We start from the raw sequence: 144,179 nt of genomic DNA on the forward strand, positions 1-144,179 counted from the left end.
GGAATTTATTCCATTCGTGGACTTTCGATGACCAAATTCGCCAGTACATCCGAAAGCCATGGAAACAGCATATAACCCACAAACAGTTTCTTTGCTATGGTCAGTCTATGTTTTATAACCTCTTCATTATGGCTGTCGTCAGTTGCGTTGTTTCCAAAACAGCAGAATTTGAAAATTCGATTTTGTAATCAAATTACTTCAGCATTTCGTGATTACTTCCGCTACACTCATTTACCCGTTTTTAATTATTATTGGTGTTTATTTTATAACCTCTTTTCCAAACATCCTCATTTCACAACTCCTTTTTTTTATTTTAGGTACGGTCATTACCGGCTTTCTCTAGTAATCCATCAAGTAAAGTGGGTCTGCAGTCAGACACGACGTATCTGCACAGTGACAATTAACCAGCGGCTGTATTTCAGTCCAAAAGCTTTTATTGTTATTAAAACATGCTACTAGTTTCGACACCAAACTGTGTCATCTTCTGGTTCCAAGCTAACCTGCCATCCACAACCGTTTTCATGTGCAATGAAGAGAATCGTATGCAGCAGCCCAGAATTAACTGGATTCTGTACCTTACATGGCAATAACAAGCCCTGCTTTGTTAGACGATATTTTCTAACGTAGATATTAACTATTAATCGCTATACAAGATATTTATGACAGTTATGTTTTGTCTATGATTTCTGAAAAGAGGAATTCGTTTGTTCTTCTGTTCTATAAATTAATAAGGCTAGACACAGACGAATTAAAACTTCATTGACTTTCAATGGTTCCAGAGTGAGAATATTTGGGTGGGGCGACGAAATACATGATTTCTGAGATGAAATATTGGATTGCTTTGATTATATGATTCGTCTGGAATCTGAAGTCGTTATTAGGAAAGCACAGTCGCATCTGAAAAAAATGTGTGCGAGCATTCAGCCAGTCGATAGCAAGTGCCCACATTTGGGGTACGGATGTGTTTACTTCTCCACGTCCTACTGGGAATAGCTATTAGCGTCCTTCTTTCACAATGATCACAGCGGCCACTCTTTGCATTATAGACTGTGAAAGTTGACATAAGCGTTTGGAGGCCATATTGGCTCGAGGTAGCTCATCAGTCGTTCTCATAGACAGTGGGAAGGCAGTAGAAGGGGTCCACATATTTTACTCAGCAGTTTATCAATCCACATGCAGTAACATTGTGATCATGTAATCTTGACCACCTGCTAAATGCTCTCATGGAGAAGGCAAGGTCTGTAGACATCACAAAGAAATGTACGATTAGGGTTCTGCATCATGTCAAGAAAGTCTATAGAGGCGAAGGACATTTCCGGATTGGCGAAGGATAAATCAGAAAATCGACCGTAACTTTTAACGCGTAGCTTTCCTGCGTTTGTCTTAAGTAAATTAGGAAAACCACGTAAAGCCTAATTGGGTACCCGAACCCCAATTCGCATATGTGCTAGTATGCTGGGCCATCTCGGGCGGTGGGACATCGCAGTCACATCATGCAGCTGAAAGACAGCAGCTTGGGTAGTAAGTTGCTCATGATTGTCAAATGTTCGCTAGTAAAGCTATAAGTTAGGAAGAGCATCAGTGAAAGTAACGGAGAGTATGTTGCGCTCAACAGCGTTTTTATTAGGGTTGTAGAAAGAACTGTATCGACACTGAAAAACGAATCATAGCTACACTGACAGAGCTGTCCCACCCGCTTACAGACTGAATCGTCTGTGTTGGAAGCGGAACGCGAATATTGTTCCTCTCCAGTGTCAGAATCCACCCGTCGTATGGAAAGCGCTTACGAAAACGCTTTCCCATGTTAGCGGATTGTGTTTCTTGGGAAATCTGCGCTTGTTAAAGTGGGAATAGAGAAAGCAGTAGCAGAAAATTAAAGCAGTTATCTGGCAAGACTAGCTGAATAAATTGTGGAACTACTCGAAAATGTGATAATCAAGAAAAACATTTAAGAACTGCGGTTCTGTTGTTCACCAGCGCAGCCACCTGCACCAATACCAGATTCTGAAGAGTGAGACTTCCCTTTCACAAGTCACGGAAACTCTTCTGGTTATGAAATCTACAATTACAATGGCTTCACATTGGTCAATGGTTCGATGTTTTTGTTTATGCGTCGTATTACTGCACAACATCTTATAAGTACTATACTCTAGTAATACTAAAGTTCTATGTGAAATTCTTGCTTGGTTTTCGAGAAATTATTATGACGGCAGAAGAATTAAAATGTGTGGATAGCTAAAGAAACATTGCACTTGCTGTTTGCAACGGGGATGGGCGAATGGATTGACTCTCACGTTCCCCCCATTTAAACAACACCGGCGCTGTGCGAAATGCGATGGTACACGTACTGCGGCACGTCCACATGTACTAGCGACCATCTAGTAGCTGTCATCCACTCTGGTGGAGGAATGAAACGCCCCACCACGTGAACTTCATACCGGCTTTGTGACCACTATGGGAGCACGTCGCTGAGTATACAACGGACCATCATAAATGCTGGTGACTGTCTTTGAATAACAGTATTACTTAAAGTAAATATTTTTTTAGTCACATTCTGCATTAACTGCAGTAGCTCTTTCTTTGCTTGCATGCTCTAAGTTTCATCGATCTTTGTTACTTGGCACTGACACATCATGGGAAATTTTTTTCCCCCTTAAGTTTAGCACACCAATGTAGTTTGTTCAGGTAACACGTGGCACTGAGCCAGATTTGAATCGACTCTTACGTCTGCTAGACAGGACAGCTCGTGTACAATTTTCAACCAGTTTTCCACACTAGTATCGGCCAATACAATGCTATTTCTCCTTTATTTCTCCTTGTTTGCTGAAGTGAAAACCAAAACAAAAATCAAGAAACGAAATTAAAGCACCTACAGCCACTAACGAAAATTCACCAGATTTACAGATAGCACACGAAACTTATGTGTGTAACTCCCAACTTATTAAAATGTAATTGCACCAGTGTGTCTTTCTCGACATAATAAATTAGGCTTGAGCAAGTAATGCAGTGACAACATTGCCTGAATATCTTGACACTTTTTAGACCAGTCTTTACAAAAGTTTTTCCAAAACACAATATCCTCTGCATCTGCATGTCTGTGTTGTGCTAGTTATTTCCAGACTGCTCAGCAGCGTGACCAGCACCCAACTCTCTCACTTACTTCTCTCTGAATGCTCCACTGGCAACGACTATGCTAGTAAAAACCAAAGATCACATTGCTCGTTCTCTGAACCTCTGTGGCGCAACACATCGACTGTTGAAGACTTCTGATTGAAAAATAACCGGTGTACAGATATCAATTATGAGACATCGAATGAAAAGAGAACTCACATCACTTTCATTGAATACCAAAATTGAACTAGAAACTTTCCAACATGAGGTGCAGAAGTCCAACGGAAATACTGGGAAATCTGACCTGGCAAAAGTTTGACGAGAGACGTCAAGAATTACAGGAAATTGCACTAACAGTATTTCAAGAAATAGTATGGAGGAATCTACGAGGATAATCCCAATAGTAAGGTCTCCTATTTTTTTTATAAGTACAGAACTCTGTTTGGCAGTTGGTCACACTGTTATGAAGAGTGCTTCACGCGCTGTGTGTAAACATGCGCACGCCGCGCTGAGGCGCTCAGTCTTGACTTGGCAGCCGTTGAATATGGAGCTCCCGTTGGATGTTACCACCAAGTGAGAATTGCGCACAGTTATTCGGTTTTTGAACGCAAAGGGCACTGCGCTGATTGAAATCCATCGTCAATTGACGGAAGTGTGTGGTGAGTCGTGCATGGATGTCAAAAATGTTCGTAAGTGGTGTAGAGAGTTTACAGCTGGTCGGACCGAAATTCACGACGAACAAAGGAGCGTGAGACCGTCAGTTTCTGAGGAGACAGTATTGAAGGTTGAGCAAAGCATCCGTGAAGAGCGGCGCATCACCCTGAATGATCTCTGCACGTTGGTTCCTGAGGTTTTCGAAGCACCGCTCACAGAATTTTAACGGAAACATTGAACTACCGGAAGGTGTGCGCAAGATGGGTGCCATGAATGCTGACTGAGGACCACATGCGGCAACGAGTTGATGCTTCCCCCGCATTTCTTCACCGCCTTGCAGCCAAACAGGACAACTTTCTGGACTCAATTGTCACGGGTGACCAAACCTGGGCATACCACTCTACACCTGAGACCAAGCAACAATCACGCCAGTCGCGGCATCCTTCTTCGCCAAAGCCGCCGAAATTCAAACAAACACAGACTGCCGGTAAAGTCATGACAACCGTTTTTGGGGATCGGAAAGGGGGTATTGTTGGTCGACTTTACGCCCACTGGGACCACAATTAACGCTGACAGGTACTGTGAGACTCCGAAAAAACTCAAACGGGCAATTCAGAAACGGAGAAGAGGAATGTTGAGCAGGGCGTACACATTCTCCATGACAACGGTCGCCAACACATCGCTCGGCAAACCGTTGCTCTCCTGCAACAGTTTCAGTGGAACATAATCACCCACCCATCGTATAGCCCTGACTTGGCGCCCAGTGACTATCACCTGTTCCCTAAGTTAAAAGAACATTTCGCCGGAAAGCGATTCAGCTCCGACGACGAGGTGAAGGAAGAGGTTCATAAATTTCTGAACAGCATGTTGATGAGCTGGTATGACATGGGCACGTCAAAACTGCCACAGCGTCCACAAAAATGCATCGGCAGAATGGTGATTAAGTCGAAAAATAGTTAAATGTTCAAGCTGTAAATTGATGTAAATCATTGTAGAAATAAACAGGTCTATGTGCTTGTAAAAAAAATAGGAGACCTTACTTTTGGGATTACCCTCGTAGAAATATACTACAGAACTGATATTGAAAACTGAAAGAATTTTCTACAGCGTTCAGTCCTGTTTCCACGGAAACTTTAGATTACTGCATGCTTAGAGGAATTTCAGCTGTTTCCTTTTGCGCACTTCATGTGTGTATGGAAGACAGCAGGTCTTACCCTCTGACACGCATTTCGTCGTTTGCAGAGTATGAAAGTAGATGTAAACAACATCTAATAGCCAAGAATCATTAGATACCATAGTATTTGTTACGAATAAATGAAATGGTCATAAACAACATACAATCATACCTGTTTTATAACTGATGTCTCTTATCCATTAACTTTAAACCACACCATGCACAAAGTCATTTCCTTCCTGCTTGTGTGAATGGAACACAACAGATCACACGGTCTGCGATGCAATAATGTCCGTTTGCAAAGTATCGGTATGAACGCAGGTGTAAACGACATGTAATAGCCAAAAATCATCAGGTACAATGGTCACCTTCGGAAGCTTGCGGTGTCAGCGTGCCTGGATGCCAGCCGAGTGGGTCCAGGTTTGATCTCCCAGCCGGGTCGGAAATTTTCTCCCCTCGGGGTCCGCATGTCGTCATCATCACCTCATCATCAGCGGCACGCAACTCACCTAAATGGCGTGAACTAAAACGTCGAGCTATCAGAGGCGGCAAGTCGCCATATGAAAGAAAGAAATTCAGATAGTATGGTATTTGCTATGAAAAAAATGGTAATGGTCGTACACAATGTACAATTGTATCCGCGTTGCAACTGATACCTTTTATACAGTTACCACTCATAATACCTGCTGGGTTTTGCTTTGTTCCGAAAGAAGCTACAGCTGTTTGGATGACGAAGGCCTAACGCTCTTTAGTCCCTGTCATTTCAATTTGCACGGCCCTTCAAGCTTTGTCAATTTTTTTATGTAGCTGCCGCGGGACAGAAAATGTCATCATTGCTGTCCCTCGCAGAGCTACTTTAATAGCTGTATTACGACAGACAACAACCGATACAACAGGGAAAAACTATACGCAAGCACGCCAGAAAAACCCGCGAGCCTAACGCCGCTGGTCACCCGGCGAGTTGCTGCTTCAGCCGCCAGGTGTCTCTGGCATCTCGTCGGCAGCTGCTGGCGCGACAGCGGCGTGGCCAGCCGGCCAGTGCGAACTAACCTCCTGCCGGCGGTCTGCGACCGGAGGACCCAGCCAACCTGCGGGTGCGCGGCGCCACGCTTTGAAACCTGCGTGCCCCGGCCCGAGGTAGGTCACCAGCGAATCTTAAAAGTAACAACCAAGCGTACAGATAACTTCACGGTTAAGTATGTGACTGAATCATTTTAGCACCTAGCCATTAAATAGTTCGAAGTAAACTGTGTGATGTACACTCGTAGAAATATTTCGTGAATTTTCTCCGGGTGACTGAGGCGCTCTAAGTTATTATTATATTATCTTAAGATTGAACACCGTAATAGTGATGAGATCCATTTTTAAATTTATTTGGTTACTGAAGGTCTTATTTTAAAATTATACGAATTCTTATTTTTATTTGATTTCACAGTCTAATATGAGTCCTGTCTATTACTCACTAAATTAATTTCGCACTTATAATGGATCATAATATCATTTTAAAACTAACTTTTATTATTTAAGAAATTTTACAACAATTTCACAAAATGAAACTCAATGATCATGCACCAGTATTGTGTTATTGAAACCCTCCTTTATTATTATTATTATTGGAGTACAAACATATTTTAGTTGTTATATGAACACATTTATAGCAAATATAAAACTGAGTATAAAATAGTGTCACATTAATCTACTCAGGAGCAAAAGAGGATAATACCAGATTATATGAACAAATAAACGCTTTATTCATTTAATTTTCTTGCTTATTACAGGTCACGTAACATATTTAATATTTTGAAAGCAGTAATACGTTGAGGTAGTGAAGACTTCTGGTCTTTGATTTTGGGGAAGCTAAAGTATTAGTCTTTGGCTAGGTTTGACCTTTTTGGTGTCTGTATGCTGTTGTAACACGTCAGTTCGCAGCTGCAAGCTTACCTCGTCCGTGTGACTGCGCCCGGGGCCTTTCATTTGCATCTTTTAGCCGTCCACGTTACGTTCTTAGCACGATTTGCAGATGTGTTTATGTCAACGTTTTCGTCGCCCAGAGCTAAACTGTCGCCCTCCAGCATCTTGGAGAAAAAAAGAAATAAAAGGAACATCTACCGTCGGTCACCAAGGTTCACTAATGAAAACACTGCGACAACAACCATAGTGCTCCAAAATCAATAGCAATCACACTGAAACTGAGCATTCAAGTATGTTAATTTAAACTTGGCTTAGCTAACTCAGAATCAAAATATTTCCACTGTTACTGTTAGTATGATGCGACGAGACACCTGTGCCAGTAGGCCCTGGAAATGCAACATTTTTCTTTGCATACGTATGTTACAACAGTCAATATTTCTATGACTAACCTCTTTCTTCCCTAAAGCATCGGCGAGCTGTAGGACAAAGACTTTAAGCTGTACGAACGGAACATAAAATGGCTTACCACTTTTCCCATATATATGTGTATATCAACTACAAGTAAAGAGACCTTGTTTAGATTTTTTACAGCAAAAAAGTATTCCAATTTGCATAACAGGCAATAAAACTTAACAATTCAGTACAAAAATCCGATTTTATGCCTTGGATGGCTGGAACTAGAACTGAAATCCAGTTCTCACGGGTATGATCTATTGTCTTACCCATTGCTCCATCTCGGTGACGTAACAGACGGAATACTAGGATGATCTTATTCAAGGACCCGTCTGAGCATTTGCCTGGGCTGAGTAACTGCGGGAGGCATAATCTACACTGCTGGAAGATTTCATGTTCCTCAATGGTAAACGAAAAATGAGGGCTTCGCATGTCTCAGAAATAGAGTTGGTATGTCTATACGAATCAACCCTATCGAGAAAAGAGATGACTGCAATTTCAAGTGAAAATATGTTACAAGAATAACCTTTGAGCTTCGATTATAAGTAACTCAACAGAGCAAGTAGACTATTAGGATTGTCAGCAAATTACGTCATGCATTTAGTCCTTTATGAGAATAAGACTGAGTAAATTAGGAAGTACTTTGGTTTTGACTGAGAGAGAAGATTTGGTATCAGGTAGTTGTAAAAAAGAAAAAAAAATACTTTTACCATCCAATCAAATATGTAGCTTCGAAAGGCATGCTACACATTATCCAAAAAGATCTGTAAACATCTAAGCCGTTTTTAGCAAACGTCCATTATTTCAGTTTGTCATAGGTGATTGGGCAAGAAACTAAATGTTAAGAAGTTTACATAGTTGAAAATGGGCTTATAAATCTAAACCTAATAATAAAGTTGTAAAACAAAGCAAAAAAGCATTTCGCATAGTCGGTACCACACATGTCATACTTATTTATTTTTTGAGTTTTAGTACTTGCAGGACAGGAAAAATGTAGTACTTGCTACGAATTTATCCACTTTGTTGTAAAGGATTAGTGTGGTAAAGGGAAAAGGAATAGTAAGACAACTTTAGGAGAAGGTATTGATTAGGCTACGGAATCATAGTAACTACTTCAACTACTTCTCTGCCTCCATTACTGATTATAAAACTTAGTGTTTTTACCACTGCCTCTTTTCTCCCCTCGTCTCTCTCACTCTACCATCCACCCTTCCCCTCCACCTCCCCCCTTTCTCTCTCTCTCTCTCTCTCTCTCTCTCTCTCTCTCTCTCTCTCTCTCTCTCTCCCTCCCACTCTCTCTCTCTCCCTCTTTCTCTCTCCTGCATCCCAGTAGTTATGTCTGTTCTTGTGATCCTGTATACATCTCGGGAGATGATAGAACAATAAAGTTGACTTCGACAGATGGGTTGATTTACAACATTGCCATCAGTAAGAATTTATACTTTCTTTATCTGTAATCTAAAAAAATAGTTCAAATGGTTCTGAGCACTATGGGACTTAACATCTTAGGTCATCAGTCCCCTAGAACTTAGAACTACTTAAACCTAACTAACCTAAGCTCATCACACACATCCATGGCCGAGGTAGGATTCAAACCTGCAACCGTAGCAGTCCCGCGGTTCCGGACTGCAGCGCCTAGAACCGCACCGCCACCGCGGCCGGCATCCGTAATCTCCCTGCAGTTTTAGTTCGTAAATAATTTCTTGAGTACAACTTATGGTATAATATTTAGCTCCAACGCAGTAAAAAAGGGGCTTATTCGATCAGTTCTCAATGAAACGTCGGAAACCCGTTATCTATTCGCCAAAGTCTTGAAAGAGTTGCACGTGTAACGTGTTCGATTTCATGTGACTTTGTTGTCAAGACTGCTTCGATCCAATAGTTCGCAATTCCATATTACCTAGTAAAATAAATTCTTGTAGCCCTTAGGTTTCGTTCTGAAGATGAAAGATTCGCCCATCAGTTTGTATTTGAGTGCCAGGAGGTGTATTTGTTGATCATATTTTTCTAAAATATGAAACATTGCTGTTCCCATTTAAAATAAAAAAGAGGAAAATGTTTCACTTATCTTCGAATATTGCGAGGTTCTGTAAGAAGGTCCAAATAGAAGGGACTCCCAGCCTTAAATTCCGGTGTGCTGTACGTGACCGGCACAATGAACAAGTTTCCTCTTCTGCGGAGAACTACCGTCATTGTGTGTCACATTCAGGGGGACGGCAGTTCAGATCACAGAGCGGCCACCCTGACTTGTTTTCTGTCGTTTCGTTTCCCCAGATGACGTAAGGGAAATGTCGGGATTATAGCTTTGGACCGGACACGGCTGATTAACTTTTTCATCCTACACCAACCTAAAACTCCATCTGTAATGATTTCGTTGTCAATGAGCCGCAAAACTCTTATGCTCCTAGGTAGGTGCAGTGCGATTGGGCAATTACTACACACTTGGTCAGCTTTATCTACTTCTCAGTAATTACACATCAGTCTTCGAACAGAACATTCCTATAAGAACATGACGCTTGAGTTACATTCTGAATTCATTTCTCCAAACTCATATAGGAAGGAGGGCAAGTTCTTATGTGGTAAAAGTACTCGACCAGAATGACTTGCCCAATTACGTCTGAGATGCAGCTATTTCCCCAGTTCCAAAGTTAACAAATTTCTTCATCTCTCGTCTTTATTTCTCACTGAGCCCTCACGCACCATAATATTATGCCGACTTTGCTAGTGGAAGTCTTAGCTGTAACTCCAGTACTTCTTCGTATTTCCTTTCCTTTTTTGTCTCTTTTCCCTTCCTTGATGTTTGCATGCTTTAATTTTTCCTGGTGATTGGTATAACGTACATTTAGCCTCATACTGCTCAATGCTTGCGAGACAGAGAGGTAAGCCACGCCCGGTTGGAATCCAAGGAATGGATTAATATCCACTGAAGACATAAAGTCTGTAAATGAGTCCGTGATCGTGTTATGGTACTTTATTTGTAAATCATCGGTTTCGTCCACTGTCATCTTTAAATCTGCTGCAAATAGAAAACTGGTGGTGTAACCAACTAAGTTTAGTTAAATGAAGAAAAATCTACAACAGGCCAGGTGGGGATTTTGCTTCAGCTAATTAAACTTCATTCGTCACACCACTGTTTTTCTGTTTGTAAGACATCTGAAAATGGGAATGGAAGAAAACAGTAATTGTGAATTGTGCGATTTAGATGATTAAGACGAGTCTTTTCCAATAAAGGATTAATATCCGTTGGTCTGGAACAGTCACCAGCCTGTGTGTGGATCTAAGGCGGTTTCCCGAGTTCATCTATGTACTGTTTATTCGAAACGCTCTTTTTTTTCCTACCGTCTTCTGTAGAAAAGCGGGTTTGTAGCTAAGTTCAACTTATAAGCTGACTCCAGTAGAGAAACAGTCCTAAATGGTACCATCCGACGCACATCACAACGCAACCATTCCTTCGGGTAACTGACGACTAGAGCGACATAAGGGGCATTGCCTACAGAATTAAAATAGACTGATCGAAAAGCAGTGGATGAGTGGCTTCCCATTATTATAAATCGCTGAAACTGTCGGGGCTAACTCTGACGAAAATGCCTCAAAATAGTCTCTGCGGTATCAAATGACTGCGTACTTTAATGCAAAGGTAAAATTGTAAAGTCCGTGGTACAATCCCTTGACAGGATTATTGATCTGTCTATAAATAAGGTACAATTTCTTCCCCACGGCACTGGGAGGTTTGCGGGCGGCGAACCCAGCGCCACGGCCACCTTCTACCCCAGGGAAAGACCCCCGGTACTCGTTCGAGTGGACCTGTGGCCGTCTTGGAGGGACTGCAACGGGGAAACCACCCCGCCCGTATCCCTAGATTTAACTCGCTATCTCTAAGACGGAGTCCAGTACTCTATCACGCCCATGCTCTAAAGTACTGCTATTAATAGTTACCAAAAGGTACGCAGGAAAACTGAAATGATTCTCTCTTATTCTACGTAACAGAATACCCAAATCTGGCGAGGGAATATAATCGAATAAACATAAAGAATGAGACGTAAGGGATCTGACGACATCCGAAGTTATGTGTAGTAGAAAGTTACTGCGTTGCCCCAGACTTAATAGTTACGCGGCCTTACAGCGAGAGACGGAATATCGGAATATCGGATACAGTTCGAGTGGGTTGTTTAGAAACTCACACGGTCCTGGCGGCTGAGTCACGAGTGGTGTTCCCAGGTTGTCTGTGGGCCCAGTCGCTGCCCTAGGCGCCGCCGCGCCCTTATGACCTACAAAGGAGGACCGGTCCGCGCACATCCAGCCGCCGGCAAGCCAAAGGTAAGCAGAAAGTAAAAGTCTCCAAGGACGGGAGGTGGCCTACTGCTGCTGCTGCTGCTGCTGCTGCTGCTGCCGCCCCAACATCTAGCAGACTCGCTGCCGCTTGCGTAACTGCAAATAACTGCCCGGCATGTGAAAGATAGAGAGAGCGAGAGCGAGAGACAGGTACCCGAAGGCGAAGGCTTAACAACGTTATAGCACACCGGACACCGTAGCGTACGTACAAGGTGTGGCTGCAAAATAACGTGTCTATTGCTGTGAAACATTTCGTGTATATGTACTGACGAGTTGCAGTCAAGTCTTCGAAGGAAGTACTTGGGAATTCACGACAGCCAGAAGCAGATGTCCGCTGTATGTCAACATCGACAACTTTTGAGAAGCACATAAGGGGCATGAAGGTGGCATATTCAATTTCCGAAACTTATAGCGAAAATAAAATAACTTCTCAATTTGCACTGATGTTTGGCTTATTTCCTTGTTAAATATCAAGCTAGTAACATTGATTAATAATTTGACCTTCTGGAACCCAGTGAAGATACACGTTTCCATGAATATAAAAAGAAACAAACCACGAATATTTAAAAAAAAGTCATCGTCGCTTTGAATCTTGATTTGCTCATTCGAACTTCTTCCGCCCTCGGTAAAATTGGGCCTTTCGATGCGGGTCATAAGTTAGAAACAAAGAAAGACTCGTCATATGATATCACTCTTTCCGAGAAATTAGGTTCATTTTGAGTGGTATCCAAAGTGTCACCACGAACACTTTGACTACCTTCTGTTTCTTCGATCGCGAGGATCTTCAATAAGAGTTCCGGACACACTTTTCTCATATTAAACTGACTATTCAAAATTTCCTTAGGTGTTCTTTCTCAATGCTACACTTTCAGCAATCGATTGAGTACCAAACAGATGCTCAGATCGAATCACATTACCGAGGTTTTCGATATTTTCATCTGTTATTATTGTTGAAGGACGTCCCGGCCGTGAGTCATCTTCAACGTCTTCTCGGCCATCTTTCGAATGCTTGAACCACTCAAAAACTCGCTTACGTGATAAAAAAAGTCTTCGCTATACACTTCTTCTGTAAAGTTTAGGTTTCGGTAGGATTCTTCAAGTTTGATGTGAAACTTCACGACAGTTCGTTGCTCTATTATTAAGCTTATTACTTTTGCGGCAAAACAAAATAACAGCTCTTATACAAATTAAGATAATGGCCATACTAAATTGCTTAAGACACCATAGATGCCTCATTCGACTGAGAAGTGTTTACGATTCAGAGCTATTGGTCGCTCGTCTATGGCGCATGCGTCCTTGCTCGGTGACAGCAATTCCAGTTGCTTTATAGCCACCTAGCTTACGTTTACTTTACTTTACGCGATCAGGCCCAGAGGACCGCGTGCTCGTACAAGGTCCTCCTCCACTGGGTTCTGTTTTATAGCCAGCTCTCGTATTATGGTGTGAGGAAGAGTTGCTACATTTATGGCTTTTCCCCTGACTTTATTTATTTAAATCGTTCCATAGGACCAAGCAAATCAAAGGTACTTCTTTATGGAAGGATTTAGTGCATAGATTACGGATTGCCAATTACAAGATTTTTTTAAAAAATAAGTAAACAAGTATTAACAAAATAGGTGTGTGCAACAAGGAAACCTTCCAAATTGTAATTGAATTCTTGTGGTATATCACTCAGGTTTTTTTTTTTTTTTTTAGTTCTGCCTGAAGCCTATTGAAAATAAACCTGCTGAACAGTGCACAGAAGCATGCGTAGACCTCGGGCATATCGTTTCTCCGTCTAGTGCTCACTGAATGAATGTTGCAGGTTCTTCAGAATGAATGAATATTCTTAACCACAAATCCTATGTTGGATTATCTGTACATGCATGTCAGAGTTAGAATTCTGAGGCGAACTGACACAGCAAATCAGTCTGAACACCGTCTTTGTGTTAAGAACGCTTTTCGTGAGTGGAGACACCTGCTCCAAAACATAAAACCTTACAAGGTAACTGAGTGAAAATAGGCAAAATAAACTTCTACAGGGACAGTGAAGGTAGCAGCATTCACTTCTGCACAAGATCGTGATCGGGGTACTTCGATGAAAGCCTCCCATCTGCTCTCAGTCCACACGTCGCCCGATGCAGTTTGCAATACCACTGTACTTTCTTAACATATTATTGAAACATTTGAGGATCGTCAGGCTTTTCATAACACTAACAAAATTTTACTGATGACATCAACATTACAGAAAAACAAAATTACATATACTAGCACTGTGTCCCCTCAGGTCATCTAAAAAGTAAAAGTTGCAAAGCCATTTGAAATAATTCTCCATGTAACCCAACCGTTCATTGATAATCATTAATTGTGAACCAGTGAACTGATCTTGGAGATTAAAATAAAAGGCAATCGATACTTGACTACAAAATACTTCTTACTTGGTTGCAGCACAACTTCAGCTTCTTAAAAATTATTGCTATACACTCACGATATTTATCTACATATTTATTAGGCTTCTTCAGTATTAATTTATCATTAGCAGGGGCCTAAATTTTGTTAAAAATGCTATATATATAACCACGTTTTAAATATTGTAATTACTTGTTTCTACTTTTTTATATCCACACTCTCATCTCAGTTTCTGTACTTTGGGTAAATTAAGAATCGATATTCTTTTCATCTTTTCCTACAGAGAATTGCACTAGTCATTATGTGCGATGGGGAGAATGGCGAGCCCTCAGCTGGAATCCGCTTAATGCGACGCCACTTTCTGTTTTCGGCCCATTACACAGACTGCGCCTCTATAAGATTTTAAGCCTCACTATTAAAGGAGAAACTCAGTATTGCGTCAAAGATTTGAGCATTCAGTTTTAGGTTTCCTGTGCTTACCCTAAATGCCGGAAGTTTCCTTTGAAACGGACACAATCAATTTGCTTACCCTACCTCCACCAGCCTGAGCCTGTACACTGTCTCTAATGATCTCGTTATCGACGGAACGTTCAATTCTAATCTTCCTTCATTGCATCACAAACGATATGTTGATACAATAGGTGTCCGGATGGGTTGATAATAAAACCAAAATAGCACACACATTCCAATTATTTTTTTTTTTTAGCTTTCATTATTGAAATGAACAGTTAAGCGGATGCTATACAAAAGAAGAAAATAATACAAGTATATACCAGAAAGCTAACGTTGATGTCTCGAGATAAGGTTATTTAAATGTGACTGCGATATTCCAGAGCCTATGTTGTTCAGAAGTACGATGCAGTATTCCTCTGGACATGCGTACAAGTCCGAAGGAACAGGGATGCAGTGACTACAGTTGTTAAGAAATGCATTAAACGTGTTCGCAGTTGTGAATATAGACAACAGTGAGCTGTATAATGGAATGACGACAACGACGGTTTGTGCCCGTCTGGAACTCGAGCCCGGATTTCCCATTTATCGGGAGTGGTCGCCTTTCCAGTAGGCTATAAGAGCACGTTTCGTGGCCAGACTCCAAAGTTCCATATGTCGTGAACGATGTGTGCACAATCTCCACTAGTACACCCATTACATATATCCCCGTACACGGTAGACATTTTAATTGAAATACGATATTGCAGTGCTTTTGTTGTTCAGAAGTATTGTGCAATGTTCCTCGTGGCGACTACAACTGTTATGAAGTACATGAAACGTATTCGCAGTTGCACCGTACTTCTGAACAACACAAACAGTGCGATACCGTATTTATCTGCCGACACTGAGCAAGCAACTTTCAATTAAAACGTTTCCCTTGTACATGGACATACACAATGGATGTACGAGTGCAGGTTGTAAACACATGCTGGCAACATACAGAAGTTTGGGTAAGGCTGTGAAACGTGCTCGGGTAGCCTAATGGTGAGGCTAATAAGCTTGAAGTCCCGGTTCGTGTCCTGGTCTGGCACAAATTTTTGTTGTCTTCGTTTCATTATAAATATGATGGTTGCACATATTCGCAACTGCAAATACACTTCATGTATTATTTAAATGTTGCTTGGCGTGGATAACAAAAAAAAAACTGAAGTTAAAAGCCTCTCGCCTTCAACAAGTTCGTGTGACTTTTTAACTCTGTGTCAACAGTATTGTGGTGATGTGGATCTTACAGGTTCTCTTCTCCCTTCGGAGAATTTTCTTTAGGTTTGATTGGTGTTTTATTTCTCCGAAAATGGGTATGAAATTAATTCCTTTCAGCCTCATCGGAAGCTGACAGATTTGGAATAGAGGTAATCACATTTACCAACTCACGTAACTAGATTTCTAAGTATGGCATTCACCCTTTACTTAAGGCAATTTTAATGAAAAACTTGTCTGGTAATTTGACTTTTATGGGTTCCAAGGTAACATCAGATCTATCCTAAAGGTCTGTGATTTGCTAACCACGTAAAGTTGTGCATCTGATTTGTCAAAAGATTTCAGGAAATGAAACAAAGTCTTGATGTGCTAATTTGCCCACAATGTTTTCTCCACTCTCATGCTTTCTTGTTTGCAGATGCATTTATCTTTTTTTAAAAAATACTGAACAAGCCTCCTGTGGTGTACAAACTGATAATCAAGTCTCTCATGCTAAAAGCCATGATGCAGAGGCACAAATACGTCTGAGGTGGAGGTCGCTTCGGGTCACGAACTATCTGTAGTGCTATCAGGTACGACTTCCACTTACGTACCCCACAGGTACAACGGCGAGCGGCACTGCCTCCTCCTCGAGGCGAATTCTAGCGATCGTAATCAGCTTCGTGAATGTTAAGGAGCTCTGGCCTTCTGGCAGGTAAACAAAGAGTTTGGCAACGTGCTTCTAGAAAGTGTGACAACTACGGCGCCGACAGGTTTACTGAAGACGTCTCTTGCATAAACAGGTCTCTCAACTGGAATCCGCTTAAGTGAATCACCACTTTCTTCTTTTGACCAGTTACACAGACTGCGCCCCTGTAAGATTTCAAGCATGAAGTTAAATAAAAGAAACGTCAGTATTTCTTCTAGTAAAATGGCTATGATTAATCGTGTTAAGAAGTCACTGTTCCCTCACAGGTAGAAGAACACAAGGGAGTGTGACTGAAATTAATGGTAGTTCTGAAAATCTTACATTAAGACACGCCTCCTTCTGCTTCCATATTCAGGACAGATAAGGTTCTGCGTTATGTTTCTAGTACTGGTTATTATGTAGTTTCGATGTAGAACATGTGTGTGACATGTGGTATGTTCACAAACCTGTAATCGAGGTTTGGAATATTCGGTAAATACGGAGGTTAACGATCCGGTTTTAAAGAATTTACACGTTGTTAACTGGAGACCGCATCAGTTATGTGGTGCCGCTGATATTTTATAACGTTTCGTTTTTGTTGTTACTACAAACATCCGTAGTAAACAGAGCGTAATCTGATTTACTATTTATTCATTGTTGTTGTTGTTGTCTTCAGTCCTGAGACTGGTTTAATGCTTCTCTCCATGCTACTCTATCCTGTGCAAGCTTCTTCATCTCCCAGTACTTACTGCAACCTACATCCTTCTGAGTCTGCTTAGTGATTTATTCGTTCACCTGCGAATTAAAAATCCAGCAAGTAGATATTGTAGTACAGGAAAAAGATTAAAAAAATGATAACAACAAACGTGTCTGTGACACATTACTGAATAAATGTTTCGTTCTGTGCGTTCTACGTGCATAATCGACCTGAAAAGCCAAGAAATTGGATCTCCAAGAGCTGACTTTGGTTTCCGAGATTGTGCTAATATGCTGCTGTAGCGGAAACCATAGGTATCAGTTAAAGACACCAGTACCTCTGCTGGGAGCTAGACAATACGTGCTTTATGGGACTCAGCTTCTGCACACAATGGACATAACCGATTTGCATTTTTCAAACCAATTTTGCGTTTTTGTTTTGCGCCATATTTCGTTACATTTATGGATAACTACTGCAACTATTAAGTGTGTAGTTTATATCTAGCGTACTGTGTACACACCTTGAATGAAGATGCAGACAAGCCTGACTTACCGTTAGAAATTTGTGCCTGAAGGGAATAAAAAAATACCAAAACAAAGTCCTATGCACAATCTCCAAATATGTTTATGAGACCATACAAATACAGGATATTTTATTACACATTCACTTTCACACAAAATTTAATTGATAGCCGTGTATAACATAAATCTTTGATAATCAAAATGATGTACGGATTAAGACATTCAGTACATTCTGCAGAGCTGATAAATAAAAATTCAGGAGCTTGCGAACTTCCTTTCTCTTTATGATTCAAATTTTCAAAATCTTCAAAAACTTTATTTTTGTGTCCTATGTAAAATTAGCAAATTTTCAGTGATGTCACCAATACACTACCTACTTCGTGATTTTGTTTCTCTTCCATGCGTTGTCCACTCTCATCGAGTTTATGAATTTGATTTAAAAATATTTTTTTAACCCCGTTTATTTCACGTGCTTCCTGTAGTTACATATCGTCAGTCGAACTGAGTCATTGTTTGATTGTATGTGAGCTAATTGTAACTCACCCATCTCACCTCTGGTTTAGCAATGAGTATGCAAACGTTATATGACATTCATGTCGCCAGATCTTCGATACTAAACGTCCAACAACACCATCTTTGAAGCAACCAGTGTAACGCAATGACGCGTATTACGCATTCACATATTTCGTCTGAAGGTACAAAAATGCAAATATATTTCTCCTCCTTAGATCAGCTGTTAGCAGGTCTGTATTGAGTTTCAACTCCTGTTCTGACAAGGAGTATTTCATCGCAGGAGCGGTTTGCTCAACAAAGTTAACTTAGTTCATTGGTAGAGGCCCTGGTTTCGAAAGCCAATATTAAAACGCTGCACTTCGCGCTATACATGGTAGTTTTGTGATACAAGTCAGTAAATAAAAATTGTTTAGTGGAATAGAAGTACTTGCCCGGAAAAAACTTCTTCATGTAACATTCATATTTAGTTTTGCTATCTCTCAAGCTTTTAATGTCATTATCTTAATGGCTCAACATTTTTTGCAAGGTTATTTGTCACCGCCTTGTGAGCTTAAGTAACTTTTCATGAAAATTAATGATGGTCGGTTTTCATTCTGGTACTATAATGATAGAAGTCGTTACCCTTTGTGAACCATAATGGATTATATGCAACAAATTACGTGAGGGAAAATATGCATTGTGATTCTGTAACGAAAATATATAATCCTCTGATTAGTAGTTTAAGAGGTACTCTAATATGAGACTTTTGTACAATAAAAAGTTTCTTTCTCACTGATGAGTTTCCCCACAATGTGGCTCCCTTTGAAATTACTTAATGTATCCTTCCAAGGCTTACAGTTTTAAAATGAGGCAGAACTGGGCTGTTTAAAGATTTGTAAAATGTGTGTTTCATTCAGTTTCAGTTATCAGTATGTACTCCACTAAACTTGAAGAATTTACCATGATTTAAATTTATGAATTGTGTTGTACTCTTTGAGCAGCAGGAATGAGTAAGCTGTGTTTTATTAAATTTAAGAGGAGGATAATCCGTGGAAATTCAGCCCATAATCCCTCTAAATACGGTGCTTACAATTTGTTTTGTTGCTTCATGTCTACTGGCAATGGTTATAATCCTATGATCTGCAAAAATAATTAATTGATGTATTGATTAGAAGATCATTAATATTTAGTGAGAAACTACAGAGGACCCAATAGGGATCCTTGTGGAACTTCATTTATTTCTTCCTCTTAAGCAAGAAAATATTTCACGTGTACAGTTGATGATTCTGTCAGTGAAGCATGATGTAAGACAAAGCAACCACAAAGCCCCCCCACATCATTGTCCAGTGATGTGTTAAGATGAGAATCAGTCTGGAGTATCGCATTGTCCCATTACCTAGTTTGTAGAATTGCTTGTGTCCCAGTTCACTCACATATCCCAGAATAAACTGGCACCAACTCTGGAAAAGATCAGCAAACCAGAATTTGAAACAAAAATGGGACTGTTTGGGTTTTTCAGAATTTGGCAGGCAAGAATCTACCAATGTAAAAATTTTAACATTTTGCCTTTGGAATAATTTAGGTGACGAAAGTTTTCAAAATACCCCATCAGACAAAAAAAAAAGGCACATGGAAAGGGAGAAGGAAGCGAAATGAAACTTCTTGGGTTCTGATGGTATGTGATGTAGAGTCAGATTTACAAAGAACTTGGAAGTATGAGCCCACTTATCAGCATTACTTTGCAGCTCCTCTCCTCTGGATGCATTCACTTATTCGGTTGGAAAGGGTTTCATAAGGCCATTGTATTCTCTTCTGAGGTAAGGTGAGCCACAGTATTTGCAACTGGACTTGGAAATCCTGGATATTGGCACCAGAACGGAGTCGACATCGACGCTGCTCCCATATATGTCCTAACAGGGACAGATTTGGGGACCTTGCTGCCCACATATGTACCTCAACATCTCCCAGAGAGTTCATAGAGATATGTCATGTGTGGACGAGCATTGTTGTGTTGATAAATCGCATCACGATACTGCCGCATGAGAGATAACACGTGAGGGCGAAGGGCTTTCGTGTGCCGTCAGACTTCTCCCAGTCACTACCAGCAGTAACCTCAAGTCACGTTCGAAGAGTCCCACACCGTGGTGCCAGGTGTAACACTGCTGTGGCTCTCAAAGACATTTGAAGAGCGGGACTGTTCCCAAGTCACCGCCATACTCGCCGACGATAGTCATCTGGGTAAAGGACTCACTGCTGGCCAGCTCTTTCTACTCCTAGTGTGACGGCTTTCACGACCGAATGATGTAGCTGAAGGTAAACCTTTCGGGACTTGAGGTCGTGGTCCAAGATGTTTCGTCCACTCGGCAAGACTCAGCGGAGGAGCGCCTCGGAAGGTGTTCAGTGCAGTCGTGAACGAATCATCAGGAACAGAAGAGTTTCTCGAACCACGACCTCACATCACGAAAAGTATACCAGCAGCTCTTTCTACTACACTGATGCATTTATTAGCAGAACTGACTGATTTGTGTATGTTACTAATAATATCAAATAATTGTGCGCAAATTCAATGTGGTAATGCGATCACTGGAAATAAGTTTTGTGAAATTATTTTTCTATTTCATGATGCATGGCTACAACAGCCTAAGAATTATATATACCTCACTGTATTGAACACATGCATTTTTTGTGGCAAGTTTATTACTACCTTTTAAATGAAAACATGTTTGAGATTGTTTGTAGCTTACTCCTCATTCATGGGGACCATTTTACTTAGGATGTGCGGAAGGCACATTAGCGTATCTGTTGTTCTTTGTGAATATATATTGTGTATCCTTGTTTCTGAAATGTTCTGCATCTTGCAGGATATCCTCATTACGTTTCTACTGGAATGAAAAGTATATCTAACCTACAGTGATCCTACCTTGTGATGGTGAGGTGTGGTCCATAGGAAACATCTCAATGCCCCAGAAATATGACTGTTAGATTCGACCAGCCGGCCATACGAAGATCCACAATGGAACCTCTTTGAAACTCTGTCAGCACCTGCTAACGCTGTCTCTCACATGTATGACATACCCATGATCTTCAGTGATCAGCAACTAACGCTTTTGCGGCTGTTACATACAATAGCAGGCCTGGTAACAACACTAAACAGGAACAACATCAATGTACTCCGAAGGCCGTTGCCTGTCACAGAAAATTGCAAATCTAAACTTTTACATACGTGCAAATGGTGTGTACGTGTATGAAGCGTACCGACATCCGATGACTTCTGTGCGCTTCGCCTTTTGTCAGGCCTTGTAACTGTATAAAATAGTGTGAAACCCTGTCTTCTAGTAACTATTACCATAAACTTTATGGCATGCTCCGACTTTTTCGTGCTGGTCGTCCGTTATTTAAAGTGGTCAGTGGAGACTTTGTATATTCCATAGAATGTAAGTCTGAAGATGGCAGATAATCACCAAACTCCAGTGATGATGATTTTATGTGGCATAAAACAATAAGTTAAAGGGTAAAATTTTAGACTGATCAAGTGAACTTTGGGCTTCTGCCCGAATCTCGGTCCAATGCTGAAATGTTCAAATGTGTGTGAATTCCTAAGGGATAAAACTGCTGAGGTCCTCGGTCACTAGACCTACACACTATTTAAACTAACTAAAACTAACCCATGCTAAGAACAATACACACCCGAGGGAGGATTCGAACCTTCGGCGGGAGGGGCCACGCAATCCGTGACATGGCGTCTCAAACCACGCGGCCACTCCGCGCGCCGAATCTCGGTCACCTACCGTATCAGAAAGAAAATAGTTATTAATGAATGAGGGAAACCAATGCGAAACAAGCTAAAGGTAATTTTATTAGTCCGTCATCCGTGACACAGAGGATGCTAATCTGATACAATACGAATATCTCAGTTTCTACTGATATTTTCGTGTTACGGGAAACAGTGTGTTGTACATATCAACTACATAGGAACGCCTAACAGGTTTCACGGAAGCGGCTTACAATTTCGACGGTGGGAGTGCACTCGGAGATAGCCCTGGCAGTGCCAGAAGGAAATCCACCAGGAAGCAGGCAGAGCGGAGCTGCTCCTGCCGCTGTTACATAAGACGCCAGCCTCCTGTTTGCAACAGACGCTGCCTCTTCGTCAACTTCAGCTTTTGCGTTACGGGGCCGCCTCCATTGCGTGTCAGGAGCTCTAATGACGCCCAAGTGCAGTTACCGCGACCGCTTGCTCAAGTAATTGAAATGCTGTTACGACATCTGTAATAATCACATCTTTTAAGAGCTGGAGCAGAAGAAACACCTGAAACTATTTGCAGAATAATGAGGTAACACATCAGAGATTAATTACTCTAAGAAAGTAGTGTACAGGCAGCGCTAAAACGGTTAGTAATCAGTTCCTGCAGCTACGCACTTACTACTTTGTAATGAAACATTCTTTTGAAGTGGACAACATCTCCTGGCTACTTTGAAGCGGCTCGCCACCGTTTCTCTCTGTACTAACCTCAACATCTTAGAACATCAACTGCACCCAACGTCTTCAATGAATTAGTGTATATAGCGTGTCTCTCGAAAGGGTCGTCAGCTGCATTTTGGCTGGTGTTTCGACAGGTATTTGCTGTTTCCTTTCAGCGGTGTACAACTGGAATCAAATCAAACAAACATTGTTCATCATGCCTTTCATGAGACGTTCAGTGTCGATGGAGAGCACCTGCATGTTTCCCGTTATGTACAAAATGATTTTTAAAGTGAAACTTTACCTGCACATTCGATAAAACGGTCCCAAATTAATCTATTGTGGTATTTATTTTATCGGTATGTATTAACAAGGCCATGAAAACACGAAAAATAAGCAGTTCTCCAGCAACTACAGCGCTGCCCTGGCCTGCACTGGCTGCTACTGTCGAGTAGCAGCGCTGCTCAGTCGCAGGCCCAGTACTGGTTTTCCTTCAGTTTTAATTTCCCTGTAAACATATTTCGGTATAATGAATATGGCATTATATTAATTTGGGACGGCTGTACCAAGTGACAACGAGAAATTCCAATTTAATTCATTTGTTCGTAACGGGAACAAACCGCAGGTTTTCGTCGACACTAGGCCTCTCATTAAAGACGCTATGAGTAGTATTTCTTTGCTGTGGCCCCAGGTATATACTGTAAAAACTGAACTGCAGATATCTGCCGAAACAACAGAGAGATTTCTCCTGACGACTCTTAGGAGCAAATCCTTATCTCCATCTTCCCCTATAATGTGTTATCTACACAGTCCTTCTAGATCCATGCAGTATGTGGCACATTTTATTAACGGGTGCACTATCACATCCCTTCTTTTAGTTTTCCACATATTCCTTTCCACACTGATTCTGCAGAGAATCTCCTCGTTTTCTTATCTTACGCTGTATTTAATTTTCAATGTTCTTCTGTGCCGTGGTCTAGGGAGCCGCCGCGATAGCTCAGCGTGTTCGCTCAGAGAGGCGCTAGCCCTTTGTAATAATAAGAAAAAAAATGAGTAAAGGAAACAACGATCAACTTGAACAGATGTCCTGTGATGTCCGCCAAAACCAAACGCAACCAACGATACCGAACAAAATGAAAAAACGGGGGCTAGCGTCTTTGATTCATAATCAAAACGTCTTCAATCCCGGGTTCGAATTCCGCCGCTGGTTAAATTTTGATTAATAATCAGCATTGGCGGCCGAAGACTTCCAGCATAAGAAGCCACTCCTCATTCTGCCAACGGCCTTGTCAAAGAGGGCCGAGGAGTGGATTGGAGACTATCTTGTCCCAGGGATAGGAATCTGCCCCTAAAGTCGGAAGAATCAGCAACGATCAGTGGCATGAGGATGCAGAGAACCAAGGAAACTACTGCATTGAAGACACCTAACATACACTCCTGGAAATTGAAATAAGAACACCGTGAATTCATTGTCCCAGGAAGGGGAAACTTTATTGACACATTCCTGGGGTCAGATACATCACATGATCACACTGACAGAACCACAGGCACATAGACACAGGCAACAGAGCATGCACAATGTCGGCACTAGTACAGTGTATATCCACCTTTCGCAGCAATGCAGGCTGCTATTCTCCCATGGAGACGATCGTAGAGATGCTGGATGTAGTCCTGTGGAACGGCTTGCCATGCCATTTCCACCTGGCGCCTCAGTTGGACCAGCGTTCGTGCTGGACGTGCAGACCGCGTGAGACGACGCTTCATCCAGTCCCAAACATGCTCAATGGGGGACAGATCCGGAGATCTTGCTGGCCAGGGTAGTTGACTTACACCTTCTAGAGCACGTTGGGTGGCACGGGATACATGCGGACGTGCATTGTCCTGTTGGAACAGCAAGTTCCCTTGCCGGTCTAGGAATGGTAGAACGATGGGTTCGATGACGGTTTGGATGTACCGTGCACTATTCAGTGTCCCCTCGACGATCACCAGTGGTGTACGGCCAGTGTAGGAGATCGCTCCCCACACCATGATGCCGGGTGTTGGCCCTGTGTGCCTCGGTCGTATGCAGTCCTGATTGTGGCGCTCACCTGCACGGCGCCAAACACGCATACGACCATCATTGGCACCAAGGCAGAAGCTACTCTCATCGCTGAAGACGACACGTCTCCATTCGTCCCTCCATTCACGCCTGTCGCGACACCACTGGAGGCGGGCTGCACGATGTTGGGGCGTGAGCGGAAGACGGCCTAACGGTGTGCGGGACCGTAGCCCAGCTTCATGGAGACGGTTGCGAATGGTCCTCGCCGATACCCCAGGAGCAACAGTGTCCCTAATTTGCTGGGAAGTGGCGGTGCGGTCCCCTACGGCACTGCGTAGGATCCTACGGTCTTGGCGTGCATCCGTGCGTCGCTGCGGTCCGGTCCCAGGTCGACGGGCACGTGCACCTTCCGCCGACCACTGGCGACAACATCGATGTACTGTGGAGACCTCACGCCCCACGTGTTGAGCAATTCGGCGGTACGTCCACCCGGCCTCCCGCATGCCCACTATACGCCCTCGCTCCAAGTCCGTCAGCTGCACATACGGTTCACGTCTACGCTGTCGCGGCATGCTACCAGTGTTAAAGACTGCGATGGAGCTCCGTATGCCACGGCCAACTGGCTGACACTGACGGCGGCGGTGCACAAATGCTGCGCAGCTAGCGCCATTCGATGGCCAACACCGCGGTTCCTGGTGTGTCCGCTGTGCCGTGCGTGTGATCATTGCTTGTACAGCCCTCTCGCAGTGTTCGGAGCAAGTATGGTGGGTCTGACACACCGGTGTCAATGTGTTCTTTTTTCCATTTCCAGGAGTGTATATCCACAGGAAATGTGTCCTGTAATTGAAGAAGTATCATGATTATCTCTCAACTGGCAAAACATTGCGGAATAGTCCTCCATTCGGATTTCCGGGAGGGGACTGCCAAGGGGAAGGCTCCTATGAGAAAAATACTGAATAATCAAAGAAAGGATAACGCTCTACGAGTTGGCGCGTAGAATGTCAAAAGATTGAACGTGGTAGGGAAAGTAGAAAATCTGAAGTGGGAAATGCAAAGGCTCAATCTAGATATAGTAGGGGTCAGTGAAGTGACGTGGAAAGATTTCTGGTCAGGTGAATATAGGGTAATATCAACAGCAGCAAAAAAGGTATAACATGAGTAGGATTCGTTATGAACAGGAACGTAGGGCAGAGAGTGTGTTACTGTGAACAGTTCATTGATACGGTTGTTCCTATCAGAATCGACAAAAACCAACGCCGACAACGATAGTTCAGATATATACGAGCGTATGCCGACGTTGCAAGCTGAAGATGAAGAGATAGCGAAAATGTATGAAGATGTTGAAAGGGTAATACAGTATGTAAAGGGATATGAAAACCTAATAGTCATGGGAGACTGGAATGCAGTCCTAGGGGAAGGAGTAGAACAGGTTACAGGAGTACATGGACTTTTTACAAGCAGTGAGAAAGGAGAAAGACTGAGTTCTGTAACAAGTTTCAGCTAGAAATAGCGAATACGCTGTCCAAAAATCACAAGAGGAGGAAGTATACGTGGAAAAGGCCTGGTGATACGGGAAGATTTCAGTTATATTACATCATGGTCAGACAGTGATAACGAAAGCAGATACTGGATTGTAAGGCGTGCCCAGGAGCGGACATACAATCTGAGCACAATATAGTAGTGACGAAGAGTAGGTTGAAGTTTAAGACATTAGCCAGGAAGAATCAATACGCCAATAAGTGGTATACGGAAGTACTAAGGAATGACGAGATACGACTGAAGTTCTCTGATGCTATAGACACAGCAATGAGGAATAGCTCAGTAGGCAGTACCGTTGAAGAGGAATGGTCTCCTCTAAAAAGGGCCATCACAGAAGTTGGGAAAGAGAACATAGGTACAAAGAAGGTAACTGTGAAGAAACTATGGGTAACAGAAGAAATACTTCAGTTGATCGATGAAAGGAGTAAGCATAAAAATATTCCTGGAAACTCAGGAATAGAGAAATACAAGTATCTGAGGAATTAAATAAATAGGAAGTGCAGGGAAGCTAAGACGAAATGGCTGCAGGAAAAATATGAAGACATCAAAAAAGAAATGTTTGTCGGAAGGGCAGATTCAACATACAGGAAAGTCAAAACAACCTTCGGTGACATTAAAAGCAAGGGTGGTAACATTAAGAGTGCAACGGGAATTCCACTGTTAAATGCAGAGGAAAGTGCGGACAGATGGAAAGAATACATTCAAAGCCTCCACGAGGAGGGAGATTTGTGTGATGTTATAGAAGAAGAAACATTAGTCAACTGAGAAGAGGTAGGGGATCCAGTAATAGAATCAGAATTTAAAAGACTTTTGGAAGACCTAAGATCAAATAAGACAGAAGGGATAGATAACATTCCATCAGAATTTCTAAAGTCATTGGGGGAAGTGGCAACTAAACGAATATTTACGTAGGTGTGTAGAATGTATGAGTCTGGTGACATACCATCTGACTTCCGGAAAAATATCGTCCACGCAATTCCGAAAACGGCAAGTGCTGACAAGTGCGAGAATTATCGCACAACTAGCTTAACAGCTCATGCATCCAAGTTGCTTATAAGAATAATATACGGAAGAATGAAAAGAAAATTGAGGATGCTCTAGATGACGATCAGTTTGACTTTAGGAAAGGTAAAGTCACGAGAGAGGCAATTCTGACGTTGCGGTTAATAATGGAAGCAAGACTAAAGAAACATCAAGGCACGTTCATAGGATTTGTCGACCTAGAAAAAATGTTTGAGAATGTAAAATAGTGCAAGATGTTCGAAGTTCTGAGAAAATTAGGGGTAAGCTATAGGGAGAGACTGATGATATACAATATGTACGACAGCCAAGAGAAAATAATAAAAGTGAACGACCAAGAACGAAGTGCTGTTATTGAAAAGGATGTAAGACAAGGATGTAGCCTTTCGCCCCTACTGTTCAATATGTACATTGAGGAAGCAATGATGGAAATAGAAGAAAGTTTCAGGAGTGGAATTAAAATTAAAGGTGAAAGGATATCAATGATACGATTCGCTGATGACATTGCTATCCTGAATGAAAGTGATGAATTACATGATTTGCTGAACGGAATAAACTGTCTGATGAGTACAAAGTATGGGTTGAGAATAAATCGTAGATAGACGAAGGTAATGATAAGTGCTAGAAATGAGAACAGTGAGAAACTTAACATCTGGATTTATGGTCACGAAGCAGATGAAGTTAAGAAATTCTGCTACCAAGACAGTACAATAACGAATGACCTACGGAGAAAGGACATCAAAAGCAGACTAGCAATGGCAGAAGGGTATTCCTGTCCAAGAGAAGTTTACTAATATTAAATATTCGCCTTAATTTGAGGAAGAAATTTTCAAGAGGAGTACAGCATTGTATGGTACTGAAACATGGATTGTGGGAAAACCGGAGCAGAAGAGAATCGAAGCATTTGAGATGTGGTGCTACAGACGAATGTTGAAAATTAGGTGGGCTGACAAGGTAAGGAATGAGGAGGGTCTGCGTAGAATCGGAGAGGAAAGGGACCTGTGGAAAACACTGATAAGAGAAGGGACAGGATGATAGGACATCTGTTAGCACATGAGGGAATGACTTCCATGGTACTAGAGGGATCTGTAGAGGCAACAACTGTAGAGGAAGACAGAGATTCGAATACATCTAGCAAATAACTAGGAACGTAGGTTGCAAGTGCTACTCTGAGATGAAGAGGTCAGCACAGGAGAGGAATTCGTGGCGGGCAGCCTCAAACCAGTCAGAAGGCTGATGACCAAAAAACAAACCAAAAAAAGCCTTTTGTAACACATCTCAAACACCTCATATTCTCATATTTCGTCGTCCTCGCGTATCTCATGATTTAATTCCGGTAATTGAACGTTGTTTTCAAGATTTACTGTGGATATTTCTTTCAAATGCAATACAGCTATCATCAGTCATAATGTCAAGCTGGCAGACGTTTATGGCTGAGTGTAATCTGAAATAATCATTGTCAGCTCATATCTGATGCCTTGTTTCATTCATGTTCATGATCTTCGCAGCATTTACACTGTAAACTACATTGGAAATATTCCGCGAGACATACTGTTATGCCTAGAGCATCGTCACTGAAATGACCACTCACAGAGCAGTACTTACACTGTTCTGTCACATTAAGGTGACCGCATGTAAAAAGTTTGAATGACCACCCTTTGTGCCACGGACCGTGGCAAGACATGCAGTAAGAGAGTCAATGACGTTCTGCAAGGTCCCTTGTTGACTACAACGCCGTGGTCAGCTGCTCTAGGTGTAACGGTTGAGGGTCCATGACGTCAACAGCCCGATCTAATTGGTCCCACAGATTCTCTGCTGGGTTTAAATCCTGGGAGTTTGGTGGCATGGGAGTACAGCAGTCACGATCTGCTGTTCTTGGAACCATGCGCATGCACTGAGAACTACGTGGCACGCAGCCCTGCTGCTATATACCACTGTGCCAAGGAAGATCAAAAAGCATGTAGGGGTGGACATGGTCCCCATGGATAGATGCTTACTTTTGTTGATTCATTGTGCCATTTAGAATGAAGAGAGCATCCAAGGAATACATCAAAAAGATTCCCCAGACAATAGTGCTCCCTCCTCCGGCCTGGATCCTTCCGACGATTGTGCATTTGCCATCGGTCTGATGGAGCATAAAACGTTATTCATGTGGAAAGGTAGCTGTCGACATTCAGTGAATGTCCAGTTGTTGCGTTATTAGCGTGCAGATTTCAGCCTCTATCTTCGATGAAATGTAGGCGACACGGGTGCGTAAATCTCGCATGTGATGCGAAGGCCCATACGCAGCACCTTTCACTGAACAGCCGTTGCGGAGTCCCTCTGGGCGGTCAGTTACTCAAAAGTTGCACTCCTATTCGCCATTGCACATCTCCACAGTCGTCGTTCGTCCGTGTCATCTATGCCCTGTGGTGTACCACAGTAGCCTCGGCGTCGGTTTAGGATAGCACCATTTTGCCATTCACAGCATACTGCAACCACGGCGACACCAGTACAGTTGAACAAACATCGCCATTTCGGAAATGGTTTCACACTTGGCCCGAAAGCCAGTGATCATGCCTCTTTGGACATGAGATAAATCGCTCCATTTCCGCATTACGATAACAACTGCATTGTTTTCAGAGTCCCCCCCCCCCCCCCTCCCCCCACAGGCTTCATGTATCTTCCACTGCTAGTGCTGCTACCTGCGGTCTGTGAGTGGTTACTAAGCGTTGTCTTCGAACATAAGTGGTAGTTACATTAATATGAGTTAACCACGTATTTCTAGTATAATATAGCCGACGTAGTTCAGATTACAGGCCACGCGGGGTATCCGCTCGGTCTAAGACGCCCTTTCACGGTCCGAGCTGCTCCCTCGTCGGAGGTCCGAGTCCTCCCTCGGGCATGGGTGTGTGTTGTCCTTAGAGTAAGTTTGTTTTAGTTCGATTAAGTAGTGTGGAAGCTTAGGGACCGATGACCACAGCAGTTTGGTCCCATAAGATCTTATCACAAATTTACAAAATCAAACATGCGAAAACACACCAGAAAATTTTTATCGGAGGTGACAAAGATCGGGGGAACAACAAATAAGATTGATTTGAAGCTCATTTTGACTATAAATTGATAATTTACTTTGCATGTTCTGTTGTGATAAAAAGTAAAAGTTTAGGCTACGCTCCCTTACGCGGTCACAGAATTTTCTTGCTGAGCACATTGCAGAGCAAGACGATGTTCTTTATCTTAATGAATACTCTAACCAAATAGCTCCAACATGTATGACTTTCTAGTTAAGGATCGTTAACTGTTTGATGTAAATTCTCTGGATACGTAAATCAGAATCACGGTTTCTGACATACAGATCATTTCTTACAGAAGTAATTTAGGGCAGTGCATTGGCGATGCTGTCATCTGTACTGAGGCGAGTCATGTCGAAAGGTGTTCAACATGATTCTGGGCCGCGCGGGGTAGCCCAGCGGTCTATGGCGCCTTGTCACGGTCCGTGCGGCTCCCTCCGTCTAAGGTTAGAGTCCTCCCTTGGGCATGGATGTGTGCGTCGTCCTTAACGTAAGTTAGTTTAAGTTAGATTAAATAGTGTATAGGCTTAGGGACCGATGACCTCATCGATGACCTCAGCAGTTTGGTCCCATAAGAGATTACCACAAATTTCCAAATTTCAGATTACAGTACAAGGAATATGCTGTGGACACTACTCTCAGTTCGCATCATTTTTCGGTCACCTGAGGAGGAACCCTTTCAATTACAGTGACGTACGCAGTTGAGCCACAGCGAATTCACCTCGATCCACGGGCGAGCTTGTATACCACCTAGTGACGTTGCAATTAGGTGCCGCGGTGGGGAATCACACTAACGACGATACAGACCGCAGATGTAGAAATCCACTTACATAAGCGACTTTGTTAAAGGTCAGATTGTTATGGCCCAGCGCCTAGAGACGAGCATCTTGGAAACAGCGAAGATTAACGGCTGGCCACGTGCTACAGTCGTGAGCAACTATGGAAAGTGGCTGCAGGACATAATACCACTAGTAGGCGGTAAGGTGTAGGACGGGGCTTCACTGCAGTACGTGAAGCTTATGTGAAGCTTACTCGTGCTATAAAGGAGGACAGGCAGCGATCTGCGGCAGATCTGTCGAGAGAGAGCGATAATGGCACAGACACAAGTGTTTCGGGGCATACATTTCAGCACACACTGTTGAACATGGGGCTCCACAGCAGACGACCCCTAAAGGGATCATCGAGAATGGACGGTGGATCAGTGGAGAAGTATCGACGTATCGGATGAACCACATTTCTTGTTACTCCAGGTCGACAGTCTTGACCAGATAGTCCGCCATCCAGCCGAACAGCTTCTCTGACCATGCGGCGCGCCACAGACAGCCAACTGGGGGCAATATTATCTTATGGGGGAGATTTACTTGGACTTCCATGGGACCTGCGCTACTAATACAAAGAACCATGACTCTGTGCGCTAAGTTAACATATCTGTGGAACAGCTGCATCTCACATTTAATGTCTTTCCTGACGGTAACTGCTCCTTCTAGCAAGATAACTGTCGGTGCCAAAAGGTCAGAACGAGCTACAGTGGTTTTAGGAACATAACAGCAAACTCACGCTGATATTCTGGCTGCCTCATCTGAACCCGATGGAAGACATCTGAGACGCTACTCGCACCTCCACAGGCTGGTAATTTGTGGGAACTGTGTGATATGTGAATAGTCATCTGTAGGCACGTACCTCTCGAGACATGTCAAGGATCTGTCGAAATAAAGCCACACAGATTCGCTGCTGTAAAGTGTTTCATAGGTGGACTAAAAAGCTATAAAGCAGATGATAATAATGCTTTGGCTAATCAGTGCATTTCCTACTGAGCACAACTTGTCACCTTGATGCCGACGCCTTAAAAGTAAGACACGAAAATTATTGCGGCACTCGTCAGCACCTTGTCTGCAGCTACCCAAAGCCTGAAATTGTGTTAAAATACTAAATCTTCAGGAGGTGCTGTACCTAATAAGAGTGGTGGAGACATGTATTCTCATAAACACTGGCACACTAGAGGAAAAGCCCCAGGTCATGTCGAAGCTGAAATGAGCTTCAGGCACTTGGTGACTGGAGGAAACCAAGGGTAACGTAAGACTACAGTCTGGGGAATATAAATTAATGCTCTGGGTGTATTCTGTGGGCGGAAGGTGCTGCACAGTAACACTGTAAAGATAGTGAACAAATGATTATCCTGTTAAAGAGTCATGTGCTATTTACTGGCAATAGCAATTACCATTTTTCCGATGTGTCTGCACGGGGTGAGGCTTTTAACACCAATCTCCAGTGATGCCTGAGGTTCCACCTGAGGAATAAGACAGCCTGGGGAGAGAGGGGAGGAGAAATTCGAGGATCAACACAAGGTGATTCTCATAAACATTAACATTACACATTTATGATTAACCCAAGTACTAGCTGACGTATAATATCCACGGCACCGTACACACTAAGAGTGACTGCACGTGGCAACGATGTGTCCTGTCGAACGGGTATTCAGAGATCAACAGACTGTTCCAGGTTTTTATGATGTTAAACGGAGTAACACAGACCATACTTCGCATTTGCATGGCCAATCTAGTCATGCAGCCGACATCAGAGGCCAATAGACAGTCTTGTTATGATGGTGTCCAAAACCTTGAGCACATCCAAACTGAATTGCATTGGAGTCTCCTCTTGCCTGAGCCATATGGAGCAGAGAACTGCTAGGAGCACATTTTTTCGTTGTACGTCTCTCAAGATACTAAAGTACGCTGATTAATTCAGTCGTCGAGGTAGCATGCATAGTCAATCAGGAGATTGTAGATAACGTTGCACCATATACTAGGTGTGAAGCCGTGTGTACCACATTCTGTTAATATTTATCACCACTGCTGCTATCTGAGCGTTCCATGTTTCGTTCGTCATATATGATTTCACAACCATCTCCACATGAAATACATCACCATAGTACGTTCCGTACTTTGCCAACACTTGTATCTTGTTAACCACGCTTTGTGGAATATACGTTCGTATATTTTGTCCTACTTTGATCCCAGTAAACATTCCTTGACATTTGTTAGTAACGCACAGAAACACATATCATATCTATATCTAATAAACTATATAAACATTTTAAATGTAAGTGATATTGACCAGCTCAACATTCAATGCTTTTGTAAACAATTCCTGTTATCACTAAAGCTATGTAGGAGAAATGGAACTTACCCCCTTCATTACATCACTCCTTTCCCTGTGGCTCTGATAGTGTAGATCTGAGTTTCTCTTTTTCTAACAATAATAATAAATATAATAATAATTATTATTAAGTTTCTGCTCATTGTTCACAATGAAACAGACAAGTCACTTCGTAAGAGATATAGACTTTACATAATTTCACAAATTGTGACGTTGTCGCGAATAAAACAGTGACCCATATATACAATAAGTTTCCTTTAATTTACGTCTATGGTCACAAACTCTTTGTTAACATATTACCGGTTTCGGTCTATAATGACCATCATCAGATCTGTTTTATAAAAACAAAGTCCAAAAGTAATGCAGCCATAATGTCATCGTCAAATCTTAAATACAGTACATTAGGACATTGTTTTTATAAAACAGATCTGATGATGGTCGTTATAGACCGAAACCGGTAATCTCTTAACAAACGTTTGTGACCATAGACGTAAATTAAAGGAAACTTATTTACATAATTTAACAAGAGTACAAAATTGTGTCTTAGTCGCTATGTATTACAAATTAATGCTACTATCACGTTTTTCTGTTTGTATGTAAATGATAATTTCAGGAACTGCTCTAGGTATTATGATATGGTTTTCAGTAACAGATATTCTGATTCACGAGCAAGGTTTGTGTATGTAATTTGTAAATATCGTGCAAACTGGGTGAACTATGATGATATGCCTCGATGAAGTCATGACCCCTGAGAATTTCCCCGACATCTACTGTTTGAATAAGATAACTTACAGCAGAATTTGGAGTTAATATTCAGTTACCCTACTTTGTTCCCAGAAGTCTAATTGTAACTCTAGGGCCGGCCGGTCTGGGCGTGCGGTTCTAGGCGCTTAAATCTGGAACCGCGTGACCGCTACCGTCGCAGGTTCGAATCCTGCCTCGGGCATGGATGTGTGTGATGTCCTTAGATTAGTTAGGTTTAAGTAGTTCTAAACTCATATGTGCGCGCGCGCACACACACACACACACACACATACACACACACACACACACACACACACACACACACACACACACACACAAACTGGTATAGGCGTGTGTATTCAAATACAGATATACACTCCTGGAAATTGAAATAAGAACACCGTGAATTCATTGTCCCAGGAAGGGGAAACTTTATTGACACATTCCTGGGGTTAGATACATCACATGATCACACTGACAGAACCACAGGCACATAGACACAGGCAACAGAGCATGCACAATATCGACACTAGTACAGTGTATATCCACCTTTCGCAGCAATGCAGGCTGCTATTCTCCCATGGAGACGATCGTAGAGATGCTGGATGTAGTCCTGTGGAACGGCTTGCCATGCCATTTCCACCTGGCGCCTCAGTTGGACCAGCGTTCGTGCTGGACGTGTAGACCGCGTGAGACGACGCTTCATCCAGTCCCAAACATGCTCAGTGGGGGACAGATCCGGAGATCTTGCTGGCCAGGGTAGTTGACTTACACCATCTAGAGCACGTTGGATGGCGCGGGATACATGCGGACGTGCATTGTCCTGTTGGAACAGCAAGTTCCCTTGCCGGTCTAGGAATGGTAGAACGATGGGTTCGATGACGGTTTGGATGTACCGTGCACTATTCAGTGTCCCCTCGACGATCACCAGTGGTGTACGGCCAGTGTAAGAGATCGCTCCCCACACCATGATGCCGGGTGTTGGCCCTGTGTGCCTCGGTCGTATGCAGTCCTGATTGTGGCGCTCACCTGCACGGCGCCAAACACGCATACGACCATCATTGGCACCGAGGCAGAAGCGACTCTCATCGCTGAAGACGACACGTCTCCATTCGTGCCTCCATTCACGCCTGTCGCGACACCACTGGAGGCGGGCTGCACGATGTTGGGGCGCGAGCGGAAGACGGTCTAACGGTGTGCGGGACCGTAGCCCAGCTTCATGGAGACGGTTGCGAATGGTCCTCGCCGATACCCCAGGAGCAACAGTGTCCCTGATTTGCTGGGAAGGGGCGGTGCGGTCCCCTACGGTACTGCGTAGGATCCTACGGTCTTGGCGTGCATCCGTGCGTCACTGCGGTCCGGTCCTAGGTCGACGGGCACGTGCACCTTCCGCCGACCACTGGCGACAACATCGATGTACTGTGGAGACTTCACGCCCCACGTGTTGAGCAATTCGGCGGTACGTCCACCCGGCCTCCCGCATGCCCACTATACTCCCTCGCTCAAAGTCCGTCAACTGCACATACGGTTCACGTCCACGCTGTCGCGGCATGCTACCAGTGTTAAAGACTGCGATGGAGCTCCGTATGCCACGGCAAACTGGCTGACACTGAAGGCGGCAGTGCACAAATGCTGCGCAGCTAGCGCCATTCGACGGCCAACACCGCGGTTCCTGGTGTGTCCGCTGTGCCGTGCGTGTGATCATTGCTTGTACAGCCCTCTCGCAGTGTCCGGAGCAAGTATGGTGGGTCTGACACACCGGTGTCAATGTGTTCTTTTTTCCATTTCCAGGAGTGTATGTAAAGACGCAGAATAGGGCGCTGCGGTGGGCAACGCCTATATAAGACAAGTGTCTGGAGCAGTTGTTACATCAGTTATTGCTACTACAATGGCAGGATATCAAGATTTAAGTGAGTCTGAAAGTAGTGTTAGAATCGGCGCACGAGCACAGCATCTCCGAGGTAGCGATGAAGTGGGGATTTTGCAGTCGAACGTTTCACGAGTGTACTGCGAATATCAAAAATCCAGTGAAACATTGTTGCGCCTGGAAAAACATCCTGCAAGGATGTGACCAACGACGACTGAAAAGAATCGTTCAACGTTACAGAAGTGCAACCGTAACATCACCGATATGGGCTTTCGGAGCCGGAGGCCCACTCGTGTACCCTTGATGATTGCACGACACAAAGCTTTACGCCTCACCTGGGCCCATCAACACCGACAGTGGACCATTGATGATTGGAAACATGTTGCCTTGTCGGATGAGTCTCGTTTCAAATTGTATTTTGCGGATGGACGTGTATGGGTATGCAGAAAGCCTCATGAATCCATGAACCCTTCAGGTCAGCAGGGGACGGTTCAAGCTGGTGGAGGCTCTGTAATGGTGTGGGGTGTGTGTACTTGGAGCGATACGGTAACCATGATACGTCTAGATACGACTCTGACAGGTGACACGTACGTAAGCATCCTGTCTAATCACCTGCATCCATTCATGTCCACTGTGCATTCCGACGGAGCTGGGTAATTCCAGCAGGACAATGCGACACCCCACACGTTCACGATTGCTACAAAAAGCTCCAGGAACACTCTTCTGAGTTTAAACACTTGCGCTGGCCACCAAACTCCCCGGACCTGACCGTTATTGAGCATATCTGGGATGCCTTGCAACGTGCTATTTAGAAGAGATCTCCACCCCCTTGCACTCTTACGGATTTATGGACAGCCCTGCAGGGTTCATGGTGTCAATTCCCCACAGAACTACTTCAGACCTTAGTCGAGATCATGTCGCTTCGTGTTGCGGCACTTCTGCGTGCTCGCGGTGGCCCTACATGATATTAGGAAGGTGTGCTACTTTCTTTGCCTCATGAGTGTATGTGTCACATATAAAACACATCAGACTTTTTTAACCTGTGGTAACATAAATAAATTATTCCACCTGGAAATGCACGCAACATTATATTAGGTTTATAAATGTCACTTCCCTCTTTTTTTAGTTTAGTAAGTGTTCCATGGATCATTTGAACAATTCTTTTAGTGTAATAATTTGTAGCGAATTACTTTACATGATATGTGTACACGATTAGCGTTAACGTTAATGAACACATTATTATTTAGCCCTCTTCTTAAACTGCACTTGAACAATTTTTTCTTCTTTCTACAGGCTACCAGCTTTTAAACAGAAAATTTCCCATCGAATAGAATGACTTGATTATGTTAGAATTAAAGCTTGCTTTGCTGCCTGTCATGCATTTTATGGAATTGGGCAAAAAATCAAAAAATTTTGTTGCTGCATGTTGAACACCTTCCCGAGCCACTGACAGTATTAATGATTGGTAATAAAGATTATTTTTCCTGTAGTGGTCTACCTATGGACAACACTGTGCTTCTGAAATTGTGATGCACTATTTACGACGAATTTAATTAGCGGATATATGTACTGGGACCGTGTAGTTAAAATGTCCAGCTCCTTGAAGAGGTATTTACATTGTGTATTGTGTGTGAACATCACTTACTATTCTTACTGCTCGATTTTGTGCCATCAGTATTTTCTAAGGTGCGAGTAACCCACAAAAGTATTCCACAAGACATTATTCAATGGAAATATGCAAAATAAGTACGGAGGGTGAATCGTTTGTTTCAGAGATTAGCAGTTATACGAAGGGGAAAAGTAGCTCAACTTCATTGACTGAGAAGCTCACTAATATGCTTCTCCAGTATAAGTTTTCATCAACACGTACACCCAATGTCTGGAGCCTTCTAACGTGTTTGTTGACTCCCGTTCATGAACTACACCAGTTGTTCGTTTGGCGGTACTTATTGTACAAAATTGAATACTGTGCGTTTTCTTAAAACACATACCCTTTCCCCAACTGATATAATCAACCACCAAAATTCCTAGAAAGCTTATGTGGAATGTTTAATCAATGCAATGATTCCCTAATAACAGGGTTATATTACTTACAGAACTAATTTTTTTCTCTAAAGCTCATCTACAACGTTTCTTCTGACAATTATTTGTAAACTGTCTTTCTGCTTCTTCTGCTTGACAGAACCTTCTGCAATAAATCAGTCAAATTATGCCCTTCAGTACAACGGTCTACTATCATCTGCAAAAAGAAAAAGAAACTGTGCCTCTGCTGCAGAAAGTGATATCACTTATGAAAATCAAGATCAGTAGATGGCCTGACTCATACCTATGAAGTACTCCACAGCTAACTTTCCTACACACCTGTTACCTACCAGAAGAGTAAGACTTAAGTTACGGGGAACTCTACAGATACCATGTATATATGACTGCCTAAGTATTAGATCATGATAGATCAGATGAAAGGTTTTATGTAGGTCCAGAAGGAACCAATAGTCAACTGCATGTTTCTCTGTGGCGTTGATGACTTACTTTGTAAACTCAAAGTCTGTTGTTTAAGTAAATTTGCTTTTCCTGAACCCATTTAGATCATTAAGTTGTATTTCATTCTTATTCAAGTAAATAACCTTCTTGTTATGATATAAAAGCTAAATAATAATGAAACATCTACAGCTTCTAACATCTCTTGTATCATACGTTATGTGAAATGGCTTTACAAAATGGTTAAAATGGCTATAAGCACTAGGGGACTTAACATCTGAGGTCATCAGTCCCCTAGACTTAGAACTACTTAAACCTAACTAACCTAAGGACATCACACACATCCATGCCTGAGACAGGATTCAGCCATGCAACTGTAGCAGGCGCGCGGTTCCGGACTGAAGCGCCTAGAACCGCTCGGCCACAGTTGCCGGCGAAATGGCTTTACAACTAGCAATTTTAGATTTTTTTGAATTATTCCCATACTAAGCGAAACCTTGATTAGATGAGTTAACTGTAAGTTTATTTTCCTTGAACTTTGTTTAATGCCGCAGGGCTCATTTAAGACAAGACACGTCTTACTTTTGTTTACTAATTGATTTGTTACTTCAGTTAAAATCAGTTTACATATAAGTCTAAATATGATTAATTTTTTTTTTATTTTTTTTTGGGGGGGGGGGGAGCTGTCATATCGTTATTTGGATTATATACATTGATTATGATGAATCTTGTGTGTTACTTCATTTCTGCTTCCCAGTATAATTAATGATTTAACTGATTGATTTATTTTGCTGCTGTATTAAACACTCTGGGAGTTTCTGGTGATATATTTGTACCTAGTTTTACCCATGTATTTGACTCTATCTTAACTTCCATTTTCTTCATTAGAAATGCAAGATCAAAGAAAAATTTATAATTACAGAATAATGAGTCAAATGAAATGATAATTAAATGTACACCCTAGCTGCAAACAGGCGTGATGTACTTCATTGGGGACATGTTGAAAATGTGTGCCCCGACCGGGACTCGAACAGATACTACCGTCATATATAGTTAAAATATGGCTTCCCGGCCATTGACCTTCTTGTGCGAACGCACACGCTATGCCCGAACTCGTACGGGACTTGGTAGATTAATCTGCCACGAGTAATGAGTATGATGGGCAAACATCTATTAGGCGCACTACGAATGTAGTGGTGTGGACATGTTGGGCATGTGGATCTCATGGGGAGCGTGCAAGGGATAAGTCCCTGCAGACGCAGTATCCTCTGTGCCCGCGGTGGCTCAGATGGATAGAGCGTCTGCCATGTAAGCAGGAGATCCCGGGCTCGAGTCCCGGTCGGGGCACACATTTTCAACATGTCCCCAATGAAGTAGATCTCGCCTGTTTGCAGCTAGCGTGTCCATTTAATTATCATTTCATTTCTAGCAAAGCTGCATGGTCATCCACGGTAACTCTTCTTTCGGGAACAGATACTACCGTCATATATAGTTAATGAGTCAAATGGTTCATTGCCGGCCGGTGTGGCCGAGCGGTTCTAGGCGCTACAGTCTGGAACCGCGTGACCGCTACGGTCGCAGGTTTGAATCCTGCCTCGGGCATGGATGTATGTGATATCCTTAGGTTAGTTAGGTTTAAGTAGTTCTAAGTTCTAGGGGACTGATGACCTTAGAAGTTGAGTCCCATAGTGCTCAGAGCCATTTTTTGAAATGGTTCATTGACACTATCTTCTGACACCCCTTTTAAAATTACTTTCTGTAGTATGCAATTATAATTCCTGTTGTTTCCATTAATCGTTCGTTTTCTGGCATAATTATCATTTAGTCTGTAATCATTATTAAACGCAAATTGAATTACCTTCTGATGTGAAACATTAGTATGTCATCCCAGTCTTATAATAACACACCTAAATAAACTTTATCACCTTTTGCCCCATAGCTCATTATTGTTAGTGTAAATAAAAAGCCACGACCGCTGTATTATCGTACATTTGTTATGTCGCCATTGGTTTGGTTCGACAAATATCATAGAATGACCTTCAGTTGAATAAAACAAAACTTCAATTTGTTGAAGTGCAGCTCACCTGACGATTAATTGAAGAAAACTGTAGGTGACACGATAAATGTAATTACCTTAATACAGATGTGCTAGTTATTACTAACATTAACCATACATCTGTTTGGCAATAAATACAGTATCTGGCCAACTGCTGTTTCACTATCCTTATCATATCTGACAGTCTGTTATACCATTTGTGACACATTGTAAGAGCTTAAGAAGTTAAACAGTCTGTTTCAGGACTTGCGTTACGAAGTTTACTTGAAGTCACGAAGCAGAATTTTCAGTTTTAATTTTTAGTCTAATATTAAGAACAAATTCTCTAAAAGAAAGAAAAATTACCTAATGGTGTATTGGTGTATGTAATAGTCCCTTATATAAGTATTTGAATTCACATACACTTAAACCAGTAGCTTTTCATTGTATTCTGTTTTATGTCAGATGATTTACACACTTTTCTAATAAATGTACATACAACACCACATCTAGAACCTTCCCAACGAATTAGTTTATCATTTCACTGAAAAATCAATTAAGAATCTCGTGCATTGTATGTAGGAAATGCCTTGTAGTTCTTTACCCGTTATCGTTACATTTAACTTGTGTTTCAGCAGCCATGTGGCCTCGGCTGTTGTTCCTGTACTGCGCGGCCCTGGTAGCCTTCAGCCTGTGCCAGGAGACGCCTCTGCGCCCTCTGCATCAGGTTTGTGTCGACGTACCGTAGTGCTGCGCCTGCTGCTGTCAAGCTGGATACACTGAAATTTAACCACGGCACATGGCTGATGGCGGATGAAAACTTAAGAAAGGATAAGGCACTTTCATCAGATTAGGTGGCCTAGTAAAGACATTTTCACTGTAACGTGATGCACGACATCTGAAATACTGAGAAAAGTATGTATTATACATTGATCAGCCAAACCATTATCTGCATGTGCTTAATAGCATAATGGTCCATCTTTGGAATGCTACACAGCAGCGATTCAGCGTCGAATGGATTCGACACGTCCTTCGTACGCTTATGATAATATTGTAGAAGCCCAGGATACGAGCTCTCCTGTGGAAGAGGCAAGAGCTGCGTGTAGGTCAGGAAGTATACGCCGTCTCCTTCTCTAGTACGTGAGTTGTGAATGGTGGGGACTGGAATAGAGAGGCGAGCAGCCAGTAAGGCGTCACTGGTAGGTTCAGAATTTGTTCGTGTTGGACACAGAGGTGTGGTCGCCGGTGAAGGAGGGACCGGTGACCTCCGAATGACGTAGAGAGCTGCAGAGCCCAGCGAGCCATAGTTGGCAGGCACGTCTGTGCAATGTCGTATCTCTACTGCATCACTCGCTGGAGTCAGCAGGGCTGCCAGCGCTGCCAGTGATCACACGTGGCGGATGCCGTTAGCTCCCAGAGCCTAAGGCATGAGTAGGTGACTGCCTGAATCATCGTGTGTTATCTACAGTCTTCAATTTGGAGTTAGTCTGGCGCTGGCGGTGTAGCTCAGCTTCACGTATACACGTGAAGAGTGCCTGAGAACAGGTGAGCAAACTGAGCAAAGCTGAGAATGATTGTCTGATCTGAGGAATATTTATGAGACTCTTTTGGCCAACAACAGCAAGCCCACCGCAGAAAGAGCAGCAGGTCGGCACTGTCGATGAATTTTCGCTCTGCTTGTTTTGTTCAGTCATCTCCTGAAGGAACCTAGCCAGAGTTGTAATACTGCACAAATTCTTTCTTCAGACTCACTGACTAGCTCCATCACTTTGTCAGCTTCCTGACTGAGCTTCCTTACAATGTGAATTACTCCTGTTGCTTCATGTCGCATCACCATAACATTGACGGATCCTCTCTCTCTGTGACGTTATTTTGTTGCATTGGCGACAGAATGTTCAGTGCCCAGGACTAGGGTGTTGGTCAACACTCCTCCGCTCCATGGCTTGTGTGGCCAGGAAAGTCGTAGTAGTTTTTTTTGCGGATACACCAAATACATTATTTTGCGGCGTAGCAGATGTCGCAGCAGATAGGTGCACAGATCACACGGTTTCGCTACATTATTGAGTTTTTGTTTGTATAAAGGCACACAGGTGCACTCAACAGGGTTCAGATAATGCGAACTTGGTGGCGGTGACAACACCATAGGTTCACTATGGTGGTTTTCAAAATAATGTATCACTGATTTCCACATTTTCTATCTTCACTGTCGTTAGAATGGTTCCCCATTCTCTGCACTGCTTACATACTTCCCATACCGCATCACCTGCCAGTAATTTCACGAGGTGCTATCCAAGCTCGTGGTGGACAGTAAACAAAATGTTTGTGTTGATCAGTGTATTTTTAGTAACATAAAATTGATTGCTACAAAACATTTGGCTTGTATCATACATTAAGTTTTGTGAATGTATTTTAATAAGAAAACAAAGAGAAAGACTAATAAATCAGCTGATTGTTCAATATGACGGTGAAAAATTTCTGCTGCAGTCAGTCGTTCAGTAGACTTGACTTTGTTTTTTCGTGTTCCATCGACCTTTTGCACGATAATTCATAATGATGTGGAACGAATCATTTTACATTCACATCAAAAATTAACGTGTAAATATAGCGACGTTCTGAATATATGTGCTTTTAATACCTGTTCACTTTTCTTAAATTACCGATGTGAACTAGTAATTCCTACTTCCTACCCACCACCTTCCACACATCATAATAACAGAAAAGTTTTTGCTGAATAGTTCGAGTTGTTAAGGAGAAACATTTTCAGTTTTCAAATTTTATTTTGCAGTCACACATTTTATCACTGGGTAAGTAATAAAAAAATTTGAGTGCAGTATTTTGCACTCTTTTTGTATTAAGGAAAACCTTAATGTGGAGTAACTGATGTCGTTACTTTGTCCTACTGTAATTATGAACATCATTGTTTCTTTTGAAATGAAACAGAATATGATTGCTTACAACAAATTTCATATGGGAATAAATATATTGTAAAGCAAAAGTCAGAATGGACAACTCCTTAAACAGATGTCTGCAAGATGATCGTGTGTGAGTACCACACATTATTGTTCCAGCACGCTTTCTAACAATGAAAACTTTCTATCTTAAAGATAAGTTATATCAGACCTACAAGATGATTGGAATGAGCGCCACATGTTTTCCTTTCAGCAGGTTTTTGGGCAACGAAAACTTTCTTTCTTAAAGAAGGGCTACCTCAGAAATTATTCCCTTCTACATCATCGGATGAAAATCTGCAAAATATATCAACCTACTGATGTGTGTCTCGACAACTTTTTTAATAATTTTAAGTGCAAATTTGGCTAAAATAAATCGTTTTCGTTGTTTCAAAATGTGTTTTATTCAATGTGGGTGAAAAATGAATACCCCTCATGTTGTTCAAGTGGCCTAGACTACAGAAAACTCATTGTACCCGATGTAACTTCCCCGCTGACGAGGAGGAGGACATTTTCTGAGTTAGACCGCCGCGCCTCTTTCATCAAAGTATATTGTAAGGGTGTCAACTCTCGCTACGATCCGCTATATAGCGTTAATTTGTCATTGCTCCCGTATTTGTGAGTCCTGCAGCTAAGTAATCGCTTCCAAAAGTCGCATTTTCCTACAATTGATTTTTGGCTTAGTATGCTGTTTAGCATTCAAGAAGAATTGTCTGTTACAGAAAAGTGCCGTTTTATGGCAATTCATTGATTCATTGACAGTGCCATGTACTTGACATGTATTTTACGCATTTAGAGGTTTTATGTCACTGTTGCAGGAGTCCCAGCAGAGCTCTACGCGACCACGGCGACAGGTCACACTGTTCCAGCTGCCTCGATTGCTCTTTACGTTCTTCAGGGTTCTCAGAGAGGTGAGTTCACCCCTTTTCATGACGCACAATAGATGTTGGTAGAATATCGGGATGTTTTAATTGATTGGTATCTAATAACAGGTTAATGTCTGTAGTAATGCCCTGTGATCAAACTATACGGCGCAACGGAATTAAGCGACCACTTTTTCAAAGCCCCACAATCGCCTCTCATTGCGACGCATTACTGTGGCATTTCTCTCGAAGGTACCTACAACCTTCGTCTGCATAATGGTGCAAAAGCGTGGTGCCCTGCGACGTCGCCCTCTGGCTCGCGGACGCTTCAAACAGCAAGCTGTCGACACACGAGGAAGACGGAAGCCATATCTCAGTAGTATGAAGGCTTTCACGACCGGATGACATATCTTCTGGTAAACCTTGCGGGATGTAATGTCGTGGTCCATGGCTACTCAAAGAAAGAAGTAAGCAGAATTCTGCACCCAAACAAAAAAAAGCTTAAGGACAAGTCCGAAAAACGATGGAAGAATACAGTCTCTCTCCCTTTTATAAAGAAAGTAACGGATCAGATTGGAAAGATTTTAAGTAAACTTGATATTAGACCTGTTTTTAGACCAACGAAGAAAATTTGTCATGTTCTTCGGTCTGTAAAAGATAAACGCGCTCCTCTATCAGCCAGTGGCGTATATAAAATTCCGTGTACATGTGGTAAAGTTTATGTTGGAACAACAAAAAGAAGCGTAAATACACGGTTAAAAGAACACAGAAGTCTTTGCCGATTAAGAAAAACAGATAAATCGGCTGTAGCAGAACACGCTTTTCAGCAAGGAAATCATCAAGTGAAGTTTTCCGAAACAAAAATTTTATCTACGACGACGAACTATTACCCACGGCTTTGTAGAGAAGCAATTGAAATATATAAACATAGGGATAATTTTAATCGGAAAGAACAGACCATGAAACTTAGTGATATTTGGACAGTAGCACTACAAAATTGCTAGACAGTTTTATCCGTGACAAGATTACGATCGATAGTTAAGTTTTATCTCTGACAAAGGTTATCTCTGCATATCACGTGTAACTCTGGTCACGCCCACTTTCTACGATACATAAGTCGCTCTCAGACGTCCGACCCGTCAGTCGGCAAGACTCACCGGAGGAGAAACACCCCTCTGAAGATGTCCAGCGAAGCACTGGACGAAACGTTAGGAGCTGAAGAGTTTCATGGACCACGACCTTACATCCCGCAAGGTTTACCAGAAGACATATCTCAGTAGTTCACTCGAGCTACAAGGTGAGTTTGTAACCTCCCCCCTCACTTATCGACCTTAATGACAGTGAGAAATTAAACCGCGTGTACCTAATGGAAATTTGGGAAAAGCAATCGTCACCGAAGTTAATCTATCGGTAAAGAGGGAGGAAAGGGATACATCTAAATGAAAGGAAAAATGCAAATGAAACTGGTGGAAATTAATTTTGAAAAGGGGTAAAGTTAATAAAGAAAGTAAATGTGCGGCCGTTACGTTAACAATTAACTAGCGGTAATTAGATATTTGAGATTTGGGGGAAATCACGGTCGCCAGTCCTAAGGACAATTACTATAGTAACTGAAAAAGAAAGGTTATTACACATATAATTAACACTAGAAGCGTGGCAACTGAAGGTTGACACGTGTAGTGTGAAATCTGAAAGTTTGTCAGAAGTAATAAATTTCGCTACACTCTGACTTAATTTAGCAAAAGAATTAATAAAACCGGAAAATCGAAAGTTAATTTAGTGACTAAAGTTAATAGTGAGCTTTCTTTCTGAAGCACATCGAAATCCAGTAAAATACGGTTAGTCTTGGACTACCTCAACAATCATTTCAAAAGCAACTTGACTCTACGCAATTTAGAAACAAGAGATTTAACTTTGAACTTGAATTAAATGATTCTGAACTATTAACAATAGTAAAATTTAGTACATACCAAGCTGAGCTGCAGTCACAGGTAAGCTAAAATATGCTAACAAAACTCGCACTCTAAATTTGTGCTCGTGTAACCTAAATATTGTAGCCAGCTACTGAACTTTGAAATTAAAGCAGTGAAATCTAATTATATTATTTTAATGCTGGCGTTTGAATTTCGACGACACTCGGGTTCATTTCGGAAAAGGAAGGGACCCTGCTTGGCAATGCAATTGGGACAATGAGCAACAAAGTTTCATGCTAAGTTGCTGTAATTTTGCGAGGCAAATGGAACAATTTGAAAAGCTGAGGTCTGCCATACAGTTCTGAAACTTTACGTGCTTTTAGTCTTCCTTGTTGGTTGATTGAAGGTTTGAAGCCGTCGATCGAGGAGGTGGCGACAGTCACTCATTGTCGGCCGTCGCTGTTGCAGAAGCTGGATGTTGGCGCGCCTTCTTCTCGACACGGTCACCAGGCGAAACGGGCTCTTGATGTGCGCCAGCTAATGCTTCCCGTCCGCGACACCATGTCAGAAACTATCATCGCGAGTCGAGCGCAATTACATGCTGCCAAACCCCGAAAGCGCGGCAACTCGCGGGAGCGTCACACAACACCTGCTACACTCGCTACTCCCGCCAGACTCCGACTCCCTGTTCTGCCCGCGCTCCACGCGGCAGAGTTAACACTACCAAAGATCCTACACACTTATATTCTTCACACGACCTATCGATGTAATCGTTCGATAGCAGTTTTCCCTAGGCAAGACCCAGCGTAAAAATACAAATAATCTTTACACAACAAACCAATTATACATCGACATAAATGCATAAATATATATATATACAAATAGTAAAACAATTACAATATGTGAAGACACAGAAATATCATATATTCAGGTAGCAAAAATAAGGAAAACAAATTATAGTACAATAGATGGAAATAGGAGGATATGCATTTCCGGCGTTACAAGTTAATGATATCACATTGGCACCAAATTATGTCACAGTTCTGCACAGTGCCACCGGGGACGTGTCACACTATGAAAAGCTCGTCACAGCTCCTCTTACCCACATATCACCACCTTTTGATGCCTATGCGATGGAGGTCAGAACCGCGATACCCATCGTTGACATCACGTAGCTTTCTAATGGATGGCCGAGGAAAACATTTCAGACACACCGTCAGACCGCCGTTTAGAATCGATACGAATACGCCTCTAGGGTGGCATAAAGGCCGTGTAGGACAACACTCCTCTCCCTGAGGCGTTGATTCGCACACATTTCGCTGTCGAAAACAACAAAGTGCAATGCGATGATCAACAGAACGCGTTCTCGACTTCCTTTGACACTGCTGATACCTTCGGACATTTCAAGAGTTCTCTAGGGAGACTGTGGGGCTGCATCGCCATTGAATGTGATCTCACCATTTGGGTGTGCGACGCGATTGTAAAGGGCTGAACCACTGAAGATTGTTCAGAACCACAGGGTGAAATTTGAACGTCATCAGGAGCAGTAAAGGGTACTTATTATTCCTCAACACTTCTGTTTTCCGCCCTCCTATGGTGTCATCACGTGGGAGGGTAATTTAACATATGCATGGATCAAGCAGCAAAGTGTATCTCTAAACCACCACCACCGCCACCTCCTCCCCATTTCCCCAATACCCTAGGCGCTACACAAGCAACTTTACTAAGCACATTATAAACAAACATACATGTCAGAAATTCCGACACCAATTCAGCTTCTTGGCTGCTGTGGTGCCTGAAGCTAGGCAGATCGTACCGGAAGGGTGTGGAAGGTATTCCTAACGCTCAGGCGCTAGAGTAGGCTTCAGGTTGGATTTCTGTCCACATTTGTGACAGTTACATTTATAACGTGCCCAGTAAAGTTTCTTGGGTGACACCGAAGGTATTGCGGAACTGCGGGGTCTTAGACGAACCCTGCGCCGTTCCATTCACTCTTGTAAATATTGCACTCCGTGCGGCCACGCCACAGGTGGGAGTGTTTCGGATCACATTCAAATTTCGTCGAATGGTTTTAAACGGTTCCTAGTGGTTCCAGTCTGTACACGGGAGCAAAACTTGTGGTCTCTCTGCACTCCACAGGTGTTCAGTCGCATTCAATGACGATGCAGCCTCTCAGTGTCCTTATAGGAGGCTTAAAACGTTCGGCGGTGTTACCAGTGACAAAGGGTGTCAAGAACACCTTTCTGATAACATACATAGAAATTACGTTTTTGACCGTGAAATATGAGGGAGTCAATTCCCCCTCCCCCATGGAAAGGGGTGGTTTCATTGACGCCCTTTATGCCCACATAATACAGCGTGATTTCACCGACGTTTGTCGCGGTTTTGACCTCCATCGCACAGACGCCAAGAGAAGGGATGGAATGTGGGTAAGAGGTGATATGACGACCTAGTTATCGTGTGAGACGTCCATGGTGGACTTAGGCAGAACTGCGGCGAAATTTGGTGATATTGTGAAATCCTTAACTGCCCTTACAGCTCTCAAGAACTTCTGAGCTGCAGCCTTCTTTTCGCGCGTGTCGACACTTTGCTGCTCGAAGCAAGACCGAACCCGCGGGTGACGTCGCAGGGCACCATGTTTCTGCACCATTACAGAGGAAGGTTATAGGCACCTTTGAGTGAAATTTCAAACTTACGTGTCACGCGGGACAATTACGGAGTTTCGAAAAAGTGGTCCTTTACTTTTGTTGCTCTTTGCATTTCGACTCCTGGTGCACTGCCACACCGTTACCGTCTGTCAAAGGAGATAATATGTGTGAGTGTGTCGTAAAGTCTGTTAGGTTTTGTCTTACTCGTACATGTTGTAAATGCCACGAACATTCATATAATTTACTTTGCTATTTTACGTATAAACTTGTACTGCTGCGGTGGGTGTTGGTTTCGTATCTATTTTTGCTAAGGTGATGCATGCACTATGCTGTTGATAGTAGCTTACCCATATTCCTATTTTCTTATTCATTATCATTAGATTGAATTCTAAAGTACAGTTATTTGACTTTCTGTTTATAAATCCGTACTCACCTGACCAGTAGTCCTGTTCTCCCTGCCACCACTTATCATTAATTTCCAGTGTATCTAACATCAATCCACCCGTTTCCCTTTTTAAATTCTCTAGCTTACGTACTACATCTTCAGAAAAACTTTCTGACAATCCAAATATAACACGATGTCGTTGATGATGTTTATCTGGAGAGGCACAGACCAGAAGTTTGTTTTAAATTCGTTGTCCGCACTGTTCGCATTAAGGAACGCGCATTATAATAGCAGCAATCATGGCACGTATTAAGGTAGTAGAAATCATGCATGTCGTTCCTCATTATCTCAGCAGAGAATATAATGAATTAATTTTATGCTGATGGAAATGAAATGTTGCGCTATGAAGCATCTTTATAAAACTTAGTGGTGGAGAATAGAGGGATAGCTTGCCGGATTCGAACCACGACTGCTTTCAGTCCGGTCAAAAGAACATATGCGTGGGCATGAGAGCAATGCGTAGCACAATTTTGCAGGCCGGTTTTTATATTGCTGTTCCGAAGAGCCTAAAATCAATAAAGTAAGTTTACAAACCATAAATAGATGCAAACATCTTCTGATGTGAACATAAAATTTATCTTTTCTCAAAAAAACCTGTTTTGAGACCAAATTTGTTGGCGTGGCATTTCGGGAAAGGGGTACCATTCAAATTGGTGCGTTACCCTTGAAATATTAAGGCCATGGACGATATAGTTTTGTCTTTAAGCGCTATGAGAGCTGCTATCGCGTCACCTGACGAGACGGCCCGAGAAATTAAGTAAGTATACGAATCAGGTCTGCAGATCACCAAAGGTTGTCGATGCGTGACGTAACGGATGTTAAATGATTTAACTTTAATTCCGTTTGAATAATGTCCAAATATGTCCATCGTCAAATGGACGAATACATTCTTGTTTTCCTTTTGACGTGGCATCAGACAGCCTCTGAATTTCATTTTGATGAATTTCATGTTGAGCCTGAAACATATACTCTAAGTTCATAAATATTACTGACTGGAGTCTGGTACGAAAATTCGTCTTTCAATCGCATGCCAGACAGGCTGCGTGAGTGACAAATCGGGGAGCCAGTCAGGTCAGTCAGTGACTCCTACGTTTCTCAAGGCATTTGTACTGTGAAATTCAGTGTGGGATCTGGCGTTATCCTGTTAGAGCATGCCATTTGGTACTTTGGTTGTATAACAACAGGTTTCACTGTTGTTGTGACATGCTGGCGACCATTCATCCTCCCGTCAAAAATTCACAGATCAGTCCTGCTGTCACATTTAGTAGCTTCCACAACACGAGTCAGCAGCAGGAGAGGTATGGTCTCGAGAAACGCTGCTACCTGTGACCTTACACCAGGTCACCCACGGACTCAGTGGTTTCGATCTGAGAATCACAGACAGAATCAAGATTTAAGTCTGAACATCACAGATTGCACTCAACGTCCCTGGTGACGCACGGTCTAGTACATGCAATTCTCTGTTGTCTCTGGTGTGGTGTCAGCGGTGTAGGGAACATACAGTTCGACATTACAATCTGGTTTCCAATAATCTTTCCCGACGGTTCGTAGTCGCAGTCTACCTGTAACCATTGCCCTGACTTAAGATGTTTTAATCCGTCCATTTGTATGAGTCAGTCGAATAACTCTACGATCTTCCGATCTTCCGGTGTACTCCTCCTGGAAGGACCCATTCCTACTCTTTTTCTCATACTGTCAAACTGTGTCCATTGCGTCACAAAACGATCTGCAATCATTGCACTGCAGACAACTATCCGTGCGATCTGTCGGTACGATGCTCCCAGGTCCCGCAGACCAACGACTGAATACATCTCAAAGTTCGAAAGATAGTGATAACAGAAAAGGAAGATCAACACTGAGCTTGATGGAACTCCTATTACAGAGTGTATGGAAAGCCCTTGATGGGACAGAAGGTAGTATCGGGTGATTAAACTGCAGTCTCCCACGAAGGTCCAATGTGGGCGGTAGCTTGGTAGATACTCCAATGCGTTATTGTGGAACCGATTCAAGCTGAAAAACAATTTGATTCTATTTTGGCCATCGGGTGCAAATATGGTCCTATAAATGCAATAAAGACATGTAGAAGTGTTTCGACATGTAATGGATTAGGAACAGGACGTGGACAGGAAAGATAAAAAAATGAGAAAGCCACACTGCTGATTTCATTACTAACCACCGATTACACAGTTTGTTCATAATGAGTAAAGAGACATCGACGAGATGCTGTACAGTGCCAGATTTGGTAATAAAAATTGGAACTAATTTTCTTCTAGCATAAGACACCAGTGATCAAGGGGTAGCGCCTTTGATTCATAATCAAAACGATGTGACAGCAAAACGACTATTCACGTTGGTGTATAATGTATGAGTCTGGCGACATACCATCTGACTTTCGGAAAAGCATCTTCTACACAATTCCGAAGACGGCAAGAGCTGACATGTGCGAGAATCAGCTTAACAGCTCTTGCATCCAAGTTGCTTACAAGAATAATATACAGAAGAATGGAAAAGAAAATTAAGGATACGCTAGATGACGATCAGTTTGGCTTTAGAAAAGGTAAAGGCACGAGAGAGGCAATTCTGACGTTGCTGTTAATAATGGAAGCAAGACTAAAGAAAAATCAAGACACGTTCATAGCATTTGTCGACCTGGAGAAAGCGTTCAACAATGTAAAATGGTGCTAGATGTTCGAAATTTCGAGAAAAGTAGGGGTAAGCTATAGGGAGAGACGGATCATGTACAATACGTACATGTCGACCTGGAGAAAGCGCTCAACAATGTAAAATGGTGCTAGATGTTCGAAATTTCGAGAAAATTAGGGGTAAGCTATAGGGAGAGACGGATCATGTACAATACGTACAACAGCCAAGAGAGAACAATAAGTGTGGACGACCAAGGACGAAGTGGTCGTATTAAAAAGGGTTTAAGACAATGATGTATCCTTTCGCCCCTACTGTTCACTCTATACATCGAGGAAGCAATGATCGAAATAAAAAATAGATCCAGGAGTGGAATTAAAACTCAAGGTGAAAGGATATCAATGATAATATTCACTGATGACATTGATATCCTAAATGAAAGTGAAGAAGAATTAAAAGACGTGCTGAACTGAATGAATAGTCTAATGAGTACAGAGTACGGACTGAGAGTAAACCGAAGAAAGACGAAGGTAATGAGAAGTAGTAGAAGTGAGAACAGTGAGAAACTGTGCATCAGGTTTGATGGTTACGAAATAGATGACGTTAAGGAATTCTGCTACCTAGGCAGTAAAATAACCAGTGGTGGACGCAGCAAGGAGGACATCGAAAGCAGACTAGCAATGGTAAAAAGGGCATTCCTGCCCAAGAGAAGTCTACTAATGTTAAATATCGGCCTTAATTTGAAGAACAAATTTCTGAGAATGTACGTCTGGAGTACAGCATTGTACGGTAGTGAAACATGGACTGTGAAACATGGACCGGAGCAGAAGAGAATCGAAGCATTTGAGGTGTGGTGCTGCAGACGAATGTTGAAAATTGGGTGGACTGATGAGGTAAGGAATGAGGTTCTGCGCAGAATCGGAGAGGATAGGAATATGTGGAAAACAATGACAAGGAGAAGGAACAAGGTGATAGGACGTATGTTAAGACATCAGGGAGTGACTTCCGCGGTACTAGAGGAGCTGTAGAAAGCAAAACCTGTAGAGGAAGACAGAGATTGGTATACATCCAGCAATTAACTGAGGACGTAGACTGGAAATGCTGCTCTGAGTCGAAAAGGTTAGCACAGGAAAGGAACACGCGTCGGGCTACACCAAACCAGTCCGAAGACTGATGACAAAAAATAAACCATTCTACATTAGCAAGTAGTATATCTACCAAGTTTGGTCACCATACGATAATTACAGCACACACTGGAACTCTGCGAGCAACTGCTCTTTGTTTGCAACCACCTGGAATTCATAGACTTCACAAAAGTCGTTGACTTTGTGGACAAGAAACCAGTGACAAAGGAAAAATTAGAGAAAACCGCAAGTGAAAACTAAATATGGACATGAATCATAAGTACAATCTTGGGATAGAACGGAAAAATCGTATACTTCAAATGGGCTTAAATCAACTGTCATCGATTTGTGGGAAATCGATAAAAACAGTTTAACTCTTATAAAATTATTACTTATTAGAATATTCCTTCACATTTTATGTAATATGATGAAAGCCTGGTTCTTTGACAAAAGACTGGATTTCTAATGTAATTTTAAAGTAATGTAATTAATTGTTAAAAGCTGAAATTGGTGCCTTAAAAATTCTGAAACCATATACTCCCTTCTATTCAAATTATCGTTATCATTAAATACAACTATAGAATATGTACAGTTCTGCATTTCACAATAGTCGTGCACAATTCTACAACAGAAATTAATACTTCACGCCCCACTTGTTCGTCGTTTTGGCTATCGTTCGTTACAAGTGACTTCAAAATTTCTTCATAGAAATGAATCTGTTCGTCATGCAGATTACGTTGGTATTTTTCAGTGTCTGTTACTGTATTAGACTTAATTGAAACCATTCCTGATGAGTAAAATAGCTTATCTGGTGCAGTCAGAGGGCCATGGTGGAGTCCCAAAAACACTGTCCATTGATCAACGTAAAGGCTCTAATACAGCTCAGTGTGATACTATCAAAAATAAAAGTTGAAAAAGTGCTGATAGAGAAAGTCAAATTTCTTTGTCTGCCACTTTTCTGAGTTTCTTCAGAAATTCACTTATTCCTGTAATACAGCGTCCACATGACTTGAGACTAATTCTCAGTAGCACCAATTTCTTTAAGAAGGAATTTATCTTCCGCCAGACCTTTAAGAATTACAACTTGTAAGAAACACCTTTCTAACGTCTTGCGCAGTAGATATTATGGCCTGTTCCCTTAGTTTCTTTTCTATAATGCTGAAATCCCAATCACAGGACAAAAAACTGTGCCCCCTCATTAGAGATTGTTGTTGTATTTCCCAGAAACAATTAGGTACAACACAAATCTGCTGAGGGTGTGATTCTTATTTTAGCTGTTCGGTTGGAGTTCAACGTATTTCATGGGACATCTTTTATATAAATCATTTATAAATGAGCTAACTTCATATGGACTTTTCTTGCCTTCATCTTCGCGATAGACGTGTACTGTGGTTTTGTCGGTCTTTATAATGTGTAAGCAAAATAAATTAAAAGTAAGTTTCCCTACATAAAACGCGTGTTGCACTGGACGTTTTGGTAGGAAGATGTTCCACATTAAATCGAACAACAAAGTAGCAGTGTGTTCTTCTAATGTACCTGCTTCCGATTTCTGATGTTGAAGAGAAGTGTAAAATTTTATGCTCCTCTGCCTATGAAGAAGGAGCTGAATCACGGCTCTGCGCTTCATTGTATCATTTAGACGTCAGCTGACATTTAGTTCCTCACAAGTGCAACTAGCGTCTCTTTGTGTCCTTCCAAATTTGTTATTAAAACTGTCCGTGAAGGATGTCCAGTAAAAGTAACAGATTACTTTTTCTTTGAGGTGTTTCTCAAGCAATAATTTCCTTATCGCTTTGATGTTGATGTCAGCACTTTATGTAATATCGTTTTGCTCACCTACATAATGGCATTCTTTCCACAAAAAGAATTACATATGATCTCGTACCAAACCATGCACTGCTCTTGGTAGGCTGTGGGAAATATGCCTCCCTCTCTTGTCTTCGGGTATTCTGACAGCGATTTTCAGTGCTTGTAGTCTTCTTATTCTCTTCACACTAACGCTAAAAACTCTTGTAAATACATCGAAACACACTCTCTCTCTTGTAGCTCCATTAAGTATATGATATTTAAAGCTGGAAGAATTGATCTTTGAGCGTGATTTCGTGGACACCTCTGCTTCACAGCATAAAGATCAATCAGCCCCTGATCATGTTTTGCTGTAATATTGTAACACTGTTTACATATATCCAGGCAGTTTTCTTCTGCAATTTTTCCCAAGAAATTCTGTACACGCTATAATAAGACATGAATTTGTGTTATCAGTTTCAGGTAACGTAATATGTACATGAAAATAAAAATTACATACCTATTTCCACCTAAAATGAATGCATTTCATTATCAGGAGTTGTTTAGTGCAGAATACTTTTGTAACACAACATTACTGGGATATGGTGGATAAACGCTAGAAGTTAAGAATGGTCTGAACTCACTGTAGCACAGACCCAGCACAGAAGCAAGGAATTTAAAAGGGTATTGTACATAAACATTCATGTCTTCTAAATAAAACGTTTAGGACACCAAAAAATGAGGGACTCAAAATTTTAACAAAGAAATATCCAATTATTCACATTTTCTGTACTTTTTCGAATTACAGCCTTGCTCTGCACACATTTCGTATATAGGTGCACCAACTGACATTAAAAGGGCTGCAGTCTACGAGTTAATGCGTAATTTGTGAGAAACTTAAAAATATTACCACTTACTGTGTATTTTATGAGATTTTATTGAATACTCCGCAAACATTAATGCCAACATGTGCACGTTTAACAGCTTGGAAAACAATAAACAGCATTCCAAACAACTGCAGTAAATGGTTTGAGTGTCAACACTGCTAGTAATTCCATCTAGTGATGTGATTAAAAAGCTTTACAGATATGCAACATCAGTTTGTGTTGCCACCGAAGTTTAATTTTCAAAGGGGAATGTATTGAAACTCATGGTTCTTTTTCTAAAGGCCAGGAGTCACTGATTGATGACACTATAAAAATAATAATATTTTCCACTACCGTACCTCATAATATACACAGTAACTGGTAATATTTTTCAGTATCTCACAACTGCACATTAACTCCTAGACTGTAGTCCTTTTAATGTGAGTTGGTGCACCTGTATATGAAGTGTGTGAGGCAATAGTAAACTAAAAATCACAAAATTGCTGGCTGATGCCTGTTACAGACTTAAAATCCTTTAGTTTTAAGGATTTCAGTCAACCTCTCCCGATCAGCAGCGATACTTCAATCGAACAGAGTACTTCAGAGAGAGCCAGTATGTCTTCTGTTACTTATCCTTGGAGTAGAAAAAAACTGTAAGCATATCCAAAAGAGAGGGTGCAATCTCATACGCATATGCAGATGGTATTTTAACAGGCTCAATGGACTTATAAACCTACAAGAAACTTTAAACGTCATGGTAGATTAGGTCGAAAAACTCAACTTCTAAATAAATGTGACAAAACAGAAATGATATTCCTCAGAGCACCTGCGACGGCTGAGATCTCCATACGAGAGAGAAAACTACAAATAGTACCAGATTTCAAACTTCTAAGCGTCACGATACAAACAAGTGCAGAATGTTTCACACAAGATCTAACAAAGGAAGCAGTGAAGCAACAATGGCTATCCGTGAAATAGAACACATTAGCTCCCTCAGACCAGAGACAGCCTGGAGAATACTAAGGGTCAACATCTCGCTAACGCTGACGTATGGCACAGAAATCATCAGACAACGTCTCACAGTGAAAAACCTAACGACACTAGATAGCGTGAAGGCGATCCCGTATACAAAGAAAGCGATCAGAGTGTCCAAGACAATTCGATCCAGAGTCGTATACATGCTCGCGAGGTAATCCTTCCTCACTGAAGACTTACGGACAAACCCGATGCTAACCAATGTCTGCGCTTCGGAAAAGTCTACTAAAGATATTGAAGGAAAAAAGGAAAGATACACATCAAGAATTTTACAGCAGAGATTGATCGAACATGGATAAAGAAAAACTTTGAGATGAGACAAGTGATCACCAGAATGGCACTCCAAGGTTTCCACCATCTTATGTGCAACACCACATCACATCGTGAAACAAGGGTAACGTATGTGTGTGTAAACTGTGTTACCTATATAATTTTTTACCTAACGGACACTGTCAATAAGTGACTATTAAAATTACAATAAGACAAATTTGTAATTTCGTGTATTATTATATTTGTACGTGGAACTTGTATGGCTAGTTGGTATAAATGTATTATCTAAGACAGCAATAAGTACCATGTACAAGTCCTCCAGGTGTGCTGTGTTGTGATCCTAAGATTAGATGCACTCACTAGCCATCACATGCTCACTCTTTGCTTCATCTTTAGGAATGGTTTCCTCTTGGTCTGGAATTAAGTTCAGGTAAGAACAACATTTTAATTACCGTATTCCACAGGTATCTAATACTGGAACCGTATGGTCAAGGTGTTCCTAGTGTCTTTAGATTTCTTGCTGTGTAACACTTAATAGCACATTTATTAAGCAATGTTAATCAAGTAAACCGTTAACCTTATGCTACATTTCTGTTTCTGTGGAGAGTATCAATATTGTGACTGCCTTAAATGCTGCAGCCTCTTCTGCTAACGTAAACTCGTATGTCCGATAGTTAGTCTGATGATAATTATTCTGTATTTATTTACAAATACTGTGCTTATCTATCTGATTACGCCTACGTCTTAGGGCTCGTTGATCATCTTTAGCAGGATATTATTCGGTGCTACACCTGCTTCTTACAGAGTATTTTCATACGAATTGCTTCCACCGCACTGTATTTTTTTATTTCTTTTTTTTTTCGTTTCTCTTTTTCCTGTCTTTGTAGTTACAAGTCTAATTAATGTCACACATTTTACGGAATATTGGCATAAATATACGAAATTCGTTACTGATATTTACTGCAACCCAGAAAAGAAGCTGAACATAGGTAAATAGATATGTTGTGGTGTAATCGACTGTGTATAAAGAAAGTGAATAATTTTCATTTGTTTCAATGTTTCAGACAAGAAATGATACAAAAAGCGCCATACGACAAATTTCCCAAATCCTCAACGATAACATTCGAGATGCACCATCAACAGTGCAGGTAACCGTAATCTATTTAAGGTTTGAGTCTTAAACTTTCAACCAAATTATGTACATGTTTAATGAAGTTATATGTCAGGGAAATTGTTCACAAATCTCCAGAACAATAGCCTGTAAACTTAATTGGTAGTTATATTTTCTCAGTCTTTACATAATGCTAGCTGAAATGAATTCCACAAAACGAAAATATTTTGAGTCACTTTATGCAGTTTTAATCTTTTAATGTCTTCATATCAGTATCTGGAGCAAAAAATAGTAATACAGCTATGTAAATATTAGACAGTTTTCAAACTACAATATCACTATGTATTAAGGGGTATCAAAGTATTCTCCATGGTGGTCCAGAGTTACATGATGTACAGGGCTACCCCAGACTATATTATGACATGAGTATATTTCCCATACACTTTCTTCCTTGTTTAACATAGTATTTTCAGTGAATCACCTGTAATTCTAAGTTATTCTATAATAGGTTATACCCACATCCTGCAACAACTGTATAATGTTTTTGAGATGCATATTATTCAGCTCATGTTAAAACTCAATCCTGTTAGGCATAATTTAATTTTTTTAGCTATCTGTTATGAATTACATAAATACTATAAATGTGTGACTCACGTTTATGACTGATGTCATGCAAGTATTTAAAATATATTGCTTAAACTTTGTATTTGGCATATACATCAATTCAGTCGAGGTCATACACTACTTATACCAACGGTGCAGTACACCCTAGTGACACTTTTGGCACCTACAATGTCCATACATCATACTAAGTAGTAGCAACATATCAATACAGCAAGAACACATACCACTTTATTCCATAGACTTAGTACAAAAAGTATGCAAAACATCATCAACAAAACAAGATGTTGGAGAAATTAAGTTACTGCTATCAACTGTGCAGCAGTGGTTTAAGTGGATCACAAATTGTCTTAGTAATGTGTTAATTATTACATTAAATTATGCTCAAACACTTATTTTAGTAACCTGATACAGAGAAAAACTAGAAATAATGTTAATTTATATTCCAAACCATTACATTAGCTAATGACAATTTTCACTTATGTTTAAGATTATTAAAGCTTATTTTGTAAGCTATACTGTTGTACACAGGGTAAACCAAAGCTCCCTGAATGATGATGACCAATATTATCACAATTATAATGAAACATTTGACATCTTCTGCACATTCCCATCCATTATTGTCTTCAGATATGCACAATCTGCCTTTGTATATTATAGTCTCATTTAAACACATTCTTTTCGTACCTTCTACAATCTCATATCATCTTCCTTGATTCATCAGCCATCCATTCACCTGGCTGCATGTCCCACACACCACATTTCATTTAAATTTGTCATAACTGCACCTTTCTTTCCATTGTGTTCCATTGGCTATTTGAGTGATTCCCTGACTTTCTCAGATATTCTAATGTGCATATCTCGATTGCTTACATAGCAAGCTTAAATTTTTGAATGGTTTTAGCACTGAACTTCGTGGTTTTTTGGTATTAGTTAAAGTTATTATTAAATTCAGATAAAAAACCTAGTTTTCAACATATTTTAATCTTTTTGATGAAGCCATTTTTCAGTTTAGAAAAGTATTCCAGGCCATATTTTTCTGTCTGTCATCATCTTGTAATCAGTTACTCTGTTTGGAAGCTCATTACATTGAACTATGGATATTTTTCTAGATGTGTTGGTTGTACATTATGTTCATCTCATTATAACAGATTTTCTGCTCCAATTTAAACATTTATTCTTGAACAAATTTTAAGTTTTCTTGCTCCAGTTGCAAGCAGTATATTCTGAAAACCAAAACGATAAAATTCGCATGTTTTCCATTAACCCACATTTATTAGTTGTCCTCCAGGATTAAGAATAGTTCTGGTTAAATTAAAATCTTTATCTGATACCACCAATATGTGAAAGGAACCAAAGGTAATTTGTTTGCTTTTCAACCTTCAATTGGATGTCATTCTACAAAGAAGTGCAATAACTTACATTTATTATCAGAAGTATTCCCTGTTTGTTATAGTTAGAGTCCTCCATTTCCTATTGCTCTGTTAGAATGATAAACAACTGTAATATTACATTCCTGATTTCTCACAAGAGTACACAGCACTCCAGTGTGCAACACTTCATAAACATTGCCACAATCTTCTTGTCATTGTCATCCAAAAGTAACTGTGAAAATTGGATGGAAGACATATATAGGAATGAACACACTAAATATTTAGGGGTATATATGAATCAAAAATGAAACTGACAGAACAAAACAAATAAACATGCTGAGACAGGCAAAAACAGACTAGGTGTAGGGAAGTGATTCGCTGTTAGTAAATGGAGATGTTCAAGGACTGTACTTAACAACAGTTACAAAACTTACATAATACAAATTTTAACATATGGGAGTGTAGCACTTATTACAGCCACTACAGGAAATGTCAATAGGTTCGAAAAAATCCAGAACCATCGTTAAGAACTACAGCTGGTCGAGTAAAGTCAACAGTCTTATTATCTGTGAGAATTCTTACTGGATTAGAGCCTACTGCAACAGACAGTTGGAAATACATATTAACCTCAGCCAAAGATGGAAGACATAAGATCAAAAAATGAACTGCTGATAGTTGGAACTTTTCCCACTCTCTCAAACTGTGTTTCCTAAGTTGCAATACCATTTATACTTAATGGGTAAAAAATTGAAACATAAATTAATAATGAGCGCATTGGAAACAATAATACCGAGACACTCTCAAGATCTATGGCTCAACATCTATGCAGATGGTTCATTAATGGAAGAAGAAAGAAATGACATAGGAGTATACAGCAAAACTTCCTCATTCTCTCAAGCTTTAGGATTGCACCACACAAATTTTTCGGGAAATTGAAGTCATCAGTACTGTAAATAGGTCAGCTAAACAACTGCGGTATTTACACACATTAGAGAATGCAGTTTTATTTTGTGATTCCAGACCAGCAATGTAGGCAGTTATCAACTCATAAAGTCCAAAAATCCTTTCAAGTTAAAGAAAGTGCAGAAGTAATTAAATATTTACAACAAAAGAACTAGATAACTGCACTTGAGGTGGTACCATGTTACAGTAGGTTAAATTGTAATGAGAATGCATATATTCCAGCCTAAAAGCTCACAGAAATTAAACAATCTGGGAAAACTAACATGTCGTATATTGTAGTGAAGTGCATTTTCATGTTTCGCACAAAAACAACAAACAGCAGTGTGAAAGTCTTTCATATAAATTCTTGTGGGTTCAGAACGTAATTTTTTCCTCCTATCTTTTCTATGTAATTCTGTAGCTCTCAATTCGTTCGAGCAATCAATCATTCATGATAGGAAACACAGTCATAGCTCAGTCAATCAAAATGACTCTGAAATTTTACTTGTTAGAATGAAATCAGGCGATGAGTCTTCTTCTCTGCAGGCTCGTGCTTTGCGGCAGTCTGCTAATCTGTACAAATAAAATTCCTCGTAATTTTGGGAGCGTTGTATAATCAGTCGGGAAACCTCATATCAAGCGGATATTTGGCTTTGATGAAGTTTAACCTTCCGAAGAAGTAATGGAGCTCTTGGATTATTAAATGCAGGTTCGTATTCAGTCTTTCTGAAGTTCCCTTCTGGTTAACAACCACGCAACATATCGATAAATATCATTAATTCTCAAATTTCCTTGTAATCGTACAGTTCGTATCAGTTATCTTCTGTGATAAATCTCAATAATCAGATTACAGTTCTTCCAAACCAAGCTCAGGCTATTCGGCACGAGGACAATCTCGGAAGCTCCCTTTCTTTTTTTTCTAACAACCACCAGAGAGAGTACTACAAAGAATACTTATGCGCTCATGGCATAGCAATTGTATGAACTACTTTTCGCATGGATTCTGCGAGTATGAAGATAGAAAATTAGTAAACGTCATTCAAGGGTAGAATTGTATCAGAATAATTCATCAAATATAAAGAGATATTACAATTGCCCCTCGCAGTGAGCAAAGTTAATGATAATACACTTTGCGAGCTAACAGAAAAAATTTGTTGTGTTGTTTATTCAAAAGAGGAATATTTTGAATTAGTAGAATTTTACTATAGAGAGTATGGGTAACATGTTAAGACAATAGGTTACGAGCATACCTAAGCTGTAGCTTTTACATGTACCGGGGTATACCCGCATCCCGAGTACATAACCAGGGAAGATGTAGATTGGTGTAATTACGAAAAAGGTCTACCCATTTGGGAACTAGCCTTCACAGGGAAACCCTGGAAAACCCGGAAGAATAGACCCCAGCTCAGGTATTATAGAAGATAGGAAAGCCTAAATCCAGTAATTTTGAAATATATAGAAGCTCCATAGATTAGATCGAACGAAAAGTGCCTCATAGCCAAAAAAATTACAATATTGCTCAAAAAAAATTTTCAAAATTCTTCTTTCGACGATGTAGCCGGCGATCTCGTTGTGAAGTCGATGGAACAGGAACACTGGGTACGGACACCGGGTTGGCGACGTACAGCGTTTGGTGGAGGCGGCACGGAGGACAGGCGATGGCTTATGGTACAGGATAGAAGCTGGTAACGTGCCGTAGAAACAGGAAGATGATCTCAGGAACAGATGGTCAGGGACGTTAACATGAAACAGGTTTAAAGTGGAATAAGAAAAGGTTCTGACTGAATAAATCCCTGGAAGAGAGTGGATTAAGGCAACGAAGTCCATATTTCATCGTTGAACTCAAAATCGGAGTGGATTCTTATATTCTTCCATCTGTACTAGACTGGAACATCCATCAGTCCTGACCATCGCGAATTTTTTTTTGTAGTCCTCAATTCCAAAGTTGTTTTGCATCACAACTGCTGATTGTCCAAAACATTGCCAAATAGACTGTGGGCATTTAAATTTTGTTGTAGCTCATATCGAATGTATTCCTCTCAAAAAAAATTTTAATCAAATCTTCGTTTTGTTATAGTGCAGGTGGAAGTAGAGCATTGAATCTGTCCGAGGTTTGCTTTCAATTAAGAAATTATTGATAAATTTAAGTTTACACCTGATGAAAAATTTTAAACATAGGCATATGACACTGACTCCACAAAAGGAATAATTTGAAAAATTTTCATCATTCTTATAATTAATTGATTTATAGATCCACTTGCAAATAAATATCATTAATGATGACGTATGTTCATTTAACAAATCATCCAATCACAGAATCTTCTTCATCCTCTCATGAACATTTATGGAAATATATATCAACAATTATGTCCATAATATGAAACACACAAACTGCTATTCTCAAAAAGTTAATTAAAATCCTAAAATTAATTCTCCTGGTAAAGAAAGCATAATGAAAAATCTAAAAATTATAATAATTTTCTCTCGTGCAACCAGAGAGTTTCTTCAGTTGTTCGCAACAGTGACATTATCGACTGTTGATTCATTTCACAGTTCATTTGTTTTCTTGCGCGATCAGCGCACATCATACCCAGAGCGTATTTACCCACATATCCCGCACTGTTCAAGTTTCACACGCAATTCTCACTTAAGTGCCGTCTCTTGATGAAATGTAGATGCACTTTCATTGTATATCACTGTGGCTTCTGCTCATAGTCCACACTTACAAACACTAGTAATTAACGAATTCTTCTACCTATCTTAAAATTTTTGTGCTAAAGTATCACAGGTGTAATCTCACTGTCTCTTAACCTATCACAGGAGTAATCTCACTGTCTCTTAACCTATCACAGGAGTAATCTCCCTGTCTCTTAACCTATCACAGGAGTAATCTCACTGTCTCTTAACCTACCACAGGAGTAATCTCACTGTCTCTTAACCTATCACAGGAGTAGTCTCACTGTCTCTTAACCTCTAGACAACATAAACTTCTTGATATTTATATACACATTCTACTCATAGTCAAATTCCACTCTAAATTCTTCTCGATATTTGGTATCACAGATCTACGATCCTTCAAAACATTTCTTAATATCATTATGCGGAAATAATCCCTTTCTTCTTTTCGATTCGGGATATGCCAGCAAGTATGATCCAGGATTTGGTATATTTACAATAACATATGGTCCAGTATAAATAAGATTCCATTTCTTTATGTTCATCAGTTTCGAGGAATGGATGTGTCGCCTCAATAAAACCTTTTCTCCAGATGAAACGTCTGAATCCTGTGAATCCGTGTATCATATGTCAATTTCCGTTGTATTGCCTTTTTAGATAAATTGACAAGTGCGAGTCGAATCTCTTCCTCCCATTTTAAATTCTGGTCTTCATACTTTGGCATATGGTTTATTCAGAAGTTCTTTTCAATCTGACTAAACATAAGCTCTGTTGGAGTAAAGTTAGTTGGGGTATGTGTCAGATTATTAAATATTTGTTCAAATTCTGACAAGTAATCAGCCCATGATGTTCGTTTACTGTGACAGTATGTACGCATAAATCTGTTTAATTCTCGGAAAACTCGTTCTATTGGAGTACCTTGTGGATGGTAACATGATGTCAAAATTTGTCGAATACCAAGTTGTGTTAGTGTTTGCTTCCATTTAAATCCAGTAAAAATTCTGGCATTATCTGTAATTATGGATTTCGGTAAACCTACATGCGGAAGATAGTCACGCACCAATCTCACTACAACAGCTCTGGCAGTATCACACTTTAATGGATATAGTTTTACATATTTTGTAAACACGTCAAAGAATCCAACAATGAATTTGACTCCTCCTCTTGATCGTGGGAGAGGGCCGCAGATATCACACGAAATTAACGTCCTTGGCTCTTGCAGAATAATTGAACGCAGAACATGCTTACTACCTCTATTATCCGGTTTTGCCTTTTGACAGAGTAAACAGTTTTGTATTGTTTGGTGCACTTTTCTGCGAATATTCGGAAAATAACAGTATGCTCCTATTTTATTGGCACATTTAATTACACCAAAATGTCCCCATGATAAGTGGGTAAACCAAATTAATTTTTCCTCACATTCCTTTGGGATACATACACACCACAGTGGATTGTTGTCCTTCCCACGTCTGAAGAATAATACTCCATTTACTAATTTATAATGATCTAAACTAGCCCTTGAATTTTGTTGTTACTTTAGCTGAATTATCTTCTTCCATCGAGGGTCTTTTCGTTGTAAATTTCCCATATCTCTACAAAGATGTACATACTAAGTCTTGTAGATATTGTCCTGCAACAGTAATACTTGAAAATCCGAAGTATTTACTGATTCTATTTCCGGCGTTAAACCTCCTGGGGATCTTGACAGCGCATCTGCAATAATATTTTCTTTGCCAGACACATGAATAATTTTAAATTGGTACTGTTGTAGTGTCATTGTCCAACGTGACAGTCTAGGATGTAATAATTTACATGTTTGCAAAAAGGTTAGTGATTGATGGTCACAATACACAATCGTTTTCGAACCATATAAATAATAGTTAAACTTCTTGAATGCCCAGATAACCACAAGTGCTTCAAGTTCTGTGGTCGTATAGGCTCTTTCACAGGGCGATAACACTCGACTAGCAAATGCTATCGGACAGAATGTTGGTACCCCTTTTATTTTCCCTATTTGGAAGAGACATGCACCTAATCCAACATCCGATGAATCTGTGGACAGACAGAACTCATAATTAATATCAGGGTGATATAATAAGGATGCGTTAACGAGTTGGTCTTTAATGTCTCGAAAAGCTAGTTCACATTCTTCAGTCCATTGCCATGGCACATCCTTCCGTAGAAGCCGGTTTAATGCCTCAGAATTCATGGCTTGAGTCTTTATGAAACGACGGAAGAGCGATGCCATACCTATAAATCCCTTCAGCTGTCTTTTATTCCGTGGTGATGGAAAATTTCGAATTGCACTTATCTTCTTCTCGGTAGGCAGGATACCTTTCGCATCTATCATATGTCCTAAGAACTTAATTTGTGGTAAAGCAAAATGAGACTTTTGTAAGTTTACTGTAATTCCGGTTTTCTTGAAAACAGCAAAAATCCTTTCCAAAATTTGTAAATGCTCTTCCCATGTTTCCGTGGCTATTAATAAGTCGTCAACAAACACGGTTATACGACTACGCAAATCTGGTCTAAGAACATAATCCAACGCTGAAATAAATATTCCGGCACTAATATTAAGTCCGAACGGGACAACTCTAAATTGGTAATTTCTCCCAGCATAGATAAATGCGGTATATTTCCTAGATTCTTCATCCATTTGGACCTGCCAGTACGAACTTCTCAAATCAACATTAGTTAAGTACGAAACATCCTGGAAATTTTGAATTAATTCATCTATATTTTCCGGATGAGTTCTTACAGGTACTATTATTTTATTAATCTCTCTCGCATCCAGAACTAATCTAACGTTACCTCCAGGTTTTGGGACGACTAAGAGCGGAGAACAATATGGACTAGTTGATGGCTCAATCAAGTTCCATTCTAACATTCTATTTATCTCCCTCTGAACGGATTGTTTTAAACGCCAGGGGATCGGATAGTGCGTTTAACAGTAAGTCTGATGTGGCTTTACTTGTAGGTGACAAACATACCCTTTAATAATTCCTGGTTTCTCATCAAAAATCTCTTCATATGCCTCTAACAAATAATGAAGCTGCTGCCTTTGTTCTCCAGTAACCTGATTTGATTCACTAGCTTTTATCATTGTTGTTTGGTTAAAGTCCTCCAGTTGTATCAAATCCTTTGAAAGCTCCTTCCAATGACCGTTTGTAGTGTCAATTAATTGAATTATGGCACCGCGACAATATCTCTCATGCACAGTTTCCTTTCTATTTAAATCCAGTGCTATCTCTTCTCCATTTAATCTAAATTTAACTCTTCCTCCCAAAAAATCAATCTGACAATCGTACTCCTGCATACTCCCAATACCAAGAATACAGTCCACTAATAACTTCTCCACTACAAGGAACGTGCATTTTATTGTTACATTTCCCATTTTCATCTCTAATTGTGTTTGTATTTTGACATTGGGAGAGCATGCTCCAACAGCTCTGATGATTTTGCAGTTCCGTACTGGCAAAATTGGTACCTTCTTCTTCCTAATGATTCTCCGAAAAAGAGCGCCTGAGATGACATTGGCGGAAGCGGCGGTGTCCAATATCACACTCGTTGGAACTTCCTCTTTTTCAACAAATACTTCCGATACCGGAACACTCGATCTGTCATTATGACACGTTATTAAATCCTTTGTTAACTCTTCAGTCAACAGCTCACCATCATGATATCTCAACAGTTGTAATTTTACTGTTTCGCCCCTAACAGATCCCCTGACCCCTCCTCCGGGGCATGATGCGGTCATGTTTAGTTTGACTGATTGTTTGTCCGATTGGTATTTGTCTCTTCAGCTACTTCAGTGATTATCGGTTGTTGTGGTGAATTCTGTCTATGTTGTCTTGCTTGATTCGTGTAATTATTGTTGTTGTTCTGCTGGTGTTGGTAGAACTGTCTTGTGTTGTCATACATTGGATTATATCGATTAAAATTCCTATTGTTCCTAAAATAGCCCCTCGCTGCACCATTACCAAAGTTTCCATTATGGTAATAGTTATTGTTTGCATTTTGTCCATTTCTAAGTCTCCTCGGAGAGTGTTGTTGGTTATGATTATTGTTACTGCTACCATTACTGCCATTCACATTCCAGTTGCAACTCGAATTCGCTTCTATTACTCTTCTTTGATACGACATTTCTCTTGCCCTTTTATTGTCCTCCTCAATTATATCAATATGATCAAGCGTAGTCATAAATGAGTCTATATCCTTATCATTTATATATAACAGCTGATTTCTTATACTGGTGGGTAGTCTGGACTTGAGTATTCTAAGTATATCCGGCAAAGAAATCGGTACATCCCAGTACAAAGATTTATTAATGTATTTCTCAAAATATCTCTTTAGAGATCCTCTAGAAAATGAGAAAGGCTCAGGATATAATACTTCCTGCCTAAGTCTTTCTTGTATTCCAGCAGACCAATATTTTGCTAGAAAAGCCTGCTCAAATTCTTTGTAACATTTACAAGATGATGTTTGTTCGGATGCCCACAGAGCTCCTGATCCTTGTATATATCCAGATACAAAACTAATCTTTTGCCATTCTGTCCAAGATCGTGGAAATAGACCTCTGAAACTTCGAATAAAGACTACAGGATGAACATTCTTTTTGCCAGGTGTAAAGATTTGAAATTGTCTCTGTTTAATCATCTTTTCCTCAACGGTACTACGATTCCAAAAATCATCCTGTTCGTACTTTTCCCTGTTTCTCTGTTACATCGAATCTAACTTGTGACGTTCCAGTTCTGTCTACATCGGACGTGGACGGAATGTCACGCGCAGATTGAGAGTTTTGTTTCCTACTTCTCGCTGTTTCTAAATCTTGCTGCGAGAGATTTAGTGATCTTTCGATATTTTCTTTCCAACACGAGAATTCTTCGCCAAGTTGTTCACGAACTTCCTTTAACCCTTTGTTGAAAAAATTCTCCTCGGAACTCTCCGAAATTGACTGTAAAGCTACTTTCACAGTTTCTTCTATCGTTTCCGAAGGAAAATTTTGCCGCTCTAATGTCATTTCTGAAAACTTTCCCGCAAGTACATTCTTTCTATGTTCCACTGTCGTCTGTTTTTCCTTCACTTCGTCAAATTGCTTGTTTAGATTATCTTGGGATTCTATAATTTCTGGTATCATAGCTACGGAACACTGTATGTCCTCTTGAGCTTGTATTACTTGAGGAAACAGTTCTACTTGTTTTTGTATCGTGTCAATTTTGACGGATACATATTCGGTTAGTTCCGCTTTTAATTTACTATTGTTTTCTTGGCATTGTTGGCGGACCTGCTCAATTTGAGCAATAAGATTCTGTTCGGTCCTTTCTGCCTGTTCTTTTATTTCCTGTGTCTGGGTGTTTTAACTCTGATCTAATTCGGTAAAGGTTGCTCTTAACTGATTTTGTAATTCTGTTTGATTTTCGGCTAATTGATTTTGGAGTTCATTTTGTATAACGGATAAGTCTCGTTTTACCTCCGCTTGGCCTTCGGCTAATAGACAACTGTTGCATAATAACAACTAATGTGTCAACAACAGTCCGATCAGCTGTTATATGAATGTTTTCTGAACCAGCGGGATTATTTATATTGCTACCGCTAGCCACAACAGTCTCAGAATTGCTATCCGTGGCCTCTGCTCCTGCGCAAACAGCTGAAGGCTGTTGCACTTCTCGTTGTTGATTCAATGACATTTTAAATGCCGCTCTAGTCAATACCGTTAAATAACTGTCAATATCAGGTTCTAGTCACTAAATACAGTTTCAAATTTACTGTCGTAGACACACTTAACTTTCAAATTACTTCACAGATGGTACAAAGTTCAATGTCCAGATACGAAAATCACACAATATACAGTTCTACAATCTAACTACTATCTGGAAAAAAGTTATTTCTAAATTTATTTCAAACTATTTTAACTACAGGATAAAAAAATTAGATTTCTCTGGCTTTGTTCTGTAGTCTCGGTGTTGTCCAATAGTTGAAATCGTTTCTTGGTATCAGCAATCTTTTACTATGGGCACCGAATCTCTCTCTTCAGATAAATTACCTCTCGTTCTCGTTGGTTTTCATGAAACAAGAAATACATAGATTATATAACAATCCAAGAGAGTCCTGTCACACTGGCGCCACTGTAATGTTTCCTCCTATCTTTTCTACGTAATTCTGTAGCTCTCAATTCGTTCGAGCAATCAATCATTCATGATAGGAAACACTGTTGTAGCTCAGTCACTCAAAATGACTCTGAAATTTTACTTGTTAGAATGAAATCAGGCGATGATTCTTCTTCTCTGCAGGCTCGTGCTTTGCGGCAGTCTGCTAATCTGTAGAAATAAAATGCCTCGTAATTTTGGGAGAGTTGTATAATCAGTCGGGAAACCTCATATCAAGCGGATATTTGGCTTTGATGTAGTTTAACCTTCCGAAGAAGTAATGGAGCTCTTGGATTATTAAATGCAGGTTTGTATCCAGTCTTTCTGAAGTTCCCTTCTGATTAACAACTACGCAACATATCGATAAATATCATTCTCAAATTTCAAATACACACCTTTTATTTGAAGGAGCAATCTATATATAATATATAATATATATATATATATATATATATATATATATATATATATATATATATAATCTCCTTGTAATCATACAGTTCGTATCAGTTATCTTCTGTGATAAATCTCAATAATCAGATTACAGTTCTTCCAAACCAAGCTCAAGCTAATCGGCACGAAGACAGTTTCGGAAGCTCCCTTTCTTTTTTTTCTAACAACCACCAGATTGAGTACTACAAAGAATACTTACGCTCTCATGGCATAGCAATTGCATGAACTACTTTTCGCATGGATTCTGCGAGTATGAAGATAGAAAATTAGTAAACGTCATTCAAGGGTAGAATAGTATCAGAATAATTCATCAAATATAAAGAGATATTACAAGAACTAATCAGAAATTTATGCATTCTGTCCTAAACACAAACTGTTCAACATTTTTCAAATTTCAGTTATAGAAAAACTGATGTATATGCCGTACTCTAATCTCAACTGGTTAAAATAATACAGTCTTTTGGTTGATTATATTAGCTGTTTCTCCTTCTTGTATCATGGTATCAACAAGTATGTAAGTTTTCCAGAGAGAATTTGTAACTGTAATATAGCATTTGTGATAGTATGATAGTATCCTTCTCAATAACCAAGTAACTGTTTTCATCAATAAGAAAAACCTACCATACAAACATTTTCCACAAACTTCTTTGTTTCCTTTCTTTATGTAATTTTCACCATTTTACTTCCACACACTTCTAACATGATTTTGTAGCAAATCACATTTCCAACTTTTTCAGTGTTCATATTACATTTTGACACATGTTGTATATTAAGCAAACGAAGTTCTTCCCTTGTTCCATGTTAATATATTGAAAGTAGTATATTTACTTGTTAAGCAGAAATATTTCTTTGTAGTTGCTAAATCTTTCTTCTTCCTGAAGGTCCATCTTAATTTCCATCATGCATGTATGAGTTATTAATTTTCCTTCCTTTCATCTTCCCAAATTATAATTTATATTTGTATGTCCCCTCTCTTTAATCAGGAGCATCTCTTTTATCATATTTCAATTGATACTTTAATCTGTAAGCTGCTCAGTTCACTTTTTATTTCAGTCTTTTCCTCTTTATATTTTTTAACGTATTGGATCTGTTACAGACTACAACCATTTATGAGGCCAATCCGTACCACAGGTTTGCAATAATTTTCCTCAGATTTACTGGATAATATACTTGTTCATCATTATCTGTTTCCTTCACATTGTTAGAGAGTTTACCCCTGTATTGTAGGTATGCATTGTGTTCGTTGCATATTTTTCCACATTGATGTACTTAACATTTTTTCCATTGGGGTAGCTGAAATTATGAAATTACAATTTTCACTGTTCAACAATAGCCATTAACTCATTTTGCACCACACACCAGTTCCTCCTTATAATAATTCATGATTTCATTGTTTACATTTCCCTCCTAGCCATTGAAGGTTTATTTCATTGTAATTTCTATTACATTTTTTGTTAAATGATTTGTACTGTTGGCTGGTAGCCTGAATGTTCTCAGATTATTTCCTGTTTCTTCAGTATTTTGCAAACATTTACCATTTCTCTTGTTTCATTTGTGCTATATCGAACCTCTCATATTACCTGTACAGTATTGAATTTAGAGATTTCTAACATGACTTTAGACAAAAATTTATATCTATTTTACACATTGAATATTGACTATTTCAAAGTCTATTTTAGTTTCACTGACCAAACTGAACAGCTGATTTATTTCCTGAGGCAATCTGTAGAACTCTGTTTACGTATTAGTGGTCAGTGAAAATCATTTTATAAATGTGCTGAATATAATGTTTCATTTAAATTTTTTTTTTTGCATTTTGATTTTTAACTTTTTGTGAGCATTTACATATAACATTGTGAACCTACAATCCTGTTAAAATCATTTTTTTAAATGTTTATACACACACTTCATCAAGAAATTTTGGGTGGACAGCTTACTATCTGCATTCTGCATATCTTTATGCATACCATCGATTTCTGTAACCCATTACATCCTATGTTTCTCCTAGAAACCCTTTCCTTTTTAATTATATCAATAAAGACAACATAGAAGTAACATGTGATCTGAGGCTTCCTCGGGATACATGCTGCTTCCAGGATTTTCATTGCCAGATCCGACCAGCAAAGTACCCAATATCTCAGCAAATATTGTTAGATCATTGTTAGATGGTGCTACTGGAATGTCCATCAGCACCACTTGATGGTGGTGGAACGGTTGTCCAGAAAACTAATGTGGAATTTCGATGATAAGATGTGGTAGTACACCCAGGAATCATGGGATTAACTTAGAGATACTGTATTTTTTGTCCTTCTTTATTTCAATATATATATATATATATATATATATATATATATCCTCTTTTCAAAATCATGTACTGCTGTGTATCCATATAGCATGCTTATTCATAGATACAACAGAGTTGATACACCTCACTGATACAACAGCATTGTTGATGTGTTTGTTATTATCATACCTATTTTACATTTTTTCTTTTCTGTAAGAATGGGTTTGACTTCCTATTACTGACCAAGTGTAGTACTTATAAGATTCATTCAATGTGATATTCACTATTACGAATTCTGCCTGTGTCATATCTACTACTTAATCTCTTCAGTGTCAGTTGTGCACTCAGTTTCATAGTTCTCGTAATGAGCTTCTTCTAACTGTGCTTAACTTTGATGTAAACGCCCAAATAAAGCTTCTTGGTGCCACTGTATATCTGAATTGATTGTCATTGGCTATTAGAATAACACCATAGAACAATACAGATATGAAAAATTATGAATATTTAGAAAAAATACTTTACATATATTACAGAAGCTGATCTCCAAATAATTTATGAGTAATGAGTTGTATATGCATTGATGACTACATTTCAGTTGAAGCATATTTCTCATGTTGCAGGTAGCTGTGACACCTTTGATTAGTGCTTCCTACAAATTCAAATTTTCATTACGTCACTTATCACTTCCTCTACCTCTGGCAATCATACATTAATGTCAAGAAGTTAAGAGTCACTGTGGTTCTGAGTCAATATCCAATTGTAAGTCCCTTTGTAAGTGGCTGGTTAAGTCAGCAGAATGGTCACAGGATAGCAAGCACTTAACATTTCCAAATGGACCATGCCTAGGATACTTTTCGAACGCAGCTTATAGTGGATAACGGGTTTAGTTAATGAACTGGTGTCAGCAGCAATGATTTTTATCCCCATGGCTGAACAATTATTAGTTGCTTGTTACTTCTGTCATTCATTAATACACCTAGGAAAGAAAATACACAATACAATATAGAAATATACACTGATATTAAAACCAAAAACATACGCTATCAATAGCCAGTATCTACCATTTTCCAACAATCATACACCTACCAACTTAGTTACATGTATTGTTATGTTTCATGCACAATGCTGACAACTAAGATCTTTCACACCCAGTATAAAGAACAAATCAGACCATGCAACACAGTTCACACAACATTAAAAATAACATTCGACAGCTAACACTAAGCCCAAAGACATGAATATAATCAAATTCAGTGGCAGCATACACATCCTCATAAAAAGAGACTGCCAAATGTATAGTACATTGACACACAACAAAAGTCTGCTTAGTGATCATCATAAGCACTTATAGATTGCTTCAGTACACATTATTTTCCCCGTGTGTTCAGTGTCACACAATCCACATACAGCAACTCTGCCTCATAGATATTAGCAATGGGTTGGCAAGAGCGATAGTCGATGCTACACCTGAGCCAGTGGCGCCAGACGGAACAGTCTACTAACTCAATGGCGCCACAGCTCATTAGCTTCTTCAAATATAAACATGCGAGAGCATTAATTGTCTTACAAGCCATCTTTGGTCCATCTTCCCAGTACTGCTTCTGAAATAATACCAAGGACAGAATAAGTACCTTTAAAACATATTTACTTAAATTGCCCATGGCCAGAAAGTGCTCTGCACTTGCGGAATACAGAGGACTGTGAGAAAACTCTGTTGTGGTTGGAGGGTTCAAATGTGGATTGGATGCTATATACCTTAATAGTTTTCCCTCCCTCTTCAGTGTGTGTCTGTACACTCTTCTCCAAGCCGCTGTGTTCCTGATACTTATACCTGTCCCTCCCTCTCATTATATCATTTTCAGTATCTCTATCTCCACTCCTGTACTGCTATCAGAATTATTAGGTTTCTTTAATTCTCATAGCGCCCTCCCCATTTTCCAAGTATTCCCGATTTTATGTAAATGTGTTGCATCCCATAGAATACGCTGAGTGCTAAAAATAACGAATTTTCAGGAAAATTAATGTGCAATGTACACACGAACAAGACATCCGCATGTAAGCTGACATAGTCGATAAAAAACTATAAGTAAATGAACGGCACTACAGAAATGAGAGGACCAATCATTTCTGAATTTGCAAAATAACGTAAATGTAAAACATCTTCAGTTTTCAGACCAACTTTAGTGAATTTTCTTAACTGTTTGATGGGAAACAAACAAGTTGTGAAAATATCCTTTTAGTAAGTACATGGATAGAATCAATTTTAATAAAGTAAATCCTCCATACTGCAAAAATTCTTACAATTTCGTGATTTTTTACTAATATTCTGAAATTAGGTTTATTTTTGTGATTCATACCACTGTTGCACTATCTGTAACTATCAAGGCAAATCAGACGAAGGCAGTTCATAACATTTTCAATAATAACGAAGAATTCTTTTCTATATAAAATATTACCTATTTATTTATGTTAAAATTTTTTCTTCTGTTCCACGAGGATATTATTTTTTGTTGTGTGGTTAGTTTGATTTTTGTCGTGTGGTTTAAACACAGGCACCAACCGACCAAGGTACAAATTCCCGTCTACATATCCCGAGAGAAGTTGTTTACGGAAGCAGCAGTTCAAGTAAATGCCAAAATGTTTTCTTAGAACGGCTGCTGCCGATCTGCTTCCAAACCCAAGTCCGGCTGAACTAGTGGTTCTCCTCATCTAGTGATCAGGCAGCTTAACTATTGCCCGGCCAGTATCATTGGGCATGTAAGGTAACTGTATCAGGAGGGGATGTCCATGAAAAACACACATTATTTAAAATATTCACCAAATGCACCATTTTCTAGCTACAGTAATGAAATTTTGTACCATGTTTTACATGAAATTAACAGATTTACAGATTTGCTGTTGAGTTTCTATGATTATATGTATTTGACATTTTGTGCAATTAAAAAATTATATTTAAAAAAAATAATATAAGGACATTTTTGTCAGAAACTGTTCTAGAGATTTCCATATTTTTTTAGTTTAACCTCTTTCCAAATAGTAAACTTCTCTCGGGAGGCTTCTTTTAATATATCGACTAGGAGAATTTAAATAAATTTTGAATTTTAATACTGCAAGTATAATGAATTCATGCAAAATTCCAAGCACTTTGCTTCATTCATCATCTTACGCTGCAAATTACAAAACTTACTCTTCAGGCCAAATTTATTAGGTTTATAGAAATAAGTGTACAAAATTTCATAATTATAGCCTTCATAGACTCATAAACTTAAAAAAAAACGTAATTTTCAGGAAATGCTATTTAAAGCTGAACCTAAAGTTTTTTATTCTGTCACTTACTGTCCATGAGATGTACTAATAAATAAAATAAAACTGATTGGAAAGTGACGTTTTCGTTCAATTTCATGAACGTTCCTCCTTCAGAATCAACACACAAATGTCTCAGCATATCACCGCTCATTCTCTGCTTGTTGCGCTGGCATACCGTCTATGCGTATCGCTGTTATAACTACCACACGCAGTTAACACCTTCCACTGTTGTTCCGCAGCCTCCCTCTCAGAGCACGCCGCCGGGCGAGGGCGGCGACAACATGACGACCACCACGGAGTACGTGCTGACGCGCCAGGAGCTGCTGAGGATCGCGCGTCTCAACATCCGTGGGCTCGTGCGGCTCTTCAATCAGGAGGTCGACATTGCTGTCAACGTAAGTCGCGATCCATTGCTCATCTCTGCTGTGTGTAGAATACCATCCGAATACACTATCTCATCCAGTGTACTAGTGGCCATTAATGCGACCTGTGTCCACCCTCGTCTTTATATGGCTTGAACTCTTCTGGGGGACACCAACAGTTAGGTGCCTGAATGTCTATGCAGGAATGGCCGCCCATTATTCCTCAAGAACAGAAAAGACAGAAGGGAATGATCCTGGACACTGGAGTCCGAAACGGAGTCGACGTCCTGACTCACACCACAGATGTTCTGTTGTTTTCAGGCTGGGACTCTGGGCAGGATAGTCCACGAATGTTGTTGTCCACAGGACATTGCCTCACAGATGCTGCTTTGTGACAGAGTGCATTGTCATGCCGGTACAGTCACGCTCTCCGAGTTGTTTCTCTACAGTATGCAATACGCAGTTCTGTGAAATGTTTGCTTATCCTTCAGCACTTAGCGTATTGTTAATCACGAAAAGCAGCCGTGTACTACAACACGATCTCCTTTATACTTCACTATCGTCATTTCCCACGATAGCAGATATAGTTCTCCAGGCATTCACCAGACTCAAACCCCTCCTTGGGATTGTCAAAGGATACAGCGTGATTCATCACCTCAAATCACTCGTTTACAATTTTCTACAGTCGAGTGGCTTCTCTTTTTACGCCACCTCCAAAGTCGTTTGTTATTGGCTACCGAAACTTTAGACATGAGATGTTCGACCATACTCATTCTGCTAACCGGGTAGCACTTAGAAAGTCACGAGTGGTTCCTTCTGCTAATTTCATGCGAGTTTTTGCGATCACAATTTGCAATACTCTACGGGCCCTGTCCTTCGGTACAGGAGATCTACCTGTTGTTGTTTCAACTGTGGTTGCTTCTTCGTGTTGTATTTCACAGCCGCATCACCCACAGTCGGCTGGGGCGGCTTTACAAGGTTTAAAACGTCCCTCGTGAGTTTCTGATTCAGATGACACTCAATGGCTAGCCTACAGTCGAAGTCGCTGAACTCTTCTGGCAGACCGATTGTGCTATTACTGTTATAAACCAACTGGCTGCCACTTAACACAAGTGATTCTCCTTCGTCTTTGCCGTAGCCTTTATCACTTTTTCTAAGGGGTCGGCTATTTCAGGATTCGGAAGAGTTTATTAGCAGTCACACGATTCTCCCCATCTCGTTCTATAATGGTGGTCCCCGCTCGTAACACATAGTGGCTGCTTCCGCATTACATAGTGGTCTCCGAATACTTCTGATGTTCATCCAGGAGATTGACACTGATGTCGACGTAAGTCGAGCCCCAGATTTCGTCTCATATGAGCGTAGATTACCATCCAGTATTCCCCACAGTTACACGCAATTCCACCTCCAAGATAGCACATAAAAGCAATTTTTCCTATTGGTGTCCCGATTGTTAGTTTTGCCTTTAGAACCGAAGGGTTTAATGAGACAATCCTGTAGTGTCTTAGCTTCTTCTGGGATTATACGACAGAACAAAATTGATTCAATAATTCCATAAACACGATTGCTACATATCAGTTCATGTTTGGATAGTATCAATTTAGTGCTTATCAACTCAGTTACTCACCAGTTCAATACAAGTGAAAATGCTTTTAAAAGATTCATTCTATCTACAAATTAATGATACTGATCTTCTTGCGATGCAGCAAACTAGTTTAATGTACTTAAATATGAACATCGCTTCGAAATCCGTGTACTTGTTCTATACTAAATCATGAATTTCACTGATCTGCTTGCTGATAATTTGAAATAAGATCTAATTTATTGGATAGTTATATTATCTAATGATTTGAGTTTTATAGGGTTCATCCATAGGAAAATCACACTCTACTTACATAAGACGGTAAAACTCTTAGCATTCTGATTATTCATGTCAAGTGGTCCGCTCTACAGCGTAACATGGGGTAGGCTAGACTGTGAGGTAGGGAGATGAGCTAGACCCAGATAGGATCCGTGTGGTTTGTACAATGGCCGGCATTAGTGTAGTTTTTAGTCGGTTCCCCACGCTCGTTTAGGCAAATGCTGGGCTAGTTCCCTAAATCCACCTCATACACTCCTGGAAATTGAAATAAGAACACCGTGAATTCATTGTCCCAGGAAGGGGAAACTTTATTGACACATTCCTGGGGTCAGATACATCACATGATCACACTGACAGAACCACAGGCACATAGACACAGGCAACAGAGCATGCACAATGTCGGCACTAGTACAGTGTATATCCGCCTTTCGCATCAATGCAGGCTGCTATTCTCCCATGGAGACGATCGTAGAGATGCTGGATGTAGTCCTGTGGAATGGCTTGCCATGCCATTTCCACCTGGCGCCTCAGTTGGACCAGCGTTCGTGCTGGACGTGCAGACCGCGTGAGACGACGCTTCATCCAGTCCCAAACATGCTCAATGGGGGACAGATCCGGAGATCTTGCTGGCCAGGGTAGTTGACTTACACCTTCTAGAGCACGTTGGGTGGCACGGGATACATGCGGACGTGCATTGTCCTGTTGGAACAGCAAGTTCCCTTGCCGGTCTAGGAATGGTAGAACGATGGGTTCGATGACGGTTTGGATGTACCGTGCACTATTCAGTGTCCCCTCGACGATCACCAGTGGTGTACGGCCAGTGTAGGAGATGGCTCCCCACACCATGATGCCGGGTGTTGGCCCTGTGTGCCTCGGTCGTATGCAGTCCTGATTGTGGCGCTCACCTGCACGGCGCCAAACACGCATACGACCATCATTGGCACCAAGGCAGAAGCGACTCTCATCGCTGAAGACGACACGTCTCCATTCGTCCCTCCATTCACGCCTGTCGCGACACCACTGGAGGCGGGCTGCACGATGTTGGGGCGTGAGCGGAAGACGGCCTAACGGTGCGCGGGACCGTAGCCCAGCTTCATGGAGACGGTTGCGAATGGTCCTCGCCGATACCCCAGGAGCAACAGTGTCCCTAATTTGCTGGGAAGTGGCGGTGCGGTCCCCTACGGCACTGCGTAGGATCCTACGGTCTTGGCGTGCATCCGTGCGTCGCTGCGGTCCGGTCCCAGGTCGACGGGCACGTGGACCTTCCGCCGACCACTGGCGACAACATCGCTGTACTGTGGAGACCTCACGCCCCACGTGTTGAGCAATTCGGCAGTACGTCCACCCGGCCTCCCGCATGCCCACTATACGCCCTCGCTCCAAGTCCGTCAACTGCACATACGGTTCACGTCCACGCTGTCGCGGCATGCTACCAGTGTTAAAGACTGCGATGGAGCTCCGTATGCCACGGCAGACTGGCTGACACTGACGGCGGCGGTGCACAAATGCTGCGCAGCTAGCGCCGTTCGACGGCCAACACCGCGGTTCCTGGTGTGTCCGCTGTGCCGTGCGTGTGATCATTGCTTGTACAGCCCTCTCGCAGTGTCCGGAGCAAGTATGGTGGGTCTGACACACCGGTGTCAATGTGTTCTTTTTTCCATTTCCAGGAGTGTATAATACGATTCACTAACAAATAAAATACGGTAACACAGAGAACAAAGTTCACGTGGTATGCAGACAGATGTCCCCACGAAGGGCATCCGGCCACAGACTTAAATAATAAACTTCGTAAATCCTGAAAAAGCAGACCTCTTGGAAAACATGATAAACGCTACAAAAAAGAAAAAGAAGAATCACTTGTATTAAGTGACTAACCAATTGGTTTATAACTTTAATGTTCGGTTGGCAGCGGCAACTACGTTGGCACTGAATGAGTCAGTGCCAACATAGTTGCCGCTGCCAACCGACCGTGTGGTGAAGTTATGCCGGCCCTGGACTTCAGTTCAGTAGTTTTAATTTGACATGGTACCACGGTGCTATAGGTTTTAATTTTTAATGTTGACTGTGCCTTACTCTGGCATGTTATAGTAATATTATGCCTCTGAAGAAGGCTAGATTATTCTAGCCGACACCTGGGTAAAGAAAAGAAAATTTTCGCAACTGAGGCTGATTGTTCAATAGATTGTTAGAGTATTGCCTCCGAAAAACCTCTCATTTTGTTGTTTGGAAACAGGACAGCTGTTTCTAAAAAGTTGACCTACTTTTCACTGGGCAATGTTGATACTGCCTCTTACACTGGATGTTAACCATTTGCAGGATTCGTATCGCAATGTGGCACAAACACGTGCCGAGTTCCGCGAGTCTCTCCGGCAAGCTCTGCGGCCAGCTACGACCACGACCACGACGACCACTACGCAAAGGACCACGACCTCAGACAGCAACGAAGTCTAAGGTCGAGCACAGCCAGCGGTTGCTCATAACCTCAAGAGCGTGGCACAGTGACTTCTTTCATGGTGACCTTATTTTCTCTAAGGAGAAACTGTGCAATTAACATTCTTCCTAAGTTTAGTGGTAATACCATCTCCATTCCAAACTATCATGGTGTACTCTATGTTGCTGTGAGTGCAATCGTCGTGTATAGAATGATGTACATGAAGGCTCACAAAAGTAGTTTCGTACTGAGGATTATCTTAAAATATTATAACGATGTTTTATTGTGTTCTCTTAGGTTGTGAATACAGAAGTGCCATTGTCTCGATGCACAAGGTGCAGCATAAATAACATTCACATCTAGAACAGTAATTCGTATATATTTCAGGGATATGTGGATACGTGAATCAAGAAACCTGTAAATAATTAATTTATAGAAAGCACTTATGATACATTTTTCAGTCATAATATCTCCTAAGGGGTCATCTTTAGTGACAAATACTGATGAAGACGTTTGCGAAAGTTGTCTGTGGCTTCTGGGATCAGCATGAATTAATGGTAGTAGTGACGTCTGGCATTTCGTACTGTTATTAAACGATTCAGGAGCAGCGTACATCAATGAAAGGTAGCTTTGAAGTGTCCACGAACAAACTTTTCGCGTAATTTCAGATGACCTAACGGTACAGTGTGTGTCAAGACGCAACAGGATGAGCTGACTGAAAAACATGTCTTCCTAAGTCTAAGACGAACATACAGAAGCCTAGGCTGTGAAACCATACTATAGAAAGTTTCAGAGTTTTTTTCACGTCATATCTCGTGGACGAAGTGCGGCTTCCACTCGTCAAATTCAATATCACTACATCTAATAGCTACATCGAACATATGAGACGCATGTTATTTAAATTTGGGTCAGTTACCAATCGGCCTCCACGCAACATTTTGTCAGGTTAGTATAATAGGCATACAAAAACTGCCACTCGTAAAATTACACATCGGAATATCATCAATAACGTATGTTAATAGAAAGATTTTATTTTTAAAAATAATTAAAGAATTGCTTTCAATGACATTTATAAACATAAATAACTTTTATGGTTCCTTGTTTCATTTGCCTTTTATGTCGCTATGGTACCTTATGTTTCAGAGATAACCTTCACCACTTTTATTAAATGAATGTATATAAATATTTATTCATGTCTATACGCCAAATGAAATTAAAAAGTGATATTTCGTTAATGTTAGCGTTCCATGTTTACTGTTTATTTGTTATTGCTTCTACGCCCTAGGGACTATTTCGTTGTAGGATGTAAGCAAGTCAGTGCAGGATGTTTCAAAAGAAGATACATATTTCGAATGCACATATTTTTTGAGGTATACAACATACAAGTATGAACCTTGGGACACATGTTTGGATTACAGATGTTCAATATGCACTCCACTAGCGACAAGAACAAAATTGAAACTAGAATCCCTCCCATACTTGGGTAAGCACGTCCATTGTCACTGGTGTATAACAGTATGGATGCGGTCCTTCACGTCTTCTGGTTTCTGCGGTAGTGTTGTGCGCAAACGTTGACTTTAATAAAATTTCACAGGAAGAAGTCACAGGGCGACAAATCTGGTGGCTGTGGAGATCAGATGAGGAGTGCTAAGTTACTGGGTGTTTGACGACCAATCTGACGGCTCGGTAGAGTTTCATTCGGAGATTCACATACTTGATGTCTCCAGTGAGGGGATGCCCAATATTGTTGAAAAATGAAGTTGTCCTTGTACAGCCTCGGACACGTTTGTAACATAGTAAGATAAAGCTGGCCCGCCTGGTTAGCCGTGTGGTCTAACTCACGGCTTTCCGGTCTGGGAAGGAGCACCTGATCCCCGGCACAGATCCGCCCGGCGAACTTGTGTCGAGGTCCGGTTAGCCGGCCAGTCTGTGGATGGCTTTTAGGCGGTTTTCCATCTGCCTCGACGAATGCGGGCTGGTTTCCCTAATTCCACCTCAGCTACACTATATCGGCGATTGCTGCGCAAACAAGTTCTGCACGTATGCGTACACCACCATTACTCTAACACGCAAACATAGGAGTTACAGTCGTCTGGTGTGAGACGTTCGTCGTCGTAGTGTAATGGACCACTGCAGCTGCGCCGGGGACGGAGTCTCTCCGTTCGTTTCTAGGCCCCCGCTTAACATACAATACAATACAAGATACAGCTGACCGTTAATAGTGTTTCCGTCAAAGAAGAATGGGCCGAAAAGAATGAGTGGGATATCATATAAAAACATATAGATTCGTGTGAATCTCGTACATGTTCAATGTGTGCATGAAGGTTCTGTAGGTCGCAAATTCGGACATTGCGTTTGTATACTTTCCTACTAACGCAGAAAGTCGCTTTATTACTGAACACGATGTGTTGTGCGAAAGGGTTATCATTGTCAGCAGCATTATAAACCTCATCAGAAAATGCCACATGCTTGCGTTTGTCGTCATGACGCAGAACCTGTAACAGCTGTAAACTGCACGGCTTCAAAACACCGTCGTCACAAAGCATGCCAAACTGTTGTTGTTGGCAGTTGTAACTTCCGACTGGTACGACGAATTGATTTTGTAGGAATACGTTGGAAAGCGGTTTGATTTCGTGCAACATTTTTGTCGTAAAGACAAGGACTGCCGGGACTCTTTCCTTTAACCCCACATCCTATGTCTAGAAACTGTCGATACCAACTACGAATTTTCCATCCATTCGGAGGATCAGTTTGGTGCCTGGACGTGAAACATCTTTTCACCGTAATCACGGAATTACTCCTAGTGAACTAGAGAACACAGAATGATCTCTGCTCTGGAGTAGCCAACCATACAGAAGATAGCCGACGACTAGCGACAATGGATATACACTAGGCAATGTATTCGTTCCTCCAATAACTGAGCCATGGCGCACGGATTCATAGTTTAGACAATATAATACTTTGTAATATGTATATTCTTTTTGAAACAGCCTATATATTAACGGCTATGTTAGGTGTAATTGAGTAATTAAATACATTAACTTATCTTGAATTCATGACACTCTGGATATGAAAAATAATGCAAGATGTTAGGACTAATGTCGGAATTTTAATTGATAAATTCTTCAACGGCACATGTAAGACAAGGGACAGGGGTCACACGAATGAAAACATATTTCCGTGGAGCGAAATATAGCATCGCGATATGATCATCGTGAGATACTCTAAGAATCTAAACTATTTCAGAAATTTTCTCTTGTTGAAATAGATATACAGTAACTACAGATGTGTTCATACAGATAAGAAACAAGAACGTGATATTATTATTATTCATAGGCGTAATCTAACTTTTGATTAAACTTCAGTTCTGCAAGATGATTTTGACGATGCCCTGATAATTGTTTTGCCTGATTTTAGTTCTGATTCTTAATTTTGTTTATTATTTTCATCAGTTTTCGGTTAATTTGTCCCAGTATTCATTTTATTTTGAGAACACACCTACGTCTTCGTTTTTACATGTTTGCTACATCTGATGTCCTAAATATTAAGTCTTTCATTATTGTAACACAGCAGCTCAGATTTCCTTGACCACATGATAGGGACCTCAAACGAAGGAGCAGTAATGTTGAATTTTCTGCGCTGAAGGATCGTATGTTGTTTCCATAAAACTAAATTTTACTCTCCCAGAAACCTGCGAAAAAAATTAAGCTTTCCTCTCACATTATCTGCTTTCAATTTCATGTGATCTTTGTACATCATACAATATCGTAATATTACGATGCAACAGGCTCAAGCATTTACCACTGTTGATATCATCTAATACTACCTGGTTCTTTGCCTTGTGATGATACACACTTAAAGAGAACAGTGGGAATATCGGTGAAAGGAAATGGGATAGACTCCTTCCATGCAATTACTTCAATAATATCAGTCTTCCTCGCATAGTAAGTAATGGTGGGTTTCAGTCTATTACAGGATAAACATCAGACCATTTTACTCTGTGAAATAAAGTAATACACTTTCTTAGAGGCCAAAGGTCTTGAATACAATCATAAGAATAACAGAATATAAAAGTAGACTGATATACCATTAGTGACAGTAGGAGACAGTGAAATTACATAAAATGTAAGAGCGAATGTAAAATGCTAAATTCCGTGATAAGAGACTTATGAAATGAAATAACATTTGGAAGAAATTCGAAAGATTCATGAATGTTGTCATAGATATAAACGTATTTTAAGTATTGAAATATTATGAATAATAAATAGCACAAGAACTGAAAAAATGCGCCACAGAGGTCAGCCTATATTTACATACACTATGTGATCAAAAGTATGCGGACGCTCCCAAAACATACTTTTTTCATATTAGCTTATTGTACTGCCACCTACTGCTAGGTACTCCGTATCAGCGACCTCAGTAGCAATTAGATATCGTGAGAGAGCAGAACACAAGGACCTCGAACGTGGTCAGGTGATTAGGTGTTACTAGTGTCATACTTCTGTACGACGGATTTCCACACTCCTACGCATCCCTAGGTCCACTGTTTCCGGTGTGATAGTGAAGTGGAAACGTGAAGGGAGACGTACAACACAAAAGCGTACAGGCCGACCTCGTCTTTTGACTGACAGAGACCGCCGACGGTTGAAGAGGGTCGTAATGTATAAGGGACAGACATTATCAAGAGCATCACAAAGAAATTCTAAACTGCATCAGGATCCACTGCACGTACTATGACATCTAGGCGGGAGGTGAGAAAACTTGGATTTCATGTACGAGCGGCGGTTCGTAAGCCACACATCATGCCGGTAAATGCCAAACGGCGCCTCGCTTGGTGTAAGGAGCGTAAACATTGAAAGATTAAACTATGGATAAAAGTTGTGTGGAGGACGAATCACGGTACATAATGTGGCGGTCCGATGGCACGGTTTGGGTACGGTGAATGACCGGTGAACGTCATCTGCCAGCGTGTGAAGTGCCAAAAGTAAAATTCTGAGGCGGTGGTGTTATGATGGGGTCGTGGTTTTCATGGAGGGGACTTGCATTCCTTGTTGTTTCGCGTGGCACTATCACAGAACAGACCTACATTGATGTTTTAAGCACCTTCTTGCTTCCTATTGTTGAAGAGCAATTCGGGGATGGCGACTGCATCTTTCAACACGATCGAGCACCTGTCCATAATGCACAGACTGTGGCGGAGTGGTTACACGACCATAATATCCCTGTAATGGACTGGCCTGCACAGAGCCCTGACCTGAATCATATAGAACACCTTTGGGAAGTTATAGAACGCCGACTTCGTGGCAGGCCTCACCGATCGGTATCAACACCTGTCCTCAGTGCAGCACTCCATGCAAAATGGGCTGCCATTCCCCATGAAACTTTCCAGCACATGATGCAACGTATGCCTGCGAGAGTGGAAGCTATGGTCAAGCCTAAGGCTCCGACACACAGTTTTAATCTGCCAGAAAGTTTCAAAATTAAAGGTAATTATAGATCTACTAAAATGTCCTCAAATAGGGGATGTCCATGAAAAGATTAATACACTACTGAAATACTGAACTAACCATAGCCTTTTCAACGAATAACCTTTCGCATAATAAGTCAAGGGAAACTACCGACAACCGTAGTAGCGCTGTATTTGAACTCCAAAGTCTGTAAAATAATGTGTAACGCCTGTGGCAGCAATTATGTAAGTCAAACAGACAGATTACTTCTAATAGTCTCAAAGTTCTCTCCATGGTTCCTAAAACTGTTTTACTTAATTCCTTAGAGGAACTTGAAATCTATTTTCGTCATAAAAAGTAAACGTCGTCTCTTCTTAATTAGCAGTTTGACCTTAGAGAGAAGTTTCCCCCGATTTTTTTATGAGTTACTTTAAAGTTACCAGCTCTTCTCGTTCATAGATTTTACTATATATATATATATATATATATATATATATATATATATATATATGTATATATATGATTATTACATCACTTGTTGTCTTTATATCTATTACGCATTTTAATCAAGCACAGATTTTCTCTATACTTTACACACTATTTTCCTTCTTTGTCTGTTAACTTTCCGTTTATTTCTCCCCTAATTTATAGGGTTCTGTGCCTCAGTCTATATAAACGGGACCCCCATAGGTCCGCTTCGTTGTCTGTCTGTCAGTTAAGACCCCTTCTCGTGAAAAGATTGGAGTATCAAATTAGAATTTGTCACACATTATGGTCTATGCTCGCTTGGTAGTGTAGGAATTTTAAGCTTCTAAGTCAATGCAATCAAAATATTCAGCCAGTTATGTCACATATTTTGGTACTCTGCAACTCAGTCATCAAAACCTATAGGCTACTTACCATTGAGCTTTAATCATAAAATTTGGATAGTAGCAGGGTTTCACAGTCCAAGTACAGACGAAATCAGAAAATCGTTAATTTGTAATTATGTCACACGAAAAGAATATTTTTATCCTTTTTATCCACCTGTATTTTGTCCATCTTTCAAAACTCTTTTTCTCTGGGACAGAATGCCGCATCAAGATCAAATCTGTGTCACATATTTTGAAACTCGCAAACCTGCTCATCAAAATCTATAGGGTATTTTATGTTGACGCAGAACCATGATATTTGGCGGGAAGCAAGATTTCACAGTACAGGTAAAGGAAAAAAAAAATCCGAAAACTGCTAATTTGTATGTCGTAACACTAACAAATACTTTTTTGTCATTTTTTATCTATTTGTGTTTCTATTAACACCACTTTTTCACGCACAGGAAGACGTATCAATTTCGAATTTATGTCACTTGCTAAGAACTGTTGTCCTTTGGCGATGAGAGAAATTTAAGCATCTAAGTCAATTCAATCAATATATTTGGCCAGTTATGTCACGTAAGTAGATACTCTCCAACTCACTCGTCAAAACCTATAGGGAACTTGCTTTTGATGTAGAATCATGAAATTTGGGAAGAAGTAAGCTTTCACAGTACAAGTAAAGTAAAAAAATATGAAATTATTAAATTATAATTATACCACACAAAAGCTATTTCTGTCATTTGAACATACATTGTATTGATCATCCGTCAAAATCATAATACGTGAACATCACTGTGTGCACAAATTTATGTTATAATTTCGTTTTAGTACGTAAATAAAAATATTTTATTAACTGTTCTATGTTTACTTATATAGATTATATAGATTGAAGTCCCACGCTTGATTCTTTTGTATGAGTGGGCTAGTCTGAGAAACTGCTGCACAGATTATGGTACGGCCTTATAATTGCAAGGGTCTCTATCTTGCCAGTACAGGTTTCGAAAACAGGCAAAAATCGTTGAGATTTTCGATTCCCAGGATGAATTAAGTTTGCACAGAACCTTCAGTGCTGAGTTATAATTGCACATGGTCTTTTTACATTCGAATAAAATTTTCTTCTAATACAAGATACTTTTATCGTTGATAATGATGTTTTAAGTTTATTTTCTTTTTATTATACACATTCTATAAAGTGAGACCTGCCCATAATTTACGCTTCTCATACATCTGGATAATCTAATTGTAGGACACTTACACCTTATTCATAACTGTATTTATAGATCATACTTACTACATGTCTGACCTGACAAGTATACCTTATTGTAAATTACAGTGTATGTCTATATTCTCTTACTTTACTGTTTCAGCAGCAGTTCCTTTTTCATAATATTTATATACACCACAGGAAGCGAAAAATTAAGAGGATTCTTGGAACTATTCGTAATTGCTGGGTTTTCAAATAATCAAATATTATTGTATGACAGACTATAGTGCAATTTCGAAGTACTGTGTAAAAATGGGCTGATTGTTATTGTCCTTTTCTCACTTCATGTGCTTTTTAATATTTAAAATATCTCAGTATTTACAACATCTCACCATTTACAATATTTTATGTGTGTGACAAAATTTACGTTACGTCCTTTGAATTTCTTGCAAATATTATTTTATTTAATAAACTCCTTCCTATAGAATTTAGCGTTTTATTTTGTCTACTACATTTTACATAATATAAATGTAGTACCTAACGGTTAAACACAACCTTCAACTGCATTGTGTTATTACCGTCATTAGCTTTGTCGCCCTTTCTTGACTAAGATTCACATGAGATTAGGAGGCCATCTGTATTCTTGGTGTATACATGTAAATCGAATTTGTGCATTTTGTAATTTTCACGCAGGATTGTAACATTTTATACTTCTATTTAACTTGCAAACACTGGCTTTATCTTTTAAACGATATCATTACATCTACTCAGCCTTAACGGTGTAACAGGTAGCTAACTGCACATATACATACGCGTAATATGTGCATGTCAAGTGTATCTTCAGATAACTCCGCAAGTCCTTTGTCCGACGGCAGTACTTATCGATTGCCATACCGTTTAGTTTGTTACCAGTTGATGTCCTACCGAGAATCTACGCTATGTGTACGTCTACCACAAATCCCTGTAGAGGGTGGTTTACGTTTAAATCAGCCAGTGTCATTGAATACTGATTTTTTCGATGTTTTTGAGCTTCTTGTAATTCATGACTTCCACGTAATATTTAAAACGTCCTTAGCTGTTTATTGTATGACCACGTTCTAATATCTACTTTTATAAATGGATTCCGCAAAATGTAGTCACGTCTCACAGACATTGGCGATTAGCCACGTTATGCCAGAGGTGGTATACGGCGCTTTCGCTATTAAGAAAACTACTAGCGACTAAGCTTTATTAAGCAGTGTTCTTCTCGCATTCTAGAGCGGCCTACCACTCACCGTTGTCTCCTGATATCCCCGTGGGTGTTTCAGCAGTACTTTTATATTATTTTGTTCTTATGATATAATGTAAGTCCTTTGGCCTATATGGAACTGTACTGTCCTTTTCACAGAGTAAAATGGTCTTATGGCTCTCCTATAACAGATCGAAACCCGTCTGCGAATGAAATAAATAACTTATTTGTGATCAAAACTGCTTTTATTGAATAATTTTATCATAGTCTCATCGATCGTTGTTTTTCCAGGAATAATATTCCTGAACATACTCCTTTCAGATGAAAGTAGTTTCATTCAACTCCTTTCATTATGTCCCATTTTTTTCGTCTCACACATAAACTTTAGTTTGCTAACTGCTTTCTCTCCCTAGGCTTGGTTGTACCGATCAAAGGTGCCCTAACGTCTCTGAAGCAACGGTGCCACAGTGTGATACAGTAATCGCTTTGGGCCTTGTTTTCCGGGTGTGCTCAAGGAACATGGTGCCCGATAGGACACTGGTCTGGTCCCTGATTCTGACATCATGTGGCCTCTAGGGTAGCGGGCACCTCCGAGACGGCGAGTTCACACTACACTAACGCGCTCTGTTTAATGTTTTGTTTCTGATAGTTAGTGTCATTCCCATGAATTTATTCACGAAATTACTGTCAAACTAGCTAATCATCTGGTTCATAGAGAGAGTGTGTGACAGTGTGTTTGTGTGTGTGTGTGTGTGTGTGTGTGTGTGTGTGTGTGTGTGTGTGTGTGTGTGTGAGAGAGAGTGGAAGAGAAAGAGAAAAAGAAAGAGAGAGAGAGAGAGAGAGAGAGAGAGAGAGAGAGAGAGAGAGAGAGAGAGAGAGGGTCCACCTTCAGCAGTAGATCCTGTGCTAAGATCGATTTTGCTTCTGAAAAGCAAGTAACGAATTTTTTCTTTATGCTGATGAAACATGTGCTCAGGACTTCGGATGTAATGGCTACTGCAAAATCCTCGTTTGTGTTAGGTCTTCTTGAATACTCCAGTGTGGATATTTACTGCTTAATTTTCTTGACATTTTTTTTTAAATTTTTGTTTCGGTGTGCCTCTATATGAGGCTCACGCCATATTACCTGCAATGCACTTCTAATAAATTGCGTATCAAATATTTACAGGCATGTTGTCTGTCACTTTTACATGCACACGGGGTCTACAACTATGGATAAGGCTTCTTCTCGCATTTCATGTTTTTGTGCATGTGATGAAAATAATATACAGTAATGCAGGGTGACGCTTTTCTGTACAAAACTGCAAGATGCTTCTTGCCTTGTTTCAAAAAATGCTTCGTGTAATACGTTTTCTAGGGACACATCTGTTTTTCGTTTATCATCAGAATGGCTTTGGACTATCATGACACTTCAGTAGACCATAGACAAATCATCATCTAATATAAACTGCAAATGGGAGAAAAAATTAATTATGATAATAGAATAATAAGGAAAAGGAAAAAGGAAAAAAAAGGAGAGGACAAGCCGAAACAAATCAGGTGGGAACATACATAACAAAAAAATGGTTCAAATGGCTCTGAGCACTATGGGACTTAACGTCTGAGGTCATCAGTCCCCTAGAACTTAGAACTACTTAAACCTAGTTAACCTAGGGACAGCACACACATCCACGCCCTAGGCAGGATTCGAACCTGCGGCCATAGCGGTCGCACGGTTCCAGACTGTAGCGCCTAAAACCGTTCGGCCACCCCGGCCGGACATACATAACAAAGAAAAACACTTATCATCAGAAAAATTAAATTAACCAACACCTTGCCGATGGAAAACAATATGCAACATGTAGGGGTCGATATCGAGGCATTCGCAAGCATGTCCAATAGGCAGTGATCATGTACTGCACGAAGTTCATGTCATCTTCCCCCTCACCTTCTACAACATAATGAATGAAGTGTCCCAGTAACCACTTAATGGTATGAGTCTTAGACCGTGGAAAGAAAGAAGAATTTGGGCGCAATATGATGTCCGTAGTGATGCAGTTTCAGAAGATCGAGTAAGGAAGGCCAGTTGTGTCCCGATCCAAGACCAATTTTCCATATGACCTCCACAAGTAAAGCGATGTCGTATCGTATCGGGAGACGTACAACAACTACATAAATCCGTGTCACTAAGCCCAATAACGAATAGTCGCTAGTTCATTGGAATCAAGTTATTTACTACCTTATACCACGAGGACGCTACGACCATCGGCAAAATCGGAAGACTGATATTGAACCAAACTGTCGTCCAGGTTGTTTGCGGGGATTCTCTGACAACGAGGTTGAGGCAAGGAACTGCTTCCCAACGAGTCTTTAGGAATTTCGTGGTGAGAACATATCTCCATAAGATGTCAGCCCCTAAATAGCTCACCGCAAGATAAAAGTCACGAATGTGTTTTAACTTATACTTTATGCGACCAACATCAATAGGGGGTTCAAGACTAGCAGGACGGACACAGAGAAATAAATGAGACGTGAATGTGTGAGATTCTTGAGTCATCGTCAAAATAGTAAGACGCACATACAGCATCTGCGTCTTCCTTCGTATATCAACCAGGTCCAGCCCCCCAGAGGAACGAGGCTTCGTGATCACCTCATACCGCAAGCGAAATATCTTTTCCATAAGAAACGACCAAACAGTTGTTGTAGTTTTCTTCGCCATCATTGAGGGAAACTAATAAACATGGGCCACGTAATAAGCTTTGCATAAGACATATGTATCCAGTATTTGGACTTTATGGAGCAGAGTAAGAGAACGCCTTTCTTGCTCTAGGACCGCTCACAGAATTTTTTCCGTAACAGACTTCCAGTTGAGCGCCGCCGTTTTGAGTGGACAACGATTAATGATGATACCGAGAGACGTATGCCAATCCACAGCAGTAACCCATGGAACAACCGCGTCATCAGAACCTCGCAAGGGAAGATGCTTGTATTTCCCTTCATTGCGTTTTGCGCCTGAACTCCGACAAAAATCATTGATTGCAGCATTCAGTCGAGGCATCTCAGCAGGATCGCGAAGTAGAACCATCACGTCATCCGCGTATGCACGAATAGCCATAGTCCCGCCGGAAATCGTTCAACCTGTCAGCTGCGATGCTAGCATCCGAAGTAGGGGCTCCAGAGACAACACAAACAAAGTCACTGACAGCGGGCTTCCTTGAGGCACTCCGCTACGGATATTTACTGAGGGTGTCAGTTGGCCATTAACAACCACCAAGCCGAAATACCCGTAAACAGATTTGAGAGCACTCGCCGTGTGTCAACAGTGAAACCAACTATCTTCAGAATCCGAAGCAGGAAGTCGTGATTAACACGATCAAATGCCTTATTGATGTCTAGAAAAGCAAGGGGACAAGGGACGGACGTTACAACAGCAACCGAAACCACATCATGACACTCGACTATGGGCTTTGATGTTTGGCAACAATTGTCTCCAACAGAGCGGACATCCTAAAATTAACTGCCCTCGCCACAGTATTATAATCAAAGTTTAACCAAGTAAGTGGGCGAAAGCTATCAGGAGCAGCCGGTCCAGTGTGTTTCGGGATTAGAACAATTTTTCCCACTTTCAGTGAGGTCAGCACTACTCTTCCCTGTAACACTTCATTCAAAAGGGAGGTAAAGGTATCACCCAACAACTGCCAAAAGCACACGTAAAATTCCTTTGGAAGTCCATGTAGCCCCAGGGACTTTTGAGAAGGAAATCCCACATTACGTTTGTAAACTTCCTCAGGCGGCAAGGCAGCTAAGAGCGTTGCATTATGTTCAGGTGTAATTGTCGTATCCAAGACGCTGATAAGTGGGTCGTAAAAGGTTTCATTGGACTCATCGATGTCGTAGATGTCTACATAGTACTGGTGTAAGATACGCACGATATCAGCTTGCGCCATAACGATACGTCCATCATTTGTTGTGAGAGAATGAATGCAAGCGCGTCGGCGACGGGTCTGAGGCCGAAGAAAATGATATAAGGAAATTAGTTCTTCCGCCACCAATGAACGCGGCTTCGATCGGATTTTCAAACATTCGATTTGTATACTCTTCAAGGTCAACAATTTCGCCTTTACACGTCTAACATCCACAATTTGCTGAAGGGCGTCATCCAAAGCAGCATAAAGCTCACGCAGGATGGAATAGTAATATTCGTAAGGTCTCCGAAAGTCTGGCGCTTTGGCAGCACAAAGAAGTATCGAAGTAAGCCTGAGCCTCAGTTTTGCTAGCTGTGTGCACCAGTCTAGGGTGGAAGAGTACTTCCCATTGGACCGTAGGGTACGCTCCCACACTACTCGCATCACGTCACCGAGAACGGGGTCAGCTCGGTGAGTGACGGTTAGCATCCACGGAGGGTGAAACAATTTGAATGGTTGCTGTTCAAGATTGAGAGTTGTGGCCACAGCACAGTGATCCGTAAAAGAAGCTGGGATGACTTCCCCATTAAGAATACTATCGCTCAGGCTGTCTGATAAGTATCTTACCTGCTATTAGAAGTCGCAGTAAAGTGGGTAAATTTAACTAACGTCGGGTATTCACATATCCAGACGTCTTTGTGGCGTACAGAGAGGACCAATTCATGTCATTAAATAGAGAAATTAAAATTTGGAGACTGATCCGCATGACGCAATACACAGTTAAAATCACCACCCAACAGAATATCCGGAGGACTCATACGCAACAGATAAACAATATCCTCTTTATAAAAACGCGAACGATCCACAGCGCAACCAGTGCCAGAAGGGGCATATAAAAGAACCAAGGCAAGATTTAAAGATTGACAGCGTATGCCCCTGCCAGATTCCAACATTTTCACCTCAGTAGTGGGAGTGCCTTCGCGAAAGAATAAGGCGGCCTCTGTAGAATATTCGGGTGTTACATTAAAGATCATATGAAAACCAGGTAAGGAGAAATTACTAAGTAACACATCCTGTAACAAGAGTATGTCCGCACATGAATCATAAATGAAGTGACGCAGCGAAGCCAATCACAATTCTGATTCCACACGATTAACATTTAAGAAAAGTAACGTGCTGGCCTGGGTCATTGATTACAGCTATACAGGGATGTACGGAACGTACTGAGCAGAATTAGGTAGACAGCTGAGCGTCAAGGTCCGTTGCGGAGACCACAGATGAATCAGACATCGGGAGAACAGAACCCCCATCATCACGACCTTGTTTCTTAGATGTTGTACGTGCCACCGCACGGTTAGGTTGTATACGCTGTTACTGTCGGCTACGTGGCATGGCGGCCTCTGCAGACGGAGGTGTGGGAGGGGCTATAGGCACAGTCTCCTGTCCCTCAGAGCAAGGGCCATGTACTGGAGGTCCAGTCACTAAGGCGGAAGCATTCTGTGGAATTACCTACACAACAGATGATACTTGGGCGCTAATTTTGTTCTGCTCAGGAGTTACTGTAGGCGCCAAATTCGGGAAACCGCCAGCGTCTGAAGACTCAGGAGCAGTAAGACATTGCGTTGTCTCAGACTGTAACGGTGGACACAACAACGAAGGGAGGGTGCGGGGGGGGGGGGGGGGGGGAGGCACTCCACTCCCTCTACACACACAAGCATCTGAGGAGGAGCCACTTCGAGAGCAGGAGGATGCTGGAGATAACTTCTTCGCCACTCAGCGAACCACTGATGGGAGGTATCGTAGCATCGAGAGGAGCAGGGGACACAGTCGATGCGGAGGGGGTTGGGGCAGAAGTAACTCTCACCGTCTTGAGCGCTGCGTCGCTTGTTTGTCACTGTTATGGGTTCTATCCTAGGGGCAATAGGATTCTAAACCTGTCTCGGAGGTAAAGACGGAAATTCGGTTACACGATTATCAGAACTGATTTTTTGTTCATTATGATCTGAAGCCGAAATAGGTCCGACGTCGGAAGTGGAAGGAATAAGATTAGCAACCGTCAATTTGCGACGCTGCATTAGTGACGGCTTTAACACAAAAACCTTCCACGGGCAATTAGACCGAACGTGTCCACTTTCATTACATAGGAAGCAGGTTTTTGACCAGTATACATGTCACGAACGCGGTAACCACACACTAGTAAATGTGATGGAATATTGCGTTTGACATGTATTTCCACGGAACGAATTCCACTATAACACTAATCTGGGTTGAGTAGACCCGTTTGCTACCAGCAGGTTCGAACAACAAACGAGTGTTATGGAGATGCATTGGGAATTCAGGTGGGAAGTCGTCTAGGGAAGGCGACATTCTTTTCGAGGAACACCACTGAGAAAATTCTGTGTACCAGAGAACCGGCGTTTAAAGCTCCCTACAGAACAATTTTACTGTAGCCAATATATATTGCGTGTTTGAACCACGAAGATAAGATATGAGAAACTGCGACTCACATGGAGGCTTATAGATAGTCGTTTTTCCCTCCATTTGTGGGAGGAACACGAAAGGAAATGACTAGTAGCTGTAAAGGGTATCCTCTGTCTCGCGCTGTATGGTGGCTTGCAGAGATCTATGTAGATGTAGATATAGTTACTCTTTCAGATCTTGTACATTCTTCTTACGCATGTCTGAAGCGAGAGGGGTAATTGGGGGGTGGGGTGGGAGGTAGGAGAACCGAATTTAAAGCTGAGGTTGTGAATGTATTGAGAGCTAAGCGAATAAGAAACAATAACCGATGCACTGGCTCACAGAAGCACAGAGTACCACACAAATAAATGTATTCACTTGATAAACTAATATGCAACATCAACCTCGACTGTGAAAATTTTAAGAACTTCTCTAAGCAACTGTGTTGGTTACTTTCGCTAATTCGCGCAGCTATCAGTCCATTCATAATCTCGGCTTCATGACAAGTCAGATTAGTGCTGCACTTTACACTACCACTCCTCAGGAGGATCTGTAACGTGATACATATCCATTCCCATGGTCCATTAGTTTGGTTGATTGTCTTAATTCACATGCCGAAAGTACGCTTGCCACGGGAGAATATTATCAGTTTTATTTCTGAAACTAGGTAACTTAACTTATGTGAGAGTATTGTATTTTAGGTTCGTAATCAATATGATACAGAAACTAGCCTTTACAACTTTTGGCGTCCTCAGTTTTTATATTCATGTAGCTATCTTTTACCGGTGAAGCACTTTTGTACAGTTTTGTTAGAAATATGTTGTTATATTAAAGAAAGAACCAGAGGTTGTAGAGAGTTTCAGGGAGAGCATAAGGGAACAATTGACAGGAATGGGGGAAAGAAATACAGTAGAAGAAGAATGGGTAGCTCTGAGGGATGAAGTAGTGAAGGCAGCAGAGGATAAGTAGGTAAAAAGACGAGGGCTAATAGAAATCCTTGGGTAACAGAATAAATATTGAATTTAATTGATGAAAGGAGAAAATATAAAAATGCAGTAAATGAAGCAGGCAAAAAGGAATACAAACGTCTCAAAAATGAGATCGACAGGAAGTGCAAAATGGCTAAGCAGGGATGGCTAGAGGACAAATGTAAGAATGTAGAGGCTTGTCTCACTAGGGGTAAGATAGATACTGCCTACAGGAAAATTAAAGAGACCTTTGGAGAAAAGAGAACCACTTGTTTGAATATCAAGAGCTCAGATGGCAACCCAGTTCTAAGCAAAGAAGGAAAGGCAGAAAGGTGGAAGGAGTATATAGAGGGTTTATACAAGGGCGATGTACTTGAGGACAATATTATGGAAATGGAAGAGGATGTAGATGAAGATGAAATGGGAGATAAGATACTGCGGGAAGAGTTTGACAGAGCACTGAAAGACCTGAGTCGAAACAAGGCCCCGGGAGTAGACAACATTCCATTAGAACTACTGATGGCCTTGGGAGAGCCAGTCATGACAAATCTCTACCATCTGGTGAGAAAGATGTATGAGACAGGCGAAATACCCACAGACTTCAAGAAGATTATAATAATTCCAATCCCAAAGAAAGCAGGTGTTGACAGATGTGAAAATTACCGAACTATCAGTTTAATAAGTCACAGCTGCAAAATACTAACGCGAATTCTTTACAGACGAATGGAAAAACTGGTAGAGGCGGACCTCGGGGAAGATCAGTTTGGATTCCGTAGAAATGTTGGAACACGTGAGGCAATACTAACCTTACGACTTATCTTAGAAGAAAGACTAAGAAAAGGCAAACCTACGTATCTAGTATTTGTAGACTTAGAGAAAGCTTTTGACAATGTTAACTGGAATACTCTCTTTCAAATTCTGAAGGTGGCAGGGGTAAAATACAAGGAGCGAAAGGCTATTTACAATTTGTACAGAAACCAGATGGCAGTTATAAGAGTCGAGGGGCATGAAAGGGAAGCAGTGGTTGGGAAAGGAGTGAGACAGGGTTGTAGCCTGTCCCCGATGTTATTCAATCTGTATATCGAGCAAGCAGTAAAGGAAACAAAAGAAAAATTTGGAGTAGGTATTAAAATTCATGGAGAAGAAGTAAAAAATTTGAGGTTCGCCGATGACATTGTAATTCTGTCAGAGACAGCAAAGGACTTGGAAGAGCAGTTGAACGGAATGGACAGTGTCTTGAAAGGAGAATATAAGATGAACATCAACAAAAGCAAAACGAGGATAATGGAATGTAGTCAAATTAAATCGGGTGATGCTGAGGGAATTAGATTAGGAAATGAGACACTTAAAGCAGTAAAGGAGTTTTGCTATTTAGGGAGTAAAATAACTGATGATGGTCGAAGTGGAGAGGATATAAAATGTAGACTGGCAATGGCAAGGAAATCGTTTCTGAAGAAGAGAAATTTGTTAACATCGAGTATAGATTTAAGTGTCAGGAAGTCGTTTCTGAAAGTATTTGTATGGAGTGTAGCCATGTATGGAAGTGAAACATGGACGATAACGAGTTTGGACAAGAAGAGAATAGAAGCTTTCGAAATGTGGTGCTACAGAAGAATGCTGAAGATAAGGTGGGTAGATCACGTAACTAATGAGGAAGTATTGAATAGGATTGGGGAGAAGAGAAGTTTGTGGCACAACTTGACTAGAAGAAGGGATCGGTTGGTAGGACATGTTCTGAGGCATCAAGGGATCACAAATTTAGCATTGGAGGGCAGCGTGGAGGGTAAAAATCGTAGAGGGAGACCAAGAGATCAATATACTAAGCAGATTCAGAAGGATGTAGGTTGCAGTAGGTACTGGGAGATGAAGAAGCTTGCACAGGATAGGGTAGCATGGAGAGCTGCATCAAACCAGTCTCAGGACTGAAGACCACAACAACAACAAATTAATATTATAATGTCTTATTATTGATTTCTGCTCTACAGTCATTTTTTGGGAGGCGAAAGACTCGAGTTCCTCACTGTGAAAAAGACCTTACGTTTATGTATGATAATTTACAACGTCTATGAATACAAGCTCTTTTGGGCGTATGGGGCTCTGTTAATATGATTTTAAAGGCAGATGTAGGCCTCCCTCTGTTGCACGTCCTATTCCACGTAATTGTTTTATACCAGACTGTGTAGTTTTATTCATCACGGACTTTCCTGTCTTTGTATGTCTTTTAACTTTGTCTGTTATTCAGTTTTTTGGTGTTCTGAAAATTTGTTTTTGTGTTACTAGATTCGTCGAGACGCTCAAAATTTGTTTCATCGATTTTTCGAGTGTGGCGCTGGCATGATGATGTAAAGGCTAGATTTTCCTTCCGTCACAAATTGTAACTTAAATGTCTGTTTGTAAAGATTTTTGGTTGTAGTTGAAATATGTCTTTTATTATGCTGTACACAACTGTGCGGAAGAGTTTCATTAAAAACTGAGCAAAGAAAACAAAATGTAAAACGAAGTTGCGCATATCTGATAAGAGTCCCTGTCGTAATCGTCCTAATATCTTCCACACTTCGATGTCCCAGTTAGTTGAGTGAAGTTCAGCTCTGCACTATTTTATACTAATTATAATACAATAGAAATTCATGTGACTGTTGTATGCTATTGCATAGCTTGTTGGTATGTACCAGTTTTCATCAGTTATCTTTGTACCTGGCAACGGTTTGTTATGCACAAAGTGCTTAGTATTTGATATCTGTTTCTTTTAAGATAATTTGATGATGAGTTTAGGCTCCAAACTAGTCATTAAGTAATAAAACAAAGTAATATTGGAGTTTTGGCTGTTCTCTGCATTATTTGGTTAACTTAGATCGTAGCCTTTGTCAGTGGTAGTAATGGGCCTCTGCAGTTTCTGGGCTTAACTGTTGGCTCGACATCCGTCAGCAGTTCTGTACCATCGTATTTTGGGATTCCCGACATCATCACATCACCGCCCTATTAAGAACACCCCCCCCTCCCCTCACCCACTGCCTCCCAACCCAACCCCAACAACCTCTTTCATCGATGTCATCAAGCTGCCTGCCAACGCCATTCATGCTCTCCACCCTTCGATCAATTTCAGTCTGAATGCAGTGCAGCTTTCCCATCGCTGTATTGTAAAGAAGCTGTGAGACGGCGATATCTGCGATTATGACGTTACGAGAATAACTTATTATATGCGATACTACACTCCTGGAAATGGAAAGAAGAACACATTGACACCGGTGTGTCAGATCCACCATACTTGCTCCGGACACTGCGAGAGGGCTGTACAAGCAATGATCACACGCACGGCACAGCGGACACACCAGGAACCGCGGTGTTGTCCGTCGAATGGCGCTAGCTGCGCAGCATTTGTGCACCGCCGCCGTCAGTGTCAGCCAGTTTGCCGTGGCATACGGAGCTCCATCGCAGTCTTTAACACTGGTAGCATGCCGCGACAGCGTGGACGTGAACCGTATGTGCAGTTGACGGACTTTGAGCGAGGGCGTATAGTGGGCATGCGGGAGGCCGGGTGGACGTACCGCCGAATTGCTCAACACGTGGGGCGTGAGGTCTCCACAGTACATCGATGTTGTCGCCAGTGGTCGGTGGAAGATGCACGTGCCCGTCGACCTGGGACCGGACCGCAGCGACGCACGGATGCACGCCAAGACCGTAGGATCCTACGCAGTGCCGTAGGGGACCGCATCGCCACTTCCCAGCAAATTAGGGACACTGTTGCTCCTGGGGTATCGGCGAGGACCATTCGCAACCGTCTCCATGAAGCTGGGCTACGGTCCCGCACACCGTTAGGCCGTCTTCCGCTCACGCCCCAACATCGTGCAGGCCGCCTCCAGTGGTGTCGCGACAGGCGTGAATGGAGGGACGAATGGAGACGTGTCGTCTTCAGCGATGAGAGTCGCTTCTGCCTTGGTGCCAATGATGGTCGTATGCGTGTTTGGCGCCGTGCAGGTGAGCGCCACAATCAGGACTGCCTACGACCGAGGCACACAGGGCCAACACCCGGCATCATGGTGTGGGGAGCGATCTCCTACACTGGCCGTACACCACTGGTGATCGTCGAGGGGACACTGAATAGTGCATGGTACATCCAAACCGTCATCGAACCCATAGTTCTACCATTCCTAGACCGGCAAGGGAACTTGCTGTTCCAACAGGACAACGCACGTCCGCATGTATCCCGTGCCACCCAACGTGCTCTAGAAGGTGTAAGTCAACTACCCTGGCCAGCAAGATCTCCGGATCTGTCCCCCATTGAGCATGTTTGGGACTGGATGAAGCGTCGTCTCACGCGGTCTGCACGTCCAGCACGAACGCTGGTCCAACTGAGGCGCCAGGTGGAAATGGCATGGCAAGCCGTTCCACAGGACTACATCCAGCATCTCTACGATCGTCTCCATGGGAGAATAGCAGCCTGCATTGCTGCGAAAGGTGGATATACACTGTACTAGTGCCGACATTGTGTATGCTCTGTTGCCTGTGTCTATGTGCCTGTGGTTCTGTCAGTGTGATCATGTGATGTATCTGACCCCAGGAATGTGTCAATAAAGTTTCCCCTTCCTGGGACAATGAATTCACGGTGTTCTTATTTCAATTTCCAGGAGTGTATTAAAATACATGACGCTGGCATGAGAGCAGTCATTTCTTTGAAGTTAGCACATACAACAAATGCCAAGGCGCTTGCTTTGAGGAAAGGAGAATTTAAGACGTCTGTTTGTTGTGAATATCTATCAGAAAAACATATTCACAGCTGTATACATCAAGCATGGAAAGATATAATAACGGAGAAGCATAAATAATGGCAATGCAACAGAATGGCAAGATGATTAATCACCCCTTTGGAATCCATGTTTGCTAGAATTGTATACCCTTTTTAAAATGTCAGTACTGTGTCCCACCACACAAGAAGCATTAGCGATATAATAACAGTGATTCCAGTAAGTATTCACTCATCTATAATCACTAGTTTTATTATGTCTGTATGATGTTATACTGAGGGTTTTTCTTATTTTTAGACCTCTAGCAGAACTGCTACTGGCCTAGGACATGGAGGTGTTTACAGTAGCAGCAGTAACAGCCCAAAAGTACGTATAGAAATAAGGAGGAATATTGTAACATGGTTGCTATGTAAATAAATATATATTATTTTTTTAATTTTATGTTTTTACTTTCGACTGAATCTGTTAATAACAGCACTTACATTTGAAGTTAATAAAGCACCTTGTTGATGTACACATTAATATTGTTTGTGTTCACTGACAGTTATGACTAACTCTAGACACACGGTACCATTCATGTGATGTTGCAGCGGTAATAATAATAATAATAATAATAATAATAATAACTTTAAATGTATGGCATCGAGCAATTGCCGTGCAAGGCAGGATGTATGAATGTGTTGCCTCTGACTCTCTGCTTATCATCCACACAGCTTCATATTAAATAATTATCATACCTCATCACTTCGTGGTAACATTTACAGCTGTGACTTCAGCACGCCATTTCACAGCACACACAAACCGCTTAGAATACTTTTTTGCGTTTTAACCAGTCAGATATGGGTAGTTTTCTTTAACTGTATTCAGACATTTTTAAGTTGACAGTGAACATCATCACCCTGCATTTAGTGTCAAAGATAATAATAACCTTATTCACGTTAATGATGATGATGATGATGATGATGAACGGGCAATGGAGGTCAGCGTATAAGTTATGACTTGTATATATTTACAGTGATCGATAAAAATTTCACTCCCTTATGAGACAACCGCCAAAGAGTAAAGTATTGACGCCTGTGATTAACAGGTACGTAGGCGACAAAAAAGTGTGTAACTGACAATTATTTTTCCTGGAAAACTAGCAGCAGCAACCAACTGACCAGAGGCTGTGAGTGTGTCAGAGTTGGTATGGTGTCGAATAAGGAGTTGTTCATAGTGGCAATATTTCAAAACCTTTGATTTAGTGACAACAAAGCTACATTATCCACGAATGAACGCCGCGAATGAATGGTGTCGACTGTGTCAATGCAGCTTTCAGTCTTGTTCCATAGAAATGTTGATGCACCATCGGTGATACTGGGTGATCATACAATCTGTGCAGGGAACTTCCCAGGAACAATCAAGGTATTTAACAACAGAGAGCATGTACATCTACAATTGCAGACTTCTACGAATTTACTGTATAGCAGGTTTTCTGTACAGCATAAGATAGAGTGTTGGCTAAGGTGGCAACCATATGTGTGCTGATTTCATCAGTATTGTGGAGAAATCCACTGTACTTATCTCGCCAAACTTTCCATCCATCAGTTCTTTGATTCAAGCTGTGCATCAGTAGATGTAGGAATGCGCGAATCAACTTTGCCAGATACGGGCACAGAACTACGATCTTATTTAAGCTCATATATACCCATCTACATGCACATGTTTATAAATTTGAAAAGCTTAAAGGCTGTGTGTGTGTCATTTATTTCCCTATAAAATTCCCTGTATCGTAATGTAAACGAACAGTTACCATCATGTCCAAATGGACAAAACAACCTCACCACAAGATACTTGTAGTAAGAAAGTGGTCCTGCAATGATGGTGCCCGAAACTGGAAGAAGAGGAACGGTTCATTACTCCCCCTTAACATTAGTGCTTTGATTATTGTTCCTTAAGATTGTGGGAGGACTAATCTTGACACTGTTATAAAACCTTGGGGAATTCGCTTCAATAATGTGTATTTTTTTTTTTTCAAAAACCCCATTTCAGCCAAAATATCAGCTACTGCACGACATTTTTTATGGCATGGAGGGAGTAGCGTACCAAACGTTCAAGCAAATCAGATATATTCCACTGACTGAGAAAATAAAATCAAACAGCATAGTCAAATTTGATGACGTCACAGCGCAAAACTACGATGAAATCCGGAAATTTTTCTGCTTTGGCTGATATACACAACATTATACGTTTTATTTGTGCCACACTTACTCAAGGACCCTGAAGTGGATGGTTCAGGATAATTTAAACCTTATTACCAGGTTCATACAGGACAACTACAATTCAAGGCCCATTTGCCAAGCACATGTAGAAACCAACGTGTCATTCAATGAATTTGTTACCATATGTGGAGATTGCTATAGTAATGCACAGCATATCTTTCTGGTTACTTACAAAACTAGGAAAGTAATGAGGGTCGATATAGACGAAACTTGGACAAGGTTCTGCATAAATGTCAGTGTACAGAAACGTAACTGTATCAATATAATGTGGACTATGGATACTACATTTGCACGTGTTTCGCACATTCGTTCCGCGGTGCAAAGCACAGGCATCAGTGAATTGACAGTAAACTCAAGGCAATCAACGCAAAATTAATGGAACTAGAAGATCTTATCGAGGTGGTAGCGAGCGATAGTGAGGTGTTGCAACGGTAATGCTAGAATCCAGTAATGTGACATATACATCTAAAAAGAAGGAGAAAAAAGAGATCCTCAAAAAAGTAATAGTTACAAGTGGATTTATGAAGGCAATAGCGAAAGCACTTAACGCCCATCACCATAAGTAGCCTCAGAGTATATGTAAGCTGTATGCTGTCTCAAAAAGGGTTCATAGATAGCCATGGTCTGGAGATAGCGTCTTTGATTAGTAATCAAAACTTCCTTGGTCCCAGGTTCAAACCCCACTACCACTTAAACTTTGAATAAAAATCATCAATAATGGCGCCCGAACATTATCGGTATCAGAAGTCACCCTCAGTTCGACTGATTGAACGACTGAGGGGAGTAAGGCACTAAATGGTGTGGTCATCAGTCTCACCCTCATTTTGCCAATGGTCTTTTCAAACAGGGCGGAGTAGCGGATGGAGGTTCAGGGCACTTTCTTCCTCTTGGGTTCGGAAACTCCGCCTAAAACGTGGAAGAATTAGCGATGATCAACGGCATGAGGATGCAGAAGGCAATGGAAATCACTGCATCAAAGACTAATAATTCGTATCGATAGGACATTGACCTGTAATTGAAAAAAGAGTCAAAAATCTCTCCAGTGGCAAAAGATTCCGAACTAGTACACCATTTGGATCTCCATAAGGAGAGCCTGCCAATTGGGAGGTGACTGTGAGAAAAAGATTGAAGTACCAACGAAAGGATAACGTTCTACGAAACGAGGCGTGGAATTCCAGAAGTTTGTACATGATAGGGAAACTAGCAAATCTGAAAAAGGAAAAAGTTAAGGCCCAAACTAGAAACACTAGCGTACGTGAAGTGAAATGGAAAGAACACAAGGTTTTCTGATCAGATGAGCATAGGGTAATATCAGGGGCACCAAAAAATGTATAACGAGAATAGGATTCGTTATGAACAGCAAGGTAGGGCAGAGTGTGAGTTACTGTGAACAGTTCAGTCATAGGGTCCATCTCATTAGGATCAGTAGTAAACCAACACTGACAACGATAGTTTAGGTGTACATATCGACATGGCAAGCCGAAGGTGAAGAGACAGAGAATGTATATGTAAATATTGAATGGGTAATTATGTAAAGGGAAATGAAAAGGTATTAATCATTGGGGATTGTAAAGCAATTGTAGTGGAGGAGTAGAAGAAAGTTTTATTCAAGAATATGGGCTTGGTGCTTGGAAAATCAGAGGAGAAAGATTAATTGAGGTCTGCGTTAAACTTCAGCTAGTAATAGCGAATAATCCCTTCAAGAATCACAAGAGCGGGAGGTATTCTCGGAAAAGGACGGGAGATACGCGAAGTTGTCAGTTACGTTACATAGTGGGCAGACAGAGGTTCCGAAATCAGATACTGGGTTGTAAGCTGTATCCTACAGCAGACATAGACTCAGATCAATTGTAGTAGTGATGAAGAGTAGGATGAAGTTTAAGGGACTAGCGAGGAAGAGTTGATGCACAAACAGATTGGGTACGGAAGTACTAAGGAATAGAGAGAGCTACATGAAGTTCTCTGGGGCTAAAGATACTGCAATAAGGAATATCCCAGTAAGCAGTTCAGTTGAAGAGGAGTAGACATCTCTCAAAAGGGCAATCACGGAAGTTGGAAATAGAAATACAGATATGAAGAAGGTAACAGCGAAGAAACCATGGAAAAAAAAGAAATTTTTCGGTTGACCGAAAACAGAAGGAAGTACAAAAATGTTTCAGGAAATATCTGTTGCTGAGGAATGAAATAAATAGAATGTGCAGGGAGGCTAATGTGAAATGGCTGTATCAAAAATGGGAAGAAGTCGAAAAAGGTATGATAATGCGAACGACTGACTCAGCACAGAGAAAAGTCAAAACCACCTTCGTTAAAATTTCAAGCAAAGGTGATACCCTGAACAGTGCAATGGGAATGCCACTGTTAAATGCACTGGAGAGAGCTGTTAGGTGGAAAGAGTACTTTGAAGGCCTATATGAAGGTGAAGACTTGTCTGATGACATGACAGAAGAAGAAACAGGAGTCTATACAGAAGAGATAGAGGATCCAATATTTAATTCTGCATTTAGAAGACCTTTGGAAGACTCAAGATCGAATAAAGCAATAGGGATAAATAACGGTCCATCAGAATTTCTAAAATCGTTGGTGAAGTAGCAATATATCGACTCCTCGTGTTGGTGTGTAGAATGTATTACTAACGGAAAGACATCATCCACACAGTTCTGATGATTCCAAGTTCGGACAAGTGCGAGATTTATCGGACAATCGGCTTAAAAGGTCCCGCTTGCAAACTGCTAACAAGAATAATATACAGAAGAATGGAAAAGGAAATTCAGAATGTGTTAGGGCACAATCAGTGTTGGCTTAGGAAAGGGAAAGGCACCAGAGAGGCAATTCTGAGGTTGTGAGGTTGTGGTTGATTATTGAAGTACAGTACATAGTCGTATTAAGGTGCTGGATACACGAGAGTACATCGAAATACAAAACTGTGTTTGAGATGTCCTTCCTACCAATGTAGTTCATGGAGCTATTTGCAGTTTCCAAAGTGCAACACACCAACCCAACAACCCAACAACTAACGTAATAAAGGACAGTGACGGTGAAGAAATTTCAAGTTTTCGCACACAGAAATTACAGAAAAGCTCTGTCATGGATATTCTCCTCATGGAGTAGGTCATAAGACATGGAGAGAGCAAGGCATTAATGAAATGAACGCTCTGGATTTGCTGTATAATAGGAGACACAAGCCTCACACCCACAATAGTGTTACATGAGTGTTAGAAAACACACAACAGAGGTGGGGTGGCATTCTCAATAATCTCCCAATGGAGCTTCATATCCCCAACTACAAATTTTATGGACCTGGAAAAAAACTGAAAAAGTGCCTAGCTCATGGAGATAAGGCAATTAATATAATACATATGGCTCACAAGGAGCACAGTATTGCTTAAGCAGCAAATAAAGGGTCGTCGCATTGCAGACCGAATGTTAACTGATAAAACCAATATGATATGATGAAAAAAGGCCGTTGGTACATGACAACGTATTGTTGCATTCACAGCCAATAAGGCAATGTGTGTCAAACTTACATAAGGTGCTGCAATACGTTTTAGGCAAACTATGAATGCAGTTTGTCGTGCACTAAAGAACACGAGAATGATGTATAAAAACTGCAACCAACCAGTGGTGACAGCAGCTAAAAGCGATGTGTTGCAGAAAGGAGGATGAAAATGTCGTGTTAAAATGTCTAAGGCTGAGCCAATGCATAAGATATTTGGTATAATAGTTCCGCTTCTAATCCGTGAATTTGTTGAACTTTTGGGCATTTGTTCATTAGCAGGAGGAAATGCTGCCATAACTCAAGCAGTAAAGAGGGTGTGGAATGCAGAGAAGCAACCACATGAAGCTAAAAGACATAATAATAAAATGGAGGCAAATGCTATCAGCGAGGTACTGTATTTTGAACCAAACGGGAAAGGGCTAAGGTTGTTCATAAAAAAAAGCTCATAGTGTTTCTCCCAAACAGACTGCCTAAAAAGTAGATCTACTTAAACGCATAAGAAAACTCAAAATCACAATATTTTGCAGTGTGTTCAAACAAGAGACATTGCCAAAGACGATCTTGAAATCGAAAGAATTCAGGATTGTCAATTTAGATGTTGTGGGAGAATATGGGAGTCACTGGGTTGCATATGTTAAAAAAGAGCCGAATACAATGTACTACTTTGATTCATTCAACGATTTAAAAACACCAGAAGAACTAAAGAATTTTGTCGTTTATTCCACCTACAAGAACCAGGTGTTTCCAATTTTCGCTGCTATGAAGATTTCAGTTCATGTCTCAGTGGTTATCTGTGTCTTCTGTTTTCTCCTGAAAACTGCACTTTTCACTTCACTGCATCGGTTGAGGTTCAGTTGCTATGCTGTATACACTAACTTTAAAACAACATTTGTCAACATTAAAACCAAACTACTCTCCTCCATCATAACCACCTAAGTGTGAGGGGAGTATTGCGTTTGATCAGTCTGAAAAATATAAAACAGCTTAGCTAATGTAATTGGGCAAAGAGTAAATTGCATCTAGGATTAGAGGAAGTTGTAGTAATACCTCTGGCTCCAATGACACTGACAATTTAACTATATGTAAAACGCTCTGTAAAAGGTTTTGAGTTATGTGCAAATATTAATACATTTAAAACTAAAAAAAATAACAGAAGAGACAGTGGCCTTTAGCTACAAATGTCAAGTTGGATCGATACTGGATTTCTCGAGTCGTCAAGTCGTCATATACTTATAAAATTTATGAATCGAATGGCCAAGTGGATTTACTGCTAGTCGATATAATTCGAGTTGAGTGTAATATTACGACGAATTCATATCTTAATGACAAATTAATCCATACTTCAAACGGAAATTTTCCTGCAGTCTGCCATGTTATAAAATTGTAATAGTGTTGGTCTCCATCGATCCAATACATGTCTGAGTCACTGTTCAGACATTGGACCATATCGCGCTGAATATCATAGATAAGAACGGAAATCCAATCTACTTTTGGGCTGAGGAGTCTGCAGAATCATCATGGATATAAACCACAAACATGGGTATAGAGCCTAAATGTAGTGGGCACAACAATCAGAAAACCAATTTTCAGTGGAAGCAGAACATAACAACACTTAAAAATTATGAGTTTCTTAAATCCTCACAATGACATCATTCGATATAACATCTCCAGTTCAATATAATGAACATATAAGTTGTCAGGAACATTTTTCCTACTGTGAATCATTTTCTTCAGCAATATTTAATAATATAGATGAGATAAGAATTCTTGTTCAATATGAAAATGGTTTAACAATTCCAAGAAAGAGCTTCCTGTAATTTTAAGGGTCATTTACAACTTAGAAGACTCCAGCAGCAATAGTAAAAACACACTTACTTGTGAAATATTCGTATTTCTGTTTCAAGAAATAAGATACAAGCTGGATAACATGATATCGACTGCAACAGTAACGACAGAATCAGACTCAACTCTCAAAACAGATCTCTCTGCATCAGCATCGGATCTGAACGGCTTACGAAACGGTGGAAATTAGAGCTACTAAGGATGCTTACTGGAAATCATTCTTTCTGCATGCCATTCACAACATGGTAGGGGTGATCAGTTTGTGGTACCAGAAGCATCCTCCGCCACACACCGCTATCTGACTTCTGGGGTGTGATGTAGACATAGATGTAAATGGTTCGTGGAGAGATCGATAGATGGCTGCTATAGTGTGTGTATCCCATTCTCACTGTGAGCATGCAGTTTTCCTTTTTCAATTGGTATAGAAATTATTGCATATACATTCTCCACTGACTGTCAAGTGACCACCTGTCAAAAGCCTGAATAACCGCCTTTACCCTGTGGACCAGTGTAAAACATGCAGGAAGAGAATTGGTGAGGTTCTGACAAGGATGTGAAGCCGCGCTTACTCCCATGCCACGGCCAGTTGTGCTAGTTTTCTCAGTTGAGGAACCATGACTCATCCTAATGCGCTTCGAACAATGCCCATACACTGCGGGCTGTATGACACATTGCATTATCATACTGGTAGGTGCTACCATGCAAAGGAAAAAAAACTCTATGTAGGGGTGAACAAAGTTTCCAAGAGTAGAAGCATAATTGTGTTGATGCGGTGTGCGCTCCAGAATGATGAGGTTACCCAAGGAATGACACAAAAACATTCCTCTGACCATAATGCTCCCTCCTCTGGATGGACCCTTCCAACGATTGTTGCAGGACCATACACACCAATGGCCATCTACCCAATGAAATATAAGATGTAATTCATCTGTAGAGGCCACATATCGTCACACACAGGACGTCCATGTGCGGCATTGTCGTGCGAATTTCAACATTTGTTGTCAAAGAGGCAGTGTTGGTAGCCCCTTGGTTCATCTGGGTCGTCAGTTGCTCAACTGTTGCACATATATTCACCCATCCACATCTCAGCAGCAGTCGTTTACCTTTGTCGTCTATGGCCTGTGGTATACAACGGCTGCCTCGACTCTGGTTTTCGATAGCATCATTTTGCCATAGATGTTACACTTTAACCATGACAGCTCAGACACAATTTACAGTCGTAGCTGTTTCGGAAACAACTTTCACCGTTGGCCCAAAAGCCAATGCTCATGTTCATCTGGGCGTCAAATAAATCGCTCTGTTTCCACATTATGACAAAAATTCCAGTGTTTTCTGCACCACATTAATGTGTCTGGACTCTGTATCTGTACCAGACAAATCTGTAATTTTTATGTGTAACGAATGCTGGAGTTCCACTACCATTAACTTTCTGTTCATGAGAGCTGCATGAATATCCAGTCCTTCAATAGTCATCTAGCCAAATGTGGATGATTAAGACATGTGTGATGGTAGAAACACCATGCTTTATTATTCTAACACTACAAACAGGCGGGAATTGGAGTCTGAGAAAAATTCATGATTATTTGGTAATTGTAAACTTCTCAGTACTGGGGTTTACCTAAACTAATATTTTCTTCCATACAATAATTTACAGCTTGACTGTATGACATGTATGCAAGATTCTACCCATGTTACTATGAGACTGATGATCGTTACAGAAGCACACTAATCCCACAGAAGTTCAAGTACTTATCACCCCTTAAGGAGACAGAATGTTCAGTGCAATAGAAGGCAATGGCAACTGGAACTGTAGACATACATACTGAATTTTAATCATTGGAACACTCCCTTGCAGACACCACAACGTATGCATTATTGCTACATGGCTGTCTCGTAATCTACTCACCATTAAGAGGAATTACACACCATGTAGCATTAATGGAGAGATATTGCATAACATGTGGAGTATTTTACACCGATGGCTCAATGTGTGAACCTCATCACTTACGCACATGGATTCTACGATAAGTTTGGGAAATTGTATTTAAAAATGTAGCATTCATTGTATTTCCTGACACTGGACGAGTATTAACAAGGTATTCCTCAAGCGGTTCTTCACCCAGATCGTTTAGCTCTAGTGTGCTGAGCTAAAAACCGAACTGTTACGTTATTTTTCTTACTTTTTGTTGATAATTTTCGCATGAGTGAAATAGATATGATTCAGTGACCAGATTAACTGATGGTATGTGACATATCTCTACACGTGCACGAATGTCTGTATTTTTTTCTTGCTTCAGCAGCGGTTTTTTTTTATTTTTTTTATTCCTTTGTTCACAGTCTGCCTGCACAATTCCCAGAATAAGAGGAATCGTCTGTTGATATAAGTTTATATACTGATATGTTAGTTGTGCCATCTCACATACCTGCCAACGACGATGACAGTACTGAGTTTATATGTATGTTTCTTTTTTTGGGGGAGTGAAGAAAAAAGCAACACATTGCAGGTGGCATACTATTCCTCATCCCAATTCAAGACAAAACTGTATGTAGCAAACCCTAGTCCGACCAATAGGTTTAATAAAAATAGGAAACTCTGGCAGTGCTGTACCTGCGTGCAATGTGGCTCACACAGGTGGTCTCTAAACCGTGCCAGAGCTGTCTCATTAGCTCAGTTTGAGCTACATTTGCAACAAACTTTTTTTCAGTCAAAGCATCAAACTGTATCCAATTTGCATCTTCACAATACAGTACCTTGCGTATTTCTTCCGGTTTCTGTTAGCTTTATTTAAACATTAAGATGTAACATGAACTTCTTACAGTTGTAAACAACTTTGTTTTGTCGATGACACAGATAAAGCCAATAGAAAATAGTAGTTGGCACAGTAATATCGTCTGTATGCAATGAGGTACAAAAACACAATAGGTATTATACACTGTATTGCACATTATGCTACACACAGCAATTCCATTCTGTACGTTTGGCGTCCCAGCTTATCTTCAGAGAGCCATACATATACACACACGAACAATGTTCACTTTGGAGAAGCTGTTCAAAGCAACCACCTTGCATTTGCAAGCAATTCGCAAAATGTTGGCTCATACTTTGCTGGACACAATGTAACATACCTGCATCCTCTACGTCTAGATCAAGAATATGTCCTGAATACTTTGTTCCTAACCAAGTAAAATTAAGGGGGCAATGAATTTTTTCCACAAAAATTTCTCAACTATTTTACTCAGCATAAGTATTTTGAAAGACATCTGATTGACTGCATTACCCAGAAATCAGTATGTTTGGCAATGTCCAATAGGGGTAAGAAGTTGTTTAAGTTTAAGAATGCCTACCTCCATGAAAACTGTCAGTATACTGTATACACTGACTTTGAGCGCTTACTTTTTCCTGTGGCACGTCATGAAGGTCGTCGCACAGTTTGTTAAACCACTTTGAAAAAATCACGCATACTGTATGTGGGAGCATATGAAGTTGTGCGTTCGTATGCTTCCAGTCACAACATATTCAAATCATCCGTCAGAGATAATGCTGTGTGATGGTTGCTCTTTGAGCTGGAAAAACTTGAATTGAGTGTTCATGTTCTTTATAGTAACAAACTTTCAATGATTAACTGACAGGAGAATGATACTCGTACAAGCAGAAAGTTGAATATCGTATTCGTGGGCCACCATTGGACAGAAAATCTAGAGATTATTGTCAACAAATGGGGAAGTTCCATGGTGCAGCTCCCAATGTGCACAGAACATGAGATACGAACTGCCATGACACGTACCTATCTATCGCCGTAACTTGAGCACTTGTTGAGCACTTGGGTAACAATGTAGAAGGATACATTTTATTCTCCAAACTAATCTCATCTAGACCAACAGGATTCCTTATGATTCATTAATGCAGTCTTCCAGAAACTTGTTGAGAGAATGTGTTGAAAGGATATGCAAATCACCAGAGCCACATACAAGTATTCCAACGATCCAGATTTCAGCTTATAGTGAAGAAGAGGGTTTTGCCACATGAATACGAGGATTGGATGGAGAGAATCTTCAAAACTGAGTAACCCGATATAACACATTCATAATAAATGGGAAGTATAGGCATCTGGTGTGACAAGTTGAGTTCCATCTTTACTCACATGTAAACAACCTCTAAGGACATGCCATGTAACAAACTCTGCCGTTTGGAGGGTTCTGATGGCTATCCAAAGATGAAATCGTCGGACTAAAGGATAAGATCCACGATGAAGGTGTGGCTGCTGACTCTTGCAGGGGACCTGCAATATCCCATCGATTTATTGGATGGGTACAGTGAATTCCACTGTGTCCAGAGCTTCTAGCCCCTCAAAATGGTTCTGTTACAAAGCTGACGACAATGCTCAGATATAAGCAGAGATATATTCTGCACTATAGAAACCCTGAGTAGTGTTTCAGGTTGGGGATGCAACTTCTTAGAATCGCTATGGCATCCCTTTCGACCATTATTCCTATCGGCAGGAGTATATTGAAGTTAATGTCGAAACAACGTGGTCCCACGATGTGAGACTGTGAAATGAATAATTCTGATTTCACCAAAACCATAAAGTCTGTTAGAAACAGTCATGAAATTTGTTTGCTTTAACATTGGGATGGGCTTTATGCTCAAGAGATTACATCAGCAGGCCAAATTTTAAGTAGGACATTATCTTCAATGAAGGACTAATTACTGTAGAGATGGCTAGGGTTTCAGTGGAGTTCACATAGCCTGTCTAAATTGATATATGATCTAGAGCCCTCCGATCAAAACATACACCGACTGCACTATGAATCTGCAGAACCAAACTTCTCTGATATCCAGTTACTTTATAGGGATACAGACAGTTTCACCTATTTGGTGAAAGTTGGGATCCATATGAAACAATTACATACAATCCCAAGGAATTCGATAGTAGAAGTGTGATGTATCTCTGCCACTCTGCATGTGTTTTATCATGGCAGTCAGCTGCTGTTATTCTTGTGAATACTGAATACAAAGTCATTCTCCTCTTTCTCTCATACCATTAGTATGGTGTATCTCTGCTAGTCATATATAATGTGATGTATTACAGCAAACAGCTGCTGTTGTGTAAATATTGTATGTGAAATAATTCCTCTCCTCCTCTATTAGTATGAAGTATGCAATTCCTTTTGAAAAAAAGTGTTGTTATTAATAATAAACCATAAGTTAATTTGCTCTATGGGTGTTATTATTTATAGAAGTTTGTGATCCACTCACCATTAAAGTTGCTGCAAAGTGAGAGCAAAAGTAAAAAATTTATTTTGTAGAACGGTTTTATTTACAGTTTACGCACACACACACACAGATATATATATATATATATATATATATATATATATATATGGTGTTACAAAGAAGTACGGCCAAGCTTTCAGGAAACATTCCTCACACACAAATAAAGAAAAGATGATATGTGAATATGTGTCCGGAAACGCTTAATTTCCATGTTAGAGCTCATTTTAGTTTCGTCAGTATGTACTGTACTTCCTCGATTCACCGCCAGTTGGCCCAATTGAAGGAAGGTAATGTTGACTTCGGTGCTTGTGTTGACATGTGACTCATTGCTCTACAGTACTAGCACCAAGCACATCAGTACGTAGCATCAACACGTTAGCGTTCATCACGAACGTGGTTTTGCAGTCAGTGCAATGTTTACAAATGCGGAGTTGGCAGATGCCCATTTGATGTATGGATTAGCATGGGGCAACAGCCGTGGCGCGATACGTTTGTATCGAGTCAGCGCATCAGGGATTCCATGCGGCGGAGGGTGGACGCATGTATCCACTCTAAAGGAGGACATTTTGAACATTTCCCGTAACAAAGTGTTTGAAGTGACGCTGGGACGTTCTGTTGCTGTGTGTTTCCATTCCATGATTAATGTGATTTGAAGAGAAGTAATGAAATGAGCTCTAACATGGAAAGTAAGCGTTTGCGGACACACGTCCACATAACATATTTTCTTTCTTTGTGTGTGAGGAATGTTTCCTGAAAGTTTGGCCGTACCTTTTTGTAACACCCTATATATATATATATATATATATATATATAAATGTACAGGGGGAAGAATACAGGAATTGTTACATTTCTCCACTTGATCTACATTTATGGCTTTGTTATCCAAATACTTAACATATTCGTAGTACACCCTTCTTACATATAGGTGCCAACATCACAGTCTATCTGCGGCAGTTTGCAAAGCTTAATACAGGTCTACAATTTTAACATTACTTGAATGTTTTATGTATATGCTCATGTCCCATTTAGTTAATTCTAGCGTTGTCTCACCAAATGTGTCTACTACAGACACTTTACAGTCAAATACACTCCTGGAAATTGAAATAAGAACACCGTGAATTCATTGTCCCAGGAAGGGGAAACTTTATTGACACATTCCTGGGGTCAGATACATCACATGATCACACTGACAGAACCACAGGCACATAGACACAGGCAACAGAGCATGCACAATGTCGGCACTAGTACAGTGTATATCCACCTTTCGCAGCAATGCAGGCTGCTATTCTCCCATGGAGACGATCGTAGAGATGCTGGATGTAGTCCTGTGGAACGGCTTGCCATGCCATTTCCACCTGGCGCCTCAGTTGGACCAGCGTTCGTGCTGGACGTGCAGACCGCGTGAGACGACGCTTCATCCAGTCCCAAACATGGTCAATGGGGGACAGATCCGGAGATCTTGCTGGCCAGGGTAGTTGACTTACACCTTCTAGAGCACGTTGGGTGGCACGGGATACATGCGGACGTGCGTTGTCCTGTTGGAACAGCAAGTTCCCTTGCCGGTCTAGGAATGGTAGAACGATGGGTTCGATGACGGTTTGGATGTACCGTGCACTATTCAGTGTCCCCTCGACGATCACCAGTGGTGTACGGCCAGTGTAGGAGATCGCTCCCCACACCATGATGCCGGGTGTTGGCCCTGTGTGCCTCGGTCGTATGCAGTCCTGATTGTGGCGCTCACCTGCACGGCACCAAACACGCATACGACCATCATTGGCACCAAGGCAGAAGCGACTCTCATCGCTGAAGACGACACGTCTCCATTCGTCCCTCCATTCACGCCTGTCGCGACACCACTGGAGGCGGCCTGCACGATGTTGGGGCGTGAGCGGAAGACGGCCTAACGGTGTGCGGGACCGTAGCCCAGCTTCATGGAGACGGTTGCGAATGGTCCTCGCCGATACCCCAGGAGCAACAGTGTCCCTAATTTGCTGGGAAGTGGCGGTGCGGTCCCCTACGGCACTGCGTAGGAGCCTACGGTCTTGGCGTGCATCCGTGCGTCACTGCGGTCCGGTCTCAGGTCGACGGGCACGTGCACCTTCCGCCGACCACTGGCGACAACATCGATGTACTGTGGAGACCTCACGCCCCACGTGTTGAGCAATTCGGCGGTACGTCCACCCGGCCTCCCGCATGCCCACTATACGCCCTCGCTCAAAGTCCGTCAGCTGCACATACGGTTCACGTCCACACTGTCAAGGCATGCTACCAGTGTTAAAGACTGCGATGGAGCTCCGTATGCCACGGCAAACTGGCTGACACTGACGGCGGCGGTGCACAAATGCTGCGCAGCTATCGCCATTCGACGGCCAACACCGCGGTTCCTGGTGTGTCCGCTGTGCAGTGCGTGTGATCATTGCTTGTACAGCCCTCTCGCAGTGTCCGGAGCAAGTATGGTGGGTCTGACACACCTGTGTCAATGTGTTCTTTTTTTCCATTTCCAGGAGTGTATGTGAATGTCAGTCAGAGCACGAGATGCAACATACTCGTCCATCATCTTCCTCCCTATACATTCCAATACGTCACACCAATAGTCTCTCTCATACCATGATTACTGCACATTAGCACCAACACGTTATGCATTTCCTACCGCTATAATTACTTTACAGTCTTTGTAGGGTGCTAGGCCTACATTCATTTGTTAGAACCACTGGCAGCCCCACTTAGTGGTGAACAACAGTACTCTTATGGTAACTAGCCGAGGCTCAAATTCCGGTAACCGCTGTGGCTGTGCTATGGCACAGGCGAACAACACTAGGTCTGGAAGGTTGGGAAGACATCCTGTGGACAGTGATTGCTGCTGCTGTGGTTCTGTTGGTAACTTTTGCATCCCCTCGTCCAACATTGGATCAGAGGCTTATTGCTGTTGCTTTGGCTGTGCTACTACAAAGCTGAAAGACACTGGGCCACGAAAACATCCTGTGGGCTGTGGCTGCTGCTCTTACATGTACAAACACCTGTGTGTCTTCGTTTGTAACAATTATAACAGATCACTAAGTATAACAACATACAGACATAATAATAATAATAATAATAACAATAATAATTGGAGATGAATTGACTAAATACTTGCTCATAGCCTTCTTTTTCTCAGCCGATCATTGCTGCTGCTGGCAGCACTTCATGCTGGAGAGCAAATGATGTTGCACACGCGGCCAGATTAGTAAAACTCTGGTCAAAGGCAGGGAGGCTGCTTGCAGTTGGCAGACAGCGTGATGATGTTGAAAAGTGTACACCCAGAGTCTTCAGTGACTACCGTAGCAGCATCTTATCGAAAGGTATGTCAGAATCCAGAGAAATTCTGACCACGTATAAAGGCAGTCAGTGGCACAAAAGTGAAGGGACACTCATTGATTGCACAGTAACTCAGTATGACTGAATTCGGGACTATTTTGACCGTAATGTGCCGAAGATCCACTGAGCAAAAAGCTATGTACAAATTGTGATATAATTGTACTGAACTCGCCACTTTTTCTTAAGTCCGGGGTCGACTTATACCAATAGATTCATCCCAAATACATTATTTCAGATGAAAAGTGACTGTTTCCTCGTAGTCTAAATTCTACGTAATAAAAGTTGGTTCTCATGTACCCAACTTTAGGTGAAACCACAAAATCTTAGGAAATTACACGCCCCTTTCTAAATCGATCTTTTTACTTATATTTATCGGCTTTATCAGCTTTTGGTTTTCGTGTATGGTCATCAAGAATTACTTTCAATTTTACTAATACCTTTTGACAACCCTGAGCCACCTCTAATTCTCGATGACTCATGCGTTTTGTGCGGATAGCTCCAATGAACTAATCTTGCAAACGATGAGGGCACTGTTCGTATTAATTTTGAAACTTATTCAGAAAACTCTTTTGGAGCAATTGTTGTACTTCGGTCGGTCCAGAAGATCAAATTACCACAAATTCGTATAATTAACTTTAATTAATGTACTATGTTTTTATTACCTTTTATTAAATCGTCAGTATAAGTACATCGATAATTTCTGTAATACTTCGACGTCACTGCACCGCTCTTATGTCTTCTAAGTACTTTGCAAACTGCGGCCGCTGGCCGCGGTGGCCGAGCGGTTCTAGGCGCTTCAGTCCGGAATCGCGTGACTGCTACGGTCGCAGGTTAGAATCCTGCCTCGGGCATGGATGTGTGTTGTGTCCTTAGATTCGATAGGTTTAAGTAGTTCTAAGTTCTAGGGGACTGATGACCTCAGATGTTAAGTCCCATAGTGCTCAGATCCATTTTTTCAGCCAAACTGCGGCCGCTATTAGAGCCCTACACTCTTGGATTCGCTGAAATTGGTACTATTTGGCCATTTTACTAAAACTTTCATACTGTTGTGGGGTTCGTGAGCGGGAGTATTGTTTACAAAAAAGATCCGTCAATGACATAGGATGTGAAGTGGTTTAGTCAATACTAGAGTGAGATATTCAGCGAAATAAATGCAGAAGATAGAAGAAGTTTGAGGTTGAGAATTTCTGTCACTGCAGGGCTTCTGGAGGCATCACTTTATTCGCCAACAATGGGGAACAACAAAGCACAGCATATCAGAGGTTACCATCGGTACTTTTCGAAAGCTAAATCCCTGATGGTCTCTGCAAAGTAATACAATGTATTTGCAGAATATCAAAAAAGTGAACCACCCTTGATTTTTATGAAACCACAAACAGCCAAAATAAATGAAAATACTTGCACTTTTGTTAAACTGACATGCACTTGTTTGCGTCTATATTGATGAATTAATATTTCTCAGCTAGATATTATTCCTAGGAATCAAAAGGGTTAAATCGTTATTTTTTTCTCTTGAATAGCTTATCGGCCGAGATATCGCCCAAACACGGCCCGAGCAGCAGTTGGCAGGGATTTGTAGCTAACGTACGCGCTATAGAATCCGAATTTCAAGGGAAGCTTTCGCACTCCATCCAGCCGGTTGCTTCATGTGACCGGTACATAGCCCACAAACAGCACCTCACCATATCTGGCCGCAGTGGCGGGGCTGTCGGTACTGCTTTCCACTGCCGGCTCTGGCAGGATAGCGTCACACCTACGCACTATGAACTGGATACGGGACGCAGTTTCACTTACGCGCGTCTCTATGCCTTTCCGTTTGGAGACCGCACTCTCTAAGGAATTAATGCTAATTGCTGTCTGCTGGTTATTACCCTGTTCAATTCCTTCCAAGCAGATTCTGTGGGCGTCCTTTTGCAAGTATTCACTAGACTCAGCAGTATGTATCTTGGTGGCATGTGAACAGGCGACAGCGCTTCCTTACACGTAAAGACAAAGCATGTACGTCTCAACTGGCAATTACGAAGAAAACTGCTGGTATCGAAGAAAAACAAATCTGTCATTAGGTCATAGTAGCTACCATAGATGGTTGTGATAAACACATAACAATGCTCGTGAAAGCGGTGTTATCCATAGTGCGCTTCCATCTACTTACATACATACATACATACATACATAAAACTGCCATTCGGTGCATGGCGAAGGGCTCCTTCTGCCACAGAAAGCTATTTCCTTCCCTGTTCCACTAACAAATAGAGCGATTAAGAAGCACTTGCCTCTAAGCCTCCCTAAGAACTCTAATTTCTCCCGTCTTATGTGCGTATCTCGAACTAGACGCTGGCGGCAGCAGAATCGAACTGCTATTAGCCTCAGATGATGGTTCTCTAAATTTCCGTTGTAATGCCTCACGAAAGGTGAGTAGTCTTTCCAACAGCGATTTCCGTCTGAATTCACGAGGCATCTTCGTAATACTCGGTTGCTGATCGAACCAGCCAGTAACAAATGGGATAGGAATAGGATAGGAACAACCGCATCTTTATTTAAACAAAAACCACACAAAGTTTGCGACCCGCGGACCTTGAATACCGTCTACAAACACTCAACGGGCCTGGCGTGCGCATGCGCCACTGACAGCCGCAGCCATTGCTGTCCGACTTCAGGTGACAGAAGATATCACAAAGAACCTCTGCGAGTTTTTGTAGATGAAGACAGACTCAAATCGATGAACATATACACTACGCAGGATAGACGTGTGCATAATTATTTAACTATCATCTCATTTTATTGTATGTTTACAGTATGAATAACATAAATGAAGATCTGATGGCACACATTTTACGTCGAATACAACGGTAATTCTGTGTGACACAAGTCATTGGCAGGTTTCTGAAGATACAAGGCATTAACTGGTTCATGAACTTCACGTTAATTGCGTCGCTTGGCAGTATCAAAGCGGAATGGATGGTAGCCTCGAAGGGGGACATCGGAGATACGAGAAATCAGGACTTGCACGGAAGCATATACTCTTTTTCTCCTCACTCAAATATCGTTATTTGATGGTGTGATAAGTTTTCACGCAAAGTGAAATGACACCCGAACTTTAGACACCGACTGTATTAGGATGAGGCGTGCGACTTAAGACCATTGGTCAGTATGTGTAATACTAGGATAGAATAGGGCAGGAACATTTACTTGTCTAAACTAACAATGCATACCAAGCTGCGTGTGAAGATAGCTACACCATCCACGCTCACCTCCGCAAGCTCTAGAGTTACAGCCGAAGTTGTGTAGTGGTGTGTGTAATAGCGATATATATATACTTAAACTGTAGGCGACGTCGGCAGGCTACATCATCCGTCGATGTGCAGATGCGATGCTACTACAGTCGTCTACCAAACGTAGTGGAGCTGACCTGCAGTGACAGAAGCTGCAGACAACCCACCTCCACTAGTGCTCGAGACTCTGGCAGATGTCGTTCAGTGCATCAGACAATTCAACATCATCCAAAGAACCATATTTGCAGTCCAGTGCTATGAATACCGCTCTGCGACTCCTGTAGGGCAGATAACTATCGTGATCCTAGCAGAGTCTCTCTAATTTCGTTTGGTATTTCTCATCATGTACTCTAGAATGTATCGTACTACTGACCTCTATGCCATTTTTTCTTTACAGTACTGGACATTTTCTAAGAACCCTTCCAGGAAATCTTAGTTTCCGTCCACTTCACACAAGCAGCTGTATAGAAACCGAATTGTTAAGACCAATGCAATTAAAGCGAACTCCTAGACAGAAATTGGCGTCTGCAGCACAACAACGTTGACATCCGAACTAAAACGGTTGTTGTTGTTGTTGTTGTTGTGGTCTTCAGTCCTGAGACTGGTTTGATGTAGCTCTCCATGCTACTCTATCCTGTGCAAGCTTCTTCATCTCCCAGTACCTACTGCAACCTACATCCTTCTGAATCTGCTTAGTGTATTTATCTCTTGGTCTCCCTCTACAATTTTTACCCTCCACGCTGCCCTCCAGTACTAAACTTGTGATCCCTTGATGCCTCAGAACATGTCCTACCAACCGCTCCCTTCTTCTAGTCAATTTTTGCCACAAACTCCTCTTCTCCCCAATTCTATTCAATACCTCATCATTAGTTATGTGATCTACCCATCTAATCTTCAGCAATCTTCTGTAGCACCACATTTCGAAAGCTTCTATTCTCTTCTTGTCTAAACTATTTATCGTCCATGTTTTACTTCCATACATGGCTAGAGTCCATACAAATACTTTCAGAAACGACTTCCGGACACTTAAATCTATACTCGAAGTTAACAAATTTCTCTTCTTCAGAGACGCTTTACTTGCCATTGCCAGTCTACATTTTATATCCTCTCTACTTCGACCGTCATCAATTATTTTGCTCCCCAAATACTTAAACTCCTTTAATACTTTAAGTGTCTCATTTCCTAATCTAATTCCCTCGGCATCACCCGATTTAATTCGACTACATTCCATTATCCTCGTTTTGCTTTTGTTGATGTTCATCTTATACCCTCCTTTCAAGACACTGTCCATTCTGTTCAACTGCTCTTCCAAGTCCTTTGCTGTCTCTGACAGGATTACAATGTCATCAAGAACCTCGTAGTTTTTATTTCTTCTCCATGGATATTAATACCTACTGCGAACTTTTCTTTTGTTTCCTTTAGTGCTTGATCAATATACAGATTGAACAGCATCGGGGAGAGGCTACAACCCTGTCTCATTCCCTTCCAAACCACTGCTTCTCTTTCATGACCCTCGACTCTTATAACTGCCATCTGATTTCTGTACAAATTGTAAATAGCCTTTCGTTTCCTGTATTTTACCCCTGCCACCTTCAGAATTTGAAAGAGAGTATTCCAGTTAACATTGTCAAAATCTTTCTCTAAATCTACAAATGCTAGAAACGTAGGTTTGCCTTTCCTTAATCTAGCTTCTAAGATAAGTCGTATGGTCAGTGCCTCACGTGTTCCAACATTTCTACGGAATCCAAACTGATCTTCCCCGAGGTCGGCTTCTACCAGTTTTTCCATTCGTCTGTAAAGAATTCGCGTTAGTATTTTGCAGCTGTGACTTAAACTGATAGTTCGGTAATTTTCACATCTGACAACACCTGCTTTCTTTGGGATTGGAAATATTATATTCTTCTTAAAGTCTGAGGGTATTTCGCCTGTCTCATACATCTTGCTCACCAGATGGTAGAGTTTTGTCAGGACTGGCTCTCCCAAGGCTGTCAGTAGTTCTAATGGAATGTTGTCTACTCCCGGGGCCTTGTTTCGACTTAGGTCTTTCAGTGCTCTGTCAAAGTCTTCACGCAGTATCATATCTCCATCTTCATCTACCTCCTCTTCAATTTCCATAATATTGTCCTCAAGGACATCGCCCCTGTATAGAACCTCTGTATACTCCTTCCACCTTTCTGCTTTCCCTTCTTTGCTTAGAACTGGTTTTCCATCAGAGCTCTTGATATTCATGCAAGTGCTTCTCTTTTCTCCAATGGTCTCTTTAATTTTCCTGTAGGCAGTATCTATCTTACCCCTCGTGAGATAAGCCTCTACATCCTTACATTTGTCCTCTAGCCATCCCTGCTTAGCCATTTTGCACTACCTGTCGATCTCATTTTTTAGACGTTTGTATTCCTTTTTGCCTGCTTCATTTGCTGCATTTTTGTATTTTCTCCTTTCATCAATTAAATTCAGTATCTCTTCTGTTACCCAAGGATTTCTACTAGCCCTCGTCTTTTTACCTACTTGATCCTCTGCTGCCTTCACTATTTCATTCCTCAAAGCTACTCATTCTTCTTCTACTACACTTCTTTCCCCCATTCCTATCAATTGTTCCGTTATGCTCTCCCTGAAACTCTGTACAACCTCTGGTTCTTTCAGTTTATCCAAGTCCCATCTCCTTAAATTCCCACCTTTTTGCAGTTTCTTCAGTTTTAATCTACAGTTAATAACCAATAGACTGTTTTCACAGTTCACATCTGCCCCTGGAAATGTCTTACAATTTTAAATCTGGTTCCTAAATCTCCGTCTTACCATTATATAATCTATCTGAAACCTTTTAGTATCTCCATGGTTCTTCCATGTATACAACCTTCTTTCATGATTCTTGAACCAAGTGTTAGCTATGGTTAAGTTATGCTCTGTGCAAAATTCTACCAGGCGGCTTCCTCTTTCATTTCTTAGCCCCAATCCATATTCACCTATTACGTATCCTTCTCTTCCTTTTCCTACTGTCGAATTCCAGTCACCCATTACTATTAAATTTTCGTCTCCCTTCACTATCTGAATAATTTCTTTTATCTCATCATACATTTCATCAATTTCTTCATCATCTGCAGAGCTAGTTGGCATATAAACTTGTATTACTGTAGTAGGTTTGGGCATCGTGTCTATCTTGGCCACAATAATGCGTTCATTATGCTATTTGTAGTAGCTTACCCGCACTCCTATTTTTTTATTCATTATTAAACCTACTCCTGCATTACCCCTATTTGATTTTGTATTTATAACCCTGTGTTCACCTGACCAAATGTCTTGTTCCTCCTGCCACCGAACGTCACTAATTTCCACTATATCTAACTATATTTAAGTATATCTAACTTTATCTAACTATATCTAACTTTAACCTATCCATATCCGTTTTTAAATTTTCTAACCTACCTGCCCGATTAAGGGATCTGACATTCCACTCTCCGACCCGTAGAACGCCAGTTTTCTTTCTCCTAATAACGACATCCTCTTGAATAGTCCCCGCCCGGAGATCCGAATTGGGGACTATTTTACCTTCGGAATATTTTACCTAAGAGGACGCCATCATCATTTAATCATACAGTAGAGCTGCATGCCCTCGGGAAGAATTACGGCTGTAGCTTCCCCTTGCTTTCAGCCGTTCGCAGTACCACAAAAGCAAGGCCGTTTTGGTTAGTGTTACAGGGCCAGATCAATCATCCAGACTGTTGCCCCTGCAACTACTGAAAAGGCAGCTGCCCCTCTTCAGGAACCACACGTTTGTCTGGCCTCTCAACAGATACCCCTCCGTTGTGGTTGCATCTACGGTACGGCTATCTGTATCGCTGAGGCACGCAAGCCTCCCCACCAACGGCAAGGTCCATGGTTCATAGGGTGGGGTATGCTTCACCAATGTCGAGAACAAGACCAGAATAGAACACTAGATCACCACGATCTCTCTCTCTCTCTCCCTCTCTCTCTCTCTCTCTCTCTCTCTCTCTCACACACACACACACACACACACACACACACATACAGACACACACACACATACACTTCCTTTCCCTCAAGAACTGTCAAGCAGATAGCTAGAGAAGGAGATCCATGAAGCAGGCAGAACCTCACCAAAACCATAGGTGTCTTACGTTGTGCATAGGACGTCTAACATACCAAATAGACTGCTTATGATATTATCTGCTGGGTGCAAACCTGCTGGTGTTGATTTAATGTCATCGATAAGACCTTAGATCCAGATGTTAAAGTAAAACCAATACAGCAAAAATGCATTGGTTTGTAGGACACATAAAACTTCAGTCACCCCTCCCAGAAACAGAAAGTTATTTAATAGTTAAACGAACTTAAGATCCCTCTTTTCCACAAACGCCTAGTGCGGTTAGTCTATCCCTTACATGTAATAGTGATCGGTCACGTATGCTCGTTCTGCTCTCAAGTCTCTGGCAGCCTTTACCTTCTTAATAGGATGACAAGTCCAACTGATGAGCCCTTAGAAATATGTTTGGTACATTTAACATCTATCTGTGGTGAATTCGAAAAGTTCAGCCTGTGAGAGACAGCGATAGGGCTGTAAACCGGAAGGAATATTGGGAGAAATCTGCTGGAAAGCACCTAAAAGACCCACGATCATACAATACAAATTGTAGTTGGCTGACATTAAAATTGGTGTTCTGATGGAACAACTGTCTTGTATATTACATGATAAACTGTACGTTATTAGGAGTGTGGTCAACGGCCTTACCGCAGTGGTAACACGGTTCCCGTCAGATCACCGAAATTAAGCGCTGTCGGGCTTGGCTAGCATTTGGATGGGTGACCACCCGGTCTGCCGAGAACTGTTGACAAGCGGGGTGCACTCAGCCCTTGTGAGGCAAATTGAGGAGGTAATTGATTGAGAAGTAGCGGCTCCGGTCTCGTAAACTGACATGCGGCCGGGAGAGCAGCGTGATGTCCACATACCCCTTCATATCCGCATCCAGTGACGCCTGTGGGCTGAGGTTGACACGGCAGGTGATCGGTACCGTTGGGCATTCTAAGGCCTGTTCGGAAGGAGTTTTTTTGTAGTAGGACTGTAACTTCGTCTTACCCCTCCTCAATCCAATCATTTCGCTCTTGAGCTTGATTCCAGTAAATTCTTCTACATGTTGTTTATTACAATTCTTTCAACATGAGCTAAGCTTACTTTTTTTGTTAGTATTTCACACATCTATCTGCGACCTCGTCGAAAATCTACCCCCCTGACAGTCGAATGTGTCCCAAACTCTTCCACCACTGCAGGAATTTGATAGAAAGATATCCTCTAACGCTCATATGTTGGAAGAAACTCCAAGAACCTGAACAAGAAATTCTGTCAGACTTTTGTTTCATGACAGTACATATGCCGTGTAATTTCTGGTACTGTTTACCAAAATCCATAAAGATTCTTTTGAAACATTACCATTTAACGAGATTTCGTTTCATATAACTTGCATGAACACTGTGTGGAAATTGTTTACACAGGCTCCAATACTATTCACTATTCTACGGCCACGTTACCGAATTTATAAAGAGCTTTGACTAAAGAACGTAGTATTAAGCTGACGTTTGCAGCTCCTTGGTGCACCGAGATATATTTCACATTATGAAACAGTATTTTTAACACATTCTATGCCATATGCTGCTATGTGATGTATACTGTGTGACAGTATTCTGCGACAGGTCCACTGCATTATAAGAAGACCAAACTGTGCATCTATAACATGGACAACAGTCTGCCGACATTTTAAATCAGGTTGAATAAATTCATTTAACAACAATTTGTTTGGTATAGTGGTTCACTTACAAGTAGACTACTTGGAAATCGATTTCACAGACTCCAACTCTGTTCATGATTCTATACCAATTTTCCGAATTTTAAAGTGCCTGACTAAATAGGGACACGGTACTAGGTACGACTTATAACTACAGTGTTTGCCTGTAAACAAATAAACACTCATAGTCTAAGATACGGTAAGTGACCGATACAGATCCTACCACTGACTGACGATGTATTAAATACCGATATTTCTAGATCCATTGAGTGGGAATTTCTAGTACAACTGTTGTCTAATGACACTGTCTGCACTGCTGTGACCAAGGGCTGCTAATAGCCCCATATCCGTGCAATTAGTAAGTTAGCGCAGCTGGACTGTCGTGTTGCGTCCAGCGTCTGCCCTACAGCTTTTGCGGAACGATATTCAAGGTATTTGAATGTGGATATGTTGCGCGTTTCGTTCGATAGTTGGTGCAGAAGCGTCTGATACACCAAATGACGTCTGGCGGTGTTTCGCGAACTAGCAGAGGGATTGTAGCCTGCGGCAGCATACCCTCCAAGTTGGCTCTGCTACGACCGCAAGCGCTCGGTATGACCGTGGTGGTCTCAAGTCTGCACATCAGTTGATGATGCAGTCTGCTCACATCTCCTACAGTTGTATAAATATACGTATAAAAAGCGTTCCTATCGTATTAGACTCAAGATGAAACAGCTTTGGCTGTGATGTTTGCGGCAGTTAGCGTGGGTGGTGTAGCTTAGGTCTCATGCCACCTCCTAATACAGCCGATGTCTAAACTCGTTTTGTCATTACACTTTGCTTGAAAACATATCAAATCATTAAGAAACTATGCTTTAGAGAGGAGGAAACGAGGCTATGGTTCCGCGGAAGTTCTCGTTTCTCTAGTCTTCGAGCTTACTGTCCATTCTGCAGGAATACGGCTCTGAAAACCCAATTTACGTGAATTTCGTGAACTAATTGATGCTTTGTATCTCCAGAAACCTACTACAGGCATGTGTCACGCAGTATCACCACAGCACTCAGTGTAAAATGCACGCCAAACAGATCTTCACTACTGCTGTCCCTAAGGTTCACGTCAATAAAACGCGGTGCTAGTTAAAGAGTAATACAGACATTTGATGCTATTTCATCAAATAGCATTCAAGGTTCATCTGTAAATAGCTGTTAACTGGGCTCCAACAAAGATCGGAAATTGTGCGCCAGTGTGTCATCATACGGCAGTGGAGTGCTGAAACCATCAAGTAACCATATTCAGCTAACACCAGACGTCTATGGGCTGAAAATTTAATAGCAGTCTGAAGAGAGCCATGAGGACTGCTCCAGATAGAGAATGTCAGACCATTACATCACCTTCCTCTACCACAACAGGACACAGTTCAGTTCTAAAGTACGTTTAAGTGTAAAGTCGGTTGTCTTAGGAATACGTCTGAAAGATGTGTCGTCTTATATGTGCACCAGCTGTGTCGGAGGCACGCTCCCCATATCGAGTGAAAGGTGAGGTGGTTGTGCCGGCATTCCTAACTGCGTGCCGTGACGTCTACTGTTCTAGACTTATTGGTGAAAGCAACCTATCTGTACCAGTGAATTCGGGGAGCCACGCGATGTCATATGGACAGCCCCAGAGGTTCCCAGCGATATCAGCTCTCAGTTGGAAGCAGACAGCAGTGTGTGTGGCTGACGGCAGTGCATGGCCGCCTTGTTTGCGGATGGAAACAGACATTCACGGAAGAGGCCCTCCCAAGAGGTGTGTTTCCTTTAAAAAACAGCAATCGTTCCTGGCCTATTCCTATATTCCTACTAAACATGGCAGTGGCTACTCACTTTTAAAGTTAGGACGAGTGCTCTACTGTTTCGACAGCCAGAAGACTTCCCATCAGTTTAAATTTCAGGTAAGTGCGTGTTCTCACCATTTTGAATGGGTGTAGAGAGGGAGTAGTTTAAACTGTTATATCAGAGAGATGGGAGAGGGATTGTTTAAGCATAGCACTAGTGGGCTTGGGGGACATGTGGGCTCACGGTTTTTGAATTGAAATACGAGTAACACAATGCTATCTGACGTATGTGATGCCCCTTTGAACTTAGAGTGACAGTTGTTTAAATGGTGACATCTGAGGGGAATTGTTCAACTTACGACAGGCAGTATGGAGCTCCACCCTGAAAACAAGTGACCTGACTGCTATAAATAACCCTTCTTGTCTTTACACGTATGTACACTCTCTAGCAAGTAAATTATTTATCCTTCTCATAGTATCTTGGATTCAGACGTCACAGAGCTGCACCAGTATTACAGGCCAGCGGTCTTGAATTCTATACTTAAAAGGGAAACTTCCCATTTCACTCTTTTCAGATTTAGTGGTAAGATGACCCAATGGATAGCCCGTCAAAAACTGTGCACAGATCAAGCATGAAAACAGAAAGAAAGTACACTGACCTGTGAAAAAAGAAGAAAACTCGAAACAGTGAACGGTACACCCTCAAGATGTGGAACACAGAGCGAACATTAGCAGCTCCGGAGTCTTGGTGAAACAGTCACAATGTTGGACTGCAAAGCGACAGGTCCGTGATCAAATTTCCCTCGTCCCCAATACTTTTTCTCACAAAAATATGAAATGTCCGTCCGGTCATTGACGTGTCTGTTCGTTGTTTTCAAATTTATGCCTGTTTCGTGTTGTGACTTCCATTTGCATCAGCGAGGTGTAATGAAGGGGCCTACAGACGTACGTACCACCTGTTTGTTCTATACAAATACCACATGTCATGACTCTTGCATTTGTTTTGGAGGTTTTGACTCTTGAACTGCTTTGTTGTAACATAGGTCACATACTATTATTTGTTGTTTTCATTTATGCAGGAGGTCTGCCTGTTATCACTATCCATCACGTTAATTTGCGGCGGCAATATATTCTTACCATATAACTCATATTCTACAACCAAAGTATAGCATGACAGTTTTTCAAGAGTGCAGAAGGAGAACAGACACGTCAGAGACGGGACCGAAAACCCATAATTTTGTGAAAAAAAAGTAAGCTACGAGAGAGATTTCAACACGGATTTCCCGCTTTGCAGTCCAACACCATAACCTGAGAACTACGACACCGTGATTCTTGCAGTGCGCTCGATGTTGCACATCTTGAGCTTGACCCGTTCACTATTTCTATTTTCCTTCTTTGTTTACAATTCAGCATACCTTCTTCCTGTTTTCGTGCTTATCAATTTTTGACGGGCTAACCACTGACCCATTTTACGTAAGTCTCAGGGGGTGCGATGAGGAGTGTCCCTGTTTGCACAAGTGACCCAGTTCCATCAGTATGAAAATGCACCATCTTGGAATTTTTTAAATTTCTTGTCAATCTATATTTAGAAAACAGTCTTAGTTCCTCAACGACGTCGTATGAGTGGGCGAAAACCCTGGCTATTTCTTAAATGACCATCAAAATTAGAGTTTCGCCTCATTTTATACGTAGGGAAATTCGCCTTTGTCAGAGGCGTGGAGATGAGTGAAGTGGGGAAATTCGACAGAAGTGACGTTCTTGTCTACCTACTAGGAAACTGCTTTAATAACTGCAGTCTTTTCACTTATAGTGAGAGAGATCTGCCAGATCCCCCTCATAAATTTTTGCTTTAGTAAAATGTTCAATGACCTTTGTCAGTCACTAAATGTTTGTGAGTACAACAAACCTCTCAGAAAGAAGTAGGCCATTTTTTCTTTGGGTTTGCTCTTTTGACAAATAATAGTCTGGAGCGACATTCCTCACTGATTTCCTAGCCCAAATAATGTGAAAATCCAATCTGACAACAGGCGACAGAGAGGTATATTAATAAAAGGAACATGGGAAGATGTTGGCATGTGCCTCACTACATGAACTTTGATCGAGATGTAATTAGAAACCGTTAAGATTGGTTTCCACCAGTAATTTCAGTGCGAACAATTGCAGCCACTTTCGTACTTAGCTCATTTTAAAATAATTTGAATAGTCAAATTGATACCACTCTGATCAGCTCACAGCACAAGCAAATCAGTTCCACTCGCAAAGTCATGTGGTTATGAGGGCAGGACGGCCTTCTTTTTGTCCCTCAGCCAATGGAGAATATGCGCATAACCTATTCGGAAGAGGGGCCACCCAGGGCGGTTGCTTTACAAATCCTGTAGGGGTTCGCCATGGACCGTTCCGGCGGTATGCACCGAGGAGGACACCTCAATGATTAACGCTGGAGGCACTCCCTTGCAGACTCGATGACTCCAGCTCACAGACGACAGTTCGGAAACTGACGACCATTTATGCCCATAGGCGACAAACTGGCGGCAGATGAAGTTTGACAGCCTGCTGATTAAGTAGGAAGTTACTCCCCTGAAAGATGTGTCGCAGCCAACTGTGTTACTAAAAGCCGTGGAAAGAGCTGAGACTTTTCAAAAAATACACTGGATCGTAGTGGTAGAAAGGAGTATTTGTTAACGTCTCACAGGATAACGCCAGGCTAGAACTCTCATTGGCGACTAACGTATGGCGTATGTCATTCTGGGACTCATAACATGACGGGAGGGGAGTCTTGTGGAAAATTTTCTCTTTAACAACAGTTGAAACGAATGAACACTAGCCCTGGTTGGATGACGTGGGTTCCATAGGAACTACTTTTGTTGAGAGACCAGTGCCAGGAAATCATTCCCTTCTGGAGGGCAGTACAGTGAACATATTACTTTGGAGTGCAGTGGCGAGAACATTCGTTTTTGGAGAGTGATAGAGAAAAGGGTCTATTTCGGGAAGCGGCTTTCTGGTTGTGAGGTCGATGGAGAGGAGCTGGTGTCCGCTTGAGATCCGAGGTGGCAGCCAGAATGATAAGTATTCTCGCTGCAAAGTCAGAGTTGAACTGAGGTTATCTTCGTTTGAAGTTCAGGAAACTTGTGATAAAATTAGAGTCGTTTCACAGCCGTAGTCATGAGTGTTAATTTTTAATTTCAGTTCTTCGCCAATCGGTTCTCAACATTTGTTGTAGGGAATCTTGCTTTAACTTGACTTGCTCGTCAACTTTCCGGTGCACGTATTAATTCTAGAGCATGTCTAACCTCTCCTTAATATCATGGATAACGCGGCTACATAAAGGCTATTCGTTTATGATGTCTTACACTGTCTTTCCCAGGAACTTGCAGACTCACCGTTACTACTAACCAACACAATTTAATACTTCATGAAGTTCTTGTTATTTTTGAGCGTAGACATTCACCATGTTTAGATTTTCCCATGTTTGGAGATCTTGGTAAAATAAATGTGTAGTAATCGAACTCTTCTTGATATCATTTCGGTAGTTAATTAAGCACATCTAACTTGAATGTAGAATAACCAACATTATCAGCCATATTTATTAGTGGGGGACATATCTTAGCTCTCCTTATAAAAGTATTAATAATAGACTTCCTTCGTTTGACTTACCCTGCCAGAATATCCACATATTAGTTAGCAATAGGCTTCCTTTAATAGTAGTCACTAATAAACCCCTCCTCATCATTTTTCCATAGCTTTACTCATTGTCTAGAATCTTCTTCTATATCACATCCGTATAACGACACTCTTGTAATTCTAACGAACTGAAATTCTGACTGACCCCACTGGGCTCAAACGTCTCACTGCTCTAAAAAAAGCACGTGTGTGCCCATATGAAAGATACTGCATTGTCAGTACTCCTATTCTTAACCAATGTCAACATTTTACCAAACAACTGGATTTAGAGAAAAAAACGAAGCACCCAGAATATATTTTTGGATGTCAGTATAACTTCGTACACTGCTACTCGTACATATCGACCGATATGTAAACGACTATAGATGAAATTATCTGTGAGGTATAACGGCTACTACAGAGCGTGCAGAGGTGTTGCTTGTGTCTTGCATTGTTACCAGACCTGTTAATGTATACAAAGGGGCGTGAATGGCGTTAGATGTTGAGTGATCACTATGAAGGACGAGGAGATGCTATATACCCCGGTGAGACAACGTTATGAGCGACTGACAGAGTTTGAAAGTGGCCTCATTGTGGGTCTCCATTTGGCTGGCTGGCCGAATCTTGCAGTATCCATATTTGTGGGGTATTCAGATGTGACACTGGCCGGACATTAGACTGTATGGGCCACTCAGGGCAGGCATACTTGTGGTCAAGATTTCAGTAGACCACAACAAGAGAGGACCGCCGTACTGTGCACCAAACGCTTCAAAATCCCTTCACATCTGCACCCGCCGTCCTAGAACAAGTAATGATCTCCCTGCAGTATTCTCTCCATCCCACACCATTGGCTGGAGAGAAGCAGTAGGGTTTATTGTCCGGGTTCCCGGGTTCGATTCCCGGCGGGGTTAGGGATTTTCTCTGCCTCGTGATGACTGGGTGTTGTTTGCTGTCCTTAGGTTAGTTAGGTTTAAGTAGTTCTAAGTTCTAGGGGACTGATGACCATAGATGTTAAGTCCCATAGTAATCAGAGCCATTTGAACCATTTTGTTTAATGTCCCTTGCGTAGGTTGGCGCTAACACCACAACACAAATGGCTGCACTTGGAGTATTGTGATGTCTGAGAAGCATGGACTGCTGTTGAGTGGTGTCGCATTGTGTTCAGTGATGAATCACGGTACTGCTACACCCTGGTTGACTATGGTCGGCAAGTATGACTCCTACTTGGGGAGAGGTGTCATTCCAGCAGTGCTTTGAGGGCCACATCGGTGACACCCCTTGCGTCATGGTGTGGGGAGCCACTGGGTGTGACATCTGTTACTTTCTCATCTGGTACAAGATCCCTAGACCTGTCTGTAATGGAACGTGTTTGGGACCAGCTCGGAGGTCATCTCCATCCCAGTGCTATTATCCAGTATATCAAGGGACCAGTTACATTATTTGCGCGCCAGGTTGCCTCAGGAGAAGATGCAACCGTTTTACGGCGCTCTTCCTGGGCAGAGGAGCTGCATACTTCGAAATGCGGCAGCCATCATCAAAGGTGGCCGTCCTAGTCTTCGTCATTTGGCTAGAAAGGTGTGAAAGTTGTCAACTGATGACATGGTCCATTTTCTACTTACTTCAGCTATTCCACGATCTGCTGCTGGAACTGTTATTGTTGTTCATATTTGTGACATGCGAAACCTCATACGTACTCAGCCATTTAATATGCCGCGAAGTGAGAAAAAGCTCCGTCGCTTTCGGCTGGTGGTGCCAAGGCTACTGCAGTTCCCTTGTCCTGTAAGGGAGGACAGTGCTATCGGGAGGAGCATAGCATCAGCGACACCTGGAGGCAATTAGAAAAGCCCACAGTGACTGGAAGACGGAGCAGTTGAACAGGACAGTATTGAAGAGGCGGCTGTTTGGCGGCTGGCAACACGAGTGTGCTGTCCGAAGGGAGGATGTACGTCACGTCTGGTGCTGGTTTGGTACACAGAACTCTGTTCCTAGTGGTTCCTGGAGGGAAAGATCTGAAAAGTGCCTTGAGCTGTGTGGCTCTAGTGCAACTTGCTGTTACGTCCATGCTTTATATGGGCGGTATCGTACTTAAGCAGACAGTAGTATTGTGTGACATATAAACTCTAAGAAAAAAATGGTGCACGATGAAGGAAATATCCAAACGGGTCAAAAATTGATGTTCACACTGATATCGACGGAAAAAGCAAAATGGTAAACTTTAGGGGCCAATGGATAAAGATGTGGTACTGCAACACAGTTTGATCGTGCAACTGGCAAGGATACTAAACAGGAGACTTGTTCTTTACCAGGCAAAAAGTCTTCGTGAATTTCACGCTGTGTACTCTTTTGGACGGTAACTATGTCTTGCAGGAAGGCTCAGGAATATACAGAGAAGTCAGCATTTGACAAAGGACGGGAAATTGGGCTCAAAGAGGCCGCCTGGACTAATCGGGGAATCTCTCGACATGTGAATAGCAGCGATGCCATGATGTTGGCAGGAATGGGTGAATCATATCAGGCACAGCGTCAAGAAGAGATCGACCTACAGAGACGACAAAGCGCGAGGAAAGAGAAATCGACAGAGAGGCGCTCAGAGCCTCGGATTCATCATCATCATCGGTCCGACGTTCAACTGGTGCTTCAGTGACCAAAACGACCATTAATAAGCGACTCACAGAAAGCGGGATGAGTTGACGGCACTCCTCGTGCTGACTACTATTGCTCTCTGCTCACCATCAACCCCGTTTGCAGTGGTGTTCGGGAACCTTCGGCCTGGAATCTCCTTGACGGGAGTATAAGATTAAATGTCCTCTTCGAAATGAATCCTGATTACCAGCGTAAACGCGTCTGGGGATGCCCCTGGCAACGTTCGGATGTCAACCTGACTGTTGCCCGCCATACTACACAACGGCCAAGAGTGATGGTCTGGGCTGCCATTTCATTTCATATCGGCAACCCTTTGGTTCTCATCCGCGTCCCTTTATAGCACAGGGGTACGTCCATGATATTCTACACTCCGGTTTGTCGGCCTTCATGGCAAGCGATTCTGGACTTACATTATAGTAAGATAATGTGCCACTGCACATGGCGAGAGTTTCTACTGTCTTTGTGCTTGCCAAACGCCACCTTGGCCGGCAATGTCACCGGATCTCCCCGCAATTGACAACATTCGGAGCTTTATGGGCAACGCCCTCCTACTATCTCAGGATTTTACAGATCTAACTTGCAAGCTGGACAGGAGAACATCCAACAATTCTTGCAATCAATGCCAAGCCGAATGACTGCTGCATCAGGGCCAGAGGTAGACCAACACCTTATTGACTTGCTCAATCTGTAAAGCTCTTTTACTTGAATAAATCATCAATTTTTAAAACTGTAATCACTTGTTTGTCTGTACATGCAAATCACATCTGGAGATTTCTGTCCCATTAGGATAATTCCTTAGTGGTGCGTCATTTTTCTTTGTCTTAGAGTGTATATGTAATGACTTGTGGCAGGCTGACCATAATGTTATTGCACTGCAGGCTAAAATTATTTGGGGCACTTGTACAGCAGTTTTCAGTGAACCAGTTTGTCTATGGCTTAGTGATGCCTGTACATCAGTGTAATAAGACTGTTCCGAAACATGAAGGATATAAATGTTCAGTGCGAATGAGAACGGAGGGAAATTGGACGAGCTGATCGGAACAGAAATGTAAGACGGATAGTATTGTGTTATATCGAGTGACAGATAATCCAGCCCTTGGATTTGGAGACGATAAATAGGATCAGAGCTTTGTAGATGTTTCTGAGTTTCGAGTCAGTCAGTTCTTAAGAGTTATTACCGGGCATAAGGCGACACAGAGTTCGAAAAAGTCGCTTGCGTGAAGAATTCCGTGTTGCAACAGAAACGGGAAGAGAAAACGAAACCGTGGGCGCGTATTGCCACGCGTGGGTGACACATGGTGGGTCACGGTGGCGCCTTATCCTTCGCGGTACATGTGTGGAACACGCAGCCGAGATCAGCGACCTCTTCACTCACTGACCCATTTAACACATTCTCGTACGCTGCCTAGCAGAGTTGCTGTGAATTGCCGCGTCTTTCAGACACGTTATGTAATCTGTGAGCTGGCAGGCGTGATGCAATGACGTGAACGTAGTTATTGATTTTTATAGTCGTGACACCACTAGGGAAAGGTTCTTTCCCACACCCATGCAGCACAAACAGTTTGCCGTATATCAAGGTCTTTCTTTCCAGAGGGCGTTGATTAAGTGAGTAGAAGTAACTGTAGGGGCAATCCAAATTTATTGAGCACTACAGAACTAAAGTTGAGATAGTTGCAGCCATTACAAAATTGGTATGTAATGATATTCGAAGTATTTACCTACATATTTGACGTGTGTAAGTTCCCCATACACATCAGAACCCGAAATATGGGAAAGTTGGATAGTTATAGTATGCTGGAGCCCAGGTATCGTTATAGTTAATTCTCTCTCTCGATAGGGACGAAACAGTTTTTTTTTTTTTTTTTTTTTTTTTTTTCTACTGATATCAGTCATATTATTCATTTTGTTCTACTTTAGCACACCGCGATGTGTTTCGAGCAAGTCTTGCACAACATCAGTCTTTTTTATTTTTGCGTACATATGACAACAAAAGGTACTAGATTAATCTAAATGCAACAATGTGCCAGGATAAAAATATTCTCTTCTTTAATGTTAGTGCAGTCGGTTATTGTGGTAAAATGCGGATGGGGTAGGGGAAGGAGGAGAAAGTGAGATCCAATTATGTTAGTGTTCTTGTAATTGGACACATAAAGATACTGTAACGTCAGTTACTGTACTACACTAACCACTTAACATTCTTATACCTGCCCGCATCTCGTGGTCGTGCGGTAGCGTTCTCGCTTCCCACGCCCGGGTTTCCGGGTTCGATTCCCGGCGGGGTCAGGGATTTTCTCTGCCTCGTGTTGGCTGGGTGTTGTGTGCTGTCCTTAGGTTAGTTAGGTTTCAATAGTTCTAAGTTCTAGGGGACTGATGACCATAGATGTTAAGTCCCATAGTGCTCAGAGCCCTTCTTATACCAAACGAAACGATTCACTTATGGTTTCAGCGTTTCAAGCTTCTTTTGTCCCGTTTACCTTACTGTAACCACTACATTGTATTACTGAGTTATATTGCTCCATCAGAGGACTATAACCCTGAGCATCACACCACTGAATTGTGTGACTGCAGAAATGTGTTTGCTCACTTTCACAAGAGAAAATACCTCTTAGGTCCATTGTCAGTTAAATTAAGAACCAGGCCCATACATTCATGAGAGAAGTAAGTAATATATTAGCTGACAGATAACTAAAAACTATATTTTCAATATAGAAAAGTTCTGAATTTATCAACACAGTCAACGACCTAAATATGCACATATATCCAATTTTCAGCCTGGTATATATGCAAATTTATAGCGTAGCATACATGTAGTTGCAGAAGTTCAAATAATCAAAATCAGTTTAATGAAAACCAGAATAATATGCAGGCGTGCAAAACTGAATATATAAACATGCTGTTTCAGCAATGAAATTTAAAAACACGAACTATGACTTCCTATGAGAAAAACACCAAATTCTACAGGAAGTATGCGTTGGAAGCCGACTGGTGTAGACACCACTGACACAAACTCTCCCACAACCCCTAGAACCAACAAGAATGCAATAAACAGATCACTGATAAACAGAGTCTCCGATATTTCCCCTAAAAACACACAGATTTTATGCAGTTGCACTCGAACTCTTTACCATACCCTCGAGATGCTACGAGTCTGATCCTTGGAGACCTACAGAGGTGGGAAGCTCTCCGTGACATCATCCAAATTTAAATGAAGTACCAATGGCCCGCGACAGAAACGTCTTACTGAATGATAACTAATAGGTGTGGTCGAATCAAGCACACCGCACATGGATACAATAAAGAAGGGTCTTCTATCTACAACAGAAACAAGTGTTCACTGCAACAATTTGGCTTATTACCATAAGCATTAACATATAAAATACCCACTGAGAAAAGTTAGTGGACATTTAATAAATGGAAAGATGATTATAACTGGGAAATCAAATCTTGGCACAGGTGGGTGAGCACAGTAAAGGCGTAATCATGAGAATAAATCGCTCATACTGGCAATGAATGCAACAATGGTTAGTGGTTTAAAGGAAGAATCTGAAAAAAATAAGTATGAACACTGCTAGAATTTTACTTACTTGCAAGCCACGTAACAGTAATTTGTCGCAGGCACAAAGGAAGGTGCTGAAGCATATCAATGCAGATAAAAACATTGTTGTTGTTATTGCAGACATTGGTCCGGGTGAGGAGTGAGGACGATCACGCAAATATCAACCTTATTTTTGATCCCACCATTTATGAAAACCTTCAGAAAAATCCGACTACGAAGACAATAAGAATTCGAAAAGGATGCGTGCCCGTCGAGGCTCTATTGATTACCTGAGGTGTACATAACATAGATTCCTTTGAGCCCTATTGTGAGTGCTAAAGAGTCTTCCACTCATAAATTATCTAGACACCTTGTCTCATTGGCTCAACCTCATATTTGTGGAACTAAAGGCCGTATTAAAAATTCATATCATTTCATTGACAAATTAAAAGAAATGCACGTGGGCTACAGTAGTATCCATGTTACTTTTGGTATTGTGTCGCTATTTAGCACGATTCCAGTGAACGAATCTATCTCATGTATAGCGGATTTTTTTCCAACAGATATTGTAGAGTTAGTCAGACACTGCCTCACGGCGACCTATTTCCAATACAATAATTTTTTTATGAATATATTGGCAAGATGGCTATGAGCAGTCCTCTTGGTGCAGATGTGGTTAATTTGTTTATGGAGAACTTCGAATAACTGGCGTTGTAGACTGACAGTAGAAGACCAGTCCAGTGGTACCGCTATATCAATGCTATTTTCGTACTGTGGACACACGGTGTAGAGGAACTGGATGCCTTTCTGATACATCTCAACATTATCAATTCCAAAATATAATTTACCATGGAGACGGAGAATAATGGCCATCTGCATTACTTGGATGTGTCTTTTATCAAGCAAACGGACGGGACGTTGGGCCACAGGCTATACAGAAAAGCCACGCATACTGACCATTATCTGCACAAAGATTCTAACCACGACTCAGATAAAAAAGAGGTGTGATTAAAACCTTGGTGGTCAGAGCGCACAAAATTTGTGTACCGACTTGTATAAAAAAAGAGCTTGAACTTCTACTGTCGACATTCAAGAAGAATGGTTGGTCGAATAAGGAGATAGTTCCAGCATTTCACCCTAGGGGGAGTGTCAGACTGACGAGGACAGACGACCGATCAAAGAGAAAATTTTCCTTCCATTCATCAGTACGATTATAGATCACATTGTGAAAGTGTTGAGCAAGTATGATGTGGAAACTACCTTCAGACCCACCAGAAAGATAAAAGAATATAGGTACCACAGAAAGAAGTGTTCACAGCAGTCTGGTTGAACACAAGGAACAAATGGATAAATCGGTCATAGCGGAACATCTTTATCAAGAGGTGATCATGAAAGAAAATTCACTGAGACGAGAGTCATATCGAAAACAATGTATTGGCTCTGAGCACTATGGGACTTAACATCTGAGGCCATCAGTCCCCTAGAACTTAGAACTACTTAAACCTAACTAACCTAAGGACATCACACACATCCATGCCCGAGGCAGGATTCGAACCTGCGACCGTAGCGGTCGCGCGGTTCCAGACTGAAGCGCCTAGAACCCCTCGACCACACCGGCCGGCAAACAATGTATTACCATTCCCGTTTGTCTATAGAAGCTATTGAGATTTATAAATAACGCAATAATTTAACAGAAAAGAGGAATGCGTTAAATTAGATAACATTTGGATTATCTAGACACCTTGTCTCATTGGTGAAACCTCATATTGGTGGAACTGAAGGCCGTATTAAAAATTCATATCATTCCATTAACAAATTAAAAGAAATGCACGTGGGCCACAGAAATATCCTTGTTAGTTCTGATAGTGTGTCGCTATTTAGCACGATTCTAGTGAACGAATCTATCTCATGTATAGCGCATGTTTTTCCAACAGATATTGTAAAGTTATTCAGACACTGCCTCACGGCGACCTATTTTCAATACAATAATGTTTTTATGAATAGACTGACGGGGTGGCTATAAGCAGTCCTCTTAGTCCAGCTGTGAGTAATTTGTTTATGAAGAACTTTGAACAACTGGCGTTGTAGATGGACAGTAGAAGATCAATCCAGTAGTACTGCTATGTCAGTGCTATTACTACCTGAGAATGATGATCGATTAATTGCAGTCGAGACTGTTGGCAATACAAGAGCTAATCTCGTAGCCAATGTCACGTGCTGGACTTTGGTGCTTCCCACACTACCCATATATACGACGCTCCCTCGAATTCTGGTTGCAGTTCGCCACAGTACCTCTGAAGATGTCTCCTGCAATCGCAGAAGAAACCTCAGGAGAAAGTTTTGTGCAACGACCACGCCCTGTTAGCCCGTATGTCTTAGGTTTTATGGGTATAAACACTAATAAAATCTCCAACGTGTATGGGGGAAGTAACTATCTGGCTGCGAAAGTTAAAACTTTGCAGTTGCCCCCCCCCCCCCCCAAGTAAGTTTGATAGCATCGTATGTCCATCAATTACGTGATTTCATTGCTTGCTTCAGATGGTTCAAATGACCCTAAGCACTACGAGACTTAACATCTGAGGTCATCAGTTCCCTAGACTCAGAACTACTTAAACCTAACTAACCTAAGGACATCACACACATAAATGCCCGAGACAGGATTCCAACCTGCGACCGGAGCAGCAGGAAAGTTCCAGACTGAAGCGCCTAGAACCACTCGGTCACAACGGCCAACCAGTGCTTGCTCATTCTGAACAATCTCATATAGCGTGTGTGTGGAGGACGGCAGCAATAACAGCTGGCAGCTTGCCCTCTGTACTCTACATCTACATCTACATGGATACTCTGCAAATTACATTTAAGTGCCTGGCAGAGGTTCATCAAACCACCTTCACAATTATCTATTATTCCTATCTCGTATAGCGCGCGGAAAGAATAAACACCTATATCTTTGCGTACGAGCTCTGATTTCCCTTATTTTATCGTGGTGATCGTTCCGCCCTATGTAGGTCGGTGTCAACAAAATATTTTCGCATTCGGAGGAGAAAGTTGGTGATTGGAATTTCGTGAGAAGATTCCGTCGCAACGGAAAACGCCTTTCTTTTAATGATTTCCAGCCCTAATCCTGTGTCATTTCTGTGACACTCTCTCCCATATTTCGCGATAATACAAAACGTGCTGCCTTTCTTTGAACTTTTTCGATGTACTCCGTCAGTCCTACCTGTTAAGGATACCACACCGCGCAGTAGCATTCTAAAAAGAGGGCGGATAAGGGTACTCAGTACTAAAGTGCAGACATCCTTTCCTACGACAGGAAGTCTCGCAGGAAGTCTGGCACCATGTGTGGCCTCTTCCATGTCCCAGCAGCCACTGTTGTCTACCTTAACCTTCTAAAACTGGTCTGGTTGTGCCAATGTAGGAATCTCGCTGGCCAACTGCAACAGGACTTGCAAGTTCCGACCAGTAATAACTCTGTAAACAAGTTGAACAAATTCCTACTCCTGCGAACTTTGTTACGATTAACCAGTTGTTCATTGGTATGGTGAGGGAGGCATAAAACCTCTCTCACCCCATGAATGGTTTCTGCATCTGACAAATCAAAGAACTTGCATATAAACACACGTGGGAAAGCGTGTGTTATACAGAAACAAATATTATGAGCCATTCAGAAAACCTGTTCCAAGGTCTTTAAAATAACATTCCTCTGTGGTGTGGCTGCTCAGAAGAAATGGTAGGTCTCACTCTCTACTGTTTCTGAAGGCTACACCTGATCTAGATTTTACATTTTCTGAAATGAATCCTCCCAGCATCTCGGACAATCTGTTTTGTGGTAGACAGCTGGCCATCTGCGTCTCCCAGTTTATGGAGGTCGAACGAAATGAATTCTGCTTCACCTATCTGCACTCAAGCTCTGAACAAATTTATTACTCTCTCTGGTACGTTTAAGTAATCTCCAGTGTTGCGAGCTTACTAGAAAAAACTCTCCAACACTGTACAAAAAACAGGCCTCTCACCATAATAAAAGGAAGGGAAGAGGAGAAATAAATTATCTGAGCAGTCACGGGTAGTACTGAATGTTATCTGGTTATTAGGCAGCAGTAATCGGTTCACTCCATATACCTAGGGGATGTGTATATAACGTTATGAAACATGTGCGACAGTTTGGGGCTAAACAGCCAAGTAATATCACCCCCTCATTGCAAATAAAATGAACGCTGATGAAGTTTGATGAGATTCATCTGCAGCAGAAATTCACCGAGGATATTTTGAGTGCCGTATGGTTACTATTTTTTTTCACATACCCATCGTCTGATGAGTGCCTCGCCATGCATGAAAACGGATAAGCTGGTGTCAACCTAAAAGAAAACACATACACGCTTATGCATAAGCCACTTCATATCAATTTACCTTGGTGCAAGGTGGAAACATATAATAAGAAACTGAAAACAAGCTATTACAATAAAACACACACAGTCTGTATATTCCTACAAGGCTTGTGAATGAATGCAGTGACTTGCTAGACACAAACACACACACACACACACACACACACACACACACACACACACACACACACACACACATTAGATGGCATGTTGGCAAGTTCCACATATAGTCAGATCAATCTACTATTAGTTGCTCTATCGGCACATATTATATTACAGCATCAAATCATTCACTCCGTTATAAACGTAGCTTACTGCATAGTATATCACACTGAACAAGAAGAGTGAGATTTACAGAAACATACGTGCAGCATATCGGACAAAAGGAATGACATTTATAGAAACATCTTCATGATGAAAAAGACACAAGAAAAACATATTATATTACATTTGTGTATACTGTGTGATTATGTAGAAGTACATAATCGCAAATTTTCAAGGCGATACTGTACAACCAGGACTACAGACAACATGTGTAAATGCAAAATTGACTACTGAAAGTATAGATAAATTCTCATATGCAAACACTTGTGTTACTGTACAAAAAAGTTATGTACCTATTGGTAAATAAGTATCGTAACACAAACAGTATCAAAGAATAAGTGGCATAATTGCAGCATTGACAACACTGTATCGAACAATAAGAGGCACAATTAAAAGATGACTTCATCATAAGTATCACAAATTCAAAGGTACTTACAAATTGCGACTTCATTGATGGTGGGCATCAGAATTACTGTGTAAATTTCAAATTACAAACATCAAACAGCAAATGCAAACAAAGCTGCAGCGCCAGTGACTGTGTGCATCAAAATTATTGAATGAATGTTGGTCAGGCCTATCGGTCAGTCTTTGTAAAGGTCCATGAAATGTAGAACAAAAGCACAAAACGACGTACACTTCAGTGTTCTTGGGTAACACACTGCTCATCACAGGTTGTTTTTATGAAAAGATCGATGCGCGAGACAAACACGTAATGAAAGTGTTAGTATTTATAGTTCCTGTATCTTCTGGGGGGACGTGCGACATAATTCACTAGTCCAACATAGTAGCTTGACCAAATGCTACATCTTGACTGTAATTAATAGGCTGACCAGCTTGAAGTTCATGTCCATAACCTATCCTTTCAACAATAGGTTCCTTTCTACACTACAAACAGTGTCTCTGATAATGAGGTTCACAAGTTCCCTGCTCTAATGTTTGACCAAAAAATAGTTCAAATGGCTCTGAGCGCTATGTGACTTAACATCTGAGCTCATCAGTGTCTTAGAACTTAGAACTACTTAAACCTAACTAACCTAAGGACATCACACACATCCATGCTCGAGGCAGGATTCGAACCTGCGACCGTAGCTGTCACGCTGTTCTAGGCTGAAGCGCCTAGAACCGCTCGGCCACACCGGCCGGCAATGTTTGGCCAATCTTCAGTTAGAAAGCAGCTGT

General features: G+C 41.3%; 1 protein-coding gene, 1 non-coding gene and 1 pseudogene across 6 annotated transcripts; all 3 read left to right on the forward strand.

The window, feature by feature from the left end:
- The first annotated feature begins 5,980 nt into the window (after window positions 1-5,980).
- LOC124789475 lies at window positions 5,981-80,943 on the forward strand. 5 transcript variants are annotated; one of them, XM_047256846.1, is made up of 7 exons: window positions 5,982-6,076; window positions 11,522-11,620; window positions 41,114-41,205; window positions 44,245-44,337; window positions 58,080-58,163; window positions 76,167-76,322; window positions 80,467-80,943. In XM_047256846.1, the coding sequence occupies exons 3-7, from the start codon at window positions 41,119-41,121 to the stop codon at window positions 80,599-80,601; spliced, it is 555 nt and encodes a 184-aa protein (XP_047112802.1). In that variant the 5' UTR covers window positions 5,982-6,076; window positions 11,522-11,620; window positions 41,114-41,118; the 3' UTR covers window positions 80,602-80,943. The 5 variants fall into 5 exon arrangements, with proteins under 5 accessions (XP_047112800.1, XP_047112802.1, XP_047112803.1 ...); XM_047256847.1 differs by having other exon boundaries at window positions 41,117-41,205; XM_047256844.1 differs by lacking the exon at window positions 11,522-11,620 and having other exon boundaries at window positions 5,981-6,076; window positions 41,117-41,205.
- On the forward strand, window positions 39,716-39,790 carry Trnat-ugu. Its single transcript has one exon. It is a non-coding gene; the product is annotated as a tRNA-Thr (tRNA).
- A 44,655-nt stretch (window positions 80,944-125,598) lies between the features above and the next one.
- Window positions 125,599-125,715, forward strand: LOC124790323 (annotated as a pseudogene).
- Window positions 125,716-144,179: the final 18,464 nt, after the last annotated feature.

Source organism: Schistocerca piceifrons, chromosome 3, assembly GCF_021461385.2.
Source record: "Schistocerca piceifrons isolate TAMUIC-IGC-003096 chromosome 3, iqSchPice1.1, whole genome shotgun sequence".
NCBI classification, from domain to species: domain Eukaryota; kingdom Metazoa; phylum Arthropoda; class Insecta; order Orthoptera; family Acrididae; genus Schistocerca; species Schistocerca piceifrons.

Excerpts from the sequence above, each read along its gene's own strand:
- LOC124789475 (XM_047256844.1), top strand. The coding sequence starts at position 41,119 with ATGTGGCCTCGGCTGTTGTTCCTGTACTGCGCGGCCCTGGTAGCCTTC. Across the intron at positions 41,206-44,244 it reads CTCTGCGCCCTCTGCATCAG|GAGTCCCAGCAGAGCTCTAC; the intron begins GTTTGTGTCGAC and ends TCACTGTTGCAG. Across the intron at positions 76,323-80,466 it reads AGGTCGACATTGCTGTCAAC|GATTCGTATCGCAATGTGGC; the intron begins GTAAGTCGCGAT and ends AACCATTTGCAG.